Source organism: Alnus glutinosa, chromosome 5 (assembly GCF_958979055.1).
Source record: "Alnus glutinosa chromosome 5, dhAlnGlut1.1, whole genome shotgun sequence".
In the NCBI taxonomy this organism is placed as follows: Eukaryota; Viridiplantae; Streptophyta; class Magnoliopsida; order Fagales; family Betulaceae; genus Alnus; species Alnus glutinosa.
In genome coordinates this window covers 1,113,908-1,221,106 of record NC_084890.1, presented here as the reverse complement: position 1 = coordinate 1,221,106, position 107,199 = coordinate 1,113,908, and the positions used below count along the sequence as shown (strand labels likewise).

Genomic DNA, 107,199 nt, shown 5'->3' with positions numbered 1-107,199 from the left:
TAAATGATAAAAGACAGAGAGTATCAGAATCTCAGACAAGCACCGGTGGAAGAACTGCCAATTACAGTCGCCTGTCTTTAACCGCCAAAGGCTCCCTGGAAAGAAAAAACCATGGGCTGTAGAGACACGTCTTACTTTAGGTTGTAAAAGTGCATTTCCGTAAATAAGCGAGACATCCGGGGCATTTTGATAACCAGGGGTTCTACCAGGAAGTTCGACGCGGACGCTCTCACATTCCCCGAAGCAGCTGCTGACTCACATCAAACGTTTTTTAATCTTCAACTAAAAAAATAGTTGCGGTGACGTGGAAATCAGGGGCTTTCCAATCGGGTGGATTGGGGATTAATCGGATGGTCGATGGACCAGGGTGGTAACTTTAGATCTCAGATACCTGGCTTCCCATCGTGTTTCATGGGACAGACGACCCCCACTGACCCGTCTATTAAGAATCACAGTCCGCAGACCATGCCGCGTGGATTGATCGTTGTTCAATGAAACCGTGGCTCTAAACAATGGTCCCCATTGGTCCCCTACTTCGTACGTTAAATAATGTTGGGTAGCTTCTATGAGCGCGTTTTTTAAATAATGTTGGGGAGCTTCTATGAGCGCGTAAAACACGCCTCTTTAATTTTTTTAAGGTTAAAATATCTTATTATCTCTTGTGATTTAATAATTTTATTTTTTGTAATTTTATTTTATTTATGACTAAAGACATAAATAAATTTTCGTTCTTTTTTCTTATAAAATCAAGTAAATAAGAAAAAAATAAAATTTTATTTTATGGACGTAAGTCATAGACCGAATTACATAAAATTTTTATACGTACATCTCTTTGTTTATTTTCTTTTATTTTCACTATTATCTCTATTTTTCTATTTATTTCTATTTTCTTTCATCAAAGGAAAAAATATTTGCCCACAATATGAATGAAAAACAACTTTTGAGTTGAAAACTATGTCAAAGGAACAAAACAAAAAATCATAAATATTTTTGTTTTTTTTTGGTTGAAGGGTCTCTGTTAAGTTAGTCCATTCGATCGATCTATCGTCGTCAATCACAGCGACTGTTGCATCTCTCACATGGGTCGTGATTCCCCTTTTCCAAGGTCACCTTCCTCAGTAATCCTTGTTATCATCACCCCCATTATCAATTATGCCATTAATTAGCTTCAACCACGTACGTACCCATAAAAATCTTGTGCCAGTCTCGTCTTCGAGTTCGTGATCCTAGTTTTTCAGTACAATTCAAACAATATTGAAAAATAATTTTTACATCATTTTTTAGGATTTAAAGTAATTTACAAAATTTTATGAAAAGATCATTATTCAATAAAATATATTTTACGTCAAAAATTAACATAATCTTATAATAAAAAGAGTTGATCATATATGACTACTTCCTTGGTCTAGACTGGTCTAGTCAATGGTTTTAGCCTTTTAGGTTAAATTATTTCAATTTCAAAGTTGGACCATAAAGAGTCAAATAACTTTTAGAGGGTCTTCATTTAAGATAAAAAAGGTACTAGAATTTCTAACAAAAAAGAAAGAAAATAAATGTTAGGGATACCAATTTTTTTACCAAAAATAGGTAAGAAAACGATGTGGAGCTTAATTATTCATTGAAGATGATCAAATCAATTAGTTAAAAAAAAAATGTAACGGGGACCAATGAATAAGCTCCACATCAGTACTTATTTCTTGGTACGTAAAAGATTCGGTACTTCTAGCATTTTTCACTATGTATACAATACAGAGGAATGCTAAAGTTTCTTTTAATATTCTTCTGCCATTCAGAATGACATAAATGTAATAAAAAAAATTATATTTATGCTCTTCCGGATGATATGGATGTAATTTTTTTATTATTACATTTATATCATTTTAGATGGACACTAAAGAACACTATAAAGACCTTTAGCATTCTTCTACAATACAATACCCCAAACATGCAAGAGAAATGCTAGGGGTACTTAAACTTTTATCAAGAGAGTTTTACTAATTGACGTGACATGCTATACAAATACAAAAATGCCCTTCATCATGTGTCCAGAGAAAAATGGGCCAAATCCTCTTGCCATCGCCGAATCCGGTCTCACCGGCGACCCCGTTCTCCGGCCAAAACAGCCGGATCCCGGCCGTTCCCTTGCCAGAACGGCCGGGATGGAAGCGATCCGGCTATTCCCTGGCCAGAACGCCCGGGATTGACGGGATCCGGCCGTTCCCCGAACAGAACGGCCGGATCCCGACTGGCTAGCCGGGATCCGGCCCTTCCCCAACTAGAAGCATGGTCGGGGTCGTGGTCCAGTCCGAGACTGTCTGAATTTCCGGTGGGTTGGGTTCGGAGTTGTGTGGCCGGCGTGTTGAGTTTCCGGCGGTGTGATGGTTTTCATGGAAATTGGTTGAACAGGAAAAGAAATGGTATTTTTGTCTATGCATACAAAAATTGTTTTAACTTTTTTTAATGTTAAGCTGACGTGGAGCCTCTCATGAGACTCCATGTCAATTTGTAAAGTTCTCTTTGTAAGAATTTTTGTACCCCTATCATTTCTCTACATGCAAACCATATATATTCCAAATTCTTTTGGTCGACTAACGTTGTTCCAAGTTAAGAGTGGAATATATCCCTCCACTAGTACGAAGGAATTTGACTTAGCTAGATGCAGTAAAAAAAAAAAAATAATAATAATTTACAACACATGTGATTTTTTTTTTAACGGTTTAGATTTGATTTTTCACTCCCTCTCTCATAAAAAGTTTAAAATTAAATATAGAACGTAAAAAAATACAGTATGCATAAATAAACTAAATCCAGTATGAAGAGTCCAAGACCCAAACAGGATTCTTTTCCTTTGTAGGATTGAATCCTTCCTCCCGTCCTCCGCCAAGTATAATCAAAGCCAATTTTGATGGGGCCGTGCGTCCTCTTTTAAATATTCTAGTAATCAACAAAGGCCTACATTTTCACATATTGGTCGTGTGAAACGGCTAAAGAAAAAACGTTAATTACATTTGTGCTATCATCTCAAGAATATTAGTTAATTCGAAGATTTTATAAAATCATTTATAAAGTATATATACATATATAAGCTGAGAGTTCTTTCTTAGAATGACATAGAATTATGACACTTGGCATGAACTTATATATACTTTTTAATAACTAAACTGGTCATTTAAGTACTGAACCGGTCTTTTAAATAAATTTGAACCAGTGTATCTAATATCTCTCACTCTCTCTCTATTAATGATACAATTAGTCACTCTCTCAATTAATGATATAAGTAAGACTCTTTTGTGGAAACAAGTTTTTCTTTAATATTTTATATTTTTAGTTGAAATTTAAATATATTTCCATTTTGTTTGTGAAATTTTTGGTTGAGCAATTCTTTATTTGAATGTTGATGAGTTTATTTTTTATTTTTTCCGTTCATTTGCTTTTTCGAATGTTCAGAATTATATTGAATTGAAATATAATAGGCATCAAATACTAATTTTCTATTTTATGCTTTGATAATCAAAATCATGGTTTTCTTTTTCCTATTTTTCTTTTTCATACTTATTTTCACTATAAACTACACTTATGTGAACAAATATTTTAACATGTTTTAATTTATATGAATTAAACTAAAAATAAGAGTCTTATGTTTTAATTCATTTGAATGTTTTATAGGATAATTGTTTTTCTTTTATGTAATGTAAACAATTTTTACTTATTTTTTTAAAGTGTTATTATGCTTTTGAAAGCCAAAAAAGACAAAATTTTTATTTGATTATTGTGCACAAAAGGAATAGAAATGCTTTTAAAACACTAAAGATTTAATTAAGCATTAAATTTGAAATGCTTTTTTTTTTTTTTTAATGTTCAAAATTATATGGGTTTTATTTTTATTGAAACATAATAGGCACGTATCACACTAACAATATCATAAATTCCTACTATTAATCCCACTATTAATGCTTTGATAATCAAAATTCAAGTTTTTCTTTTGTTAATTTTTTTTTTTTTTACACTTTTTTTTTTCCATTTTAAACTACACATATAAGAATATTTTAAATGTTTTAATTTATATGGATTAAAACTAAAATTATAGTTCTTTTGATAATAAAATTTTATGTGATTTTCATATTCATATAATGTTCTTTGTGCAATGGAGAATTATGACACGTGGCGTGAACTCATAATTTTTAAACACTGAACCCGTTTTTTTAGTAAAAAAAACTGGTGAATTTTAAAGATTGAACCGGTTTTATCATGATTTTAATAAATTTATTGTACTTTAATGAAAAAGATCATGGGTGTTAGAAAAATGTTAGATGTATTAAATCTTTTACCAATAGATGAATACCAAGATGATGTAGAACTTATTCATTGGTACCCGTACCATTTATTTTTATTAATTATTTTGATTATCTCTAATGAATAAGCTCTATATCATTTAAGTACCCATCTCTTGATAAAAAAATTTGTACCCTTAGCATTTCTCTAGGTGTTAATCTTCATGAGACCAAAATAATGATTTTTTTTTTTTCGCATTATATCATTAAGTGTTATTATAGCCGCATTAAGTTGTGAGATTTTTTAAGAAATTAAATTTAAAAACATGCATTAATTCTAAGTGGTCAGATTTTTTTTTTTTCTCCAAAATTTTATTTCAAAAATTTTCCTTATATGAGATTTCATTAAGTTCAAAATTTAAATGTACAATATAATGGTTTCAGAATTTACGACTCTCCAAAATTATAGAGAGACAAAATTTAAAATAAAAACGCCTTTGATAATCATAATCTACATGTTTTCTTCTTGCTTTTTTTTTTTTTCTTTATACTTCTTTTCATTTTTAAACTACTGATATTGGAACAAATATTTTAACATGTTTTAATTTATATGGATTAAAATAAAATTAAGGGTCTTATTTTTTAATATATTTAATTTTAATTTTTTTTTTTTGTATGATTCACTCAAATTTTGTTTGAAGTGTTTTTTCTGCTTTTGAAAGCAGAATAAGGCAAAAAATTATTTGATTAAACATTGAATGTGATGTGAGAGGATTTATTTGATTACATTAAATGTTGAGTGAAAAATTTTGTTTTATTTTGTAGGATTTGGCTAAAGTTCTGTAAAAAAAATTATAGCACCATCTTGCCCATTGAAAAACTATAGCACCTATGCTATAATATTTGGAATTTAGATTTTCTTTTTGATAAATATATATATATATTTTGTTTATACTTCTTTTCGTTATAAACTACGTCTATGTGAACAAATATTTTAAAAAGTTTTACTTTTTTTGGATTAAAATAAAATTAAGGGTCTTAACTTTTATTGTCTTTTTATTGAAAGATGTGTGATAATTTTTTTAACAAGCATTTTTTAACCTATAATAAAAAGTATGATAAAAATGTGTTTAAATTCTGAAACTAAATTATAATGAAGAATTCCACACATAGCACGGGTTATGAGCTAGTTCACATAATAAGTGAACAATGTGAAACTTAGCACCTATAAACATCTCTTCTAAACCATCTACTTTCTATGTTGGTACTAATATTTTCAATATGAAACCGGAATGTTACAGTGTGCCTTTGTCATGATTGACATTCACCGACATCTACTTTTCTTTGAAAAGTATATTGCTTTAAAGATTTTAAAATGTACCAATTCTCTTACGCACCTAATTACAAAATGAGCCGCTTTTCCATATCGTGTTTAGAAGCATTCTCACTCGTTTCCCTCTTCTTTCTTTTATTAGGTTTACGAGTCGAAAAGACTTCCCTGGTAATCCTTGCTCCCTTTCCCCACTTTAAACACACCCATTTGGGTGTAGATATTATAATTAGTAGCTATTACAATTATTATTTGCCATCTCTTCATTGTGGTTGCCCACTGGTATTGGGGCAAGGAAGATCTGATAATCATGTTGATAAGGAATTCAAGGAAAGGAGAAACTTGGTGCTTTCCTTTTTTTAACTTTAAAGAAAGGGCAGCATCAGGCCCACTTTCTTCTATCCTCAACACTTGAACAGTAGATAAAAGTAACTGCAGGATTGAGATTGGACTAAAGAAGCCTCTCTATCACTGCTTCAGAATCTGCTTTGCTTCCAAATCATAACTATAAAAAGCACAACGAAAGTGCCTCAAACAAACAACATATTCAAAATATGCATAATCAATGAAAGATATCTTCAAACAGCTGATCAAATCTGGTTAGGATTAAGCTTATTCATATGCCAGCTTGCATCATAAACACCCCACTTATAAGAATCTCTCTCTCTCTCTGTGTGGGATTTTTTATAATTTTTTTTTTTTTTTTTTTAGTACTCCTAGGAATTTCCATGCACTGATACACCGCATATAGCAGCACCTAAAGCCACAGTGCTATAATAAAATAACACAGGAATTAAATTAGAGATAGGGCAGGGTTAAATTAATTGGATTATCAGAATAAATCAATCTGTTGAACGTCACCGGCAGGGGACCTACAGCAAGTCATCCGGTACGTCATGTGGGGCGGAAGAAATCAATACTCTTGACTGATTTGATAACCCAATAAGGACTTGGTGATCGCTAATCCAGATTTGTACTCATCTGCTCACCTAAATTAGACTTTCCAGTGGGTCCTAGCTATAAATATATATATATATATATATATATATATATATATATATAAATAATTCAAAAAAAAAAAAAATCATTTGGTTTGATGATCTTTAGTGCTTTCCTGCTGACGTGTGTAGAGTCATCAATCATCCTACTTTCTGCCAAGGAATAAAGGCCAAAAAGCTTCAAACACAACCTGGTGGGATGAGGCCTCTTTTGCCGAAAAAAAAGAAAGAAGAACTCGATCTGTGCATGAAGATAAAAGCATCTTGAAGGGGAAAGAATGAAACAAGAAGAGTGGATTTGAACGAGTTGCTGATTCCATGGAGAATAAGATCCCCTTTCTTTCCACCAATTCTTTAACTCTATTGTCCCTATATATTAGTTAGGTTTCATGTGGTCTGTGAAGTACTAATCTTAATAATAAATCATTGAACTAAAATGAGTTGTTCGATTCTCTAATTTTTATTTCTCAGAAAACGTGAGATTTAAGAATTGAGATTTTAATAATATGTTTTTTCAAACTCTTATTTATATTGTTCATAGAGAAATCTCTTATCAGTCGGAGTAATAGAATCGTCAAAGTTTCGTCACTTTGAGAGAGTCAAACTATGAGAAAATCAAAATAGGATAAGCATATACTTTGAATCGAAATTGAAATGCAAATCATTTCTACCAACTTAAAACCCTAATTAAGGACAATTTTTCTTTTAAATGGGGTTGAAATATTTTTTTTTTAATTTAATAATCTATTAAATTGATGTATGTATTTAGAGAAAAGAATTTTCTTAAAAATCAGATATATTGAAGACAAATAAGAAGAATTTGAAAAGAAAATTTTGATTGGGTCAATAATTTGACAAAAAGCTTTCTTGATCTTTGATTTTGGTGACATCAACAATAATGTATGGTATTCAATCCTGGCATGCGCAAGAACATGATGTTAGAACAGTATAATATATGCCCTAATCCGTGTCAGCGGGAACTTTTGACAGCCTAATCAGAAAATACTTTTTTATATACACGTGCCAAAGCTTGTACCTAAAATAATTGCTTGGTATTGTTAAAAAAAAAAATAATAATAATAATAATAATTAAAGTAGATAGTTATTTACTTCCACTTGCACCCAAAAAGAAAAAAGAAAAAAAAAAGAAAAAAAAAAACAAAGAACTTCCTACATGGGCCCAAACACAGCATAAAATTGTTGAAACCCCATAGTCCAAAGCCCAAAGCCCAATATAATATTTACCTTGAAGAGCTGGAGTTAACAGAAACGTAGTATTCTGAAACTCGCAGGAGACCACCATTGTACTAGTTTGGGTGCTAAACCATGAAGAAACTTTAAAAGGCCTTAGAGGTGGGATTGAGATCCATTTGTATTTGCATGTCCTAAGGTGCGATAAATTATTTATGCAGATGAGAAGCGTAAATAATTTCACGTCTCGTAAAAGTTATTTTCTTTGATCAACTCAAAATTTAGGTTAACTAATAGGAAGAAAAAAAATATTTATTTTTTAAAAAAATATTTTATGCCAAAATAAACAGGGAACGATGCTTTTTTGGGATCATGCAACCATTAGAGGAAAGGAAAACAAAAAGGGATTTTGAAGATGACAACTAGCTCCACAAAGAGCTGAGGTTAATCTGAAATTTTTAGTTAATTTGTTTTAAAGGTTGTTTTTCAATTTTTATTTTTAAAAAGGGTTATAATGTGACATAAGGGTAAAACATATTTTGTAATTTAAGTTATTTGTTAATGTATTTGTTTCAACTTTTAAGTGGCCCGGAAGAAGTTGCCATATAAGTTGATCAATATATATGGGGTTCTATTGTTCTACCATTATATTGCTATATGTTGAACACAAATTCCACGTGTCTATGACATTCACATCGCAGAAATATTGAGCTCGTTTAGCAACGCTTTTTAGGGTAGCTTTTTGGATTTTAGTAAAAAAATAAAATCATAAAACAATCACAAAACACTCATAACCATTTTTTCTTTTATGTCGCATCATAACTAACAAGCAGAAATCACCCTTTAAAATATTTGAGAAATGTTAAATATATATGAGAAAGTCACTTGAATCAAAATTGAACTGCAAATCATTCTACTAACTTAAAACCCCAATTAAGGACAATTTTTCTTTTAAATTGGGTTGAAATAATTTTTTTTTTTAAATGTAATCTATTAAATTGATTTATGTATTTAGAGCAAAGGATTTTCTTTTAAAAATCAGATACATTAAAGACAAATAAGAAGAATTTGAAAAGAAAGTTTTGATTGGGTCAATAATTTGACTAAAAGTTTTATTAATCTTTATTTTTGGTGACATCAACAATATGTATGGCATTCAATCTTGGCATGCGCAAGAACATCATCTTAGAACAGTATAATATATGCCCTAATCCGTGTGGCCGGAACTTTTGACAGCCTAATCAGAAAGTACTTTTTTATATACACGTGCCAAAGCTTGTACCTAAAATAATTGCTTGGTATTGTTAAAATAATAATAATAATAATAATAATAATAATAATAATAATAATAATTAAAGTAGATAGTTATTTACTTCCACTTGCACCCAAGAAGAAAAAAAAAGAACTTCCTACATGGGCCTAAACACAGCCTAAAATTGTTGAAACCCGATAGTCCAAAGCCCAATATAATATTTACCTTGAAGAGCTGGAGTTAACAGAAACGTAGTATTCTGAAACTCGCAGGAGGCCTGGTAGCATGAATTTAGGTTGACTAATATTTTAGTATTTTACGCTATGGTAAACACTTGAAAATAGGAAAAAAAAAAAAAAAAATTTCTAAAAAATATTTTAAACAGGGCACGATGCTTCTTTGAGATCATGCAACCATTAAAGGAAAACAAAAAGCAATTTTGAAGATGACAACTAGCTCCACAAAGAGCTGAGGTTAATCTGAAATTTTTAGTTAATGTGTTTTGAAGGGTGTTTTTCAATTTTTATTTTTAAAAGTGTAATAATGTGACACAAGGGTAAAACATATTTTGTGTTTTGAGTTATTTGTTAATGTATTTGTTTCAACTTTTAAGTGGCCCGGTTGCGATATAAGTTGATCAAGATATTAGACGGGGTTCTACTGTTGTACCATTATATTGCTATATGTTGAAAGCAAATTACACGTGTCCATGACATTCACATCTTAGAGATATTGAACTCGTTTGGCAACGCTTTTTAGAATAGCTTTTTGGATTTTAGTAAAAAAAAAAAATCATAAAACAATCACAAAACACTCAAAACCATATTCTCTTTTATGTCACATCATAACTAACAAGCAGAAATCACCCTCTAAAATATTTGAGAAATACATGTACTTAAACTTTTACAAAGGGAGTTTTACTAACTGATATGAAGCTTATTCATTGGAGATGATCAAAACAATTAATAAAATGAAATGCCACCAAGCATACCATCGTTATTATCCTATAAAACTCACTCTTGTTGAAGTTCACTGAACAAGCCCTAACACCACAGAAAATTGGAAAAATGAATCAAACATATAAAGGAAAAGTACCTATGTTTAAGTCATCCCCTCAGCACCTGTTGAATGGTAAGGGACATGATTCTACATTTGGGATAAAAACTACCTTTATAAAGCAGATCGAGTCATCTTACAATCTCGTTTATCATAGACACTTTAGCAAAGAAGAAACTGTACGTTCACATTACAAAATTAAAGCTCCTAATAGTTTTGGGTAAAAGAACTCCCAACTGAGGAAGAAGGCAACATTTCAGCCCCAAGATCATGTAAAAGTTTATTAATAAGTTGCCAGATTTGGGGAGAGGGAGAGGGAGAGGGAGAGGGAGAGGGAGGGGGGGGGGGTGTATGAAGTAATTGATAAAGTTCATTGAGCCTTACTTTTTCACAAAAGACACCTTAAGAGAAGAGGTTTGTTCAAAGTTTATAAAGCCCACAATCCAGGCATACCTTGGCAATGTGGGACTCTTAATACACCCCCTCACATTTGGCAATATTGTCCAAACACGTGTACAACGAGAGGAAAGTCCCAACATTATCCAAGGCCCTGAAATTTTGATACCATGATAAAGTCCATTGAGCCTTACTCTTCCACAAAAGGCACCTTAAGAGAAGAAGTTTACTCAAAGCTTATAAAGCCCATAACCTAGGCATACCTTAGCAATGTAGGACTCTTAACACTAATAAGCCCTTAATATGAACTGCTCTCCAATGTTTGGCACAATTCCAGCTCTATGATGGCATGAGGTTATCTAAGCCCTGTCACTTTTTTTTTTTTTCTCCCAAGAAAAATTAAGCATGGGTGACACCTTAGTAGACCCTCGCCTTTCTTCCTTCCCCAAGGAGGTAAACATAAATTCACTAGCTCTATACTAACTATTCTCTAAAAGCTTAATAGTTGCATAATTAGAATTTATGACATATTGTACCATCTGGAGGTGTCCTCCTAAAGGCAACAACACTTCAAATAATCCAATTTTCTACCGAAATATTCCCAAGTTCAGAACTCCAATTCCAATTACATGCTATGAAACTACTTCAAGCTAGCACGAAGAAACAAGAAATTATTGACACATTTGCTTCACTATGAATATGTTAACCACTACCAAAATAGAATATACTCAACCTGATGCCTACAGGGTGAAATCCTCAACTAGGTAGAGAAGAGAGTGCAAGAGTCAACCGAGAGCAAACATAACACCTTGCTTCTTCACTAAGAAGATGAGGGGGGAGAAAGAGGGTTTAGTACCTCACAAGAACCACACACAGGCGCAATAGTTAACAAGCCTGCATACACTATGGTGTAAAAAATAAAAATAAAAAAAAAAAATCCATTGGCAATTCTTAGTTTCTGCTTACTCAGGAAGCAAAGTTTCATAAATTTCTAATTACAATTGACTAAAAAAGATAGAAATTGTGTCCCATATTATGCCTAAAGTATTCACAAAATCGATAACATCCTTGTAGAAACCAGAGAGTACCACTAACTGGGTCTACTAATTATTTAACCAACAGCATAATCAAATAGACAAAGAGATTCACAAAGTGACAGTTAGATTGATTTGAACATAAGATGAAATTCCAGATTCTTTCTTTCCATTTCCAAATTTACACATTATAAATATACTATAATCATTTCTGAGGTCTCCATTTACACATATATGGAGCATTCCACTTAAAATGCAACCTTCAAATTTTCTGAACTTCACTGTGGAGTTCTTAAAATTCTAACCATTCTTAGCATACTACTTGGTGAACTTATCCTAAAAAAGATCATCATCATATAGAGCAAGATTAAAGCAATATCGGATCCACAATCCAAACACAAAACTCCTTAACAACACGTTCAACAGTCTTATTATTGACATCACATGAATATGAAAGATTGTCCGGAAAGAGAGAATTTTTTCATAAATTCTTCCAGAACCCTAAAAGGAAAGTACAAATGTTGGGGGAAAAAACATCATGGTAATCATTTCTTGTAACGAGCTACCTCGTCGTCGTTGGGAAAGAAGCCCATGATTCGACCTGCCGAGTTCTGATACGCGTACATGAACCCTCCCATGAGCCCGATCAGACCCCCAGTCACCATCGACGGTCCTCTAATCCCTGGCTTAATCCCTAATTAACAGAAAATTAAGCAAAAATTAGTTCCATTTCACACACAAGCAATTGATTTGAGTAATGAGAGAGAAAGAGAGAGAGTGGGACCGGAGAGGTAGCCGACGGTGACGGAGACGCCGGTGATGGTGACGAAGCGAAGGTAGTCGAGAGAGCTGAAGTTTCCGACGACTCTGGTAAAAGGAGGGTTCCGATCTAACACCGGGTACTCTGGCTTCGCCGACGCTGTGATGTCTGTGTTCATCTTTCTCTCCCCTCACCCACGCTGTCACTCTATCTCTATCACACCCTCCCTCTGTGCAACGATGCCCGTGTGTGTGCCGGTAAACGAGAAAAGAATAGGCTTTTGGGCCTGGTGGGCTCCGTTCGGCTTCCTAAAGGACTATAGAGTGGGCTATAAACATGTTGGCTACGTAAGACATCGTTGGACAGAAGGTGAACTGAAGGACACACAAGAACAGAATAATAGGCTTTTGGGCCTTAATGTCATCTTTTATTTATTTATTTCCCAAAAAAAAAAAAAAAAAAAGAGATTTATTATACATCTTCTCGTGATTCCCTATTTTTGTACTTTTTAAAATTACTATTAAATTTATGAAATTTATGTACAACCCACACACGAGCCTAGATCTAACGGTAATTTTTTTTAAAAAAAAATAAGAGGATGAGAGAAAGACTAGAAAAGGAAAAGAATAACTTCACTTTTTTAAGTTTTGGCTGACATGTTAATGGCGTAATATATCCGGCGTAGTAAATGTGTAATGTAAAGCTAGCTCACACGTGTGTACGTACACATAATACATTTGATAGCATGGTATGATGTGGGTCTCATGCTATTAAATGCATTGTGTACACGGTTGATGTACAAATAACATATATATATATATATTTTTTTTTATTAAATATAACTTGATCTAATAACCACATGACGTTCATGATTTTTAAAGTTAAAGGAAGGAGAACGGAATGAGTCAATTGATAAAAATGTAAACTTTATCAATCAAAGTGATCAATGCAAATTGTATCTGTTTTCATTTCTTTTTCATAGATTGGATTTGACGGATGGTGTGAAATCAGATAATTAGAGCACTCCGAATGATTCATCTAAATTTTTAAACAAAATTGCTAACCAAAACTTACTTTTATTAATTTAGCTAACCACTCTTCAAGATCTACATCCATCATCTTATCAAACTTTCTTATTTTTTATTTTTTTTATTTTTTTTGTTTCCATTTAAATTAAAAACATATCTCCACCAAAAATCTGTCCACCTCTAACTAATAAAACAACACTTGCAACTAGCATCAAATCTCCTCTCAGCTAACATCTTTCACCTTCTGCAGAAACCACATTCTGCAACATCTCAAAGAAAAGAAAAAACCCCAGTAAAACAACCAAAGCCAGCAATTTAAAAAGCACGCCACCCAAAAAAAAAAAAAAAAAAAGAAAAGAAAATTGGGTGGAAATGAATGCAGGAAAGTCGCCATTCCAAATTTCTAGAGGAACATTTATACACTAAGCTTAACCAAATGAACGTGGGCTTGAAACATGTGAGAAAATTGAGTACAAAGGTGGAAATTGAAGGACAGGAGACAATAATACCTTTAGTATGTTTAGGGAGGCACTCAGTTTCTGATTCATTGCTATTGTTCTTCAATCTACATCCCATGCCCTTCACTTCGCAGGCTGCACATTGGTCTGGACCACTTCAATTGCAGAACCAGTCATTTCCCCCCAATTTTGGCCATTCGGCCAACACCCAAGAGACGCAAACTCTGAACCCACGAAACAGCCACTACAAACCTTCCACCACCGAACCCACCGCACAGTGTCACACTGAACCTCTCTCGGTTTCTCACTCCTCTCTCTCTCGGTTTCATCTGGTGAAGGAACGAAAAGGGGAGGGGCGATGGGTCTCTCTCTCAGTCTCGTTTGGTGAAGGAACGAAAAGGGGAGGGGATGGGTTACAAAGAAGAAGGGGATGGGTCTCTCTCTCGGTCTCGTTTGGTGAAGGAATGAAAAGGGGAGGGGATGGATTACGAAGAAGAAGGGAATGGGGTCACTCTCTCGGTCTCATCTGCTCCGAAACAAAATAAAGCAAAAATGAGAGAGAAGAGAACCTTACCTTAACCAAATAGGAGAGAGAGTGGCGGAGAAGACGATCGACTTCCTTGGTTGGAGGCAAGCAAACTCCATGAGCGAGAGAGAGAGAGAGAGAGAGAGAGAGAGGCGGGACAATAGATAAACGTTGGAGGGATAGGCGTTGCATTGGGAAGGAATAGAGAGAGAGATAATGAATTAAAAAAACGATGGATTTGTGAACAGTGTAATCCATTTTGCATTCTCTTTAGATAAACTGATGGAAGGGTGTTTTATCATTTTTATTAGTTATTCTAGCCAAAAGAGAAAGATATATCATTGGATGAGAATGCTGTTAGAGGAGTAACTCCCTTGTTAGAATTATCCTAACATCAACATGCCTGGTGTGAAGGGATGTATTCGAGCTGAGTTGAGTTGAGTATTGAATGTTCAAGCTTGACTCGTTTAATTTTATTTCGAACACAAGTCGAACTCAAACTTTTCATCGAGCTAGATATTTTGTTTAAGTTTAGCTTATTGAATTTTATTTCAAATACGAGTTGAGCTTGATCTTATCAAGAGCTGCTCAAATAACTTATTAATTTCTTATATTAAGTAGATCATAATTGTTTACAACGAAAATCCATACTAATCATTAATTAACTAATTGTATATAAATTCATTATGCACGTATACAAATTACGTGCGTGCATACACACACATATAACCACACATATTCACAAACATACTCATGTACACATAAATCTATAAAATTAAACTCACAACAATAATTCAAGTTATATCTATAATATTATGAAGATAATTCATTTTTACTTAAGATGTTCTGATGGGCCCCATGGTAGGCCAAATCTTAAAGATCCCTTACAAGTTCTAGATGGGCCAATCACAAAGTCAAGGGCGAAGAAGATCAAGGAGGCAATGCAAGGATTGGTGTAATCCACTTGGGCCGAGTTTGCAAATTTATCTAGTAAGACTTCAACATTCAAGATGGGTTTGAAAGAAGAAGAACCAACTTTAATTCATGTGATACAAGCAACAGATGGGGGCGGCATAGCCTAATGGTTTCTTGCAAACTCTTTATTTCACTAAGTATAGGCATGTGAGCCTATTTTTATGTTTCTATGGTTGTAGGCCTTTAGGCCTATTTGTTTTATTAAGTGGACTTCTTTTATTAGCTATAGAAGTGTAGTTTAGGATATTTTGGGTTTGAAGATGTTCAGCCCATGTCTTTCAATTGATGTAGGCCTTAGTAGGGTTAGGGTTTTATAGAGAGGTTTTAAAAAGACTTGTAGCCGCATATGCTAGACAAGTTGATTGTGAATAAAGTTTTGTTCTTCATATAAAACTTTTCAGCTTTTTCTACTTGTTCTTGATTGAACTAAGAACTTATCAAAGGCAAACCCTTTATGGCGTTCTAACCAAATTTAGGTTTTTGAAACAAGATTTCAACGGGTCTAGATCTTCTTGACTTGATTTTTAGCTTTCTTGGGTAGGTTTCAATTTGATTGTGGGTTCAAAGGGGATTTCATTCTGCGGGTTCACATCATGTTCTTATTATAAAATCAAAATAATACGAATTTTTTTGTTGTTGTAAAAATGAAGTTATATGAGTTTGTATAAGCTAATCCGAGTCAAGCTGAATTTATACGAATATGTCTAATTTAATATTTAATAATATTATTGTGTTCACGAACAACTAATTTATTATTCAAATTGAAACCGAATTGAATTACCAAACCGTACCGAACAGAATTCACGAACGGCCGGGTCATCTTACACACCTACTATTGTGATAGTAAAAGGAGTCAATATTTTTGGGTAATAAATTAATCTAAATATTTTGATGGCATGTTATATATGGCCCGCTCTTTAATCAGCCTTTAAAGCCCACTTTAGTGCCTATCAATTATCAATTATCATAAAGCCGAACTCAGCCCATGAGGCCCAAACAAGCATCTAGTATTAGTATTTCTCTCTCTCTCTCTCTCTCTCTCTCTCTCTCTCTTTTCCGTAAGTCGGCGGATTCTCTTCATAACGGCGGGGTACTGGAAAGTACGGATGATGTGCGAACTTTCTGCGTCCGTTTACTCCTACTGTGCTACACGTTGGAATTATATATAACCTGCAAGCAATCGCCAGATATGTTGGCACCAATAACTACTCTCCATCTGACGTCATGGACGACCTTCTAGACATGCCGGCAGTAGGCTACAACTGCTGAAACAGTTGATTTTTCAATATAGGCCCGTAATCCCCTCCCCTTCCCTTTGTGATAATTATATCTCTTCATAATCACTCAATCATAAAATATGTCTGTACACGGTACACCTGTGAATGACACATCCCTGTTGCTTTTTTTAAAGTGGTAAAAAAAAAGTGAACACATGTCAGCAATAATGTCATTGATTTTGTCAAGCATTGAGAGCATTATTAGCAGCTTCTCCACATGGGATCTGTTCCCTAAATTTTAAGGAAAATTTTAAGAAAGTCAAAAAAATCATCCTACAGCAGCTTACCTACAATTATCTGTTCCTTAGGAAGTGAACAGTGCTTCCCAATGCATTGGGAAGCATTGTTCACCTCCCATTCAATTATTTATTCTAAAAACATAATCTCTCTTACTTTATCTATTTCTTTTTTTATTTTTAATTAAAGTAAAAGTAACAAAATAATATTTTAATGATATAGGAAAAAATGAAGGAAAGCTGCTGTGGGGTGTTTTTTTGATAGGAAAATAAAAACTAGTTTTATTCCCTACATTTAAGGAAAATAAAGAAGAAGGTAAGGGAAGCTGCTAGGAATGCTCTAAGATATGAGAAATGCTAAGATGTACATTTCTGTGTTCTTGCTATGCCATTTATTTTACGTGAATTTCTTTAAATTATTATTATTATTATTATTATTTTAAAAAATATATATATAAATAAAGAGACGAATGAGAAAACAAAAATATGAGAGTTTACACCTTAACATTTCTCTCAAAATATTGCTACAAGTGCATGCGTGCCCAGATTGTCCACAACAAGAAGCAATCTTCGCCTATCAGTAATCAGTCCTCCACAAATTTTTAAGAATAATGATTGTTGTACACCAAGTGTACAACAATCATACAACACCCCTTCATAAGGGGTGGGCCCCACAGTGTGTAGGACCCACCCCTTGTGAAGGGGTGTTGTATGATTGTTGTACACTTGGTGTACAACAATCACTTCCCAATTTTTAAAGTCCACGTGGAGTACTGGGACAGGGCGTGCCATTGGGCGGCGTTCAAATGATAAAATAAAATGTAACTTGCGTACCAAGGTTCAATATTAGGATCCTTCTTACTTCATGCCTTCATGGACTACCATATATAGAAAGAAAAAAAAAAAAAAAAACAAGACAGAGATCGAGTGAAAGGGATAGAAATCGATTATTATTAATAACTTTATAATATTAGGGGTCTAATAATTTTAGAATGTGCCATCTCTTCAGTGTATTTTGCTGCTAGAAGTGCTCTGACTATTCGAAAAAAGTCAGAGCACTTCTAGAAGGAATTACAGCTACCAAGCGCCTTGTAAGAGAAAAATTGGTGCTAGGGTGCAATGCATATTGGTGAGTTAACCAGGGCTATAGCCTTAACCTTAAATAGGCCATATTGCCAGAGAAAGAGAGATTCATTGATTCTCAATCTTCAGGTAATTCCTTTCTGCGTTTCTTTATTTGAATCAACTTCTCTTTATGTTCTTCATTCTATTTTTGTCTCCTTCTACGACAGTACTATAGTTTTTTTTTTTTTTTGTTACTGATTGATCTATTTCGTTTTGATATACTCTATCTGCAGAACTCCTATAGCTAGCCCACATGTCAACTACGAGTTCCGTCCAGGATGGGGACCTCGAGTCTAATCTCATATCCATGGCAGATAAAGCTGATCAGGAGGGTTCTCTTGATTTTGACACAGACTCATCATCCACTTCCTCCAGCTTGGATGAAACAGAAGCAGTAAGTTTTAATCGTCTCCCTAGGATTAATTTCTGTGTTGCATGATAGTGCAACTTTGGTTGGTCTTGAGTTTACACTTATAGTTTGGTTGGTCGTTCTAAACATGGTCAGGAATTACTGGTTTTGAATACATAGTTTCCTTTTAGAGGCCGGTAACCTGGGGTTGGTTGTGTTTGCTTATTGGAGAATTTAATGTGAAGTTTCCTATGCAATAACTTGCGTCTGAAGCTAACAGTTCTTTTCATGAGAAAGAAAGAAAGAAAAAATCATAATTAAGAACTGTGAGAAATTAAACAGATTGCATATATTTGAGAAGTAAAAGAAGAATTTATAGACGCATCGAGCCTGTCTCTTTCAGGATTTAAACCCCATTTCTTATCAGTTTTCTTTTTGCAGGAAAATGGTTAAGACTGGTTTTCTTTTCTTTTCTTTTTTAAATTTCAGAACCCACAAACTGTGCCAATCGTGGAAACGGAAATCTCTTCAGCATTACCTCATGTTTCCATAATTATGGATTCGGATGATGCAAAACTCCAACAACTGCACGCTGCCAGGAATATTGTAGAGGAGAAGGGTTTGGATTCCTTACAGAATTTTGGAGGCTTCCAAGAAATTGCAGAGTCTCTGGGTACTGATTTAGAGAACGGACTCCCTAGCGATGAGCAAGCCAGCACAGTATCCCTAACACAGAGTCCTGAACCGGGCTTCTTTACACGTCTCCTAAAAGCTTGCAATGATTACACCGTTTGGCTTCTAGTCCTGGCTGCAGGGCTGTCACTTTTCTTTGGTTTCAAGGGCATGACCGATGGTTTTCTCTACGGGGTCATCACAATTGCTGTTATCATCGTGATTGTGGTACAAAACTACTTAGAGCTCCACCTTTCGCAGAATCTGTCAGGAAAACAAAACCCATCGGAAATGCCTCGAAGATTTGTAGTCAAGAGAGGGGGGCACGAAAAGGAAGTGTCAAGCTCTGATATTTTAGTAGGTGATCACGTAGTGCCCCTCGAGAGGGAGCCTCCAGTACTCCAAAGGTGCAAAGGCGAATCCTTAGAACTGGAACTGGATCATTGTTCCACCATTGATGCTAATAAGCCGTTTCTTTTCGATGGTGCAAAAGTGACTGGTGGATCTGGTGGCATGCTGGTTACATCAGTGGGCACGGATACAACATTGGGTCAGTTGATGAGTCAGGTTACCCGAGCCCCCGGCATGACCCCATTACCAGCGGGACTTGACAAAGTGCATACTGTATTACATATTATTGGCCTTCTATTCCCTATCCTCATCCTTTTAGTATTGTTTCTCCGTTTGAAGCTTGGAGATGAAGATGTTAAATCTAAGCTCCCACAGCTCAAGGGGAAACCAACTCCAATAATGGATGCGATCAGCGGAATTTTCATGAAGTCAAATGGCAAGTTCAGTACCTTAATAGTCACACTTACTTTGTCGCTGCTTGGAGTAAAGGGAGGAATACCTTTTGTAATCTCGCGCTACATTGACTATTGGCGGAAGAAGTTGCTGTCTGACAAGGCCTTGGCGCAAAAACCTTTGGCTTGGCTCACCATGGGTTCGGTCTCAACTATCTGCATTGACAAAGATGCATGGCTAACACTAAACACGGGCTGGACAGAGACAAGCAAAGCAATAGAAGGTTTGAAAAATGCTGGAGTCAACATCATACTGGTTTCAGATGATAAAGTGCCATGGTTGGAATCCATAGCTCTCGAGTCAAATGGATTGGTGCTTGAAGGTGAAAACTTTCGAAATTACAGCGACGAAGAGAGGATGAGTAAAGTAAATGATATCAAGGTGATGGAAAGCTGCTCTCCATCTGATAAGCTCCTTCTGGTGCAGTGTTTGAAGGAAAAAGGCAATAGAGTAGCAATGGTTGGAGGCAAAACAAACGAGATTCCAGCACTGAAAGAAGCTGACGTGGGGCTTGTGATGGAGAGTTGTAGCAGTGAAATGGCCAGAGAAACTTCTGACATCATCATCACGGATGGTAACTTCAGTTTCTTGGTCACCATTGTAAAGTGCGGGAGATGTACCTATGAAAATATTCGCAAGTATATCCAATTTGAGCTCGCCATGACTATTGCAGGGCTGTTGATACCCAGCATCACAACCTTATCTTTTGGATATTCTCCAATTTCGTTAATCCAATTGCCATGGGCTAACTGGGTTTCGACCTTTCTAGGTGGTCTTGCATTAATAACAGAGCCACCAACAGAGAAACTGATGGACAAGCCGCCACTGAGACAAACCGAACCGCTGATCACCAAGGCTATGTGGAGAAACCTTGCCAGTCAAGCTCTATGTCAGATTGCCATCTCAGTGCTCTTCCAAATTAGAGGGCAGGCTATCATGGGCATCAGCAAGAAGGTTAGTGAAACCATTATCTTTAACAGTTTTGTTCTCTGCCAAGTATTTAACATAGTCAACGCAAGAGAGCTGGAGAAGAAGAATGTGTTTAGGGGCATTCATCGTAACCCCTGGTTTTGGGTGGCTGTGGGTGTTATTCTGGTGCTCCAGGTGGCTTTTATTGAGACTGCACATATCCTTATAGGGAATGGAAATTTGAATTGGGTGCAGTGGTTCGTCTGTCTTCTACTTGGAATGACTTTATTGGCAACCGATTGGGCTACAAAATGGACATCAGGATGCATCATGGATTGGTTCACCGGACCATTTGTTTCACATGTGGGAACCATTAACATGACACCGTCTTCTCCCTCAGAATCTACTTCTAATGTTGAGCTGCCACTCATCAATGGCAATTGCAGTCCTAGCTCCTCACCCATCTTACGTTAATCACTGTATAGAGTTCTAAGTTTACTAGCCTTTGTATCTATGCTTGTATATAGTCTTTGTATATATAAAGCCTCTGTATATGTACATGCAATACATTCAGTAATATATTCATGATTTCAAGAATACATTAATTAATTAACTTGTACCAACTTCTATATGGTTGTTTTTGTTTCTCTATTATATTGTCCTGCGAGGAACAATGTGCATGAATTTATTTGTAAAAAGTATACATATATACTCATTTCAAACTATTATTTTATTGTCAATGTCCTTTCAAACTATTAATTATGTCAATGTACTTAAATTAATTCTATTAGTATATTAGGTGTCAATCAAAAAATGAGATGCCTTTTAAAATTACGCTTTGATCAAAATCATCATTTGATCAATCACACGCTTAATGGTGATTTTAAAAACTATCTCATTTTTTTTATGGACACTTAAAGTACTAATAGAATTACTCATGTCTTCATAGACTATCAAAACATGTCAATGTGCCTCCAATAACATAAATATCCTTTCATAAATTTAGAAAAAATCTTTTTTTTTTACAAAAAAAAAAAAAAAATCAAAAAAATTAAAAACCGAACCACCCCCTACGTTTTTTATTTTTATTTTTTTTAGTTTTAATTTTTTTAAAAAAAAAATTTATAAGGATATTTTTGTCTTGCTGAATTTTTTATGGAATTTTTTTTTTTTTTTTTTTTTTTGGGCCTTAAAGACATTAACTTTTTTAGTAAATTAGGAAAGACATCGACAAAATTAATAGTTTAGGAGGAACAATATTGTTATTAACAATGGATCTGCATTGATAGTATGAAATATATATATGTATAATTTTCCAATTTATTATTACCTTCTCCTACAATTAATTAGCACCGTACCATAAAAATTCATAAATTTACCTTATAATTATGATGAGTAATGTACAGGGAACATAAACTGGGAACCGCTAATTAAACAAATCAGACACTGAATCCTGCTGTTGCGCGACATTTTGATGGCAAGGTGTTTCGATAAACAACTAAGCAGATAGCTAGATGAAGAGATTTGAGCAAACTATAGCCATATTTCTAGCTTCTCATTGAATTAATGAGAGAGAGAGAGAGAGAGAGAGAGAGATTGAAGAACAAACAGGAAGGTGATCATGAAAACATTCAAAAATGGAAGAAGCCATGCACGCAAAGAATATTTCATGTTACAGTCACCATTAATGGATCAAATTAAGCGAAGCGGCTAGAGCATACAAATGGCATTACCTGATGATTGGTGATCCCAGAATGACCGTTCGATTGGCACACTGGTGCATGACTGGCCATTGGGTAAAGGTCGAACGGTTTCATCGGCGACTCTGCCCCCTTCCTTCACGAGTTCTCTCTCTCTCTCTCGATCGCTCTCTTGTCTTTAAAGAGTAGCAGAGCGTTGACTTCTTTTTTGTTTTTCCCTGAACAGCTAGCAGAGCATTGACTTCGCTTGAAGGAAAAAGTCAGTCAACCGTGTATGTTCATATACGTTATGAAAAGTCAGTTAAGACCCGGGAAAAAACAAAAACAAATTTACTCCTTTAATTTTCATGCAATTTTTATTTAATTTTCATGTTTTTAATTTCAAAATTAAGTTCTCGATCAATTTTTTATCATCTAATTTTAAAAAAAGTCTCTCTGTCAACTTAGTGTCTAATTAATTAACTATATATCATGTCAAAGTATTCATTTTATGGTCATAATTTAAGGTTAATGTAGTTAACTATGTATATGAAGTCAATATTGATACGACTTTTACAAATTTAAATAATGTAAAATTATGTACATCATTAATTATACTAAATTTAAATTTTGATCATGAAATAGATACTATTCATTTCATTTGAAATAAAGATAATCATATTACTCATTTAACATGTCATGTGCCAATCGTATGTGTCATATATGTAACACAGTTACATATTTTAAATTACAAATATACTCTAAATAAATAAATAAAAAATCATCTATAATAAATTAATAATTTAAAGTTATTATGTCATGTGGCACATATAAATAGCGTATAACATGTCGAATGATAGTCTACACGTTATTAATTAGTTGAATAGTAAATTGATGAAGATGCCTATTTATTTTTTTTAAAAAAATAAAGACCTAATTATTGCAAAAACAATGATAGTATTGCCTAAAACTATTTTTTCAAACTATTCTGATTATCAAATGATATGGACGCGCCATACTCACTGATAGCTTGAACCACCATGCAAAGCCAAAAAACTTGTTCCTCCATGCTCGTCGTCATTGAGCTTGAACTATTGTGCTCATGTTAGAGAGAGAGAGAGAGAGAAATTGCACAAATCCAAAATAAAATAAAATGGAGAGCTATTGTAGCAAATCCAAAAAACTAGGGTAGTTTTTGTGATTTTTTTTTTTTTTTTAGGATTAGGATCCTCTCAAATTATTTGTCGTAATTTGTGAGAATTTGGACAGGTTATTGTGAGAGACTACTTATGAGACGGACCAACCTGACTGGATAAGTGATTAGGCAGCCCAATATTTATTTGGTTAGACGGGTCCTATAAGTGGTCTCTCACAATCATATGCTCGAATTCTCTAAAATTCAGACAAATAATTTGAAAAGATCTTAATATGGGTTGTAGCTAAATTTTGACTAAAAAAATCATTAAAAACCATCTATCAGAAACCCAATCTATTAGTGACCGGATGAAAATAGAGACGGTCCGAATCGACTGCTTTGATTGATTGGTTAGATTGGCCCATTTATAGCCTACTCCATTGTTGATTACGAAGTCGAACTGAGCCCGGCCACGATGAGCCCAGAATCCTATTGTCTTTTTGTTTATTGGCACACAAAAATTGGAAGTGACATCACACTGACATCACAACGTCGGCGAAGCCCTATGATAGATTGGAAGTCGGAACCCTTCGTTCACCAAAGTCGTCAGCAACTTTAGCTCCCTCGACTAGCTAGGTATCTCCGCTTCATCAACGTCATAGGCGTCTCCGTCACCCTCGGCTGCCAGCCTCTTCAGTCCCACTTTCTGTTCATCATGAGGCAAAGGTTGTTCGAGCATTCCCAATTTTAGATAGGCGATTTGATCCCCGTGTGGGTGCACGTGACAACCGCCTCCTTGTTAGTTGCGTTTTACTCCCATTTCATTGACTGCGACAATAAGGCCCACATTCGATCATTGGCCAGCCCACATATTTTGAAACTACGTACCCAAGGCCCGTTTTGGTGAATTTGAATCTAGACCTAACACTTGGCAAGAATTTCCTCTTCTTTCCAATACACAGCTTTTCTTCAGCAGCCTTACGTACGTGTCCAGTGCCCTCAATAATCAATATTCCCTCCAATTCTCCATATGTATATATTTGATCCCTCCGTGCATTCACATATCGAGCCGTTATGTCGCGTACCTTATGGGCATGTTTGGCTGATGATCCTTTTTTTTTTTTTTTTTTTTTTTTTTTTTTTTTTTTTTTTTTTTAATTTGATCCTAAATTTTATAAACCATCTAAACATAATTTCAAAAAACAAACTCTCTCGATATCCGTAATTTTTCAAAAAATACATACCGAAACAAGCCATTAATTTGACAATACCTACGATTCTTCAATGTCGATCATTCCCCCCATATAATAATATCACTCCATGCATTCCAAATATTCCCTCTCCCGTGATCGTCGGCATGCCCTGTAACGTGTATACAGATCTAAAAAGAAGTAGCGGATCACTGGTGATGTGTCTTTACATTGGTTCAATTGGTGTGAGAGGTGGTTGAAGGGAGAGGCAAAGAGGCTGGAAGCAAGAGCTCGTTGGTGGTCAAGCGGACGAGCTGGTAGTGGCAGCCCTAGGCCTCTTATATTTTGGTTGCCAGAGGAAATTGTGACTGATTTTCGGGAGTGATTCTGATAATTTGTTGGATAGAGATTGTTAAAAGAATTATAAGATTAATGTGGGTTTTCTTTTTTAAAAAAAATAAACTAATATTTGTGTTCCTAGGCTTCTCTCATATTTCTGTGCAAGAAATAATGCACATTTTTTTTATTTTTTTGGCAAAATGGTTGTGTACTATAATTAGGGCCTAATCCATTATTTTTTCGCAAACTTGTCTTATTTTATTTATCAATATTATCAATAATACTATTATTTGAGGGCTTATTCCACTTGGGGCACTCTCTAGCTATGAAAGAATCACCCGAAAACTGCAACAAGAACTTTGACCAAAGGAGAGAGGAAAGGGAAAAAACTCCTAGAAGAACTTTATCCATTATTTGTAATGCATATATACATGATCGAAGCTCCGAGGAAACCAGCCCCTAGAAAAAACTTTGTTCAAAAGAGAAAAAAAAAATAATAATAATAATAATAATAATAAATGAGATTTACCACACATCCTCTCTTAATCATTCTTCTATTTTTGCACATTTTAAAATTATTATTGGATCTGTGAGGCTCATGTAGGATCCACACACAAGACTTACAGATCTGGTGGTGATTCTTAAAAAATAAAAAGATGAGAAAAAGACCAAAGGAGAAAAATAATGATTTATCTTTTAATTTTTGAGTTTTGGCTGACATGTCAATGGCGTGATATATCCAGCGTAGTAAATGTGTAATGAAAGCTAGCTCACATGTGTTTATGTACACCCAATCCATTTGATAGCATGGGATAATGTGAGTTTCATGCTGTCGAATGCATTGTGTGTACACTAAATTGATATACAAATAACATAGGAAAATGTTAGATTTACAACAATTGCACAACAACCCCTGACATGAGGGTGAGCCCCACAAACTGGGACCCACCTTCATGTGATGGATTGTTGTGCAGTTGTTGTGATGGTGTAGTGTAAGAATCAAATCCCAATAACATATCTCTTTTTAATAAACATGACATCTAATAATTATGTGTCACTTATGATTGGAAACTTTCTTCTTGAAGGAGATGTTCTTTTGGTGATTCTTGCTGTGAATCAGCCACATATTTTTTCTACTTGACATTTTGCTCCCTATATTTTAGATATTAGATTAGAACCCTCTGTCTTTCAAAACTAAAATGTTTCAAAAATTTTTAAATGTGCCAATCTTCATACACATGTTTTAGCTAAATGAGTTACTACTCACCTTGTGTTCGTAACATTTTTATAAGTTCTCTCATTCTCTTTTTCATGAGAATCAAGAATGGGGAAGATCCCCTATAACCTTTTTCCTATTCAATTAAATAATAATAATAATAATACTAAAATGAAGAAAAAAAGCCTGGTGTGATGGTAAAGGAGTCAATTTTTTAGGTAATAAATTAATCGAAGTATTTTGATGGCATGTATATATGAATTATGATGAATCTTTAATCAGCCTTTAAAGCCGTTTATAGCCCAGTTTAGTGCCCTATCAATTATCAATTTATCACCGGTGATGGAGACGCCGGTGATGGTGACGAAGCGAAGGTAGTCGAGAGAGCTGAAGTTTCCGACGACTCTGGTGAAAGGAGGGTTCCGATCTAACACCGGGTACTCTGGCTTCGCCGACACTGTGATGTCTGTGTTCATCTTTCTCTCCCCTCACCCACGTTGTCACTCTATCTCTATCACACCCTCTCTCTGTGCAACGATGCCTGTGTGTGCGCCGGTGAACGAGAAAAGAATAGGCTTTTGGGCCTCGTGGGCTCCGTTCGGCTTCTTAAAGGACTATAGAGTGGGCTATAAACATGTTGGCTTCGTAAGACATTGTTGGACAGAAGGTGAACTGAAGGATACACAGGAACAGAATAATAGGCTTTTGGGCCTTAACGTCACTTTTATTTTATTTTTTTATTTTTTTATTTATTTATTTATTATTATTATTATTATTATTATTTTTTATAATTAAAAAAAAAAATTACTATAAATCCTCTCGTGAATCTTCTTTCATTTTTGCACTTTTTAAAATTATTATTAAATCTGTGAGGCCTATGTAGGACCTACGCCCGAGCCTTACAGATTCAATGATGATTTAAAAAAATAAAAAATAAAAGAATGAGAGAAAGATCAAACGAGGAATATAATGATTTATCTTTTTTAAGTTTTGGTTGACATGTCAATGGCGCGATATATTAAACATGATAAATGTGAATTGTGCTAGCTCGTACATGTTTACGAGCACGCAATGCGTTTGACAACATGAAAAAATGTGGGTCCCATACTATCAATTGCATTGTGTGTACACTTGATGTACACCTAATTGATGTACGAAATATAGAACCTATATCTTTTTGAGAAATGAAACATTTACATGCATTTTTTTATATCTTTATACAATCAAGTTTTAAATTTATCGTTGAATTTGTATGACTTAATATGAGTCCTATAAATTTAAAAATGAGATATACAAAGAATATATATAAAAAAAAAAATAAAAATTTCATTTCCATATGTTGCAATCGTCATGTTGGCTCCAATAACTACAATCCATCTCACGTCATGGACGACCTTTAGACATGCTGGTGACAGTAGTAAGCTACAAAAAACATGTACTGATGTACGCCTGTTAATGACATATCTTTGTCGTTTTTTTTTAAGCGGTAAAAAAAAAGTAAAAAAATGATTTTTTTTTTTTTTTGTCACATTACCTTACATCAATCCTACACCAAGACGCATAAATTGTAACATTGATATAAAGTAATATAATGTAAGAATAACATCTCAAAAAAGTGACTAAAAGTGACCACATCTGTTATCTTCTTATTGCTTCTTTTAATTTTTAGTTCTCTAATTATTGTGTACGTAAAGTCTCTGTAATTCTGCTGTTTATTTGCATCCATCAATTATATATATATATATATATATATAAAATGTATGAAATTCACATCTATTTTCTACAAATATCATTTTCCTTTTCTTAAAATATTGCTACATGTACGTGCCCACATTATCAACAACAAGAAGCAATCTTCACCAATCATTCCTCCATTTTTCAAGTCCACGTGGAGTACTGGGACGAGGCGTGCCATTGGGCGTGGTTCAAATGATCAAATGGAATGTAACTTGCTCACCAAGGTTCAATATTTAGGATTTTTTTACTTCACGCCTTTAAGGACTACCATATATAGAAAAAGGAAAATTAGTTTTTTTTTCTTAATATTTTTAATTTAATTTTTATTATTTTTAATTAAAAATATAACACGTGACAAGGGTATCATAGAAATATTCGAGGTCTTTTTGGTATTCTTTAATAGTTTGTGAGGTTCAAGTGATGTACTTAATAGTTCAGGAGGCTACTTTAAAAACTGCTAGTAGTTTGAGGGTTTTTTTATTTATTTATTTATTTATTTATTTATTTATAATTAGTACCCTAAAATAAAAATGTAACTTGCTCACCAAGGTTCAATATTAGGATTCCTCTAATTACTTCACAGTTCACGCCTTCATAGACTACCATATATATATATATATATATATATATATATAGAAAAAATAAATAAATAATAAGCCGGAGAGTGAGGGATATAAATTTTTATTTTCTATTCTCACAAAAAGAAAGAAAGAAAGAAAAAAACATTAACAAAATTAGCAACAACACAAGTTTAATGTAAAAGAAATTATGGGTGGCAGAGAGATGACCAGTTTCATCAAATAGTTTAATTGGAATATAATTAAATAACTTTGTTAAAGCCCAGGTGGCGGAGCTTTTGCACGATGGCCGAGCTGACCAGGCCCTGGTGGCCGACAACGAAGATCTTCGCTGACTTGTCGTTGGAGAATGATGATCGTTAGGGTTTTGGAGATTCGAGAAGATAGACAATGTTTGGACAATGAGAAAATGTGGGAAAACAAAATGGAGAATTTGACATCTTTAGAAAAGGAAGTTGATTTGGTGTTTTATGAGTTTTAAGAGTTTTTGCTTTTTATAATTTAAGTTTTAATAAATTTTTTATTATTAAGTTTTAAAGCAAATTTTTGGGGTAGTTACTTTTTCCTCTATCAACTATCAACCATTGTCAATATGCCCTCATGAACTGACACATCGATAAAAAAAGAATATCCAACTACTATCTTTACATATTTTGGCCCCTTATGTTAATGAATCTCGTTAACTTGGATGAAATATACATTATTTTGGGAGTTAAATTTTGTTTAAAGATCAAAATGCCCTCCAACAATAATTAGTAAAAAAAAAATTAAAATTAATATATATATATATATAAAAGAAAAAAAAAAGTAAGGGGTGGATGCAACCTGATGGAGGTGGTGGCTCGCGACCACCCACAGCCTAAGGGAAGGCTGCGCGGCCACCCTAGATTTTTTATAGGTTGGCCGTGCGGCCACCCCATATTCCGACTGGGGTGGTCGTGAGCCACCCTAGAGGTGGTAGGAGCCACCTTCAGGGGTGGCTTGTGGGCCACCCACAGCCTAAGGCAGCCACCCAGAGAAAAGATGGGTTGGCCGCACGGCCACCCCCTCCACCTCAGGGGGTGGCGGCACCCTTTTTCCTTTTTTTAAAAAAATTATTTTTTTGTTCAAGTTGAGGGTATTTTTATCATTTTTTAATTTGAGTTAGAGTATTTAATTCTCTTCATGAATTAGACTGACGAAATGAGACAAGGTATGTAAAAATGGTAGTTTGATACTTTCTTTTGGTTGAGGTGTCTATTCATAAAGGCATGTTGACAATGACTAGTAGTTGATGGGGGAAAATCAAATAACCTCCATTTTTTTTTTTTTTAAGTGGAAAACGGTACCGTTTTCCACTGCAGCATGCATGCGGTAGTGAAAACTACCACATGCAAGCCGGATCCGTATGTGAAAATATTATTTGAGAATTCTTACATTGAGACGGAAAGACATAATGTGAGAATACAAAAGTACTCATAAATTACACACCTCCACTTACATAGGGTGAGACCCATGTGTTGGGTCCCAACCACACTTTAATTGATGTGATTTTGCCCCAACACCGAACTTTCGACGAACGTTCAATAACGAGGATGAACGTTCGACCCTTCTATGTGATCGAACATTTGACCAATGGATATAAAGCCAATTTTGAGCCTATTTAGCATTTAGGGGTTGTTAATTTAGCTCGGAATTAAGACTAATGATAGGTATTTTCATTGATTTCAAGGTCGTGAAACCTCAAGAAAACTTTACGGTGGAACTTAACGATACAAGTGAGTAAAAACTTATATGAATACTTATTATTATTTGTCCAGCATAGAATGACTATTTTGTACCTAAACATGCATGTTTACAACTCGCATGAAATATATTCGTCAACAAAAAAAAAAAAAAATAGAAAAACTCCTGAACCTTACTAACATTCTTCTTGGGTTTGCTTGGTTTTTGTGTTTTGACCCAGGCGTGGGTGAAAAAAAAAAATTTGTGAATTAGCATTGTCTAGCAGTCTTGATTTGGCAAATTTGAGCTTTGATTTTTGGGTTAGAGGAAGAATCAGAGAGAGAGAGAGAGAGAGAGAGAGAGAGGAGGGCACGCCTCCCCACTCCCCCCCCCCCCCCTAAGAAATTTAGAGTGACGTCGTTTGGCTATAAACGACATCACTCAGTATAGTGACGTCGTTTTAGTTAAACAACTAGGGTTAGTGTCGTTTTTTAAATGACAACCCAAAACGACTCTAAATGGACTTTTTTTTTAGTAGTGGATCTCCACCCTAATTTAAAAGAAGTTTCGGTCTAATTTATTTAAGAAACCATTGTGAATAAGGGTGTACATGTGGATGCAGACGCAATTATTTGCAATATCCGCAATCACAGCTGTAAAATGTGGATATAACTTTTAGATATCTGCATCCTGATATCCACATTTACATTATGTTTTTAGTAACCGTATCCGTTTGGTTGTTGCGATTATTATTCGCTATCCGCACATATTATGTAATGAGTCTTTTGTGCCTATATAATTTAGTATTTTTAGCCTTCCTTTGTACATATTTTAAACGATTTTGACAATAATTTAGGTTGATTTTTAGTGTTTTGGACTTGTTTAAAATTTTTTTAAGCCTCTTTTAAAAATATATTGGTTTTATATTACTTTTACCTTTTTGCCAAAGTGTTGTTCAAAAAGCAACACAATTAACTAAACCAATATAAACATATATAACCTATATCTAATCCTATTAGATGAAACTGAGCTTATAAGGGATTCTAATGAAGTTTCAAATTGACTAATTATTTTAGAGTGATAACGCATATGTGGTTAATGTTTTTATTTGAGCCGTTAAAAAACAACATTCTTTTGGTGAATTTGTCAAATATATATATATATGGCCAAAGGTCTCCCCAAAAAAAAAAAAAAAAAAAAGTTAATTTTTACTCCTATTTTTTAAAAAATTTATAATTTTGACCCCCTCAAATTATTTTTTTTTCAATTTGACCTTCCAAAACCTAAAAGCTCCCGACGCTACATGCATTCTTACGTGCGGAGCATTAATAATAAGCCACTCATATGAGTGGTTGTGCACAAATTCTTGTGCAGCAAGCATTTCCATAATAATAATATCCACTACTATGCATCACTGATCCCACGTGTAAAGCGCATGAGGATCTCTACGGTTGAAAAGAATCCTGGTCCAAAACGTAGAAGTCAGCATCAGTCTTAAATTCTAGAAGCTCAGCAGATTCTCCCTACGTGTATACGAAAAGTACAGTTTCTTATTGATAAAGACCCACCCGTTGGCCATTATCATATTTACCATTGTTCTAGATGAACCGACCTAGAGGTACTGTTTCTTATAATTAATAGAAGTCAAAAAAGTTTAGTGACATTTTCACATCCCTTCAGGTTCTTGCCTTCTTAATTATCTATTATTATATATAGGCCATTGCCAGAAGAGCAAAGATCAGAAAGAGAGATTCATTGATTCTCAATCTCCAGGTAATTCCTTTCTATCTGCATTTCCTTATTTGAATCAACTTCTCTTTACATTCTTCAACTCATTCTATTTTTCTCTCCTTCTACCACACTGTTCTTTTTTTTTTTTTTTGGTTACTGATCGATTGATTTACTTGGTATTGATATATACTGTATCTGCAGAAGTACTCCTGTAGCTAGCCCACATGTCAACCACGAGCTCCGTCCAGGATGGGGACCTCGAGTCTAATCTCATATCCATGGCAGATAAAGCTGATGAGGAGGGTTCTCTTGATTTTGACACAGACTCATCATCCACTTCCTCCAACTTGGATGAAACAGGAGCAGTAAGTTTTCTATCGTATTTGTCTCCCTTGGATTTGTGTGTGCGTTGCATGATAGTGCAATTTTTTTTTTTCATGAATAAGTGATCAATATTATTAACAACAAAGAACCAAGGTTACAAAACAAATGTTTCAACAAAACCAACAGAGCAACAAAGCAACTAAGAACCACGGTTACAAAGCAAAAATCTTCAACAAAAACCAACAGAACAACAAAGCAAGCAGATAGAACTGCTGCAAAACAAACAACCAAAACCAAACTAGCTGGAATTAGTCAAGAAACATCTAAATTCCAAAGCTGACACATGTTCACGTTTTCACTAGTCTTCTTGAACTTTCCTTTCCCAAAAATTCGGGATATGATTTCCCAAAAGATCTGCTTAAGAATCTGCTCCTCAGTTTTAGGAAGACCTTGAAATTTAATGGCATTCCTGGCTCTCCAAATGTTATAAACAACAGCACTCAAAACCAGTCTACAAAGCACTCCTATCATAGTCTTCTTCTTCCAAGTCCTGCAACCTTCATTTAGCACTCTCTGCCAATCAAGGGAAGGAGCCAGATTATTACATCTTTGCATACATGTCCTCCAAACTGTACTAACAAAACAACATTTAAACTCTTTGCATTAAATTATTACATCTTTGAAAACCCCACACTAAGAGACGATCACCAGTGGTTAAACGATTCTGCACGGCCAACCACAAGATAAAGGCTTCTTTCGGTATAACATAAGGACACCAGACAACATGATAGTGCAACTTTGGTTGGTCTTCAGGTTACACTTACAGTTTGGTTGGTCGTTCTAAACCTGGTCAGTTTTGCCGGCCGGTTCTGATCAGGAATTACTGGTTTTGAATACATAGTTTCCTTTTAGAGGCCGGTAACCTGGGGTTGGTTGTGTTTGCTCATTGAAGCATTTAATGTGATGTTTCCTATGCAATAACTTGCGTCTGAAGCTAACAGTTCTTTTCATTAGAAAGAAAAAATAAAAATCATAATTAAGAACTGTGAGAAATTAAACAGATTGCATTCGAGAAGTAAAAGAAGGATTTATAGACGCATCGAGCCTCTCTTTCAGGATTTGAACCCCATTTCTTATCAGTTTTCTTTTTTATATTTCAGAACGACCCAGAAACAGTACTGCCAATCATGGAAATGGAAATCCCTTCAGCATTACCTCATGTTTCCATAAATATGGATTCGGTCCATTCGGATGATGCAAAACTCCAACAAGCCCACGCTGCCAGCGCCAGGATTGTAGCGGAGAATTCTTTACAGAATTTTGGAGGCGTCTTCCAAGGAATTGTGGAGTCTTTGGGTACTGATTTAGAGAACGGACTCCCTAGCGATGAGCAAGCCAGCACTGTACTATCCCTAACAGAGAGTCCTGAACCGGGCTTCTTTACACGTCTCCTAAAAGCTATCAATGATTACACCGTTTGGCTTCTAGTCCTGGCTGCAGGGCTGTCACTGTTCTTTGGTTTCAACGGCATGACTGATGGTTTTCTCTACGGGGTCATCACAATTGCTGTTATCATCGTGATTGTGGTTCAAAACTACTTAGAGCTCCACCTTTTGCAGAATATGTCAGGAAAACAAAACCCATCGGAAACGCCTCGAAAAGTTGTAGTCAAGAGAGGGGGAGACGAAAAGGAAGTGTCAAGCTCTGATATTTTAGTCGCAGGTGATCACATAGTGCCCCTCGAGAGGGAGCCTCCGGTCCAAAGGTGCAAAGGTGAATCCTTAGAACTGGAACTGGGTCATTGTTCCACCATTGATGCTAATAAGCCGTTTCTTTTCGATGGTGCAAAGGTGACTGGTGGATCTGGTGGCATGCTGGTTACATCAGTGGGCACGGATCCAACATTGGGTCAGTTGATGAGTCAGGTTACCCGAGCCCCCGGCATGACCCCATTACCAGCGGAACTTGACAAAGTGAATACTGTATTGCATATTATTGGCCTTCTAATCCCTATCCTCATCCTTCTAGTATTGTTTCTCCGTTTGAAGCTTGGAGATGAAGATGTTAAATCTAAGCTCCCGCAGCTCAAGGGGAAACCAACTCCAATAATGGATGCGATCAGCGGAATTTTCATGAAGTCAAATGGGAAGTTCTGTACCTTAATCGCCACACTTACTATGTCGCTGCTTGGAGTAAAGGGAGGAATACCTTTTGTAATCTCGCGCTCCATTGACTATTGGCGGAAGAAGATGCTGTCTGACAAGGCCTTGGCGCAAAAACCTTTGGCTTGGCTCACCATGGGTTCGGTCTCAACTATCTGCATTGACAAAGATGCTTGGCTAACACTAAACCGACGCGCAGTACTATTTGGCACGGACTGGACAGAGAAAAGCAAAGCAAGAGAAGGTTTGAAAAATGCTGGAGTTAACATCATACTGGTTTCAGAGAATTCAGATGATAAAGTGTCATGGTTGGAATCCAAAGCTCTCGATTCAAATGGATTGGTGCTTGAAGGTGAAAACTTTCGAAATTACAGCGACGAAGAGAGGATGAGTAAAGTAGATGATCTCACCGTGATGGAAAGCTGCTCTCCATCTGATAAACTCCTTCTGGTGCAGTGTTTGAAGGAAAAAAGCAAGAGAGTAGCAATGGTTGGAGGCAAAACAAACGAGATTCCAGCACTGAAAGAAGCTGACGTGGGGCTTGTGATAGAGAGTGATAGCAGTGAAATGGCCAGAGAAACTTCTGACATGATCATCATCAAGGATGGTAATTTCAGTTTATTGCAATTGGTCACCATTATAAAGTGCGGGAGATGTACCTATGAAAATATTCGCAAGTATATCCAATTTGAGCTCGCCATGACCATTGCAGGGCTGTTGATACCTGCCATCACAACCTTATCTTTTGGATATTCTCCAATTTCGTTAATCCAAATGCAATGGGCTATCTGGGTTTTGACCTTTCTAGGTGGTCTTGCATTAATGAGAGAGCCACCGACAGAGAAACTGATGGACAAGCCGCCACTGAGACAAACCGAACCGCTGATCACCAAGGCTATGTGGAGAAACCTTGCCAGTCAAGCTCTATATCAGACTGCCATCTTAGTGCTCTTCCAATTTAAAGGGCAGGCTATCATGGGCATCAGCAAGAAGGTTAGTGAATCCATTATCTTTAACAGTTTCGTTCTCTGCCAAGTATTTAACATAGTCAACGAAAGGGAGCCGGAGAAGAAGAATGTGTTTAGGGGTATTCATCGTAACCCTTGGTTTTGGGTGGCTGTGGGTGTTATTCTGGTGCTCCAGGTGGCTTATATTGAGACTGCACATATCCTTATAGGGAATGGAAATTTGAATTGGGTGCAGTGGTTCGTCTGTCTTCTAATTGGGATGACTTTTTTGGCAACCGATTGGGCTACAAAATGGACATCTGGATGCATCATGGATTGGTTCACTGGACCATTTGTCTCACATGTGGCACCGTCTTCTCCCTCAGAATCTACTTGTAATGTTGACCTGCCACTCATCAATGGCAATTCCAGTCCTCCTCTCCCATCTTAGTGGGGCATGTAGAAAGGATCGGGGATCTTCAGTAATTTGTAGTCGTCAAAATTCCTAGCAATTTGTGTGGTTTTTCTTAGCCATTCCTAGGCATTTTTTCATTCTCTGATTGGCTCTTAGGGATACTCTAGCCACTAGGAAAAAGATGTGCTTGTGGGGTTTTGCTGGTTCTAGTGTTTTTTTGTTTTGTTATGGCTGCCAAGAAAGTAAGGTGCATGTTTTCTTTAATTGCAGCTTTAGTAGGAGATTTGGCGTGCATTAATGAATACTTGTTTGGACCGTTAAGAATCTGCTTGTGGACTGGGGAAGATGTTGTTCGGTGGTTTATTGCTGATTTGCTAGGTACAAGCTTGAAATCCAATGCTTGTCGTGTAAGCATAATATTACTTAAATAAAATGCTAATGGAATAAATAAATAACGGAATTAAAAATACCTCAAGCCATCTTTGTTAAAGCAAAACGATAATAAATTTATGCAACAACAAGAATTCTAGAAAAAAACAAAGATTTCATAGAGGTCTTTTGGCATATGCTTATAAGTGTGCCAAAAGATGAATGCATGGAGCTCCTTATATAGGTAGACCAAGGACCCTGGCCTCGTCATTAATTGGTTAGTTGATGAATTTTCCTCCCATCAAGGAAAATAAATAAGAAATATTAATAAAACAACCGTTTTTATCATGTAATGTAATGTGGAATAAATCATATTAAATCCTTATATTAAATAATTACCATTTTGAAGCAAATTTTTTGGGCAGTTCGGTGTAGAGTTTCCGGAAATGGCAAATTCCCAAAAATTATGGGGAATGCTATTCTTTGTCACAAATGGAATATTGATGCTTGTATTTTGAGTTGTTAGTTGATCCATTGTGGGCAGGGCTTTTTTTTGGGTGTTTCTGGTTTAGTTTCATGAGTGTAGCGTGGATATTCCTAGAGGGTTTTTTCTAGTTGTTCTGTTTTCTGTTGCTTGGGTTGTAAGTCTTTTGTCGTACGGTTGATTCCTTTTGTCAATATATAGTTTTACTCATTCTTTCTAAAAAAAAATAATTATTTAACCTTTACCGTTACAACAAATTAAATGTGTCAAAGGGACATTTATGTAATTTCTTACATTTTTCCACTTGACCCTTATGACACATATCCTTATGATAATCGGTTCTTCAATTTGATCATTATTTTATTTATTTCAACCATTCATAAAATTCTCTCACTTACACAAGGAATATTATACATGAATCATGGCTGTAAAACTTTATATAATTAGTCGCCCCTTCCATGTATTACATATAAAATATTCCCTAAATGAGTACTATATATACGGGCTATTAAACTTTATGAATAAACTTCCCATTAGTTATTTGAGTCTAACTTTAATTTTATCTCCATGGATAATATAATAAATGTGCACAAAACTTTATTAACAATAACTTAATATCTATAGACTAATTTAGAAAGAACTAAGTACAAATGAATCAATGAGTCTCATATGCTCCACATGCATGACTTTTAAACAATGTTGGGCATTCTCTCCTGTTCAACAATTGTTTAGACAATAGTGCCACACGTGAGGGAGCCTGTTAAAAGTCCCACATTGCCAAAGTATGCCTAGGTCGTGGGCTTTATAAGCCTTGAGTGAACATCTTCCCTTAAGGTGACTTTTATAGAAGAGCAAAACTCAATGAACTTCAACAGAAATACGCAGAATCTAAATAGAAATTAGTTGGTTCGTGTTTTCTTTTGTCTGTTTACAAAAGCTTGTTTGATTCGTATTTTCTAAATAGGAATATGCAAAATCTAGAGGTCTTGATCCAGTTTTTTAATGGAGTGTATATGTTTTGTTGTTATTGTTGTTGTTGTTTTTATTTTATTTTATTTTATATATATATATGAATAAGTGAAACTATATTGAAAACAAAATCAAATGTTCATGTACAAACACCAAAATGGCAAAATCCACCAGAAACAGAACACAAGCTAAGAGCAAAACAAGCTCTAAACCACCACAAACAAACCAGCAAGAAAAGCTGGAAACCCAAACAACAAACAAACCAAAGCTGTCAAACAAGACAGAAAACCACAATTACATCAGCAAACTAGTGTCAATATTCCAGCAACGGCAAAGATGTATATGTTTTGTTGTGTTTGATTTATAAAAGCTTGCATGGTTCATGTTCCAGTCATCAGCATTAATGGATCAAAGCGAAGCAGAGCATACAAATGGCATTACCTGATGGTTGGTGATCCCAGAATGACCGTTTGTCTGGCACACTGGCCATTGGGTAAAGGTCGAACGGTTTTATCGGCGATCCTGCCCCCCTTCCTTCACGATCGAGTTCTCTCGATCTCTCGCTCGCTTGTTAGCAGAGCATTGACTTCGATTGATGCACCAAGTCAGTCAACCCAGTCAACCGTGTCTGTTCATGTTACGAAAACAAATGTACTCCTTTTAATTTTCGTGCAATTTTAATTTAATTTTTATGTTTTTAATTTCAAAAATTAAGTTCTCAATTTTTTTTTCTCCTAATTTAATTAAGTTTATTCAAAAAAAAAAAAAGAATTTAAATAAGTCACTGTGTCATCTTAGTATCTAATTAATTAACAATATATCATGTCAAAGTATTCATTATATGATCATGATTTAACGTTAATGCATTTAACTATGTATATAAAGCCAATATTAATACACCTTTTAAAAATTTAAGTAATGGGAAATTATATATATTAGTAGATGTACTAATTTTAAATTTTGATAATGAAATAGATGCTATCCATTTCATTTGAAACAGAGATGATCATATTACTCATTTAACTTGTCATGTGCCAACTGTATGTGTCACATAATACAATTATATGTTTTAAACTACAAATATACTATAAATTAAAAAAAAGTTATAAATAAAATTTTTCATCTATAATAATCTAATAATTTAAAGTTACTGTGTCATGTGGCACATGTAGTTAGCACATAACGTGTTAAACGATAGTCACATGACACATTTTAATTAGTTAAATAGTAAATTGACAAAGATACCAATTTAATTTTTTTTAAAAAAATATTAAAGACCTAATTATTGCGAAAACAATGATTGTATTGCCTAAAACTATTTTTCCAAACCATTTCGATTATTTTTCTTTTTTTTTTTTAAAAGAAAATATCACCGATATTTCATTGCATAACCAAGCTTACAACTAGAGCCCAAAAAGCCCTAAATAACCAGGGACTGTTGCTCTGAGTTTAGAACAAAAAAAGAAAATCAGGGATAACGTTAAACGAAACTCGATCACTACCGTGTATGACACCCTCCTTTGCCAACTTATGAGTTGCCTTATTGGCCCCCTGCTTTGTATGATAACACTGCTAACTATCAAAACGATGGACGTGTCACACAAGTATCAAATGATATATATGGATGCGCCATACTCACCGATAGCTTGAACGACCATGCAAAGGCAAAAAAACTTAAAAACACTTGTTCTGTCATGTTCGTAGCCATTGCGCTTGAAGAGAGAGATGATTTGCGCAAATCCAAAAAAAAAAAAAATAGAGGGGAATTGTAGCACATCCAAAAAAACTAAGGTAGTTCTTGCCAATTTATTTATTATTTTATGGGTTGTAGCTAAATTTTGACTAAAAAAATGATTAAAAACTATATATCGAAACCCCAATGTATTAGTGGCAGGATGAAAATGGAGACAATCCGCATTGACTGTTTTGATTGATTGGTTGGTTGGATTGGCCCGTTTATAGCCCACTTCATAGTCAATTACGAAGCCGAACTGAGCCCATGATGAGGCCCAGAAGCCTATTGTCAAAAGAGAAAGGAAAGAAAAATAACTCCTACAAGAACTTTATCCATTATTTGTATTGCATAGATCGATGCTTCGAGGAAACCCCTAGAACAAACTTTGTTCAGAAGAGAAATAATAATAATAATAATTAATAATAAAAAAAAGGAACTGTCAAGATCGGAAATCCGAAGCGGCTTCAAGCCATTTGTATTTGCACTAGTACGACTCTACGAGAACTTTGATCAAACAAATAGATAATTCCTACGAGAATTTTGAGGAAACGTCCGGGAAGATGGCGAGCAGGTTAATTTATTAAATTTTGCAAGTTAGAATCATATGTGATTTTGATACATATTGTAACATATGTTAATTCAGTAGATTAAATTGAAAACCCTAAACCCTGTTGGAAAGAAAAATTTATGGGAAAACTTCATGACTGAACTCCGGTCATCGCTTTTGAAATCACTCCATAAATTTTAGAAACTCTCAATTTAATATATCATTTTTTTCAATTTTATTGATCCGTTAGGATTTTCCGTTAAATCATGTCAAAATTCTCAAAGTACCATTGTTTGTTTTTTTTTTTTTAAAAAAAAAAATTCAAGCATGAGTATTTTTGTAAATTTTATTAAATCCTAATCAACACCTAAATCCTTGTGTTGGTTTATTTTTAAGGTTGATTGTTAACACACACAAGGGGTCACGATTTTTCAACTTGCAATTTTTTTTTTTCCCTAATAAAGAAATGTATTTTGAGAAATTTGACACATATCTATTAAGATTTAACAGAAAATCTTAACTGATGGAAGAAATTAAAAAAAGAAACTGAAAGATAGATACACTAAATTGAGAGTTTTTTAAGTTTATGAGAGTAATTACAAATGTGATGAAAGTTTAATAGGGTTAAGTGAAGTTTTTCTCCAAAATTTATCCTTATTACAAATTACAATAATACTCTTATTTTGAAATTTCATTAATTCAAATCAGCAAAAACAATTGTATTAACTTGCATATTAGACCTTTGAACTTTGTGCTAATTATGCTCCTAATTATTTTTTTTAGGATTTGGCTTATGTACTATAATTTTTTCAACCCTTTAGATTTGGCTAATGCTCTTCTCTCGCATTTTATTCTCTGTCGTCGTCGGCAACCACCACCCGAGTTTGCCAAAAGTCGTTGTTCGCTGGCGCTAAAGGTCACCTGACACTTGCAGTGGTGGTAGCTGTCGCCACTTTCGTCATTAATTTTTCATACAAGCCAAATGCCAAAAAATGTTTTCAACTCAAATAATTTTTTTTAAAATGATTTTAGTGGAAGTATTTTTCAACAGAAAATATTTTATGTCGAAACAAATGGAGTAATAGTTAACAAAAATTGTTGGTGCGGATGCCACCGACCTTGGCCGTGGTGAGGATCACAAACCGGGGTTTCTTAGCTGCGAAGAAGGCGTCCACGTCACTCTAGCAGGTGGGGTAGAGCTCGGTGTGGGTGCGCAGGATCAGGTTGTTAAAGCCCCGGTGGCGGAGCTTTTACACGATGGCTGAGCTGACCAGGCCCCGGTGGCCGGCGACAAAGATTTTCGCCGACTTGTCGCAAGAGAATGATGATCGTTAGGGTTTTGGAGATCCGAGAACATAGACAATGTTTGGACGGTGAGAAAGTGTGGGAAAAGAAAATGGAGAATTTGACATCTTTAGAAAAGGAAGCCGGAGAAGAAGAATGTGTTTAGGGGTATTCATCGTAACCCCTGGTTTTGGGTGGCTGTGGGTGTTGTTCTGGTGCTCCAGGTGGCTTTTATTGAGACTACACATATCCTTATAGGGACTGGAAATTTGAATTGGGTGCAGTGGTTCATCTGTCTTCTACTTGGGATGACTTTATTGGCAACCGATTGGGCTGCAAAATGGACATCTGGATGCATCATGGATAGGTTCACTGGACCATTTGTCTCACATGTGGGAATTACCATTAACATGACACCGTCTTCTCCCTCAGAATCTACTTCTAATGTTGACCTGCCACTCATCAATGGCAATTCCAGTCCTCCTCTCCCATTCTTAGTGGTGCATGTAGAAAGGATCGAGATCTTCAGTAATTTGCAGTTGTCGAAATTCTTACCAATCTAGTCAACAAATGTTAGAATAACTTGTATTATTACGTTAATCACTGTATAGAATGCTAGGTTTACTAGCTTTTGTATATATATATATATATATACTTGTATGTACATGCATTAATACATTCAGTAATATATATATATTAATAATTTCAAGAATACATTAACTATGTACTTGTACCAATTTAAAGTTATTGTGTCATATGACACATGTAATTAGCACATAACGTGTCAAACGATAGTCACATGACACATTGTTAATTAGTTAAATAGTAAATTGACGAAGATTCCTATTTAAAATCTAAAAAAAAATAAAAATAAAAGACCTAATTATTGTGAAAACAATGATAGTATTGCCTAAAACTATTTTTTCAAACTGTTTTGATTAACAAAAGATATATATGGATGCGCCATACTCACCTATAGCTAAAACCACCATGCTAAGCCAAAAAAAACTTGTTCGGTCATGCTTGCCGCCAATGTGCATGAATTGTTGTGCTCATGTTAGAGAGAGAGAGAGAGAGAGAGAGAGAGAGAGAGAGAGAGAAATTGCGCAAATCAAAAAAAATAAAATTGCAGATGAATTGTAGCACATCCAAAAAACTAAGGTAGTTTTTGTGAATTTTTTTTTTAATGGGTTCTAGCTTAATTTTGACTAAAACAATCATTAAAAACCATTTATCAAAAATGAAAAACCCAATGTATTAGTGGCAGGAAGAAAATGGAGACGATCCGCATTGACTATGATTGATTGGTTGATCAGATTGGCCCGTTTATAGCCCACTCCATAGTCAATTACGAAGCCGAATTGAGCCCATGATGAGGCCCAAAAGCCTATTGTCTTTTTGTTTATTGGCACACAGGCATTGTTGCAGAGAGAGCGATGAACATTGACATCACAGCGTTGGCGAAGCCCTGTGATAGATCGGAAGTCGGAACCCTCCGTTCACCAAAGTCGTCAGCGACAGCAACTTTAGCTCCCTCGACTACGAACCTCCACTTCATCAATATCACAGGCGTCTCCGTCACCCTCGACTGTCTCTTCGGCCCCACTTTCCGTTCACCATGAGGCAAAGGTCGTCCAAGCATTCCCCAAGTTTAGATACGTGATTTGATCCCCGCGCGGGTGCACGTGATAACCGCCTCCTTGTTTGTACCATTTCATCGACTACGAGAATAAGGCCCACATTCGATCATTGGCCAGCCCACATATTTTGAAACCATATACCCAAGGCCCGTTTTGGTGAATTTGAATCTAGACCTAACACCTGGCAAGAGATTTCCTCTCCTTTCCTTCGGCAGCCTTAGAGCATTTGTAGTGAACTCATCAAAATTTCAGCAAATTTTGACTAAAAATATCACTTTTGTTATTTTAGCTACCTAGTTTTGAAAAGCTGTAAATTCCAAACTCACTAAATATTCTCTACTTTAAATACATACTATTTTTTATTAACTTTTGAACTAACCTACTTTTTTTAGATTGTTCTAGAACTCATACCTCCCCTTCTCTTCTCGTCTCTTCTCTCATGCACACTTCTATTATTTTCTTCTTCTTTCTCTTCTTTCCTTTTTTCTCTAGTCCGATTCCTCTTCCTTCTTTGCTCTCCACACCGAGAGACAGTGAGATAGTGAACGAGAGAGAGAGAGAGAGAGAGAGAGAGAGAGAGAGAGAGAGAGAGAGAGAGAGAGAGAGAGAGAGAGAGAGAGAGAGAGAGAGAGAGAGAGAGAGAGAGAGAGAGAGAGAGAGAGAGAGATTGAGATCAAGGGAGAGAGCACATCGGGAAAGATCAACCCGAGAGATTGGGAGATAGAATCGAAGAAGATCCAACCATCCAGAGGCGCCGATTTATAGTGGGTTCCATGGATTGTTGCTGGAGGAGCAGGAGGCACGACAATTGGTGGCTTGTGGAGTGATTTCCGGCGAAATTGCTCTGCAACCCGTGACCAATTGGAGCCCATTTTCTAGGAGACCTGAGACTTGAGAGACCCAGTCCGATCTTGGAGGACTCGTAGCAATCCGACAAACCCAGAGACCCACTTCCATGGGTTGTCAACCAGAACCCATCTCCAGTGGATGTGAGGTGATTTTCTGGTGAAAATCGTGGCAATTCCAATGGGTTTCCAATGGGTATTTTCCCGTGAGTTGAGAGATGACTTTTGGTGAATTTTCTATGATTAAACATTAAATTCTTAAGGTAATTTCTTGTGTTTTTTATTTCGATTATTATTGATTAATTTGGACTATTATTGATTAATGAGTTTTAATGAATCGTGTGTATCTTTGGTGTTGATCTCCCTATTCCGGCCGATCGTGTTTCTTATGTGTTTGCTGTGATATTTCCGGTTGTGTGACTCCCCTGTGATTTCTAGTTGTGGTGTCTCCCCTATGATATTTTTGGTTTTGATCTTCTGCTCATCAACGACCTTCCCCGCGAAAATGGAATAAACAAATACAAAATAACAACAGACAACCCTCGTCTCATCAAACGAAGGTTTCTGATTTTGGTGATTTTGTCTGTTTGATGACTTCACTACAAATGCTCTTAGTATCCACTATCATGAATACTCCCTCCATATATATTTGAAAAAAAGTACATGTATCTTTCAAATTACCATTTAATTGTTAATATTCTCCCTAAAGTATTAATTGTGTCAATATCTTCCCTCAAATTAACAAAAAATGTCAATGTCCTTCAAAGACCAACAAAAAAACAAAAAGACAAAAATGACTCTAAATTTTTTTAAATACGACAAAAATAACCTTATAAATTCGAGAAAAAAAAACTACAACTAAAAAGAAATAAAAAATAAAACTAAAAAAATAATTTTAAAAAAACAAGTTAAAAAAATAAAGGAAAAAAGAAAAAAAAAAGAAAAAGAAAAATAATAACTGAAAATTAAAAAAACAATTCAAAAAATAAAAAAAACATAACAAACGAAAAAAGAGAAGAAAAACCAGTTTTTTATTCAATTAAAAAAAGAAAAAGAAAGTTTTTTTTTTTTAAAAAAAAAAAAACCAAAACCAAAAACAAAATACATGTAAAGATAAAAACAATTTTTTTTTTAAAAAAAAGAACGAAAAAAAAATATTTTTGTATAAATTTTTGTAAACTTATATTTTTATTTTATTTTAATATTTTTATGAAGGGTATTTTTGTCATTAGGGGATATTGACAAAATTAGTAGTTTAGGAGTGGACATTGACAAAATTGGTAGTTTTGGGAGAACACTAATAATGAGATGGTAGTTTGAAGGGGTTATTATACATAATCACTCCACGCATTCACATATTCAGTCGTCGCTATATTGCGCGCCTTAATTTGACAATACTTGTTCTTCTTCTTTTTTTTTTTTAAAAAAATATTTGTGTTCCTAGGCTTCTCTAATATTTTTGTGTAAGAGATAATGCATTTTTTTTTTTTGGGCAAAATGTTTGTATACTATAATTTAGGGTTGGCAATTCGAGTTATCGTGTCGGGTTTGGGTCAACATGTTTGACCCGCCAACCCGAACCCGACGCGATTAAGTTAACGGGTCATGTAGGGTTGACACAACCCGACTGTTTTTTAAAGATTTTTTAAATGATTTTTGAAATTTGATAATAATAATAAGAAAAAGGGTTAAATACTTTTTTGGTACCTAAGTTTTGGAAACTTTATTTTTTTGTACCTGAGTTTCAATTCGTATCACATATGGTACTTCAATTTTGGGAAAAGACTGAATTGGTACCTCAGTTAAGCTTTCCGTCCAAAAACTAACGGCCCGCCACATGATGTTGACATGTGGCACTATATAAAAAAATTAAAAATCTTTAAAAATTAATTAAAAAATAATAAAATTAATTTTTTTTTTTGAAAAAATAGAAAAACAAGGGGGTGGCGCCGGTGTGAAAAAAAGAAACAAGATCGGTGGCCCTTGGGAGTGGCTCGGCTACCCCCAAGAGCCACAGAGATGGTTCGACCACCTTCAGACCAGTCGGTCTGGAAGGTCAAAGCCTAAGCATTGATAGTTCGTAAAATTATTTACGAAACGGTTGACAGTTTAAGAAGTCAAACTATAATTTTCCCTAATAATAATGAAAAAAGGAGCTCCAATGAGCATCAATTTGGTTAGCATAGACATTATACGTACGTAAGTTTTGTGTCAAGGATTGGAAATATTTCGAAGCGGCTTCAATCCATTTGTATTTGGCACCTTTCAAATAGATAACTCCTACGAAAATTTTCGAGGAAATGTCCAAGAAGATGGCAAGCAGGTTAATTTATTAAATTTATACGCATTCAAAATGCAAGTTAGAATCAGTATTAAATTTATATTTATTCTGATTGTATTTCATCTTTGGTTATTTAGAGCTTTTGCCCTAGTTTTCTTTTTTATGATACGATTTTTTTTTTTTTTTTTTGAACAAAGAGTACCTGCATTCAGATAAAAAGGGGACCCAAAGGTCTGATTGCAGTGGTTAAGGTGTACAAAGACTCCCAAAACACAAAATCAGAACTAATTTTTGATTGGGAGCAAACTACCTAAGAACATCCAAAGATTACATGAACATACATTGGAAGCTACTCTTAACAAATAAGCATCGCTACTAAAAATAAAAGAGGGCTAATTTACCCTGAAAAGCGAAAAAGTCTAATAATATCCGAGCATCAAAGAGGTAGCCTGCGGATCTAACCAAAGAAAAAAAAAACGGGCAAAAGATCTGGCATCAACAGAACATGTGAAAAAGATTGCACAGCCAGAAAAAACACCACGCCAATGACATGGAAGATGGCCGAAAAGCTGCAAATCGCCGGAAAAGCGGCGCGTGATGCTAAAGAGCAAAAGCTCCCTGGCATGTGATGACCACGGGCAGAGCTCCAACAACTGACACAACTGATGCTTCTGGCAGCAGGAGCAAAGGATGACGGGGAACGCGGTTGGGTGGCGCGTGTCTAGCAGAAGTCGGTGGAAGTACGTAAATCTGGCTTCAAAAATCAAAGAAAAAGACAATGAAAATCCGGCCAAAAACATACCATCGACGACATGAAAAGCCAGCCGCTCCCCCAAACCAGATGTTTTGAGTTGAGCCTTCTTGCCTAAACCAAAAGAAAGAAACAAAAAAACACAAACAGAAACCACCATAGCTCACAGGGATAGGGGAAGATCAGCCACCACCGGATCTACAGGGGGAACAAAAACTCTATAACCCTAATGGTTAGGAGAAACCTAACCTCCACTAGTAAACACCAAGTAGGGACAAAAACACTCCATAACCCTACAAAGTTAGGAGGTAATTAACCACCATCGGGAGAGCCTCCCTCCCTCGGCAAAGCAACACTCATGGAAGGCTATGAGAGAAGAGAGCTTTTTTAGAGAGGAGGCGGCTATGTTTATATGATATGAATGAAATTAGTACTACTTCTCAAAAAAAAAAAAAAAAAAATCCACGTTAGAATCATATACCCTATTAAAAAAAAAAATGTATGTGATTTTTATACATATTGTAACATATGTTAATTCAGCAAATTAAATTGAAAACCCCAAACCCTGTTAGAAAGAAAATTTCATGAGGAAACTTCACTGAGCTCCGGTCATCGCTTTTGCAAATATTCCTTAAATTTCAAAAACTTTCAATTTAGTATATTCGTCTTTTAATTTGTTTTCAATTTTACTCATTCGTTAGGATTTTCCATTAAATCCTATCGAAATTTCCAAAATACCATTGTTTTGTGTTTTTTTTTTTTTTTAAAAAAATATTTTTTTAAAGATTTGTATTTTTGCAAATTCTATTAAATCTTAAACAACGCCTAAATCCTTACATTTTTTTTCCCTAATAGAGAATGATATTTTGAGAATTTTGACACATATCCATTAAGATTTAACAAAAAATCCTAACGATGGAATAAATTAAAAAAACTAAAAGATAGATATACTAAATTGAGAGTTTTTAAAGTACTTTAAGAGAGTAATTACAAATGTGATGAAAATTTAGTGGGCTTAAGTGAAATCTTTGTTACAATAATGCTCTTATTTTGAAATTTCATTTATTCAAATCAGCAAAAATAATTGTAATAACTCTTGCATATTAGACCTTTGAACTTTGTGCTAATTATGCTCCTAATTATTTTGTAGGATTAGTTTGGCTTATGTGCTATAATTTTTTCAACCTTATTGATTTGGCTAATGCCCTTCTCTCCCATTTCCTTCTTCGTCATTGTTGGCAGCCTCCACCCAAGTTTGCCAAAAGTCATTGTGCGCTAGCGCTAGAGGTCACCTGACACTTGCCGTTGTGGTGGTTGTCGTTGGCTTCGCCATTGATTTTTCATATGAGCCAAATGTCAAAAAAATGTTGTCAACTAAAATAATTTCGGTGGAAGTATTTTTCAACAAAAAATATTTTATGTCGAAACAAATTGAGCCATAGTTAACAAAAATTGAAAATGACATTAGGAAAAAAAAAATAAAAAAGAAGATGAAGAAGAAGAAGAAAGAAAGAAAGTGACCTTATTGGACAAGGCAAGGCATGCCAGAATTTTGGGGGGGGGGGGGGGGGGGGGGGGGGGGGGGAAGCATGCAATATGCGCCTTAAAAAAGCACGCACTACAAAAAATTTTGTTTTTAGTCACTTGCAGTTAGCCACATGTATGGGGGTCATACACATGGCTAACTGTTAGCCACGTGCATTTAGCTACGTGGGTTATACGTAGTGAATCCGGTTGTTACTAAATGCAATTTTAGCCACGTGTCCTTTTATATATGTGGCTATTTAGCCACGTGCCACCCCCAGTGGCTAAATGCAATTTTATTATCTAAAAAATAGGCAATTATAGCCATGTGTAATTAAAGCCAAGTGACTAAAACTTTTGTTTCTTTTTTTTTTTTTTTAAAAAAAAAGAGAAAAAAAAAAGAACAGAAATTTCTGTTCTGTTTTTCTTTTTTCTTCTCCCAATCCGGCGTACATCCAGGCCTTCCTTTTTTCTTCTCCCAATCCAGCGTACATCCACGCCGGGACCGGCGATCACCCAGTCGCCGGATTCGAACCCATCAAACAAAAAATACAAAAACCCAAAATGGGAAAAAATTCAATAAATCAAAACAACAACAATCCTGTCACCGGAAATCAAACCAGAAAAAAAAAAAAAAAAAAACCAATTCGCCGGCCATTAAACCTAAACAACAAAAACCTAGTCGCCCACTCAACCACTCGCCGGAAATCATCAAATCGAAACAAAAAAAACCCAAAATCAGATTCAAAATCTAGCCGGTGAGCATGAGTCGGCCGGATCTCCTCCCTCTCTGAGAGTTAGTCGATCTCGATCTATACCTCTTCAGCCGTGATCCTCCGGACTCCAACTCCATCGTCGACCACGGATCTATCTCAGAATTGCTTCGGCTCTCCGACCGGTCTCCCTTTTCCATCTCCCTCTGTGTGAAGAAAAGGAAAAAAAAAAAAAAAAGGAGAAGAAGGAACGGCGAGCGTGGGAAAAAGGGAAAGAAGAAAAAGAAAAACCGAACACCAAAAAACCGGTGAGCGTGAGTCGGCCGGATCTCCTCCATCTCTGAGAGTCGGTCGACCACAAGATCTACCTCTCGGGCCGTGACCCTTCGGACTCCAGCTCTGTCGCCGACCACGGGTTTTTCTCAGAATCTCTCTCTCCAGCTCTCTCGGTCTCCCTCTTCCTTCTCCCTCTCTGTGACTCTATGTGAAGAAAATGAAGAAAAAAAGGAGAAGAAGAAACGACGAGTGTGGGAAAAAGGGAAAGAAGGAAGAAAATATAACAAAATGAAAAAAGAATAGTTAAAAAAGGGGGCGGGGGAACTAATAAAAAAAAGGGGGAAAATTGAAAAAAAAGTAAGAAGGAGAGAGATAAAGAGGAGGGAAATTAGAAATGGGTTGGAGGGAAGATTTATCAATTAATGATAGATTAGCCACGTGGCCAATAAATAAGTGGCTAAAATTCTAAATCTTAAAATAAATTAAAATAATTTTAATAAATTAGCCATGTGGCTTATGTGCCATGCGGCCAATTGGCCACGTGGCACATAAGCCACACGACTAAAATTTTACATATAAATAAAAAATAAAATTAGCCATGTGACTTATGTAATTGGCCACGTGCACATAAGCTACATGGCTAAAATTTTAAACCTAAAATTTTTTTAGGAAAAATTTTAGCCACGTGGCTTCTCAAACACGTGGCTAATTAGCAACTTGGTAAAAATTCAAGTGGTTAATTACCTACACAAATCATTTAGCCATGTGGTATATTATCCAAATGGCTAAATCGCCATGTGGCTAAAAGCAATGTTTTTTTGTAGTGACGTGACCCTCAATTAGCTTTTGCTAATTATAGTGTGTTTCTAGTTGCAAGATTTTGTGTAATCGATCTAATTTGTTTTATGTACCATAAAAACGTACCGAAGGAGTAATTTGTGTACTAATCATGTGTAGTGGGAAGCAAATATGATTGCCCATGTTTTAGGATAAAGTTTTTTTTTCTCTTTTTTTTTTTTTTTAAAAAAATAAAAATAAAAATAAAAATCAATTATTAGATTTGTAGGATACATACTTTCAAAGAATGTGATTCTAATTCAATCGATGTCTTTTTTTTAAAATTTTTTTTTTTTTCAACTAGTGTACATTTTCGTACATTAGGTATGCAAATCAATTATTGAATTTGTGAGACATTTGCAAAATGAACATGTATTAGGTCTTTTTAGAGAATGCGATTCTCATATACCTAAAAACACATATTGATTAAATAAACTTAATTAAAAAAATTTATTTTAATCTAAATGAAAAGAGGTCATGGGAATATATTGAAAGATTATTGCATAAAGTGAGTGAAATTCTCAATATCTTTCTCTGCAGTATACATGTCTTTATATAGACAATGATTTTACATGGAAAGAATAATGAGTAACATATTTCCTAATATAGAGGATCAATTGATTTTCTTCAATTCATGAATGGCCTTTACTGTCTGATTGATTGCTGCATATATTTGCCTTATGTGATCGTTTGCCAGCAGTGGAGTCTTTCTTAATATGGCTTTGATATCACATCTGTCATGGGCTGATTTTCTTGATCTGCGATGGTCTGGATGATTGCTTAATTATCGGTAGCTCTATATGAAAGGGAGTGATCTGTTGGTTGGCGTGGAAGGAAGGTTGCAGCATGATGAGCTGCAACCTTCTCGTTTGGAGGACATTGGTTTATTTGGTTAACATCTCCCCTCAAGCGAATGGGAGGGGGACAAACCATGAGCTTATCATGGAGAAGTTGAAAACAAGAGGAAGTCAGTCCCTTGGTGAATATATCCGTGGGTAAATCACAAGTGGAGAAAAAAGCAAGGCTGATGTCTTTGTTCAAAACCTTTTCCCGAATAAAGTGATAGTCAACCTCGATATGCTTGGTCCATGCATGATAGATAGGATTGGAGGCTAGCCCCATTGCACGAAGGTTGTCACACCGAATAACATGAGGGATGGTGAGGGGGAGACTGAGATCCTTAAGTAACATGCAGATCCAGTAAAGCTCAGTAGTAGCCATTGCCATAGCCCTGTATTCGGCTTCAGTGTTGGATCGGGTCACAACAAACTGCTTTTTAGCGCACCAAGAAACAAGGAAAGGACCCAGAAAAACACCAAAGCCCGTGGTGGACCGACGATCATCAGGATCACCAGTCCAATCGGAGTCGCAGTAGGCTTGTAGAGCAAGGGAGCCCTTGGTATAGAATAAGCCATGGTCAACTGAGCCTTTGAGATAACGGAGAACACGTTTGAGAGCGGTCCAATGAGTGAAGGTAGGGGAGTGAAGGTGCTGGTAGAGCTGATTCACCGAGTAGGTGATTTCAGGACAAGTGAGACAACAATACTGTAGACCACCAACAAGTTGCCTGAACTCGATGACATTGTCAATTGGAGTACCATCCAGAGAGGACAACTTGGAGCCAGTGATGCATGGGGAACGAGAGGCCTTGGCACCCACCATGCGGGCTTTGTGCAGCAAGTCAAGGATATATTTGGGCTGCCTTAAATGAATGGAAGTGGTTGCACGTTGCACTTGGATGCCCAGAAAATAGTTAAGTTCTCCAAGGTCTTTGAGTGCAAAGTCTGTCCGTAGCTTGGCAAGGAGCGAAGTGATGACAATTTCATGAGTACCTGTTATCAAGATGTCATCAACATAAATCAAGATAAACAAGTGAACAGCCCCCTGTTTAAACAGAAATAGAGATGTGTCAACCAGCGACTGAGTGAATCCAAATTCTAAAAGGGAATCTGAGAGACGGTTGAACCAAGCACGGGGTGCTTGCTTTAAGCCATAAAGGGCTTTGTTGAGCTTGCACACATGATGGGGGAACTCAGGATGCACAAAGCCCTGAGGTTGAGTCATATAGACGTCTTCCTGCAAATTCCCGTGAAGAAAGGCGTTGAAAATATCCAATTGACGAACGATTTAGTTGAAGTGGACAGCATGCACAAGGACAATCTGAACTGTGGATGGCTTGATAATCGGACTGAATATCTTTGTGTAATCGAGGCTAAAACGCTGATCAAAGCCTTTGGCGACCTGCCGCGCTTTGTTGCGCTCAATGGACCCATCCGGCTTTTGCTTGAGTATATAAACCCACTTGTTGTGAAAGGCATGGCGACCAGCAGGTAGGGGACAAGGAGACTAGGTGTTTTGAGCCAGGAGAGCATCAAACTCCTGATTCATGGCTTCACCGCATGCAGGAGACTTGGATGCTTCAGAGAAGCAAGACGGTTCAGAAATAAGAGTGTTGTACATGGCTCGGAGAGGGTGTCTGGTTGAGTAAAAGAGCTGAAAGTCTGCATACTGCTTGGGCCAAAGGGAGCCAGTCTTAGAGCAGGTCACCATTTGATGAGGGGCAAGTACTGATGGGACTGTCGTAGAGGATGAAGTTGTTGGAACCACCTGCAAACCAGAAACTGAAGCAGTAGATATTGTGTTAGGAGAGCCAGATTCAGAGCAAGCAGGTGGAAGAGGTGAATTATGGGGAGAGGCAGGACACAGCGCAGGTAGACTTAAGGATGAGGAACCTGGAAGTGGAGGGGCAGGAATTATTGGGAGAGTATCAGGCATTTGGATGATGACAAGAGGTGCTTCAGGTAATCAAAGTTGGGGAGGAGGAAGGAGTGACCGATGTTGGGCAGAGAACAATGTTTCATCAAAGATCACACTGCAAGATAGATAGACACAATGAGTAACCGGATCAATACAGCGATAGCCCTTATGATGAGAGCTAAAGCCAATGAAGACACATATTTGCTTTTAAAGGCAAGTTTGTGGGGGTAGATATGGACGAAAGAGAGGATAGGCAGCACAGCTAAAAACCCAAAACAACGAGTAATCAGGGGGGCATTGAAAGAATTTTGAGAATGGGGAATCATTAGATAGTAAGGGAGTTGGTAGTCGGTTTATAAGATGGGTAGAGTGTAGGATAGCATCAACCCAAAAGACATCAGGAAGATGGGACTAAGCAAGGAGTGACAAGGCCATTTCCATTAAGTGGCGATGTTTTCTCGGCCAAGCCATTTTGTTGAGCAGTGTGAGGGTAAGAACAGCGATGTAAAATGCCATGCAGATTAAAGAAATCAAAGAAAACTTTTGAAACAAATTCGCCTCCATTATCAGATTGAAATTGTTTTATTCGAGTACAAAGCTGATTCTCAACTAAAGCTTTAAACTTAACAAAAGAAAGAAAAACATCAGACTTTTGGACGAGGGGATAAACCCAACAAAAACGACTAAAATCATCGATAAACACTACATAGTAGCGACAACCGCCAAGAGACACGGTAGGAGATGTCCAAACATCAGAGTGAACTAACTCCAGAGGTGACGTTGTAACTCGAGTGGAGGGAGTAAACAGCAACTGCTTGGATTTCCCATACTAACAGAATTCACAAACTGAACGCTTATTGGGACGAGAGGAAACTGGAAGGTGAGTGGTACGTATAACACGAGAGACAATAGCAAGTGCTATGTGACCCAACCAAGCATGGCAGGTATCAAATGAAGCAGACACACCAAGCAAGGCAACGTAGGATCTGGCTTTGTTGAGAGAACAGCTTCGAAGATTTATTGTATAAAGGTCATTGATGCTGGGACCTTCAAGGATTGTTTTGCCCGCCAGATTGGCCTTAATAAGAAAGTGAGTACCGGTTAGAATAAATAAGCAATCGTTGTCAAGACAAAAACGATTAATGGAAAATAAATTTGCAGCCACATTAGGATAATGAGCGACACGGGTGAGAAGAAATTTTGAGCGAGGAGTGCGAAGAAAAGTGGAACTTGTGTTAATTCTGAGGTTAACGTATATTACTCTTATTTTACTTGTGATTAGAACCTGAAAGTGGAATGCACGCAATACTAGAGCGAGTGGGACTTGTCCGCTACGCATACATAGGGCAATTGATTTTATTTTTACCACTGGTTTTGTGGCTAATCTGCGTTTTGCATATTACTAAACAATGGGCCTTTAGTTTCAACCAAGAGAAAGCTACGGGCCTGTGAGTTTGACGACAATTTGACCTGCTTCTAAAAGATTTCAACTTTCCCTCTTCACTCTTCAGTCAATTCAAAAATAAAAAATAAAAAGAAGAAATCTTCAATCACAAAATAGTCTCCGACTCTGACAACTCACAAGTGTTAGCTACCCCTGCCCTTCTGTTTTTCAGACGGTCGAACTTACGACGGATCACTTATAAAATAAAAGAAAGAATTACTCGAAACCGTCAATTTTGAGAAGTTTTTGATACCTAAGTCAATAAAAAAATTCAAATAAAAATGGAATAAAGAATGAGAGAAGCGAGAATCTAGCACTTTAATAATTACCAGGAGATGTGTGTCCCTTTTTATGGGAGATTTTACTCGATCGGATGCTTCTTTGGATGTCTGCCATGTAACGGACTTATAGTTTTACGATATTGTTCAATTATTTCTTATGCAGCAGGAGTTGCTTTGCATGGAGTAAGCATGTGCAGTTATTTTAATTTCATCTATTAGTGGACTATTTGAGTGGTACGTGTCACGCCTTTTTTTTGTGTCAACATTACCTTTCATTGTCTTAAGAATCTAGTACAGTTATATAGTACTGTTGAAACGTATAAAGAAACAACTTCAAGATCCATAGTTTCCCCGGTTAAATTGAAGACATTCTTTTGGCAAATTATTTAGTCAATGACAGGACACAGAGAATGTGGGTCATTTGTTTGAAAATTGATCGTCGAGATCGACTACTGTATTAAAATTGATCGGCCAATTAAACAAACAGATAAACTATCAATACACCAAACAACTAAAGACTGCAGTTGGTTTTCCAAAGACATCATCGTAAATGACTATGAATTAAGAGCTAAGAAGCACGTTCCCAAACGATTTTACAATTTTGTGACCGTTCACGGAGCTCTGTCAACTGTTTACAAACCTTCTCTTGGCTCTCTAAGGGCATTGGAAAAAGCATAGGGCAAGTTATAACTATTTTGTCCAATACAATTGCATTCTCGAGCAAAATCTTTACAGCAGAAAGCTCCTTCTCACCTCCACAATACTCAGCAACTTCAACGCACTTGAGGTGTGACAAGAAACATGGAGGCACTGGATTCAATACCCCATCAACTTTCTCACGACTGATCCCCTAAAATATAATTGCAAATTAAATGTTGTTATCCTTCATGGTAAATCAACAATAAGATAGAACAGATACAAGATAGTAGACATTGTAAATCAGAAGAGCTTACCCCAGAAAATTTCAAAGTCTTAAGACAAGGAGATTTTTGCAATAACGTCAATAGTGCTGCACAATCAAGATCTACTGACGTTCCAAGGAACTCCAAATCCACCAGGTTATTGAACATAGGCATACGAGATATGAGTTCTGTTGTATATATCATAGCCTAACCACGGGATAAAGCAATGCATCATAATTAAAATACTTCCAGGAACAAATCAAATAAAATTAACATGTTATAAAAGCATGTTGGGATCATCGTGGAGCATGATTAATAATTATGAGAGGAGCAATGAGAAGAATAAATTAGAATTAAACAAAAACATAATCAGCAATTTCCAATCACTTGATCACTAATGTAGGTAGAAAGTCATTTGGATTTAGTAGTAAGAGAAGACAAAACTAAACATTGATAGTGTACAAAACTAAACCCTAATTTGAAGTACTATTTAGTTTAATTATGCATATAGTACAATATGTAAATTAGGTTAGGTTTTTTTTTTTTTTTTTTTTTTTTTTTTTTTTTTTTATATATATATATACTTAAGAAAAGAAGGAGTTTTTTAAAAAAAATAAAAAATAAAAAATGAATGAACAGAAAACAATTTTTTTTTTTTTTTTTTTTTTTTTTTTTTTTTTTTTTTATGTAGTAAATATTTCTAGGGGAAAAAAATAATAATATCATTTGGCCACGTGTTCTTTATACACGTGGCAAAATATGGACACGTGTAAAATACACGCGTCCATTTGGACACGTGTATTTTTACACGTGTCCATCCTGATGCGTATATAAAATACAAGTGTCCAATTGGACGCGTGTATTTTTACACGCGTGTATTAATACACGAGTCTATATACACACGTGTAAAAATACACGTGTCCATATAGACACGTGTATAATATGGACACGTGTATTAAATACACACGTCTATATGGACGCGTGTATTTAAGCCGTGTATACTACTAGCCACGTGTCATAATGACACGTGGCTAGTTGGACGCATGTCCACAGTGACTTGTACTGTAGACACGCGGCTAATTGTCGATTTTTTAGTAGTGATAACACACAGCCTAAGAGGAACATAAACGACATATAGAAACTTTCATCATTCAAATGGAAACCATCAGAGTAGCACTTATCCAAAGGCTTTCCAAATGCTATACAGATACTAACCCCATTTGGTTTTTACTTTCTAAAAGAAATAAAAAAAACAAAAAGAATCAATTAATTTATGAATTGCATATACTCTCCTTTCATATATTTATTAAGTCAAGTATTGCATGATTATATGTTAGCTTTGACCACTTGATTTTGTGAGCATATATATATATAAAATAAAAAAATACAAAAACGAGAATACCCATAACTAAAGTAATTAACTTAAAAAACGAATGGTTAAATCACCAAACTACAACCTCCTTTGAAATTGAATGGAAACCAAAATGAAGAACCTAATTGTTCTTTGAAGTTGGCAAAGAATTACAGGATCTTTTGTAGGAGTGACACTTGTTACAAGGGAGTGAAACACCTTGGAAAATATTTCAAGTGAGATCATGATACACGTAGGGAGACCGGCCACAGTAAGTCTAGGGTTGTAAATGAATTAGTCCGTTCGACAACCCGCTCGTTTAAACTCGATCCGAACTCGATTCATGATTACATAAACCCGCTCGATTATTAAGTGATACATGTCTAACTCACTCGATTAAAGAAGACTAGCTTGTATAAAGCTTAATTTGACTTGTTTGTCCGACTTGATTAAGGCTCACTAGCTTAGCTTGTATACACACATATGTTTATATGTATATACATATACGAACTTGGTATTAACTAACATATTAAGTTATTAATTAGTTGGTTAATATATACTAACTTAATATTACTCGGTAACTAACTAATTATATAACCATAGTTAAATAGTTAACTATAATCTATAGATCACTTTGATAAAAAATAAAATAATAATAATAATAAAAAGTATATATTAAATAAGCATAGTATATACTTAGTAACTAACTATACTAAGTAAACATGATAACTAGTTAGTTCATAAAATATAACTATATATATATAAACAACTATATGACACATCATACATAGTTAACAATAGTCATATACTATACTTATCCCATAGTTAATTAGTTATATATAGTATACTAGACATGCTACTTTCATCCCATTATACATAAACTATAGATTCTACTCTCTAGTTATATATAATAACATATTGTTAATTAGTTACCTATAGACTATAGTTATATACCATATTGTATAATGTGCCTAATATAGTTGCATATTATATTTTTATACTATAGATTTTTTGGGGTGGCTGATCCACCCCTCATGGGGTGGTTCATCCACCTTTCACTCTTTATTTATTTAATTAATATTTTGATAGTTTTTAATCTTTTTAATTTGTTTAATTTAAGGGTATTTGATGTAAATTTTGTTAGGGTAATTACCTTTTCCCTCCATCAACTATCAGCCATTGTCAACATGCCCCATGAACTGACACCTCGACCAAAAGAGAGCATCCAACTATCAATTTTACACACTTTGCCCCATTCCATCAAGGAATTCCGTTAACTTGGACGGAATATTCCATTTTTGGGCGTTAATTTTGGTTTAAAGACCAAAATGCCCTTCAACAGTAATTAATAAAAAAAAATATTAAAATTAATATGTTTAAAAAAGTTGAGGGCATTTATGTCTTTTTACGAATTAAATTGACGGAAGGGGGCAAAGTGTGTAAAGTTGGTAGTTAGATGCTTTCTTTTGGTCGAGGTGTCAGTTCATGGGGACATGTTGACAATGGCTGGTAGTTGATGGGAGAAAAAGGTAAATACCCCAATTTTGTTTCTAAACTTAGGGTATTTGCGTCATTTCAATTTTTTAATGAGTTTGACTAATGGAATGGGGTTCTTCATAAGTAAATGGTAGTTCGAGGTAGCCAAAGTATCAAGAGTATCAGTTTATAAGGGCATGTTGAAAATGTGTAGTAGTTCATGGAGGCAAAAGGTAATTACCCTAAAAATTTAATAGCCTAACTCAAACTCGACTTGAGCCAAGCTTATTGAGTACCCAATTCATCTCAAATGGCATTCTCAACAAGCTCGAGCTCGCCCGAGCATCCAACAAGCCGAGCTTGAACGCACATATTTCATACTACATTTATGGAAGCAATGCAAAGCAGGGCTTAATTTTTCCACCATTATGTTGATATGTTACAGTAAAATTTGAACTTACAAATTAAAGAGAGAAACAGGCGTACCTTAACCAGCGCACAAGGAAGTGTTAAAAACTCTACGTTGGAGAGCCCTTTAAGAAGCTTATACATGCAATGAGCAATTTGTTTTGATGGATCAGGGTAAGTGGAAATCCATGCCTTTTCCAATGAGAATGACTTATATAAGCGATAGTTGCTGAATACACCAAAGTAATAAAATTCTTTGAGACTCTCTGCAAAAATCATAACCTGACAAACATCCCCATTTCTCGAATTTTGTCTCCTAAATTCCTGTATGCGCAGAGAATGAAGCTTGGGAGCAGAAATATTCACAACTTTGAGATCCCCCCAGCTGCAGTCTAATATATCCAACTTTTCAAGGACTGGTGTACCAGAAAACAGCTGCTGGGTTAAGTACTTATCCAAAAACGTTACACGTTTGATTGTCAAGATCTTTAGATTTGAGAAGCAAATTGTTCTCATAGCAGGCAAGGATCCATCAAAAACCAGATTGGGAATAGAAGCCCACAGGTATTCCCACCTTTTAGAAAGTAGGCTTGTCCTACCAGCGTCTTTTGTTGGAAGAAGGGAAAGAATGTCTAGAAGAACCTCCTTAGGTAAGTTACTTAGGCATTTGCCGTTCCCATCAATGTCTTGTTCTTCATTCAGTTTCTGCTTCTTTTGGTGATTTTGAATACGTGAATTTGCTTCCATAATTCAGATGGTTCCCTGATACATCCAAATACTTTTATATAAAAGGCTATTTCAGCTAAACACAGTTGATAATAGTAGCAAGGGAATTATTTTCAGCTACAAACAAGCACCCAATTATTTACTTTTTTTTTTTTTCTTACTTTTTCCTCATTTTGTGGAAATTTTGAGCAGTCAAAATTACTTTGATGCGTGCGCAAAAACGTACCTTTAGTTTTTCTACCGGAACTCCAACATAAAATTCTTTAAATTTAAATACTAAACATTATTTCTAATGAGTAATTCAGATATTGTAATATGATAAATCTAAAACACTAGCTAAAGTACTAGGAATGTAATAAAAGCACATAAGCAAAGTACTGGAGGATCATAGAAACAAGGGTTGGATGATTTGATGTAGGACGAGTAAATGACATTTATTCTTGTCTCGTCCTGCATCATGATTACTACTCAGGCAATTGGTGAAAACTAAACGACGGCGTTTCTCGTGGATGGATTGGTGTTTCCGTTGCGGGGAAGGGAAGGAGAACCCAAAAAGGGAAAATATATATTGATAGGATCCAAGGGATTGTGTCAAGAGCTAGAAATCAGGGAATAGAACAAGTAAATAAGAAAACCAAGAAGGGGATGATCACTTTGAGGGGATCATCTGGCTGTAAAAGTCTATGGACAATGATGGACCTTTCCCTTCCAATGTTGAACACATGTTTGGTCAAAGTTGCCACGCGTGAGGGAACGTATTAAAGTGTCCCACATCGCCAAGAGATACATGATCTGGAGACTTTATAAGCCATGAACACTTATTCTCTCTTAAAGCGTCTTTTGAGATTGAGTAAGAGAGTTCATGACTTATAAAGTCTCCAGGTCATGTATCTCTTGGCGATGTGGGACATTCTAACACACCCCTCGCGTGTGGCAATTTTGACCAAACACATGTTCAATATCGAAAGGAAAAGGTCCATCATCGTCCAAAGAACCCGCTCCTGATACCATGTAAAAGTCTATGGGCCTTAATCGGGTGTCTATGACTTATAAAGTCTCCAGATCATGTATCTTTTGGCGATGTGAGACACTTTATCACTGGCCTCCAATATTTGCTTCAAGCAAAGGTAATTTTCCTTAATGAATTAGGGTCCGTTTGTATTTGCGATTTTAAAAAGTGCGATTTAAAATCACGATTTTAAAATGTGCGATCTGAAAAAAGTGATTTTTAAAAACGCAGCTAAGCGTTTGGCAAAATCGCAGTTTAGTATTTAAAATCGTAAATTAACCTTTAAAAATCTGCGTTTTCAAAAAAGCACCATCTTATCTGCGATTTGAAAAAGTAGATTTTCTGCATTTTCAAATCGCAATTTTTAAAAACGCAGTTCCCAAATTATTTATGTTATGCGATTTGGTTTAAAATCACACTTATTGTCTACGAAATCGCAATCTCAAACGCACCCTTAGCCATACGGCATCTATATCTTTTTATAGCAGAAAATCAAGTTAAATATGGAAATAAGAAATCAATCGTAGTAATGAAGACAAACGTGATTTATTCGCAAGAAAATAATTTCTAAAATGAAATTAACGGCGTAAGGACCGAGCCAAAAGGGAAGAATTAATCGAGAATCCTATCAAATATTTGGTGTTTTTGAGTCATGGAAGGGAAGGGGTCCTAGGGAAGAGACAGCGAGGAAGGGGTTTTTGCAATTGGGTGCAAGGACGGCTGAGATTAATTGAGGTTTCAGAGATTAAAAGGTTGAGACTTGAGATTCAAAAGTTCAAGAAACTTGCGTTGAAGAAGAAAAGACACCAAAGAAAAGACAAAAAAACATTAATTGTTGCAGAGAAAATCAACCAAACAAATTAAAGAAAGAGAATCTGATTTCCAATCACTGAAAACAAAACACAGAGAGTGAGAGAGATGATCAACGATAGAAAAAGGGATGAGAGAGACCTGCACCGGTTGGTGAGAGCCGTTTTCTTATTCACTCCAAAGCCCAAACAACGAAATAGTAACCTACATTAATTGTCACCCCTTTTATAATTATCAGCTAAACTTCAAAAATTAAATTGCACTCTTCTTTATGATTTTTCATTAATTTTTGTTAAAATTTTCAAAATATTCATAATTTTTTTAATATATATATATAAAGAGTAAATTGGATAAACTTCACTTAACCCCATGAATTGTCACCACTTTTGCAACGTTTTTCCTAAAGTTCAATTACTTTCAAATTAGTATATTCATCTTTCAATTGTTTGCAATGTTACTCATTCGTTAGGATTCTTCATTAACTCTTAATTGAGAGGTGTTAAAATTTTCAAAATACCTCCATTTGTTTTAGGAAAAAGAGAGAGAGAGAGAGAAAATTGCAAAGATTAAGGAGTTGGTCATGATTTAATAGTATTTGTAAAAATACACATGCCTCAATCTTTGCAAATTTTTTAATATATATATAATTTAAACGGGGTATTTTGAAAAAATTTATGAGATTTAACGAAAAATCCTAATCCAATAACATTACAAACAATTAAAAGATTGATACATGCACTATACCTTAAAAAATTAATACACTAAATTGAGATAAATTGAACTCTAGGGAGACATTGCAAAAATATGACAATTTTGTGGGACTCTTTTTTTTAAATTAAAAAAAAAAAAAATCATTTTGGAGAATCTTGATCCGCTACAACATTCATATACTTAAACTATATTATTAGAATATCTTTCTCCGAATGGTCATAAATCATGTAATATAGAAACCATGTATAACACTATGACTATTTAAGTTTATTCAAATTGGGCTTAGTTGACAATTGTGATGTAATCTTTGACAATTACGATATGCCTTAAGACTAATTAAAAGTTTCATTATCACAAACGTGATTGTAAATATGCATTACCAGTTGTAAAAATCTACTTTTATTCCTTTTTTTCTTTTCTCAATTTAAAACAAATCCTAAAAAAAAAAAAAAAAAAAAAAAAAAGGCAAAAAAGAGAGCAAAAAAGAGTAAAAAAACAACTCCTAAAACAAGTAGGCCTTGTAGCAGGCCATTGCATTGGTTACGGAACTTGAGGCATGCATTCACATGGGGAAAAAAATTTGGCATTATCACCAAACAGCACAAACAAAGATTTTATGGTGTAGGATGGAATTTTATTAATATTTTTAGTGAAAATAAAAATAGAAAAAATGTCAAAAATAATATTAGAGCAATGCCAGTGTTTGATTAGAAGTTTACATGTTTTCAAACAATGAAAGTACAAAAGGAAAGACTAGATCATTAAGTCAGGATTTTATTTTATTTTCTTATTTACAATTAAGACTTTATTTTCTATACTTACTAGGACTAGATTTGCTTTATTTATTTTTTCCTTCGTAGGATTAGGTTTACTAGTACTATAGGTTTAATATACTACTAAGAATATGTTTACTATTACTATTAAGGTTAGAATTACTTTTTCTACAAGTATTTCTTTTCTATAAATAGGCTTGTTTGCTATGTAAAACTCAATCAATTGAATTATTATCAAATCAGAGAATTCTCTTTCAAATACTTTGCGAAGTTTTATTTTTTTTTTAACCTGCAAACTTGTTTTTATCTTTTTAGATAGAAGACAAATACGTTTCTCCTTACAGAATCAAAGATACTACTATTTGATTAGTTACCTTAGTGTTCCACTACATTATTCCATAACATCAAGGTACATGGGTAAGGTAGAAGACCAACAAGCCATAGTTTTACATCTTCCAAAAAAAAAATTATGGCCTTTCTCTAGAGTAAGATTTCAAGAAAAGCTCATTCCAAAATGATTTTACAATTTTGTGAGCATCTATGTTGCTCCAACAACTGTTTAGAAACTTTCACTTACTTCTCTAAGTTCCCAAAATGCTTTGAGCATGTTATAATTATTTCATCCAACACAAATACATTTTTTAGCAAAATCTTTAATGCAGAAAGCTCCTTCTTATCTCCGCAATACCTACAACATGGAGGCACTGGATCAAATATCCTATCATCTTCTTTCCAATTGGACAAACTGATCCCCTAAATGATCATGCAAAATAAAATATTTTATCCATCACGGTAAATTAACAATAAAATGAAACAGACACAAGATAGTATACATTATAGTTCAAGTGAGGTTACCTAAAAAAAAAAAAATCAAAGTCTCGAGACAAAAAATAATTGATAGATGTGATATAAAGTAAAAATAATTTGTAGTGGGAGTTAGAATTGATAGATGTGATATAAAGTAAAAATAATTTGTATAGAAAAGTGAAAAAATTTTGTATTGTAGTGAATTTTTTTATTTAAATAATAATAAAAAATTATTGATGTGATATAAAGTTGGAATATTTTGAAGTTAGTTATTTTTGAAATAAGTGAGGAAAGGGAATTCTCATTCCCCTTCCTTTACCAAACAAGCCCAAATAAATTTTTGCAATATCTTCGATAGTGTTGTACAGTGAAGATCAACTACTGAATATACTACAAATATCAAATCCATCAGGTTATTGAAGATAGGCATATGAGGTAGGTGTTCTGCTGCATCTATTAGAAACTAAGCACAGGGTAAATCAATGCATCATAATTAAAATACTTCAAAGAACGAAGCCAATAAGAAAAATGATAAACACGTTATAAAAGCATGCTGAGATCATGGTGGAGAGTGATTATATATGTTACGTGAATGATTTCTCAATCACACAACGGGATAATTTTTTAAGTTCTAAGGGAACCTTGACCTTAGATTCTGAGGGAACTTAAACCTTTTAGATTCTGAGGGAACTTAAACCTTTTAGATTCTGAGGGAACTTAAACCTTTTCAAACATAAATTTTGTGATTAAATTTGCATGATTTATTACTTTCACCAATACTTTTTAAACAGAAAATTACAAATGTAAAGATAGTTTCTCCTAACTTAAAGACAACTTCTCCTAGCGTAGAGATAATCTCTCGATCAGCCTTCTACAACATAGAGATAACCACTAAGGCACTAACAACACAACTTGAAAATAAAAGATAGAGATAACCACTAACAATATGAGCCTAACACATCGGTCCCTTCTTTCTCCTTGTTCGACTGCCGTCCTTTGCTCGTTGCCAAGGCTATAGTTCCTGAAAACCCTCTTTATCCTCTTCCTAGGCAACCGTTCACCAAATGGGATCGCTTGTTTGTCATTGAGCATCCAGATCTGCACCGGTTATTGGTCTTCGGTGGTTCTATGTGGGATGGAGATGGTAATTGTTTTTTTGGTCGGGGGATAAAGGTTCCATAACAGGTGGGTCTAGTGACTTTTTTGGGTCATGATTGGTGGCTTGTGGTTTTGGTCAAGAGTTTGCTGATTTTGTGATTGGAGCGATTGGATTTTGGGTGTTTGTGGTGTTGATGGGTTGATCTTTAGTGGTGTAGCTTCTGGTGATGTGATGGGATCGGGTTTGGGTGATGGTGTTAGTGAGTTTTCAAACTAACAGGTTTGGTGGTCGTTGAATTTTGTTGATCTTTGTTTTCTCTATATATTGTTAGTATTGTTTCCGGTATGGTGTGAATTTACACGTTCTTCAAGGTTCTTCAAGCTTCCCAAGAATTTTGCAAAACAATTAAAATTAAAAGACCCTTTCGGGGATCTCACTTCGATGGTTAAGTTAGTTTCTGTGAGAAAAGTTTACTTAACAATCAAAAAATTCAGTCTCATTTTCATACCTAAAGTATGGGCCTATTTATAGGCTGAATTCTGAGAACTCTTGCCGCCTTAGGGTTTCATACTCCCCTTTTTGACAAATGAGCATCATCAAGGTCTTCATTAAGAATCCTTATCAAACTGGGATTCTTTCCTTACTTGTTTCCGAGCGAGATCCTTGGTGACAAATCTGGGATTAGTTCAATCCCAGATTTCTAGGGACTGGGTGCGATTCCAACAAATTCCGATCATGACTCCTATCTCAATTCGACTTGGGGTAGGGTTGATATTTGAGTTCCTGAGAAACGCTAGTCCCGGGCCTTGGCTGAACAATACCTGAGTTCTCGGGATATGCTAGTCTCGAGCCTTGACTGATTGAGGTGACACTTAGTTCTGAGATGTCTACATTCTTGGGACTCAATCGGAATGCACCTCCTGTCACGTATTCTCGGGAATGACTACTTGGCGTTTGTCTCCTGGATAAGACTACCTGGGAGTTCTGCTTTTTCGGTGTGAGTGAGATTACTTCCTAACAGTTACCCCAAATTCCTTTATCCGAGGCACACTCGGGTAATGGGAATTTTGTGTCTCGGAAAGTCTGAGCCTTGGCTACTTCTAAAGTTGTATGATGCCTTTGTGACTTCTAAAAACCTAAAACCTGAAAAACTTGAGGACTAAATTCAACCCCTATCTTTTTTGTTTTTCCTTAGGGTTTTCTCCATATCTCTGGGGATGGCTCATGCCTCCTAAAAACATGCTAACCTACAAAACCCGAGGTTTACATCCGACCCTCATCCTTGTTTTCTATACAGGGTTGTCTCCCTGGATTTACTTTAAGATTTTCTCCCATACTTGTTTTCTGTACAGGTTGTCTCCCTAGATTTATTTTAGAGTTTTCTCTTATGCTTGTTTTTTCTGTAGGATTGTCTCCCTAAATTTTAAGTGTAATTTTGTATGTTAATTAAAATGTTGTTTTAAAGAATTATAGGTCATGTGCCTTTCGTCCAAGGCAAGATCACATGAAGGAATGTTTGTTAATTATTGACCAATGTGTTTATAAGTTAATTTTAGAAATTAGGCCTTGTACGTACTATTTGGCCTACCTAGTTTTTCATAGATTGTGTGATGGTTTGATTTAGATCTCTTGATTTTTAGCATCTGCTTTGTGATTTAAGCAACCTAAAATGGATAGAAGGATTTTTGTAATACTTGGCCAAGTAGGGTTTCATAGGAATTGATTTAAAGATATTTTGGTGTAAAAACTATAAAGAAAGAATAATAATAATAATCAAAACAATTCACGATGGAATAGAAGAACAGTTAGATTCCAACTTCTGTCATTGCTTTTTTACAATTGTTGGCTGTTAAATGATTAAGTTGATAACAAATTTACTCTTTCTTTGTGTTTCTTCTATTGGGCTGCCATGTGTAAGCCTAAAGAACAAGGGAATAAGAGAACTAAAAAGAAGAAGAGTCCTTCTACACATGCGCACTGCATCCGTCCCTCTTCGGTCTTTTTTCCACGTGTCATTTTGTTTTCATTTTTTTTTTTAACAAAAAAAAGCGATCAAAACGCCGTGCCCTCCCCCACTGACCGGAAATTCGGCACCGGCGCCCATCGACGACGCTCTCTCTCTCTCTCGAATGGTCTACTCCGGCGCCCATCGACTGGATTTCTGACGCCTTTAAAGCCCAACTCGCTCTCTCTCGAAACCAGCCGACTGGATCTCCAACGAAGGCGACGTGAGGAGGCTACCCTTCGGAGACAACAACTTCGACGTGGTGGTCTTCGGGGTGTTCCTCCACACCGTGGGGAAGGAGCATGGCCGGCACCGGCGCCCACCAATCGGAAATCCGCTCTCTCTCTCTCTCTCTCTTGGACTCTCTCTCTCTCTCTCTCTCTCTCTCTCTCTCTCTCTCTCTCTCTCTCTCTCTCTCTCGGAGTCCCTCGAAACCAGCAGACCGGCCCACTGACCAGAAATCCGAATCCGACTCCGACGCCTAGCTCTCTCGATCTCTCGAACCCAGCACAGACCGGACAATCCGTCGCCGACAACGACGCTCTCTCTCTCTCGAATGGTTTGCTTCGGCGTCCACCGACCAGATCTCCGACTCCTTTGAAGCCCAGCTCGCTCTCTCTCGAAACCGGCCGACCGGATCTCCAACGAAGCCGACGACGCCAAGATTATAAATTATTACCTCAAAATACTTCACAGAGAGAACGATGGAGTAGATCGGAAAAGGGGGAGTTCTGCCGGAAAATGGGGGCAAATCGGAGCGCCGGAAAAGGAGGAGATCGGCCGGAAAAGGACTCATCGGTTGGGTTCAAAATCCCGACTCCTTTCCAAATGATTTCATTTTTTTAATAAAATGTCAGTGCCATGTTGGAAAGGGACGGACATGAGGCAAAAGAAAGGCTCATGTTTAGCATTTCCCAAAAAAGAAATATCTTATTTTGTCTCACTGCAGTAACTCAACCTATTTTATTTAATTTAATCGTGACTAACCCACTAATTATTTTCTTATGTTTATCTCTTCACTTTTCTTAATTAAATTCTCAAATGTGATTTTGTCACACTAAACCTATTATTATTATTCTAATCAAAATCGACTCCTTAAACATCCGGGTAGTCCAATTAAAATATTCAATTAATTAAATCACTCCGAAATAATATTAGCTTACTATAATTTCTTTATTAATTAAATCAAAGCCTATGAATTAAATTTCATCAATCAATATTTATCCCCATAAATATCCACATATTCCACTTAGAATCCTCTAAGATTATTATTGGTCCACCAAATATTATGATACGATTTTAATCTTAATTCAAAATTTCTTTTAACATGTAACGTCCGCTTTTACAAAATGCGTAAGTGAAATTTTTTCGATTTTCACGTGACAATACGACGTAATCACAGTTATAAATTGACAGCGAAATATTTTTTTTCTTAACAATAATACTTCAGAGCTGACTGAATTACTTCATAATATAAAAATACTAACCATTTGTTCTGATATAATAAATACATCCAAAATAATAACATATGTGCCACATGCGGTACTTAAATAAATACATAATTAATGTTTTATCATAATACAAACCAACACATAAAAATATTACATATTAAAATAATTATTCCAGTAGTATCACTATCATCCTTCAATCCATCTTCCAAAAACTTGCATGAGATTGCGGTGGTAGTGAGTCAACGGTCCTTAACCACAATGAAATACTAAATCATTTAAAAGTACATTATACACAACATAATGACAGTTATATATGTACAGTTTTATTATCAGTTTTATATGCACCATTTTATTTATAGATGGACAGATAGATGCTGTGAGACTTTAACTCCTGATACGGTCTTATCAGTGTCGTGGGTCTTTCGGGTCCGTTTGGGTTTACGGTTTCAAAAATTGCGATTTAAATTCACGATTTTACAATGTGCAATTTGAAAAAAATGATTTTTAAAAACGCAGTTAAGCGTTTGGCAAAATCGCAGTTTAGCATTTAAAATCGCAAATTAGCCTTTAAAATTATACGTTTTAAAAAAAGTATCATCTTACTTGTGATTTGAAAAAGCAGATTTTCTGCGTTTTCAAATCGCAATTTTTAAAAACGTAATTCCCAAACGATATATGTTCTGCGATTTAGTTTAAAATCTCACTTATTGTCTACAAAATCGCAATCTCAAACGCATCCTTCATCATTTTCAGTCTTACCATAGATAGATATTTCTTTTTATTGGTACCGTGAGTCTTTAACCAAACTGGTCTTATTCATTATTCAGGATTAGTGCCTCAAAACTATTCTCCTTGGTTTTTGCCTTAGGTCGTTAACATTCAGTCTTTTATTGTTAACAGGTCATATGTTCTCACAGTAAAATATGCAATGACAATTTATCAGTATAATCATTAATCATGTCAATAATATACTTAATAAAATAGGCATGGTTCCAAACAAAATATGTTCCACACAGATCGCATACAACTAAATAAAACAGACATCACAACGTCATCAAAGACCACAACCACATATCATCCCCAGTAAGTAAGAAATACTCACAGTTATTTCCCGCTTCCAAGGTGTTCACAGATAAATAACCACTGCAATATAATTTAACACATACATTTTAACCCTATTCTAATGTCTAACCTTTAAACCTTAATATAATTTCCTATTTAAATATTATTTCTACAAATACAATTTGTCCAATTACATTTTTTTATTAATCTTTTATAAGGATCTTATCACGGCATTTATTGAAGCCTGTAAACATTTTTTTATTATTAAAACAATTATCATAATAACATAATATTCCTTTTATCGCTCTTTGATCTCTAAATAATATAATGTCGTTTAGACATTATATCGACATATAAAATGGATTAATTATAAAATATGCCACATGTTTTATGTGGGCATTATAACAACATTTATTATTAAATGACCAAAATGCCCTTTTTACATAAAAATGGTTATTCACATTTTATTAACATAATATCCTTTATAAAAATAGACATAATAGTTTTAAACCACATACGACTTATTTTTATATCAAATGAACTTAATAACATCATTAATATAATTAATGAGTTTTTATATTCTAAAAACAAGTTAATAGAATATTAACACAAAATAACCTTATTTTATCTTTATAAAATCTAACAGAATAACAACATTAGTATTAACAATGCCTAATAACTTTTAAAAGCATTTAAGCGGCGTAACAAACTTTTGTAAAAATAATTATTTTTACTTGGGCATCACAACGGCGTGATTTATTATTTAAATACGCCACTTGAAATACCATGTTATAGGAGCGAAGGCACGTATATGCATGGACCCCCCAAAAAAATTCACAGCCATTTAATTTGTTTTTAGGTTAAGCATCTTTGGCCCCGGCAATAATATATATATTTTTTTAAAAGAAAAAAAAAAAATTAAAAACCCAGCAAACTAGAAAGAAAGAAAAAAAAGGAAAAAATAAAAAAGAAATACCAGAAACAGAAGATAAAAAATAATAATAATAATCAGTACCAAAGCCTCTTCAACACGGCAATTTCAATCAAAACATCACACGTCACAAGAAAAAAAGAGACAAAATTTACTTTACAATACCTCTCAAACTTCCCTCAAACCCTCAATCTCACATTCAACCTCAAGAAAAAAGAAAAATAAAAGGAAAAAAAAGAAAAAGAAAAAAAACACAGTGCATGAAAATACCAAGACACGAGAGAACTGTCTGAGAGATTGAGATCTGGTTGTGCTTCCACCGTCGGCCGTTCGTCTAACAATTCATGCTGAATCACGCACTACTAGCAGCAATCAACACTCATCACCATAAGTTATTTGCTCTTATTTTTTGGCAGGCTCTAAATCTTTAATATGATTTTGCTTTGAAATTTGAAACTTTTTTAAAAGAAAAATCTGAGTGTTCACTGTGTTACTGTGTAGTCTGTGTTTCAGTGTTTGGTTATGTGATTTATTCGAGATGGGTTGAAGACAAATAGAAAATGAAGATTGAAAAGAGAATTGAAGCATATACAGAGGGAGGGGAGGCATAGGGTTGAAGTGAGAAATAAAAAGATAAGAACAAGAAAGAATCAAGGAGGACCTCCGAACAGTTTTATCATTATATATATATATATATATATATATATATATATATATATATATATATATATATATATATATATATTTTAAAAAAAAAAATGAAAAGATGAGGAGGCAGGACGTTAAGGCCTTAAGAGCATTCCTAGTGAACTCTCTAAATTTTAGCTCAAGAATCTACTTTTTTTTTCTTTTTTTTTTATTTTATTTTATCTTTCACTTTTAAAAGACGTCTTACATCAAACTTTCTAAATATTTCTCTATTTTAATTAAATATTAATATTTTATTAATTTTAAGCAACCACTCCTAACGAATAAGGAGGAAAAGTGAAAAGTAAAGTTAAAGGAGAAAGAAATAATAAAATATTGAATAGCTCATGAGATTTGTGAGCCAAATTTGGGGTGAGATTCTGACAAGAGCCAAAATAGATAATTTATAGAGAGCTTGTTGGAGTCGAGTTTTTTTTGAGTTTTTCATTAAATTTCGGTGAAAAATTTGAATGGAGAGCTCACTAGAGATGCTCTAAGAGCGTGGAACCAATTGAAGTTTGAGAATTGAGTGGATTCTAGAGGCTTCTCTTTCATATTGTTTTTTAATAGATGTAATTGAGTGAATCTGTCATCTTCTTAGAAATTCAGAATCTCAAGGTGTCAAGACTCTGAACACTTTCTTGAGATTAGAAGATAGACAAAAATTTCCTATAAACCGGTTTGTAGAAAATTTCATACAACCCACATATAAGATTGACATGTGTCCCTTGGCATGTGAGAAGCAAATGTTGTTTTAATAACATGTGTTTCTCACATGCTTTTTTAATAGCATTAATAAAAAAAACGTGTGCTTCTCACATGTTTAAATGACACATGTCAATCTTATATGTGGGTTGTATGAAATTTCTTACAAATCGGCCTGTAGGAAATTTCTGTCCTTAGAAGATGACAGATGGAAATGAATGGAGGGCGTGAGTGGAACTTGGGAGTGTGCAAGAGTGTGGGACCGTGGTTGATGAGAGAGAGAAATGAGAATTGATGAGGAAATAAGATTTTGTCAAATATTATTATGTTTGAAAATAATTAATTAACCAAATATGTCATGTTATATTTGTTTTTTAATTAATTGAATTTTTTATATTTGTTTTCATTATTTAATTTTTTCAGTATTTAGTCCAGATAGAATTCTTAAGAAGCTTACAAAATAAAAAAAGAAAAAACAAAGAAAAAAAGAAAAGAAAAGAAAATTAGGCCTGTCTTTTTTAAAGAAGTACTAATTAAAATGTAACATTTTGATTTTAGATGAAAAAAACTCATCCAAATTATAGTGGACTATTTTTTAATTATTCTATTAAATTAATATTTTTCTTTAAAATAAGTAATCAATTTAGAAAGACAATTTGAAAAATATATATATTTTTTTTGATTGTGTTTCATCATTTCTTCTTCTAATTTATTATTTGTTTTTATTGATTTGCAACACTCGGCTAGCATATCATTGACTTTGGTTTATTTTCAAGAAGTCCCTCAGTCTCAAGATATCGTTGATTCTTTCAAAAGTACTCATTTTTTTTTTTAATACCTTATTAACTGTGCATAATTTATTTGTCAAATAATTTATATTTTTATGTGTTTCCTGCTTTGACTAGATTAAGATTTTTAATAGATAACTAACTTTGATTATTGGATTTTTATTTTTATTTATTTTCAATTTGATGAGTCTGATTTGGTTAATTATTCGTTACTTTTTTTTGCTTCTTAAAGCTAATAACAACTATATTAAGTTAAGTTTAAGACTTATTTTTTTTATTTTACAAGCGGGCGCATATTAAGAGGGACTATATATATATATATATATATATAAAGACTAGTATCACTAACCTCCTTAGATTCTCCATATGCATCTCTTCTAATAAAATCAGTTCCAATGACCAAGACAAGACTAGTATCACTATTCCTCTTTTTTAGGCTTAGATTATTACATATTTCCAACAACCTCCTTTGATTCTCCATATGCATCTCTTCTCATCAAATCAGTTCGCCTACTTGACAAATGGGCCCAGCAAAAAAAAAAATCCGCACACACAAAAAAAAAAGAAAGGCTCATGTTAAAATGTGAAAAGAATCTCGTGAATGACACATTCTTGACAAGGACAATGTTTCGGTGAAGGGGTGATTTGGCTACCCCTAACAAAAAAATAAATAAATAAATAAATAAAATAAAATAAAAATTGGTTTTGACCATTGGGGGTGGCCGAACCACCCCTAAGAGCCAAAACCGATTTTAATTTTTTTTTTTTTTTTTTTTGTCACCCCAAACCGGCGCCACCCACTTATTTTTTTTATTTTTTTAATTATTTTTTAAAGATTTTTATTTTTTTATATAGTGTCATGTGTCAATTTCCGTTAATTTTTTGATGAAAAGGTTAACAGAGGCACCAAAGTAGTTTTTTTTTTTCAAATTCAAGTACCACCTATAAAACAATTGAAAATTCAGGTACCAAATTGATAAAAGTTGAAAACTCAGATACCAATAAAATATTTAGCCCTTAAAAATATCACTTTATATTCCCTTGGAACTGTTACTTAACATATCATTCCATCAAAGTTGGGAAATTCCACAAGTGTCGTGTCACATGGATAGGGCTAGGGACCTATATATATTGACCTCTCATATTTCCCTAATCCCTCATGTTTTCCATCATCCTTCCCCCAACTCCAATCTCAACAAATCAAGATTTATTCCGCAAATACCTTATCTATGCAACAAAGAATGGCGATTGAGTGGCAAGAAAACTAGAGATTACATTCCTTCTATGTACCACGTACACCAACACCGTCTTTGAGTGCCGTGCATCATTACAACAATAAGATAACAAACAATAATCAAAGAAACATATATAATTACTTCGCCTCACAATAACTGAATATTATTATCAGTTCAGTAAATCAAACCATGCTAACTTTCATGTAGTGAAATAAACATACTAACCGTCAAAAGGTGTGACCTTTCCAAAGCCATTCTTTCCCACGAATATTGCCTGAACCTTCTTAATTAAAACGAAAAAAAAAAAATGAAAGCTGAACATCATAAATCCACAAAGCTTCACTTAAATTACTAACTTCTCAATGTTCAAACAAATAAAAATGAAAATAACAGTTAATATTGTGCTAAAGAAAAGCAAAGTTCCAACACTCACTCTCATGTTATATAATTCCTAAGCAAATACACTTTCACATCACAAGATACAAGTGTTATAAAATTTGATGCCGTAGCCTTCAAGCAGCTTCTTCTCACCTTGACTACAACAAGTTTATGAAGCACCGACAGTAAAGAGGGAAAAGAGCAATAGTTGGTTGAACAACAAAAGGATCAGAGGACAAGAAGCTTAAATAACAAGAATGTAAGGGTGAAAGCTTAAGGCTGGAAGTTGCTTTTGGGTGTTTCGGTTCCTAATGGTGAATCTCGGGATAGAAAGAAGGTTTTTGGTGGAGGAAAAATCTTTTGTCCTCTCGATTCTTGAGGGGGCGTCAGTGTTGCGGGTGGTAGAAAAATGTAATTCTTTTTCCGGTGAGGTCCTCCTCAGCTTCCAGTGCTCCGTATGGATGGTGTCGACGATGGAGAAGCTTATGGGTTCCCCTAGAGTTCCAGCCTTTGCCAAATCGTTCAGGGAGGGGTCGAAGTTGACTATCGTTCGACTAGGAAGGAACGATAAGGGCCGGTTTGTAGAGGTAGAGGTAGCGGTCTATGGGGTGGGAGGCCAGAGAGGGTTCCTGCTTATACCTGAGGGACGGGGTGGCTGGGGGTGGATTAAATTTGTTGGTGAGCTGAGTAAGGCTAAGGCCTTGTCGCTACGATTGGGTGCAGTTTTGGCTCTTCCTCACCGGTGGAGAAGGAAGGTGGGAAGAAGCTAGTGTTTCTCCGGTGGGGGTTCTTATGGGAAAATCTGCAGCTCCCTTCGTTGCTTCAGGTGGCAAGCCTCTAGTCCAATTGGTGCCGGTGTTGGATTGGTGCGAGGAGATGTTTTTTCCTCTGAGACGATCCAGTATGACGGTCCAGCAGGCTATGGACTGCTCTGAGTTTGAGACTTTTCCGGTTGAACCGTTGGAAGGTGTTGTCTCTTTGTCCGCTGGGTAAGAAGGACCACTCAGCTGGTTATTCTGGACGAGGCGAGGCTGATGTTGAGGGTGACGCCTCTCTGCAAAGGGATGGTGTGTCTGGTGTTTTCGGACATTTTCTGGAGCAAATCTTGGAGTTCCTCGGCCGCTTCTCCAAGACATTGGTCTGGCGGTGTGGGTTTTCAAGGAGAATGGGCTGTAAGCTCCTGACTGGGCTTAAACATAGGGAGGGTTTTGTGATGGGCCGGGTGTTGAGAAGGTATAAGGCTCCCTGCAAAGGGTTTCAGGTTCGGGCTGGGGCTTTTGTGCATAAGCCCATTGCCAAGAGGGCTGTTGTGGAGCTGAGTCCTGTTCTGTCTTTGGTCCCTGGTGTGGCTGCGAGGCGGGCTTCAGATGGGGAGGGGTTGGGTCCATCGTGCTCCAGGAGTTTTGCAGATCGGATGTCCTTCGCTGGTGGGTGTGTTTCTGATCCAGTGGTTGATTCTCCTTCTGCCGAGTTGGATGTGCCAGAGGTCTTGGTTTCACAGGAGCTCAAGAATCTGGTTGGTTCATGGTTAGACTTTCCCTCCCTGCCGACTTCAGTGTCTCTGGTGGATTCTCACAGGTCTGAGGGGCCTTCTATGGTTCTGTTAAGTGAGAATGCCAAGAGGCATGTGGAAGAGAAGATAGGGAAAGGTTGTGTTGCTCCTAATGCTGACAAGGGGGCAACTTTCGGGTCGGATGGCTTGACTCAATCTCTGAAGTGGTCGTTTGGTTTTGGCCCGTCTCGATAGATGGTTTTTTACACCTTGAGTGTCATCCCGACATATGTCCTTGGCTTAGGTGTCGAATGGGGTTGGGGATGCCATTGGAGAGGAGCTCCATCACGTTAAAAAGGTTGCACACCTGAAGATCTAAGGAAAGAGAGAGGTGTTGAATTTGAAAAGCTTCATAAACTACGGCAATGCAAGGGTGTCCTCTATGCCAAGGAAAGGAAAGGCTCAGGTGCTTGAGCGTTGATTGTTCATTGTGGGCTTTGGGTTTAAGGGCTTTGGTTATTGTGGGTTTGTTTGGGTTTCGTTCTTGTAACTTTGAGTGCTCTTTGTGAGTTGTGTTGAGGGTTTGGGTTTGAGGGCTTTTAATTTGGTTGTTAAGGGGTCTGTTGGGTTTCTCTCTTTTTGTTTGTGGGCTGTTTCGTTTTTCGCTTTCTAGCTAAGTGATTCTTCTTGTATACTTTCGGTGTACGTAGGGGCGCCTTACGTTTTTAATAAGACCAATTTATTACTTATAAAAAAAAAAAAACTATAAAATTAATAATAGCAGTGTAAAATTAACAATAGCCTCTAGTACTAATTCATGTCAAGTATTGAAAAAGGAAAGGTTACTGGAGATTAATTTTTAAATGGTTCGGATCAACAAAAGGCTTTCCTAAATTCCTAGTGAATCGACAAACGCAACAGAAACAAACAAAGAGTTAAACTAATTAATCAAATTAATCTTCCTTTAGATGTAAATTCCTTTACCTTGCTCTTGCTCACACTCCCTGAAAGACAACACGGAGAAAGCACCCCCTCTGGGGGGCGGTTGATTCACCACAGCTTGATAGGTCTTAGACTGGCCTCCAGCAGAATCCTTCTCCTTGGCCTCAAAGGTTATATAATACCTGGCTACAAAGCGAATCTGAAACATTGCTTTCGTAACCTTCACGAGCGCCAGTCGTGAAGTTCCAGGCTGCACACAAAAGTCATCATGAATATATAATTATTGTCACAGAAAAAGGAGTAACTGACTATTATTTCAGCATAACAAACATTCATCTCCATCCAGAAGAAGTGAGAAAATAAATAAATAGATAAAACAGAAACACCAACTATGGAGCGACGGTTGTATTCTTCGATTGCGAGCAGCGAAAATCGTTCGCACTCTGTGCGTCTACGCCCTGATACTGGTCCAATCAAACCACAATATGGGACGCGAGGTGGGTGAACATCAAAGCACTATAACAACGAAGGAGTGTTAAAGCTGCAGGCACAGGCAAATAGATTTAGGCGTAGTAGACGAAGGGAATTAATTTTACTCACTTCACTCTCCACAAGTTCTTTGTTGTAGCGGATGCGATCTTCGTCGGTCATCCTACGCCTCATAAAGATACCCATCTCTCTCTCTCTCTCTCTCACCGGCGCCTCACAATCCCAGAAACCCTAGCCGGATCCTTGTATTTATAACACACGGCGCTGCCTTAGAACAATCCCTACGTGGCGCAATTTTAATTTTTTTTAATTTTGAAGTTTTTAATCTCAAAACGCATTTGTAGAAGAAAAAAATAAGGCCCCATAAATAGGAAACTCCGCTTTTATCGGGGATGCTGATTTCAGTGAAGATTGTCGAGCGATTCGAGAGGGCACGGATCCGCGCAAGTTGTGGAAGACCCAATCCCGGATTCTGGCAATCGGGTGGGTAGCGGAAGATCCGGTAGAATCAATGATGCGGAATCAACGGCCGTTACCTCCACTCTGATTGTTCAATCTCGTCCGGCAGAAATGGAAGACTGGGAGGCGACTGACGATATGGAGATTGCGGATTGTGCAGGGAGCGGTTCGGGAAAGCTCCAGACTGTAACGCTCCCAGTGGAATTACAAGCGAACTGGCTAGTTGATTGCATTTATGAAGAAAATAATGGGGATAGCGCCGCCAAGTCCGGGACATTTCAGGCGACGGGTTTCATGGGTGTGACGCCACCGGCCTGTATATGCAAGAGCAGTTTTGGCCAAGGAAGCAAAGACAGGAAGAGCGGATATTGGGGGAAATGAATCAGGACCGAACCGGTTAGCAGTTTATGCGGGGCAATGGGATTTAATATTTTAATTCACTCACAATTGGAAAGGGGTGAAAGGACTAGCTTTTTTTTAATAATATTCATCATTTCTGTAAAGGGTTATACTTAAGGAAATGAGTGTAGAATGAGATAAATAGTGCTGAATATTAGGGGAGGGCCTCTTAGAGAGGCCCGATCTCTCAAAAGGGGAAATAATTACAATCAATTTTCTTGTCTACCTTTTACTTTCTTTCTCGTCTCTTAAATAGGTGATTCGGTTAGAATATATTCTAATCGAATCCTAGCTATTTTCCCTCTCTTTTAACAGCTGCTAATACTTGAAATACAGAAAATAAAAGATGTGCCTAGAAACATCTCAATCTGTTACACCAACAGATCGTTCAGGGCTATAACTGTAAATTAACATAACTGAGGAATCCTTCTAGAAGATGGAATATATCCCATTTGCTACCCAAATCCATATCTCTTCCTTGGGCTGTGATGCCATTGTCCCAGCAGGCCCATAACAAGGCCTCCCCCATTAGAGCACCTTGCCCACAAGGTGCGGAAACTGATTCTGTAACGCCCACAAAAGTTCCCATGTATCGTCGTCTGCGGAAGAACCTGACCAACGAACAAAAACCTCGGTAACGGCACGGCCACGCCGTTTCACCATACGGCGCTCCAAGATCTGCACAGGTTCTGGCTGTAAATCGCCATGACGGTCAACTGGAGGCAGGGTGGAGAGTGGAGAGACTGAGTGACCTAGCTTCTTCTTCAAGGCAGAAACATGAAAGACTGGGTGCAGGCGGGATTCGGGAGGAAGATCCAACATATAAGCCACAGTGCCGATTTTGCGCAAGACCTTGAAAGGCCCAAAAAAACGAGGAGAGAGCTTCAGATGCTTGTGGACAACAATGGAGTTCTGTCGGTAAGGCTGGAGGCGGAGGTAAACCCAATCTCCGACATCAAATTGACGGTCAGATCTTTTTTTATCCGCAAACAGTTTCATGCAGTGTTGAGCTTTGTGGAGGTGCTCCTTAAGTAAAGTGAGCACCGCCGTGAGATCCCTCAGCTGGGTATCCACGGCCTGATTTGCTGTTGTACCCGGAACATAGGAGAGGAGAGTGGGTGGGGTATACCCATAAACGGCTTGAAATGGAGTCAGGGCGGTGGAAGAGTGATGGCTGGTGTTGTACCACCACTCTGCCAAGGGTAGCCAAACAGCCCACATCTTGGGTTTAGCCCCCGCGTAGCAACGGAGGTATGTCTCGAGGCATTTATTTAGGGCCTCTGTCTGGCCATCTAATTGTGGGTGGTAGGCGGAGCTGAAAGCCAATGTGATGCCCTGGAGGCGAAAAAGCTCGCGCCAAAACAAGCTGGTGAAAGCCGGGTCCCTATCCGAAACAATGGAGGACGACATCCCATGGAGCTTGAAAATGTTAGCTAGAAAGAAGTGTGCAACCGTAGAGGCCGAGTAAGGGTGAGCCAGAGGAATAAAATGGCCATATTTGGTCAAACGATCGACAACGACCAAGATGACGGAAAACCCTTGAGAAACAGGGAGGCCCTCAATGAAATCAAGGGAGATATTTGCCCAAACCCGTGAGGGAATAGGTAAGGGTTGAAGTAACCCGGCTGGCAAGACATTTTCATGTTTATTTTCCTGGCACTCCCGGCATTCACGAATGAAAGTTTTAATGTCAGTACACATACCCTTCCAAAAGAAGTTGACCTTGGCACGATGAAGGGTTTTATGGTATCCTGAGTGGCCAGCTGCAGGATCAGAGTGGATGAACTCCATAATTTGTTTCTGGAACGAAGAGTGTTTAATCAACCATATGCGGCCCTTGTAAAGAAGTAGCCCCTGCTGGAGGGAGAAGCCTTTAGGAACGGCAGCCCCAGACTGGAAAGCCCTCAAGAGGTCGAACGCCTGTTGGTCAGACTGATAAGAAGACTTGAGGTCAGCTACCCAAGTCGGAGTCGGAAAGGAAATAAGGGAAATAGAAATCTAAGCTGGATCTGACTGATACTCAGATTGGCGAGAAAGAGCGTCTGCCACCTTATCATCCCGTCCCTTCTTAAACTCGATTACGAAATCGTAGCCTAAGAGCTTTGAAAGCCAGCGCTGCTGGGCCATTGTACCAACCTTTTGTTCCAAGAGGAACTTGAGAGCTTGATGGTCAGTACGGACCACGAACAAATGCCCCAATAAGTAGGGCTTCCATTTTTGAACTGTCGTGACTAAGGAGAGCAGCTCCTTTTCATAAATGGAGAGGAGGAGCTCCCTGCCCTTTAACACCTTGCTGAGAAAGGCAATCGGTCGCCCTTCTTGCATCAAAACCGCCCCTAACCCGGTACCACTGGCATCGTATTTGATGATGAATGGTTGCTGAAAATCAGGAAAGCGGAGAACAGGGGGTGAGGTAACCGCCTATTTGAGAGCCTCAAAAGCCTGAGTTGCCGCCGGGGTCCAAAGAAAGGACTGATGTTTTAAAAGGGCCGTCAAAGGAGCCGTGAGAAGACCATAATTGCGGATAAACTTCCGGTAATAACCGGTTAATCCCAAAAAGCCCCGCAAGGATTTAACAGAACGGGGAGGAGGCCAAGATACCATAGCATCCAATTTCGAGGGATCGGCCCGGACGCCCTGGTGGGAAATCAGATGGCCAAGGTACTCAATCTCAGATTCAGCGAACCGACATTTTGAGAGCTTGGCAAATAGGCTGTGTTGGACCAGAACTTGAAGCACCTCACGCAAATGTAGCAAATGGTCCTCCAACGACCGACTATACACCAAGATATCGTCAAAGAAGACGAGTACAAACCGCCTGAGAAAAGGTTTGAAAATCTCATTCATGAGCCCCTGAAAAGTGTTCGGGGCATTGGTGAGGCTGAAGGGCATGACGAGGAACTCGTAATGGCCCTCGTGGGTGCGGAAGGCCGTTTTGGGAATGTCGGCCTCATGCATCCGGATCTGGTGGTATCCGGAACGTAAGTCCAATTTGAAAAAAAATCACGGCACCATGGAGCTCATCGAGCAATTCGTCGATGACAGGTATTGGAAACTTGTCCCTGATAGTCGCATGGTTAAGAGCCCGGTAATCCACACATAATCGCCAACTTCCATTCGGCTTCTGAACCAGAAGAACCGGGGCAGAAAATGGGCTTTGGCTGGGACGGATGATGCCCAAGAGTAGCATCTCCTGATTGATTTTTTCAATTTCGGATTTCTGAAAATATGGGTAGCGGTAGGAACGGACATTGATTGGTTGAGGGTTGGTCAAGGAAATTTTGTGATCTTGAGAGCAGGAGGGGGGTAAGTGTGTGGGTTCAGCAAAAGAGGCTTTAAAGGTGGTGAGAAGGGATTGAATGGTCGATAGGTAGTGGGGTGTAGCTGGGGTAGAGTCACCGGAAAGAAGTTTTAGAAAAAACCCTTTATTGGCCGTAAAGAGAGGTTTAAGAAAATGACACCCATCTTCCAAGGACAGAGTCGTAGTCCCTAAGCCTCGTAACAAGGTGGGAGACCCTTGGCAAGAATATTGCATTGTCATCAAAGAGAAATCCCAAAAGATTGGCCCCATAGTTTGTAACCACTGAACGCCCAGAACAATGTCACACCCTCCTAAGGAAATGAGATAGAAATCAACAATAATAGGGTGGCCCTGGGATTTAAGGGTGACGGCAATGACCTTCCCACAACATGGAATAGTATCGCCATTAGCAATTTTTACTATCAGCAAGGGAGTGGAAACAACCGGAAGATGTACCATTGACAAGAGCGCCGAGTCCATGAAGTTGTGTGTGCTCCCGAAATCAATGAGGATGCTCACCCGTTGAGACTGTAAAACGCCAACAATCCTCATAGATTTTGAACCGGAAGAACCCGAAATGGCGTTGAAGGAAATTTTGGGATTTTTGCATTCCATGACCTCAAACTCAGGAACCGGCTCGATCCCATCAGTTGAGTCATAATAAACGTCATCCGCAGTGTCATCCGGGGGAAGTTCCAATCCGGACATGAGGTAGAGTCTAGGAGACTTGCACTTATGGCCTGGTATCCACTTCTCGTCACAATAATAACAGAGCCCTTTATCACGGCGTTCCTTCATCTGAGCTGGGGAGATTCGAAGAATGGGAATACCCGTAGGGGACTTGGCAGGTAAAGCAAGCTGTCCCCCCGACGGAGACACTGGAGTGCTAGTCTGCCCCCAAGTCTGTTGGCGCCCAAAGGAGAAAGAAGATGAAGTAGCACGGCCAGGGCAGCGGAACGTCAAAAGGTATTCCTCTTGCAGCTTCGCAAGACCGAAGGCTGCCACCAAAATGGATGGATTCAACATTCATACGGGTAAACGAATGTCGTCTTTTAGGCCACTGAGAAAGCAACTGAGTCTGTTCTTCTCAGAGATATCCCGCAACCGGTTTGAAAGGGCCTCGAACTGGGTTGTATAATCCGTCACAGTAGAAGACTGTCGAAGCCGCATCAAGGCCTCCATTGGATCATTATAAAGTGGCCCAAATCGAGTGAGCAAGGCATGGAGAAAAGCATCCCAAGGGGGAAACTGGCCAGAGTCCTCTGCATCCTGGAACCAAATGAGTGCCTCCCCTTCCATGTGGAAGAAGGCCATCCGAATACGATGGTGCAGAGGTGTCTGATAATACTCAAAAAATTTGTTAGCCTTGTAGGACCAGTTGGCCGGATTATCGCCATCGAACCGGGGAAAGTCCAGACAAAAGGGTCGAGTCTGGAATAAGTGGTCGTCTCGAAGATGCTCGGGATAGTCATCCTCAAAACGGAGCTGGCCGTTGTAACGACCCACTTTTTACAAAAAAACGGGTCGTTACAGTAATGGTATTAGAGCCATTGTCCAGCCTGAGATGGTGGGAGCATGCACAAGCCCAATGAGGGACGCCAGCGGGGACGCTGGGTCCAAAGAGGGGTGATTGTGACGTCCCACATCGCCTGGGAATGAGGATGTGCTTATATGTATAAATGCACCCTTTATGACACAACACATTTTAAAGTCGTGATGGTCATGAACATATCATAACTCCGCAGTTAAGCGTGCTTTTGCGAGAGCAATCCTAGGATGGGTGACCTCCTGGAAAGTTTGATTTGGGGAGCCAAAAGCGGACAATATTGTGTCATTGGGGGTGGGTCGTTACAACAGTCGTCCCTGAAGTCCCAACCTTCGGGACCCAGTGGGCGATGGTTGTCGCGGGGAAGTCGACGGTCATCCCATCCCTCTGGGCCATCACGACCTTCACGTGCATGGGCCCGATGGTCATCACGTCTCGGTGCAAAGGGAAGGTGATACGGAAGAGGTTCTTCAAGGGGGGCCGCTCTGGAGGTGGTCTGGCTTGAGCGGCCATGAAAGTGCGAAGCATCTCGGTGAGATCGGTTAACTGCTGTTGGACCGCAACATTGGTGGATTCTTGTTGGGAGATATGGTCATGACAAGTTTTCAGGGAGTCTTGAAGGTGGGCAAGACGTGTACCGTCGACCATGGAGAGAAAGAGAAAAAAAATTGTGAGAAGAATGGAAGAGCAGAAGCAGTGGGTGAGAAAGAATGGCTCTGGATACCACTTGTAAAGGGTTATACTTAAAGAAATGAGTGTAGGTAAGCTGAAATGAGCTGAATAGTACTGAATATTAGAGGAGGGCTCTTAGAGAGGCCCGATCTCTCAAAAGGGGAAACAATTACAATCAATTTTCTTGTCTACCTTTTCCTTCCTTTCTCCTCTCTTAAATAGGGGATTCGGTTAGAATAGCTATTTTCCCTCTCTTTTAACAGCTGCTAATACTTGAAATACAGAAAATAAAAGATGTGCCTAGAAGCATCTCGATCTGTTACACCAACAGATCGTTTAGGGCTATAACAGTAAATTAACATAACTGAGGAATCCTTCTAGAAGATTGAATATATCCCATCTACTACCCAGATCCATATCTCCTCCTTGGGCTGTGATGCCATATAGCCCATCCTCTCAGCAGGCCCATAACAATTTCACTTTTTAAAAAAAATTAAAAAAAAAAAAAAAAAAGGGAAAGAAAGAAAGAAAGGGTGAGAGGGCAAATTCGGAAGGCAATGGTGGTAGGTAGGACTGTAAGCGAGTAGCGCTACTCGTGAGCATATTCGGACTCGGTTCGATAAAGCTCTACTCAGAATCGGTTCATTTATTAAACGAACAGAACTTGAACATTTTCTTAAACTCATTTAATAAATGAGCTGAACATGTCAATACTTAGCTTGGTTCGGAGTATGATCGTGAACAAAGCTCGTAGAAACTCAACTTGGCTTGATGGGCTGTTTATATATATATATGCACTTGCTCATGATCATGGTTTAAATAGAGTGATTTTGTTGGAAAATGTAGCTTATGATAATAAATCTAGTTTACTGATTCTAAAATGTTTAATTACGCGAATGTATCAACATAATCATTTGATGATTTCCGCTAATGATTCTAACCAAAATAAATTTTTGGGATACAACAAGAATTTGTATTCTCAAATTATATCAGAAGGATTTGCAATCATTGCGGAAATTCCATTTTCTCTTCGATTAAGATCTTCTTTGGAAGGGGCACAAATTGTAAGATCTTACAATTTACGATCCATTCATTCAATATTTCCCTTTTTAGATGACAAATTCCCACATTTAAATTATGTGGCAGATGTACTAATACCCTACCCCATCCATATAGAAATCTTGGTTCAAACCCTTCGCTACCGGGTGAAAGATGCCTCATCTTTACATTTATTGCAGTTCTTTCTTCATGAGTATTCTAATGGTAATATTCTTATTATTCTAAATAAATCTATTTCTATTTTTTCAATATATATATATATAAGTTAGAATCTATAGAATTTAAAGACTATTATTATTTATTAGTTTTAGACAGTTAGACATTTAGTTATCGATAAATGTCTCTTTAGTTTCTAACTTTCTCCAAATTCCAATACACAATTCAATGACACGGATCTACAGATATATAAAGAAAATGACTAAAAGCATAATGAAGATCTAACGGTTCTCAATGTTTCACGCATAGAGAAGACTAGAAGTCTAGAAGAATCTTCAACACTCAAGCATTTAATGCTCTCAAGTCTCAACTACCCACAATTTCTCTTGTTAATTGGACCAACGAGAGGGTTTCTTTTTTCTCTCTTCCGCTTGCCGCAAGAGAGATAGTCCCCCAAAAGAACCTGTTGTTGCCGGGGGAGGGAGGTGGCCTCCCTCCCCCCGTCTCGTTTTTGTCCCTTAGTCCAAGAGGACTAAGGTATTTTTTGTTTTCCTCCCTGAGTTTTCTCGGTGGAGGCTAGATTTCTCCCAGCCATTTGGGCTGTGGAGCTTTTGTTCCCCCCGGTAGATCCGGTGGTGGCTGTCTTTTCCCTAGCCTTTCGAGACTATGGTGGCTTGTATTTGTGTTTTTGTTTTGCTTTTCTTTTCTTTCTTTTCGTCTCAGGCAGGGAAGCTAAAATCAAGAGGTCCAGCTTGGGGAAGTGGCGGCCGTTCGTGTCTTTCAACAGTGGTTTTGGCCTTTTCTTCATTCGTTTTCATCGTCTTTTCAGAGCCAAATCTACACAACCCCGTTGCTTTTCTCAAGACACGCGCCCCTCAGCCGAGTTCCCCATCGTCATCCGCTCCTGTCACCGGAAGCACTGTTCACGTTGGTCGTCAGAGTTCGGCGCGTGGTGTGCACGTGCCAAAGAGCTCTTTGTTCTTTGGCGTGTGTGACGGCCACGCTCCGCCTTTTTCTGGCCATGCGCGGTGGGGCTGTGGTCTATGGTGTTTGATCTACGGCTGGGTGGCACTGGTGGCGGCGCATGCCCCCACGCGCCGCCGTCTCCGGCAGAGTCCGCCCCTGCCTCTTCCACCAGCTGCCTGGTTTTTGTGTTTTCTATTTGTTTGTGTTGTGTATTCTCTTGTTTCTCATGTACAGTCTGCCTGGGTATTGCTTACATTTTATTGGAATTTTTGTTGGCTTGATGCTAGATCGGCCCTTTTTTGTTTGAGAGTGTGCGTTAATGTAAGAGAGACTCAAATGTAATTCTGGCAAGATTTGATGTTTCTGCTCAGGCAGTTGTTTTTTAAGTCAGATCCTTCTGGCTTAGAGTTTATGGGGGTCTGTCCCTCTTTCTCATGATGTACTTTGCAGATTTTATAATAGCACATGCTATTTGTTCAAAAAAAAAAGTCTCAACTACCCACTTATCACACCCTACATTCAATTGGGTTGTGATACATGCATTACAAGTGCACAACTTCAAGGCACATTGGGGGGACCTACATGTAGTGCACAACTCCAAGGCACATTGAGGTGAGGCTCACACATGTGGGGCTCCCCAATGTGCCTTGGAGTTGTGCACTTGTTGTAATTCTAGCATTTTCCCATTCAATTTAATGACATTTGCTACGAGGCATCTCTCTCACACAAATCACATACAATTCATAAACGTCCTCCGAGTCTCCTGATGGTCGGCGTGTCCCCAACCTCCCCCTATGCATCGGCGCATGTCATGCAGATTTGGTGGACATACGCCCCCAATCTGCCTTCCAAACCTCGGCTTGCAGCGGCTTTAGGTGGATTCGGTTCTTATTGATGTTCATTGTTGCATATTTGATATTTTTGTTTTTAATTTAATAGTTTTTTGTGAAGAACACTTTTTCTTCTTCTTCTTCTTCTTCTTCTCTTTTTTTCTTTTTTTTTTTTTTTTTTTTTTTTTTTTTTTTTCATTTCATTGACAATTTTGTATTTCCTTTTTTTTTTTTTCCCCCTCTCTATTGCAATATTGCTCTTTGTTTGGGGTTTTAGAAACAAAGGGAAAAAAACAAGCTCGAGCTCATTTATTTAAGAAATAGGTAACGAGTTTGAGTCAAGCTTGAACCTCATAAATCCTTAATGAGCCGAGCCTAGAACAGAAATCCTAAAAATTCTCAAGCTCTCGAGCCGAGTCCGAACACCTTAAAAAAAAAATCGAGCAAGTCCGAAAAAGCTCGAACTCGGCTCGACTTGGTTCATTTACAGCCCTAGTGATAGGCTCTTACTTCCACATGACCAAGAAAAAAAAAAGGGACACTTGTCCAATACAGTTTCTACAGATAGCCCAGCCAGTGGGTCTAAAACTTAAGCATCAGGATCATTTCCAATTGCTTTTTAACTTGAAATTAGTCAGTCCTTGTGTATAAAGGGCAGAATTGCAATTTTACACCATGTAAAATTACAATTCTATCATTGTGTATAAAAGGACTGGTTCCTCTCCAGTTGAAAACAACTAAAAAGGATCCTGGTCCAAAACTTAGAGGATGTGGGAAGTCACCCAATGCTACTGTTTCTGACGACGACATTAAGGAATCCAAAGGAGTAGTCAGTCTTTATACATATGCCTCGATTAATCCGAACACAAATTGTCACTCATAGCATAAATGAGATTCAAGCCTGAATTAATAGAGATCAATCCTAAAATTTAAGCCTATATCTATAAATATTAAAAAAAAAAAAAAAAAAAAATACAGGATGTGATGGCTCCTGATACCTTGGTTCCGTCAGGACGTATGCATAACATCATTTTCAGGTATATATATACTCCGATCAATTCCATTGTAAGTAATTTTCTCACTCTGTCTGAGTAATTTTTTTTTTTTTTTTTTCCATTCCACTGTAAGTAATTTTTGCAATTATAGTCTTATTTTTTTGTAATTCCAAGTGTTAGGGAAATTATCCACTAAGGGTTGTGGGCCACCAGGCCCATGATTAGCCCACAGTCAAAGGCCTTAAATAATATTAGGTCAAGCCATTAGGTTTGTTGTCTCTTCTCAACCTATAAATACATATTTATAACATGTATAACCATAGACTCAATTATCTAAAGCACACTGTCTCTCTGAAAAACAAGGCGAATCATCAGGTATCAGAGGGGGATTGTTGGCACCCCCCACACAGTTGTTTATTATTTTGCAGATCATGAAAAACAAGGCGAATCATTAGCCAACACGTCACTATGCTAGAAACTGTATCAACAGTTTGACGCCTTCTGTGGAACGACAAATCGTATCTTGCGAAAAACAAATCCACAATGGTGACTTGCAATTAGATCACAACTTGCGCATGGCTTACATGCAGTGGATTTGAATTCAAACACAGTAGATCTATGATCATCAAACGTTCAACGATACTGAATCTGTGTTCACACACATCAGATCCATGTTTTCCTTCAACAAAAAAGCCTTTCTTAGCAAATCACGACTCCAACGTGTGCTTGTTGGGAAGTACAAGGCCAGATTCGAATTCACAGGAACCCAATTGGATTTTCCTTTGAAGATTCGATCTTTTACGCCATGATTGGCTCTGTGAAGCAATCTGTCTCGACGACGGTTATTGGGTCCGTTCGTTTCTCTGCAAAATCGTCGGCTACATCAATTAGATCCACAATCGCCTGAATAGAAGTCTGAAGATGGAGATGATTTTCAATTATGCACATCCATCAGGTAAACCCAGAACAGCCCCGGGAACTCACATCCATCGGCTGGCCATGATGGGCTCCTGCTCGTTGTGGGTCATGATGGGCTTGAAGGTTCTGGTGAACCGTTTCTTCTTTCACATAAATCTATAGGTACACACGATGCAGGAGAGCATTCGATGGGGGTCCTTTGATCATGCGGGACGAAAATTCGAGTCAAACGGTTTGGGCTCGGGTAAGTTTTTAACACGAATGGGCTTGCTCTTAAAAAAAAAAAAAAAAAAAAGCCCAACCCAGATTGTGAAAAAGCTCATTCCGGTTTGAAACCAACCCGGCAGGTCGGCCACCTTGGAGGTTCGGTCGCCCCAGCCGGTCTCCCTCAGAAAGTTGTCTGGAGCTCGGACTTTCGCATCGGGCCCCTGAATCACCAAGCAGAAGAAGACCGTGGCGTCGTCTCCAGTACCTAGATATTTAGATGAGTTTTCGATGATAGGGTCTATCGACTCCGGCGTCACGGCCAGTGAACAAACGAAGCCATCTTTGTGTCAGATTCCGGCGCCTCTATAAGGACGAAACCCACCTCCCCGTATCAAATTTTGGTTTGAACTTAACCACCGGGTCGTGGCGCGCCAGATAATGTTAGAGCCTGAAGCCGCCTCGGTGATGGACTTTTCCTGGCCCCGATGCACGCCCAGATCCACCTTGTCGTCGGTGGAGCGAGCTCACCCTGCCACCGGCCAGAACATGACGGAACCGCAGTCACAAGACCCGTTATTCCAGGCCCCGGTCCATTGCCATTTGTTTTGGTATAGCCCAGTACGATTCGGCAATGACCCGGTGAAGAAGAAGGGAGCGGAGGGGTTTCCTTTGAGTTGAACTTCCCGACTTCCACTGATGTCCAAAATTCGTCGCATCCGATTGTTTAAGAGGTCGGTGAATCGTGTTCAAGGGGTGGACTTTGGAAAGATTCTCCATCGGGTAGCTGGTGGACCGCTTCTCCTTCTTCCACGAAAATTTAGACAAGCAAATTCTGTTAAAGATTTCCTCTCCAAATGCCCTTGGCGAAGATGGGTTCACCTTGTTGGGGCAGGAGCTTGAGGAATGATGATGTCACTCACGAGCCCAGAGATGCGGTATCTGGCGAACTGTTCCCTCTTTTGCAGATAAGTGCTTTGCTATTTCCTCTTTTTTCTTTTACATAGATGAAGACAAAAATAGGAGCATGGTGTTCAAATCTTCTTTCTAGCTCTTGTTTTCTAAAAAGAAGTGAAGGGATGTGGAATAGAAGACCATGTCAAGTCACGTATCAAAAGCAAGAGGAAAGTTGACCAAGTCTTGGTGCTATTCTGCAAAGACTTCTCAGATTCATGGATTGTTATTGAAGAGGTTGTTGTGTAGAAGTACAAAATACACCAGCCTTGAACAAAAAAAAAAAAAACCCCAAAGTCGGGCAAATCTCCTTGCAACTGTCATGACGTTTGTCTTCACCAAATAAGCTAGAAAAGTTCAAACCCTCCTTAATATGTTGAACTTGCAAACATGTGACAATGAGTACGTATATAACTATTGTCAAAGACCTGATTTGCTCCATTGTCAAGGCTGGTCGAGTTGAAATGCTGATCAGGCTGCTGACTTCCATGTTGCACAAATCTTTGCAGACCTATAAGAAAGCTTTCCTACCTACGCTTGATAATGGTACGAACAGTGCTAATATGTTCTCACCTCTATGCTTCTCAAGCATTCTGGATTTGACAAATGTGTTTGAGATGAACTCTATTAGAATTTGAGTTTAGAAGAAAAGAAAACTCAATTTCATTAAAACTTACTGAAGATTACATGCGCCTTCTGCTTATATACAACTCAAGAAGAGATAAACTAACTAAACTAATTCTACTAACTGAAAACAAACTAACTATCTTTTTAACTAAATACAAACTGAAATGCATACACGTGTACTTTACTGAATGAATATTCAATACTCCCCCTCAAGATGAGACGTAAATGTTGTGGAGACTCATCTTGGACAGCAAAGAAGAAAACAATGAAAAACCAATAGCTTTAGTAAACATGTCGGCAAGCTGATGTTCTGAAGCAACATGAAATGTTCGGATAATGCCAAGTTGAATTTTCTCCTTAACAATATGACAATCAATGTCGATATGTTTGGTGCGCTCGTGGAACACGGGATTAGCAGCAATGTGTAAGGCTGCCTTGCTGTCACAGTAGAGAAGAGCCACCTGAGGAGAGACGTGAAGATCCTGTAAAAGAGATTGAAGCTAGACTAACTCACAGCATGTAGAAGCCATGGCACGATACTCAGCTTCAGTCGAAGAGCGAGAAACAGTAGCCTGTTTCTTTGATTTCCAAGAAATCAAGGAATTGTCAAGAAAAATGCAGAAGCCTGTAACTGATCGGCGTGTATCCACACAGCCAGCCCAATCAGAATCACAAAAAGCCTTGAGCTGAAGAGAAGAATGAGCTGAGAAAAATAAACCTTGACCGGGAGATCCTTTAATATACCGAAGAACTCTATGCACAACATCCAAATGAGTGGAATGAGGTTGATCCATAAACTGACTGAGAACTTGCACAGCATAGGAAATATCAGGACGACTAATAGTGAGGTATAGGAGACGACCCACAAGACGTCTAAAAGAAGAAGGATCAGATAAAGGAGAACCCGAGGTCTTGGAAAGCTTGGCATTGGTTTCCATGGGGAATTTGGCTGGTTTAGATGCTAAAAAACCAGTGTCTTCCAAAATTTCAAGAGCATACTTACGTTGGCTAAGAGAAATGCCATCTTTAGTCCGAGCTATTTCCAATCCCAAAAAAAACTTCAAAGAACCAAGATCCTTCAACTGAAATTTAGCATGAAGAACATCAATTAACTGAGAAACAGCCATGATATCATTACTAGCAATGACGATATCATCGACATAAACCAACAAGGCTATAAAGGAAGAATTCTGATGCCGAGTGAAGAGTGTATAGTCTGCCTTGGACTGAACAAAATTGAACTCAAGAAGGGCAGAGGAAAATTTCGCAAACCATTGACGGGAGGCTTGCTTAAGACCATAGAGAGACTTATTTAACTTGCAAACTTTAGTCTCCCCTTTTGTACCAAAACCAGGAGGCATGGTCATGTACACCTCTTCATGAAGATCACCATGAAGGAACGCATTGTTCACATCAAGTTGGTGAAGGTGCCAATTACGGGCAGCAGCAACAGCAAGTAGAGTTCGGACAGTAGTGAGTTTTGCTACTGGTGAAAAAGTCTCATAGTAATCGAGACCTTCACATTGAGTGTAGCCCTTGGCAACTAGCCAGGCTTTATATCTTTCAATGGAACCATCAGATTTAAGTTTAACTTTGTAAACCCATTTGCAGCCGATTGGACGCTTGGAAGGAGGGAGATCAACTACAGTCCAGGTATTATTCAACTCAAGAGCTTGGATCTCTTTAGACATGGCTTCACGCCATTCAACATGCTGGACAGCTTGATGATAATATTGAGGCTCAACAATTGAAGAAACGGATAAGCTAAAATGTTTATGAGCAGATGAAAGTTTATTATAAGATAGAAAAGAAGAAATGGAAAAAGGAATACCTGCAGATGTAGAAGACCTTAGAGAAGATGATGAGGAATCAGCCAAATTACAATGGTAATTATGCAAGTAACCAGGTCTGGATCTAAGCCTATATGATTTTCTAGAAGGAACAACAGGAAGAGATGAAGAAGAAGAACTGGGAATATCAGGAACTGAAACTGAATTAGGAATATCAGGAACTGGAATTGAACTGGGAATATCAGGAACAAAAACAGGAACTGAAACATTGGAAGAAGAAGACATAGGAAAAGATGTTGAATCTGGAATAACAAGAGGAAAAACCGGCTGAGAAGGAACAGAATGAGAAGAATGTTGAGAAAGAGCAAAAGGAAATATAGTCTCATGAAAAAGAACATCTTTGGAGATAATAAAAGATTTGGAAACAAGATTATATAGTTTATAACCTTTGATTCCAGTAGGATAACCAAGAAAGACATAAGGTTGAGCTCGGGCATCAAATTTATGTCTCGATCTAGTAAGAGTGTTAGCATAACACAAACAACCAAACACTCTTAATTGAGAATAAACTGGTTGAGCAGAAAAAAAAAAAAATTTCATATGGAGATTTGTGAGACAAAAGAGGAGAAGGAATTCTGTTTATCAAGTGAACAACAGTGAGAATACATTCACTCCAAAATTGTAAGGGAAGATGAGCTTGAAATCGAAGAGACCTAGCAACATTGAGGATGTGTTGATGCTTTCGTTCAACAACTGAGTTTTGTTGGGGTGTCTCTACGCAACTTAGTTGATGTAAAGTTCCTTGAGAAAGGTAGAAATCAGTCATGTTGAATTCCACTCCATTGTCAGAACGAAGACATTGTTAAGAAATATGATGCACCATTAAAATATTTAGGAGTAAAAGGACCCCAAATATCACAATGAATTAAGTCAAATAGATGCAGAGAAGTATGATCACTATTTGGAAAAGATAAACGATGCTGTTTGGCCAAAGGACAAATTGTACAAAGTTTATTGTTCTCATTTGTAAAATGAGGAAGAATAGAGGAAAGTTTCTTAAGAGGCCTATCAGACAAATGTCCCAATCTGTAGTGCCATAAGCTATTTTCTACAGAATGTACATGAGAATCAGAAGAAACATGTTTATTTGGAAAAACAGATGAAAGAACAACACTATTGGCAGAAACTGGTACAGCAGAAACAGCTGTAGAAGACTTAGCAGAAACTGGTACTGGCAGTAAATGATATAAGCCATCAACCTCTTCACCCACTCCAATCGTCCTCCAATGTGCAAGGTGCTGAATGAAACAAAAACGAGACAAAAAAATGAGACAACATTGTATCTTTTTGATTAGCTGACTAACAGAAATTAAATTGAAAGAAAAAGATGGAATGCAAAGAACATTGGTAAGAACAAAGGACTCAGAAATTTTAACAGTTCCTATGTGGGTAACAGATGCAAATTGCCCATTTGGCAGCCTAACTTGTTGAGAAACTACTGCTGTGATAGTGGTGAATAAGGAGATGGTACAGATCATATGATCTGTGGCTCCAGTATCTATGATCCATGGAGCATGAATAGAATTTGTTAAAGAAGATTTCTGGAAAACAGAAAAAGAAGAAGCAAAAACAGAGAATTTAGGAGCGAATGAAACAGTACCAGTCATGTGAGAGATCAATTGCTCATGGGAGAAGAAGACACTTGATTCACCACAGGAGTCTGAGAACAACCTTCCAAATTGTTATTCTTGAAAAAATTCATAAGCTGCTGGCACTGCTCATAAGTAATCGGCAATTGAGGCATTACTGAATGATCAACAACAGAGGAAACTTGATTAGCAGCAGAAACAGAATTCTTGCCCTTTGTAAACTTGTATCCGGGTGGGAAACCATGGAGTCTATAACATTTCTCCATAGTATGACCTGTGATTCCACAGTGAGAACAAACAGGGCGATCTTTGCTCTTAGGATGGTTCTTAAATCGATTCTGAGGAGCAGGAGCAGGAGCTGTCTTGGCGAGTAAAGCAGTGGTATTCATATTCAAAGAAGTACCAGAAATAGAAAGACCTCTCTGTCTTTCTTCTTGAAGCACAAGAGAGAATACTTTGTTCATTGGAGGCAAAGGATCAAGCAACAAAATTTGACCCCAAACATGTGAATAGCTCTCATTTAAGCCTATGAGAAATTGATAAACATATTGCCGCTGATGTTTAGCTTGAATAGCCTTTGCAGCACCACATGTGCAACAAGGCATAGATTCTTGATGCTCAAGTTCATCCCAAAGAGCCTTCAGAGTAGTAAAATAAGTGCTGACAGAGTCATTTTCTTGAGAAAGAGAGGATAACTTCTGCTGCAATTGAAAAACCCTCGGACCATTGAGATGAGAAAATCGATCCTGAAGATCTGTCCACATTTCTGCTGCGGAATCAATATAAATTATACTGGCAGCAATCTCTTTAGAAACAGAGTTGATCAACCAAGATAGCACCATGTTATTACATCGGCACCATGAAAAATTGAGAGGATCAGATTCAGGAACATTTGGCAGAGACAGAGTACCAGTAACAAACCCCAGCTTATTCTTTGCAGTTAAAGCCATGATCATAGCTCGCCTCCAAGAGCTATAGTTGTCACCGGTGAGTGGCTGAGAAACCAGAATGGCACCTGGACTATCGCCATGATGAAGAAAAAATGGATTAGAATAATCCATATCAGAAAGAGAAGGATGAATGTCAGTTGAAACAGATGACGCCATAGAAGAAAAAGTTTGAAATGATTGAAATGAGAAAAGAAGGAAAAGATTGACGCGGAAAGGTCAGAGAAAAAGCTCTGATACCATATTAGAATTTGAGTTTAGAAGAAAAGAAAACTCAATTTCATTAAAACTTACTGAAGATTACATGCGCCTTCTGCTTATATACAACTCAAGAAGAGATAAACTAACTAAACTAATTCTACTAACTGAAAACAAACTAACTATCTTTTTAACTAAATACAAACTGAAATGCATACACGTGTACTTTACTGAATGAATATTCAATAAACTCCTTGAAAAGGGTTGGACAAATTATTTGCAGCTGGTGCTCGTTCTTGATCTCTTATTGAATTTGGATGCCTACACTTCGTCTATTCAATCAACGGTTTTGACCCATATATGGTCAGCAACATCAAAATGGGTTTCTTTCACTTGCCAGCTTTAATCAAATCAATGATGGCTCCTATATGGTGAGTATGGGCAAGCCGACAATTATGCGTCTCAAGGTTTTGGTGGCCAAGGCCAAGATGGGAGCTGGGCCGAGATTTATAAAAATAATCATCAGCAGGATTTAAGTACATGGCTGGCTGAAACTGTTTAAAAGGGTGTGAAGCTTTATAATGAGCCAAGTTATTATTGCAAATCCAGCACAATCTCTCGCATCACATTGGTGCATCCTGCTTATGATCCGCATTCCGCTCTTCTCCAGGCAACTTCGTCTTCACGAACAATGCCGAACAGCTCATTGCATATACCCTCTGTACTTCTCCTTGAACAGGTTGTCCAAGCAGATGTCGAACACCTCCCTTGCATTTACCAGCCAAAAAGAATATAATGTTATTGCCTCCTTGATGATCTGAATACAAGCAAAGGATAGGCCACTCGACACACAAGCAATGACCATACGAATATCCAAGGCACTGGAAGTTCGTTTTCAAGCTGTCAAGGTGGATTTCTGAGGGACCCCGCTCAATTCTGGTCATCCAAAACAAATGGTGTTCATTTTCAAGAGACAAGCCCAAATGTCATGCTCCACACAGCACAATGCGGGGAGTCTCTCGGTTCATTTTAAATCTCAGTTCATGTTATGCTTCTCTACATGCCTCATATAGGAACGTGGTGGGCAGAAAAGGAAAAGCACGAGCTGAGGGCCCATACCGAACAGAGGGTCCAATCCCGAACCGAGGATCCAAAGGAGCTTCAACACCGCATCACTCGGTGACAGCTAGAAACCTCATGAGAATCGATGGTCACTCAAAGCATCTATTTCAAACTTATGTTTTTGATCTGTTTGTCTTCTTGTGCTGTGTTAATACATGAACTCCATTGAAAAGCTCAAGAGGAGGAAAAGGCAAAAGTCTCATCATGCCTCGAGTACACATAATCCTCGGCATGCATGGAGCACAAAAGCCTCGGCAATCCCGAGCAAAAGCCTCGACAATTCTGAGCAAAGCCTCATCATGGCCTAGAGTAGACTTGACATGATTCGAGCACCAAAGCCTCGGCAATCCTGGGCAAAGCGTCATCATGGCCTAGAGTAGACTCGGCATGATTTGAGCACCAAAGCCTCAGCAATCCCGAGCAAAGCGTCATCATGGCCTAGAGTAGACTCAGCATGATTCAAGCACCAAAGCCTTGGTACGTCCGAGCACGAAGCCGAGCCGCCATAAGCCTCGGGCCACCACAAGTGCCGAGTCACCGTAAGCCTCGTACCACCTAAGCCTCATCATGGCCTCGAATAGACTCTGCATGATTCGAGCACCAAAAGGCCTCGGCACAAGCCGAGCCGCCGTAAGCCTCGGGCCATCAAATCAACAAGTGTGATTTCAAAGTGCTATTTCTGTGTTGTAACGCCAACAACCACAGTTGTTTGGAAATCAGTCTATCAACTCAAGTATGCAAACTAATCATTATTCAATATATATACATCTGTTCTAACAGATTTCAGGGGTCCTGCTCCGGCACAAACCTTACGGGGAGGAATCCCCTACAACAAACCATACAGGGAGAAAACCCCTACAACAAACCATACGGGGAGCCAACCCCTACAACAAACCCGATCATGTCCCTCGGTAACACTGGAGGGTGACTTGGTTCAACTCAAACCAGATCAACTCAAAGTGTTGTCTCCCCCGGTTTGAAACACAACCGGCTCGGAACACACACCTCGATCATGTCCCTTGGTAACATGGAGGGTGACTCGGTTCAACTCAAACCAAATCAACTCAAAGTGTTATCTCCCTTGGTTTGAAACACAGCCGGTTCGGAACGCACACTCCAATCATGTCCCTCGGTAACACGGGGGGTGACTTGGTTCAACTCAAACCAGATCAACTAAAAGTGTTGTCCCCCTCGGTTTGAAACACAACCGGCTTGGAACACGCACTCCGATCATGTCCCTCGGTAACACTGAGGGGTGACTCGATTCAACAAACCAAATCAACTTAAAGTGTTGTCTCCCTCGGTTTAAAACACAACCGGTTCAGAAGACACACTCTGATCATGTCCCTCAGTAACACTGGGGGTGACTCGGTTCAACTCAAAGTGTTGTCTCCCTCGGTTTGAAATACAACTGGTTCGGGAAGACAACCAAGTCACTCCGATTATCTCCCTTGGTAATTATTCAAATACAACCAGTTTGAAGACAACTCGGTCACATATACGAGCTACCTTCCTCGGATTGTAAGGTACCTTGGTCAAAATATCAAACTAGTAGCGTTGCCTTCTCTAGTTTGGAAGCCAACTCAATCACATGCACAACCACCTTCCTGGGATTGGAAGGTAACTCGGTCAAATCAAATAATTAACACCCTAAAAAATAACTTAGACAAATCTGAAATTTGTCTTAGTTACTGGGGGGTCGCTCGGTACAAAGCATAACATCTCATTGAAGCCCAGAATTCATTTCATTAACAAAAATAATTCTTGACAAAAGTGGACTCCTGTCTGGGTCCCTATTTTCAACCACTGTATTCTCTTTATCAGCCTGTGCAGCCGTCAAATCGCCAGCAAGTGTCTCTCTCCAAGATTGAGTCACACTAAGTTCGACGCAGAAACGATCCTTGGCCTCTTGAGCCTAAATCAACTAGCCCGACACCTGATCCAGGGTAATCTTAGATTCGGAAGCCCAAGCTTGCAATTTTTCTTGCTGTTTTCAACAAACCTCGAGCTCCCGATCCCAAGTCTCTGTCAGTCGATCTCGAACACTCAGTTCTTGGTCCCGAGCTTGGTCATCCTTCTTCAGCCGCTCTACCTCGAGTGCCAATCCTTTGATTCAGGAGACTTCACTCTCAAGACCCCTTATGCGGGCCTACGTCTCGGCAACTCGAGCCTCCAGCAATGGATTAGCATTTATGAACCTTTGAAAGTTCTGCCATAACACAACCAACTTGACAACGAATGAAGAGACCGAGAAAACAAGGATTTGTTATCTCAGTATCAAATAGAGATTCTTCCTGGACATGCTCGACACTAGCGGCATCCCTTGTGGATATATGCTCTTTCGAAAATTCATACTCCTGATGGCTAAATGCACTCTTCACTTGGCCAGTGAAACTAAGCACGAGTTCGCCCCTGGCAGGCCAAGGCCTCTTTGCAGCCTCACCGGCCATGACATTCTCCTTGTCAGCATCTTTACTCAACGAGAAATAATTGATTGATGAACGGCCCATCAATTGCTTCCACAACCTTCCGATTCAGAGTTCTCTCCCTTTTAGACAAATGTTCCTCTGCAGTTTCTTCTACTATACAAAAATTGGGCAAAATCACCATTAGGCTAGAGTCTCGCATAGCCCCGGGAGAGTCCTCGGTATGAACTTCAGGAACGACTTCTCGAGCTAGGGCCTCGGCCGGTTACTTGGTAGTCCTTATTTGAAGCATACGCCTTGGAAGAGACACAGCCAAAGGAAGGTTGTTTGGAAAAATTATTCAAAGTTGACCAAAATTTGTAAACAAAATTGCAAAAGGGAACTCCCAGATGAGTCTCCATCCACGGATGCATGCTTGGACTCTGCTATACCAAATGCACGCTCGGATTCCATGGCCAAAAGAACTGCTTTCTTCCCAGTTACAACCTGTTCCTTTTCTTGATCGGCTTTCTCCCAAGCAGCCTTAACAATAGCTATATCCATTCCTAGCCCGGCGATCCGAAATCGGGACGAACAACATCAAAACCCAATAAACGAAGATTTCATCAAAGAGAAATATTCACTTTACAAGTTGTCCAAGTCTTATTCTTGATTGCCCCCAACACTATCAATTGGGGGCTCAGAAATCAAGGGCTCGGGAACGAGATTACCATAGCAGGAGTTAGGGGCCCACTCGCCGCACACTGGAATATTCGAGAATAACTCTCAACCCAGTTGGTGAGTTTAGATGCCACCTCATCAGGTATACTGACCGGGAAGGAACTCCTTCAAAATCTCTTATGTCGACTTTCAGGACTCTATTGCAACTGGATTATAGCTTGCTTCCTGGCCACAGTTTGCTCCTTCTTAGCCTTAGTGGCATACAGCTATGCAGCATGCACTATCTTCCAAGCCTAAGATATGTTAAGCTCCGTAAAAGACACTCTTTGTCTTTCTGGGAATCAGCCAGTTCAGTCAACGCCCATCAATTCACCTGCTGTCAACATGCACCTGAGACTGTGAGGGCCCATGGTCAAACCGGAAGCTCAGTCGGATCGATCGAAACCAGAGAACTTGACCGGTACTTGTCAGAATTATGAGTACACCAACCCCTAGGTCGGGAACATACTTCATCTCAGAAAGCTCCACTTGAAGAAATACAAGAAGAGCACACGCAAATCCGGCATCTAGTTGGTCCCCAAAGCATATATGGGCAAAATATATAGGGACCCTTATCCCAATATTATCGCTGGTATTCACGAGACCGAGATTCTTCCTACTTGGCAGTTATCCTCCTCAGTTGGGGGAAGCTCAAAAAATTAAACAACTTCCTTCCTCGGTTCGAGAGGCATCGAGCTCGGAGGCTAGCTGGTTTTTATCTCCATTAACCTCGGTTAAGTCATTCAAAAACCCGGTCTAATGTTACTTCAGATTCGCATACCTGAGCCTCAAATGCATCACATTGTTTCTGGCTCTCTGTGAGCCCTGCAACCAAATTATCCTTGGCCTCTGATTCTTCGGCAAGCTGAGATAGTCCCAAAACCTATGCCGCTTTCTAGGTATTCTAACAACCATGGTCTCTATTGATATGCATTCCCTTCATTATCAATCTAATTGTGTAATTAATTTTCATATACTAATTATGAAAACTCCATGTTTGATAGACAAGAAATTATCCATATATATGCATTCCCTTCGTTATCAATTAATTACACAGTAAACAAACAGTGTAATTAATTGTCGGTTCTAATAAATATATTGATGGGTACGTGTAACAAGTAATTTATATAAATTACTACAATAAAGATTATATAAATTACTATTAAATTTTAAATTTAATAATAATTTTTATTACCTCATAAAAGTATGCAATTAAAAATGTGAGAATGTAGGTAATTATTTGGAGCAAGAACGTACACGAAGACTTTTGGATAAGGCTAATGGGTGAAAAATTTAGTCAATATGTATGTATTATATTTGTTGATATATATATAAATAGAAAAGAAAATGACATGATGAAAGGAATTTCCTTATTTGTTGTACGTGTAGATCGAGTGAGAGCCCGCGGAAGAGAGCCAAAACCCGTAGCTTTTGAAATCATACGTACCCTCACAATCGTTCTTTCAGTTTTGCGCAAGAAAAATCTCCCTCACACTCCCATCTGTTTTCTCATCGACTTAGCTCGATCTCCGGCGGCCTGGCATCCACCTTTTATCAGGTAAACCATTTCTCACTTTCAATCTCTCTAAAACCCTACTTGTACGGACTTCTTGATCGATCTCTTTCATCCGTTTATTGAACTGCATGTTAATTATAGAATACTTTCAGTTTTCTTAATTGTAGGATTTATTTCCTTAATTTCTTTAGTTTTTCTTGGGTTTATTCCCTTTTCCTTTATTCTTCTCTTCTCTGTGGTTTATTATTAAGAGAAGAAGAGATCGATCACTAGAGATAGAGTACGTATGATGTAGGACAAATTATTGCAGAATATATATTAATCAAGAAATAAAATATAACTCCATAGTTTCTTGATCAAGAACGTACGCTACAATGTCTGGGCCGAAGAGGAAGCCAAATAGGCCTATAATGGACGAGGTGACCAACGATGATAACTCCGTCCTACAGTCGCTCCGCCAACTGAAACGGAAGATAGCGGGGAAAGTGAGGAAGAAACAAGTTTCACTCCATCCAGCCATTATGGTATGTACATATCAAGGTTTTGTTCTTTAATTTCATGCATTAGTTTTTGGGTTGTTCAGAGTAATATGGTGCACGTATTTAAGGCGAAAGAAGAAAATTGATGGATTTTTTTTTTTCTTTGTGAAACTATATATGATGCACGTACGTCAACTTTTTGTTATATATAGAATCCGAAGTTTCTTTTATTTCTAGGAAAAGTCAACAAAATTCTCTCAAATTACCGCCTGATAATGCATGTTCCTCTAAACTTTCAATTAGAATAATGTTACCCCTCAAACATATAGTGGTATTTTTAGGGTTATTTTGGTCTTTTTGTTGTCTTTTAAGGAGCATTGACAACTTTTTAATAGTTCGGAAGGGCATTTGTCCCGATTGAAAAACTAAAAAATACACTTAAGTACTTTTCGAGTGCTTTTTGTTGCACTCAAATCGTACAATTTCCACAACTCTATTGACAGCTTTTCCAAATAACTCCTTCCATCTTGAAGATTCTCCTTGGGGGTGTAGAATTAATGGATCGATACAATATAATGGATAGTGTAATTTTTGGCCTTTGAATATATATTTATATATGTATGCATACATATATAAATATGTATTCACACACACATATATATATATAAAATATATATACTTGGATTCATATCTATAGTTTTTTTTATTATTATTATATATACTGATTTATATGTTAGCAGAGTCATGATTGGCGTAATCAGGGTGTTCTTCATCCCTTAATTCATGACCAGGAAGATAGTAAGTCATGCAATATTAATTTGATATTTTAGTTATGTTATAATTTTTCATAAATGAATTACATATACATATATTTTTTTTGTTGTAGAATATTGTTGGGCGGTTACAGTTGCAGAGACCGTCGCGGCAGTCTATAAACTAAACAATCGAGAAAAACCTCTCCCTGAACTGTCGGTGCAAGAGTTGATCGACTTTTGCAAGCCAGAAGAAAAAAAAATATATGGGCATAGTGTGTTCGATGCTTTTAAATGGGTCCAAAAACATGGACTTAGGAGGGAAATAGTTTATCCCTTCGTAGGCGAAAAGCAAGACGGTAAACCAAAATCGAAAAAACAGGTAATTATTAATAAAACTTTTATTTTTTTTCACCTCTATTTTTGTTTTTTTTCAATATTTTACTCTTCTCTAGAGGAGAAGGGCTATAAAATTGAGCGGGGTTCGCATGATCCATCATCGAGACGAAAAAAAGATGATGGCGATCGTAAGAAAACAGCCCGTAGTGGCCATGCTCGAACCAGCTGATGACAAAATTGACTACTTCACGGGGGTAATTGTAATTAATTTATTCGTGTAACAATATCAATTTGTTCTCTTTTTATTTTTATGATTTTGTTAATTATCATGTGACAGGATGGTATATTTATACCCTCTGGAGAGGATGAAGAGAATGGCATATATAATTATAAACCCCCTGGAAAGGATAATAATACTTCCAAATATCACAGCGTTATGATTGTTGGGTTTGGGACTCTGAAAGAAAAGAATTATTGGCTGATCAAAAACTCATGGGGACGAGAGTGGGGATCCGAAGGATATGGAAAGATACTCCGATTATCTAGTGTTGAAAAAAAATATCCGAAGGACTACATGATTATAGGAGTTGTATATCCTATAATACGTCATTCGACTGCATAGACAAAGGAGAAGTCTGGTTGAAGACTTGATCACGAAAGCATGAAGTGTTACAGCAACAGAAGACTTAATTGTTACAATATATCCTCTCTTGATTTAGACTTGTCAAGAACCTCTTTTGATTTGAGAAAATAAATATCTGTTAAAAGTAGTAACTATCTTATTTCTTTTCATATAATCGTTATTCTCTTTATTTCTTTGTTAGTCGTTGTTTACACGTTAAGTCGTAGGCCTTGCATGCATGCTTCTGTAAGATTTCAGAAATTAACAGACACTACAAAAATTGATGCAATTAGCCGCGTGTCTTTATGACAACGTGGCAGGTTGCATAGAAAAAACAAGTAGCCACGTGTAATAAATTGACGCGACCAATTGGCCGCGTGTATTTTTTACACGCGTCCAATTGGCTGCGTGCATCAAATAAACGTTGCCAATTGATTCTAATTTCTCCCTCTTTTTTTTTTCGTTTGCATTTCCCCGCCCTTTATCTTATCATTTCCGCCTTTCTCTCTCTTTTTCATTTCCCCACGCCCCTTTGACTTTTCTTTTTCATTTCTTTTTTCTTCCTTCTTTCCCTTATTTCTTCCCCTTTCTTCACACAATCACAGAGAGGGAAAAGGAAGAGGGAGACTGAGAGAGCTGGAGAGAGAGATCCTGAGATAGATCCGGCAAATGACGACGGAGCTGGAGTCCGGAGGGTCACGGCCCGAGAGGTTGAGCTTGTGGTCGACCAACTCTCAGAGATGGAGGAGATCCGGCCGACTCACCCTCGTCGGCCGGTTTTTGGTTTGATTTCTGTTCGGTTTTTCTTTTCCTTCTTTCCTTCTTTCCCACACTCGCTGTTCCTTCTTCTCCTTTTTTTTTTTTTGTTCTTTTCTTCACACAAAGGGAGATGGAAGAGGGAGACCGATCAGAGATAGATCCGTGGTCGACGACGGAGCTGGAGTTCGGAGGATCACAGCCGGAGAGGTAGAGATCCAGATCGACTGATTCTCAGAGATGGAGGAGATCCGGCCGACTCACGCTTGTTGGCCGGATTTTGAATTTGATTTTGGGTTTCTCTTGTTTTGGTTTGATGATTTCCGGCGACTGGTTAACTGGGCGACTGGGTTTAATGGCCGGCGTGTTTCATTTTTTTTTTTTTTTTTTTTTTTTTTTTTTTTTTTTTTTCTGGTTTTATTTCCGACGACTTCTTGTTGTTTTGGTGTATTGAATTTTTTCCCATTTTGGGTTTTTTGTATTTTTGGTTTGATGGGTTCGAATCCGGCGATTGGGTGATTGCCGGTCCCAGCCTGGATTTACGCCGGATTGGGAGAAGAAAAAAGACTGGCCTGGCCGGATTTACGCCGGATTGGGAGAAGAAAAAAGACTAGCCTGGCCGGATGTACGCCGGATTGGGAGAAGAAAAACAAAAAACAGAACAGAAATTTCTGTTATGTTTTTTTTTTTTTTTCTTTTCTCTCTCTTTTTTTTTTTTTTTAAAAAAAAAAAAAGAACAAAAATGTTAGTCACATGTCTTTCATTACACGCTGCTAGAAGTACCTATTTTTTTTTTTTCAAAAAAATGAAATTTCAGTTAGCCACTTTGAGTGGCACGTGGCTAAATGCTACATGGCTAAATAGCCGCATATATAAAGGGACACGTGGCTAAAATTGCATTTAGTCACAACTGGATTCACTGCGTGTAATTGGCCGTAGCTAAATGCACGTGGCTAGCAATTAGCCATGTGTATGACCCCATACACGTGACTAATTGCAAGTGACTAAAAACAAAGTATTTTGTAATGAGAAATGAAGAAAATCACTGGAAGACCCCATCGCCCACCAAACAATGGCAATATTAAGATTTGAAAGATAAAGAAAAACCACAGTCAGCAATGAACTCGATCCATACCCTTTCAAGACAATTTAGAAAAACATAATTAAAAAGAGTAATGCTACACATCATCCCCTTGTCCTCCTTTTGTCCTCCCAAATTTGATGTGGCTCTTAAAATTACCATTGAATTTATGATAGATCATTATTAAATTTTGATCCAATGGTGATTTTAAGAGCCACATCAATTTTGGAAGGATAAAAGGAGGACAAAAGGATGATGTGTAGCATTACTCAATTAAAAAACCCATAAAATTTCTTCACTTTTCTTATCTATCAAGCAACAAATACGTACCCCTCCAGCTCATTTTGAAAGCTTTTTCTATGGGAGTTGCTACTTGCAGAGATTCATTTGAAATCTTTTTACGCTTGAACAGGAAAGTTCCTTCACCCAGGACTCAGGAGACTCATCTGTGGGTGAGGTCTCTTCGCAAAGTTCACCGGTGATGGGATGCTTTCATTGATATTAATGAAAGCATTCCTTAGGGTTTGGATTCAGAATAGAATCCTTATTCTATTCAGGTTTTTTCTAAAACCCGCCCCATGCCAAAAAACCTGAATTTTACCTGAATTTAGTCTCAATTCAAGATTTGACTCTGATTTGATGACCGAGAACCATGCATAGAACAAGTTGTCTCCAAAAACGCGTGGGTCCCACATTTAATTAATAAAATTATTAAAAATTAAATCAACAAAGAAACATAATTAAAATTAAAATTAAAAAAAAAAAAGAAAAAAAAAAAAGCAAAGGGGTGGCCGCGCACCACCCTCAGAGGTGGCAGCCACCCCTTTGCTTTTTTTTTTTTAAAAAAAAAAAATTAATAATAATTTTAATTATGTTTTTTTTTAAAAAAAAAGTTTTATTGATTTATTTTTTAATTAAACAATCAATATTTAAATCAATATATAATAAATAATTATTATTTAAATCATTATTCTACACAACTTTTCACAATACCAATCATTATACACAACTTTTGAAACCTCCAATAATTTCCTACCATTAAAAAATAATATTTTTCAATCTCAAAAATTCTACACCCAAACATATTTTTTTGTCTCGAAATTCACAAAGAAAATAAAAATTTAAATCTGATTTCAAAAATTCAGAGAGAATAAGTAATTGTCTGCTTTCTATTTTCTCTTTTGTTTTGTGCTTTTTTATTTCCTTTGTTCTAATACCTAGCACAACTCATTAATATATTCTACAACGTCTAAACCACCTCAAATCTCTTCTCTTTTCTCTATATTTACTTCCCCGTGCATATATATATATATATCCTGTGGCAGTACTTGATGGCCAACTACCTTGAAGGCCAATCACTCATCTATTATGTTGATGGCTCCCTCCCCTGCCCACCACAATATATCACTGCTGACACCACCACTACAGCGCAAACCATCAACCCTGCCTACCACACTTGGTATCACCAAGATAAGCAAATTCTTTTCGCCTTGATTTCATCCCTATCCGTACCTATTCTGGCTACCATAGTAGGTAAGCAAACCTCCGGGGACCTCTGGCTCACATTGGAGAAAACGTTCTCTTCCCAATCCAAAGCCAGGATTATGCACTCTCGCTATGAGTTATCCACCTTGAAGAAAGGTGCTATGTCAATTGCCGAGTATTTCCAGTTTGCTCAAACCTTGGCACACACTCTTGCAGCGATTGAAGAGCCTCTCAAAACCTCAGAACTGGTTGGATATCTTCTCGCTGGACTGGATTCTGATTGCAATCCTCTTGTGACATCTATCACAACAAGAGTTGATCCTCTCTCCTTGGAAGAGCTCTACGGCTACTTGCTCACACACGAGCAACGCATTTTGCAGCAAACAACTGATGTCGACTTATCTGTGGCTTCAGTAAATCTGGCACAAAAGAATTCGTCAACACCAATCAAAAACCAACGGTATTTCGGTGGAAATTCTGGTCGCGGACGTGGTAGAGGCCGAGGCCGTAGATCATTCAGCAGCTCCTCAAATTCCAGTACCCGCAGCATCTGTCAAGTGTGTCTCAAACCAGATCATACAGCAAACTGATGTCATCATCGCTTCGACCATTCAGACTAGGCTGAACACACTACACCAGCTGCATATGCCAGTGCTCCTCAGCACTCCCCTGATCCTTGTTGGTATCATGACACCAGATCAACAAATCACTTAACCAACGACTTCAGCAACCTGAACTTGCAAGCTGAAGAGTACATTGGGTCTGACCAAATAAGGGTTGGAAATGATCAAGGTCTGGCTATTCATCATACTGGTTTAGCCTCTCTTCCCTCTACTCATAAGAATTTCTCTCTCAAAACACTGTTACATGTTCCTTAAATTGATAAAAACCTTATTTTAGTAAATCAATTTACCAAAGATAACAATGTCTTCATTGAGTTTCACCCCTCTTATTTTTGTGTGAAGGATCTTCGCACAGGAACCTTGCTTCTCCAAAGCCCGAGTAAATGCAGACTTTATCCATGGCCTACATCGCTGAAGCTTCGATCTTCCCTTCATGCTCTTGTCGGTGAGAAGGTTACTCTTGATCAATGGCATCATCGATTTGGTCATCCCTCACTCCAAATTGTAAGGCAAGTTCTTTCCAAGTTTTAGCAATGCTTTCCTCCATGGCTACTTAAGTGAGACAGTTTATATGGCGCAACCCCCTGGTTTTCAGCATCTTCAACATCCTCATGTAGTGTGCAAACTCCAAAAGGCCATTTATGGCCTCAAGCAAGTGCCGCGTGCTTGGTACTCTCGGCTAAGCAATTTTCTCTTGCAACTTGGCTTCACAAGCTCCAAATCGGACTCCTCCTTGTTCATGTTTCCTTATCAACCGCTTACCCAATTCCTTTAGTCCCAATAAGAACCCTTTTCAACTACTTTTTGGCAAGTCTCCAGATTACTCATTTTTAAAATCTTTTGGATGTGAA

The 107,199-nt window shown here is 37.2% G+C and overlaps 7 protein-coding genes across 23 annotated transcripts; 4 read left to right on the top strand and 3 right to left on the bottom strand.

Moving 5' to 3' along the window:
* Window positions 1-11,935: 11,935 nt before the first annotated feature.
* LOC133868533 (NADH-ubiquinone oxidoreductase 20.9 kDa subunit) lies at window positions 11,936-12,537 on the bottom strand. The gene is made up of 2 exons (XM_062305450.1): window positions 12,313-12,537; window positions 11,936-12,222 (listed from the first exon to the last, which is right to left on the bottom strand). The coding sequence occupies exons 1-2, from the start codon at window positions 12,464-12,466 to the stop codon at window positions 12,074-12,076; spliced, it is 303 nt and encodes a 100-aa protein (XP_062161434.1). The 5' UTR covers window positions 12,467-12,537; the 3' UTR covers window positions 11,936-12,073.
* Window positions 12,538-17,907: 5,370 nt separating this feature from the next.
* Window positions 17,908-21,121, top strand: LOC133868183 (calcium-transporting ATPase 12, plasma membrane-type-like). Its single transcript, XM_062305006.1, has 3 exons — window positions 17,908-18,000; window positions 18,158-18,307; window positions 18,752-21,121. The coding sequence occupies exons 1-3, from the start codon at window positions 17,908-17,910 to the stop codon at window positions 21,119-21,121; spliced, it is 2,613 nt and encodes an 870-aa protein (XP_062160990.1).
* Window positions 21,122-32,234: 11,113 nt separating this feature from the next.
* LOC133868182 (calcium-transporting ATPase 9, plasma membrane-type-like) lies at window positions 32,235-42,814 on the top strand. The gene is made up of 4 exons (XM_062305005.1): window positions 32,235-32,321; window positions 33,441-35,728; window positions 41,560-41,720; window positions 42,609-42,814. Exons 1-4 carry the CDS (start codon window positions 32,235-32,237, stop codon window positions 42,812-42,814), a joined length of 2,742 nt encoding a protein of 913 aa, XP_062160989.1.
* Window positions 42,815-55,109: 12,295 nt separating this feature from the next.
* LOC133868181 (putative FBD-associated F-box protein At5g56430) lies at window positions 55,110-59,425 on the bottom strand. The gene is made up of 4 exons (XM_062305004.1): window positions 58,757-59,425; window positions 58,567-58,650; window positions 55,495-55,650; window positions 55,110-55,391 (listed from the first exon to the last, which is right to left on the bottom strand). Exons 1-4 carry the CDS (start codon window positions 59,423-59,425, stop codon window positions 55,110-55,112), a joined length of 1,191 nt encoding a protein of 396 aa, XP_062160988.1.
* Window positions 59,426-63,211: 3,786 nt separating this feature from the next.
* LOC133868674 (uncharacterized) lies at window positions 63,212-77,657 on the bottom strand. 17 transcript variants are annotated; one of them, XM_062305626.1, is made up of 5 exons: window positions 76,890-77,656; window positions 76,680-76,805; window positions 76,332-76,539; window positions 73,703-73,760; window positions 63,212-63,395 (listed from the first exon to the last, which is right to left on the bottom strand). In XM_062305626.1, exons 1-4 carry the CDS (start codon window positions 76,962-76,964, stop codon window positions 73,705-73,707), a joined length of 465 nt encoding a protein of 154 aa, XP_062161610.1. In that variant the 5' UTR covers window positions 76,965-77,656; the 3' UTR covers window positions 63,212-63,395; window positions 73,703-73,704. The 17 variants fall into 17 exon arrangements, with proteins under 17 accessions (XP_062161610.1, XP_062161623.1, XP_062161617.1 ...); XM_062305639.1 differs by having other exon boundaries at window positions 73,703-73,751; XM_062305633.1 differs by having other exon boundaries at window positions 63,223-63,395; window positions 73,703-73,757; window positions 76,890-77,649.
* A 6,202-nt stretch (window positions 77,658-83,859) lies between these two features.
* On the top strand, window positions 83,860-84,483 carry LOC133868180 (maturase K-like). The gene has a single exon (XM_062305002.1). It carries the CDS (start codon window positions 83,860-83,862, stop codon window positions 84,481-84,483), a length of 624 nt encoding a protein of 207 aa, XP_062160986.1.
* Window positions 84,484-100,585: 16,102 nt separating this feature from the next.
* LOC133868179 (cysteine proteinase COT44-like) lies at window positions 100,586-103,390 on the top strand. Its single transcript, XM_062305001.1, has 7 exons — window positions 100,586-100,735; window positions 101,431-101,488; window positions 101,577-101,824; window positions 101,898-102,035; window positions 102,119-102,370; window positions 103,009-103,179; window positions 103,289-103,390. The coding sequence occupies exons 1-7, from the start codon at window positions 100,586-100,588 to the stop codon at window positions 103,388-103,390; spliced, it is 1,119 nt and encodes a 372-aa protein (XP_062160985.1).
* Window positions 103,391-107,199: the final 3,809 nt, after the last annotated feature.

What these genes read in the sequence shown, in the direction of transcription:
- LOC133868180 (XM_062305002.1), top strand. Translation starts at nt 83,860, where the DNA reads ATGTCAATACTTAGCTTGGTTCGGAGTATGATCGTGAACAAAGCTCGT.
- LOC133868181 (XM_062305004.1), bottom strand. Translation starts at nt 59,425, where the DNA reads ATGGAAGCAAATTCACGTATTCAAAATCACCAAAAGAAGCAGAAACTG. An exon ending in TGCCATTTGAGATGAATTGG is followed by an intron (nt 55,651 to 58,566) that starts GTACTCAATAAG and finishes TCCCGTGGTTAG; the next exon opens with GCTATGATATATACAACAGA. An exon ending in AGACTTTGAAATTTTCTGGG is followed by an intron (nt 55,392 to 55,494) that starts GTAAGCTCTTCT and finishes ATTATATTTTAG; the next exon opens with GGGATCAGTCGTGAGAAAGT.
- LOC133868674 (XM_062305623.1), bottom strand. Translation starts at nt 76,964, where the DNA reads ATGGGTATCTTTATGAGGCGTAGGATGACCGACGAAGATCGCATCCGC. An exon ending in AAGAACTTGTGGAGAGTGAA is followed by an intron (nt 76,806 to 76,889) that starts GTGAGTAAAATT and finishes TCGTTGTTATAG; the next exon opens with TGCTTTGATGTTCACCCACC. An exon ending in GGAGTGTGAGCAAGAGCAAG is followed by an intron (nt 73,761 to 76,331) that starts GTAAAGGAATTT and finishes GTTTTAATTAAG; the next exon opens with AAGGTTCAGGCAATATTCGT.
- LOC133868533 (XM_062305450.1), bottom strand. Translation starts at nt 12,466, where the DNA reads ATGAACACAGACATCACAGCGTCGGCGAAGCCAGAGTACCCGGTGTTA. An exon ending in CACCGTCGGCTACCTCTCCG is followed by an intron (nt 12,223 to 12,312) that starts GTCCCACTCTCT and finishes TCTGTTAATTAG; the next exon opens with GGATTAAGCCAGGGATTAGA.
- LOC133868182 (XM_062305005.1), top strand. Translation starts at nt 32,235, where the DNA reads ATGGCAGATAAAGCTGATGAGGAGGGTTCTCTTGATTTTGACACAGAC. An exon ending in TCTGGATGCATCATGGATTG is followed by an intron (nt 35,729 to 41,559) that starts GTTCACTGGACC and finishes CATCATGGATAG; the next exon opens with GTTCACTGGACCATTTGTCT. An exon ending in AGAAAGGATCGAGATCTTCA is followed by an intron (nt 41,721 to 42,608) that starts GTAATTTGCAGT and finishes ATTGGCACACAG; the next exon opens with GCATTGTTGCAGAGAGAGCG.
- LOC133868179 (XM_062305001.1), top strand. Translation starts at nt 100,586, where the DNA reads ATGTCTGGGCCGAAGAGGAAGCCAAATAGGCCTATAATGGACGAGGTG. An exon ending in CACTCCATCCAGCCATTATG is followed by an intron (nt 100,736 to 101,430) that starts GTATGTACATAT and finishes ATATGTTAGCAG; the next exon opens with AGTCATGATTGGCGTAATCA. An exon ending in CGACTCACCCTCGTCGGCCG is followed by an intron (nt 103,180 to 103,288) that starts GTTTTTGGTTTG and finishes CTTCACACAAAG; the next exon opens with GGAGATGGAAGAGGGAGACC.
- LOC133868183 (XM_062305006.1), top strand. Translation starts at nt 17,908, where the DNA reads ATGCATATTGGTGAGTTAACCAGGGCTATAGCCTTAACCTTAAATAGG. An exon ending in CATTGATTCTCAATCTTCAG is followed by an intron (nt 18,001 to 18,157) that starts GTAATTCCTTTC and finishes GAACTCCTATAG; the next exon opens with CTAGCCCACATGTCAACTAC. An exon ending in GCTTGGATGAAACAGAAGCA is followed by an intron (nt 18,308 to 18,751) that starts GTAAGTTTTAAT and finishes TTTAAATTTCAG; the next exon opens with AACCCACAAACTGTGCCAAT.